At 40.7% G+C, this 113,104-nt stretch overlaps 2 protein-coding genes across 2 annotated transcripts; both read right to left on the bottom strand.

The window, feature by feature from the left end:
* Positions 1 to 19,115: 19,115 nt before the first annotated feature.
* hs3st3b1b (heparan sulfate (glucosamine) 3-O-sulfotransferase 3B1b) lies at positions 19,116 to 36,030 on the bottom strand. The gene is made up of 2 exons (XM_026178220.2): positions 35,159 to 36,030; positions 19,116 to 20,310 (listed from the first exon to the last, which is right to left on the bottom strand). Exons 1-2 carry the CDS (start codon positions 35,737 to 35,739, stop codon positions 19,692 to 19,694), a joined length of 1,200 nt encoding a protein of 399 aa, XP_026034005.1. The 5' UTR covers positions 35,740 to 36,030; the 3' UTR covers positions 19,116 to 19,691.
* Positions 36,031 to 39,637: 3,607 nt separating this feature from the next.
* cox10 (cytochrome c oxidase assembly factor heme A:farnesyltransferase COX10) lies at positions 39,638 to 74,190 on the bottom strand. Its single transcript, XM_026178219.2, has 7 exons — positions 74,047 to 74,190; positions 72,668 to 72,810; positions 72,086 to 72,482; positions 71,051 to 71,175; positions 47,200 to 47,270; positions 43,189 to 43,421; positions 39,638 to 40,683 (listed from the first exon to the last, which is right to left on the bottom strand). The coding sequence occupies exons 1-7, from the start codon at positions 74,075 to 74,077 to the stop codon at positions 40,250 to 40,252; spliced, it is 1,434 nt and encodes a 477-aa protein (XP_026034004.2). The 5' UTR covers positions 74,078 to 74,190; the 3' UTR covers positions 39,638 to 40,249.
* Positions 74,191 to 113,104: the final 38,914 nt, after the last annotated feature.

The following is a 113,104-nucleotide window of genomic DNA, read 5'->3' as shown; positions in this document are numbered from 1 at the left end:
ACCAAGTGATGGTTTACTCATGTTTGCCAGCGGGTAGCTGTAGCTCAGGAGGCTATCATGTTCCGGCACATGTTGTTATTACATGGCTTGATTAAGGTACACATTAGGCTGACATCAGGGCCAGCACAGGGCCAGCAGTGTGTCTGCAACTCGCCTTGTGCTGGCCCATGTGTGGGCCACCTCTGGCAAACCAGATCCGGGCCACCAAAGGGCCGATAGTCTTTGCGGTATGCGGGCCATGTGTAAGCCCATTGTGTGGGCCAGATCTGGGCCATACCAATTTTGCTATGTGGGTACTTGTGCCTGAAATGCATCAGTAAGCAAACAAACAAAACTTAGTTTTACGATTAAGTGTTTCACCTAATTACAGTTATATACTAGGGGAATTTTAAATAAAGTCTACAAAATCAAAGAAAATATGTTTAAAGTCACCATGTCTGTCAAACACAATATGAGCAATATTACTTTTCTTTATTGTGCCGGTAGGATTTGGCATGTACCCAGTTCTTGTGGAGCTATACACTCTCCTACACACCCTTCCTCTTTGGCACAGACCAAACCAGGGAAAAGTGTTTGAGAAAAAAAGAAGTCTTCAAGGAGGCAGTGTGTTGAAAAATTCTGTCCATTCCTGGAGGGAGGGAAAATCCTTCACAAAAGTACATAGTCACACACACAGTGCCTCAAACCAGCTATTTGAACGAGAGATGAGATTAAAAAAAACCTCAACACGGTTGTTATAATTTATGACTGAGCTTTTACACTGTTCGCCCGGAGCTATTTTTATATTTCACAGAAGAATCAACTCTTTCCTCTTTTTCCAATGAAAATATACTTGATGGTTTTAGAGTAATCAGCTGATAAGATGCCAGGAGCTTAGCCCCTTGTGGTATCAGTTAATTCTCTCTTTTTACTAAGAAAGAGTTTGAGCCCACGGACGAGTCGATAAACTTTCTGTGCTCATCAACAGCCATTCATCGCCGGTTAAGTGTCAACTATTGCTGCAATATTAATAGCCCTCTTATCAGAGAGACAGGAAGGGCCCTTTAATTGGCTGCCAGTGTAATTTTGCTTCGTAACACTCGCCAGAATGAACAAGAAAAAAAAATAACAGAAGAGCAGAAAAGATGGACAGATAACCCTGCCATGACAGTAATGTTTGTAATTACCACCCACCTCTGCATCAATTGCTTCTATCTTCCTCTCCACCTGATGCCTACCCCCCATCCTCCCCAATCTCACATGCTTCAAGAGGGATAAGTCAACCTGAAGAGTGCAGTAACCAGCGTGGAAAAGCACCACTCACACTAATGGACAGAATATGGTACCAAGGAGGGAAAATGTTCTGAAGAGTCTCTCCTCTAAACCCCATTTCCCATTCCTCCTCTTTTTACTAATGTCCTCACTTTCTTCCAGAGTGATTTTTGCCAACACTCTGGATGAAAAGAAGAAAAAAAAAAAAGCACAAGGCACCTCTACAGTGTCTTCTCACCACTTACACCCTTGTAAGCCGTATGCACTCTCTAGCAGCTGTAAAATATGCATGGCAACATATATTTGCTCGTTGGTTGGGTTTCCAGGGTTTCTTTGATGCACATTACAATTGCACCATGTGACGCCTATAAAAACATAAAAAGAAAGAGGAAAAAAAACACCCCCACCCTTTATCTACCCTTCACCTTTTTAGCCTTGCTGAAGGACAATTGAATGGAAGGCATTATATCACCAGTCTGACTGTTTGATTTTATTGGCACTTATTAAAAAGCACATGAACTTTAGCAGCGTTGAGGTTAGCATGGTCTCCCTTGTGTCCTTTCCAAGTTTGCTCCCAGACTCTCACTTGTCACTTTCATTTTTATATCATGTATATATAGACTGTGTAATTCCATTTTTTTTTCCTTATTTACATGATTTCTGAGATCTTCAAAAAGCACATTAAAATTTTATCAGGCTACTAAAAATGTGACTAGGACCTCCGCATTTATACCACATGACCTGCATTCCATTGGGAAAAGCTCATGCTTCTTGCTGCTGGTTTCGTAACATCACTTATAACTGTAATGCTGAAGGCATCAAAAAGTAGTGGTGGAAATATGCCAAAGTGTTTTCCAGCAAAGCCATAGAGCAGATTTTTGGGTCTCATTCATGTATTGTTTTTGTTTTTCATTATTAGAATTTGAATGAATTCTCTATTTAAAATACATATTAGAGACGAGATAGGCAAGCAAAGGCCAAACAGGTTGTGAACATACTGATAACATAAATAGCATACAAACTCATCTGTCGCTTTCTTAGATACCCTTTGCTGGTGCCCCTTTTCCTTCAGAAGTGCCTTAATTCTGCAGGGATGTGCAGTGCCAACTGCACATCCCTGACGTGACTCTCTCATTCCACCACATACCAAAGATGCTACGTTGGATTGAGATCTGGTAACTGTGGAGGCCATTTGAGTGCAGATTAATCATTCTCATGTTCAAGAAACCAGTTTAAGATGAGCGTTGTGACTGTCACTGTCATCATAAAGGGATGGCCATGGTCTGCAACAATATTCAGGTTTTTTTAAGGGGTTCAAAGTGTGCCAAAAAAAATATCCCCCACATCAACAGCCAGCCAGAAAGGTTTCTATAAGGCAAATATATCCTGCCGTTTTAAAATTAACAATGCTCCAGATTTGAAATTGGTTGCAGTGGCTAACATTACAAAAATGCTTAAGTTAGCATGTTGTAATTAACATTATACCTCGCAGTAGCCTTACTAGACTACTCAGCAACCATCATAACCATTTTAGTCCTTGCATTTTTCCAACATTTTTCCAGTCTTCTGTAATTTTGCTGCGCTTGTGTGAATTGTAGCCTCAGTTTCCTGTTCTTAGCTGACAGCAGAGGCACCTGGTACGGTCTTCTGCTGCTGTAGCCAACTGCTTCAAGGTGAATTACTGTTACTTTATAAACCTGAAGAGTTTTGGCAATTCTCTCCTGACTTCTGACATCAAAAGGGCATTTCTACCCAGAGAACTGCCACTTACTAGATGTTTTCTTTTTGTCAGACCAAATCCTAGAGATGGATCACCAAAACAGAACAGTGCCACATTCAAAGTGACTTAAATCCCCTCTCTTTCTTATTCTGATGCTCTGTGTGAACGTCAGCACATCATCACACAATAAATGTGTATAACATTGACTTTAATACATTTATTGGCCTGATTCATTGGCTGTTATCATTAAATCCAATAGAAACCAAGAGAATACAAAATACATTTGTAATAAGGTCATTTTTGACCAAAAAAATTATGTGTTAAAGACCTTAAGATGGGGTTTAATATGTTCTATGCTATTCCACATGAAAATTGTCTCAAAAAACTTTTTGAAAAGAGCACAAACTTTTTTTCCTATTTTATAATAAAAAATAAAATAATTTTATTTATTTATTTAAAAAGGTTAAATGCTTCCAGCCTCATTTTTTTAACTTTAGCTAGACAGGAGCTTGCGAACCACGTGTGAAAAAAACGAGGGTAAGAACTCCCCATTTCCTTCTCCTACTAAGTGTTTATGTTTTATGTACAAGTCTTACAAGACATTTATTTCTGCTATGATTTACATAGGAAAGTGTGCCCTTTCACATTTTTCTCATGCAGCATAATTATAAGAATTATACATAAATCAAGTAAACATTATGTTGCAAGAGAAAAATGTGAAAGGAACCACACTCCTGTGTAAATCACAGTATGAGACATAATCTTTGAGACATGCAGTATGTATAAAACATAAACACTGACTGCGAGCTTTGTTTCAGCTTCTTTTCCATATGGAAACTTTCAAAGTTATAAAACTGTAACAAACTTTAACATCACCGCAATAGTTAAATATTAATACAGCAAATGCTAGCAGACATTTCTGACTCTGAATGCAGCGTTACCGCTAACCAGTATCGGTTTCTTTTCTCCTTAAGATGTTACACTTTTGCTGGTTTCCTTTTGCATATCAGCTGTCACACTTACACATGCACAATGACATGATTTGATTCTCTGTGATGAAGATACAATCAAACGCATAATCCTCATTCCGTTTCTGTGTGTATATGCGTCTGCGTGTATGTCTTTGAACAACCATGAAGAACTTATTGCCTAGAGGACAAAAAACTGAAACGTTTGAACATGGGTTCAAAACTGGAGTAGGTAAATTTAGTCTGGCGAACTATCCATGACCCTTGCAGTTTGATCAGAATGGTAACTAATGATATAGGGGGATGAAGAATTGCCTTTTATCTGTGCACTTCACATATAGCCTACAAGTGTCTGCTCAGAAATGCTGCTTGCAGTTTCAATGCAATTATAATGGCAGGAAGAAGCAGTGGAAAGATGGGGGATGGAAAAAAGAAGAAATACAGTCTAGCATGTAATGAAGTGATTGCATGTTTCAAATTACTTGTTGATGTCAAGTAACGTGTATGTGATGGAGCAAAAAATGTATTAGAATTCAGTACCATGGGAAGAATCAGTGGGCACATGTGTGAACAAGGCGCTACACACAGGTACGACTGCTTATGGGTGGGAGACTGCTCAATGACTTGAGCTAATGTGTTCATTTCATTTCCGTGTTCCTGGTGCATTGATGGCATGTAGCCAAAAATTACACCCCGAGTATATGTGTTGTTTGGAGACACAATGACAGGCACACAGACACACACACTCTGGGTCTCTGGCCCCCATTTGTGCGAGATGATGCTCAGTGGGCAATCTCTGCAGACAGATGTCAGCGCCTTATTAAAGAGGATGCCCACCAGCCCCCGGGGCTGAGAGACAGCTATGAATAAATTTATTACACTAATGTAGCGACCCTAAAACTGTAAGTGACGTTCAAACGGTGATGCAGGCAATTGTTGTAATAGCCATTAAGGAAAGGTTGAATATATGCAGGAAAAATTGCTCGTGATACGTCTCCATTCTTCTCTCACTGGGCATCTTACCACACACGCTTGCACTGCGTCTGCTTTGTCCGCACGTCTCCGAAGGAAAACCTCAAATGGGGCCCATTTCCATGCCAGGATTGGGAACGCATGGCGGCAAAGGAGTTTCCACCACCTCCATCACCAGCTAACCACCTCAAACAGCCCCTTCTGCCATGTAGAAATGCTGGGCGGTAGGCTGGGCCACTCATCAGGGCTTGATTAGGGCTGTGAGTGGGCTGTTGGTCATGGACCGGGAGAAGGAAGTGGAAAGCCAATGGCTTCCAGACTAAAGAGTGGTAGCTATTCACTTTGCTTTTGTGGAAGTACCACCATTGAAGTCTGAATGTGACATCACCTAAACAAAGATGAAATGCTCTCCTTGAGGCAGAGGTTGTGGTGATGCCATTGCAGCCACATGTGAAAACGATATTGTGCACACATGCACGTGCCCACACAGCTATGCCCACATTTTTCCTCTGTTCTTTGATGCACACACATACCCAACGTTGCAACTGCAGTCGGCTTTGACAAAGAAGAGAAATATCTTTCATAAGATATAAATCAGCCACGATTTCCACTTCCAAAATCTCCTTTCATATTATTTCCATTTTCTTTGACACTTGACAAACTGAGTAATTCCTGATGACAGAATGATAACCATTAGATATAAGAGCCACTGAAGCTTAAGTGATGTCCTGATCGCTTTCGATTTTCTTTGCTCTAAACACAAACAAATCAACACCACACTTCTGACTTTGTCTCTTCGCCTCCCCACTTTCACAGCATCCTTCTCTCCCATACATTATCATGCTAACAGCTGGGCTAGGACCCCTAGTGATAAACTCTGAGGTATTGCTTCATCTGTCAGCGAATGCTTTAACCATTACAAGGACCCATTTTCCCCCTAATGTTAATAATCATGTATTAGATGGAATGATGATACTCATTCATAGACTTCAGCCAGTCTAGTCTGGCAATGAAAGTTTTTTTTTCCTACTTTTCTCCCTCATCAGATAGAAAATTGAAGCCATCCGTCTGTTGAGATGGAGGCTTCCAGCAGGGACAGACCAATAGTCCCTGATGATGGGTTGCTGGATCCTCCCTCCATGTGCATTATTGATGGCCATCAGTCGGCGTGTGTCTGACCACATTTAAGTGTCTCAGCAGGGGGGTGGTGCAGTAATCAAAATACACATACACACAGCACTGTCTCCTGCTTGATAACACCCTCTCACGTAGTTCATCATGTAGTGTGCACAACGGATTGGAACTGGCACTTGCAAGTGATGTGTTCATGCAAACAAATACACACGAGGGATGCGCTGCACTGGCGTGTACCGTAGACTGGTAAACAGCCTCATTGCTTTGGATGGTAACCTATTTTTCTTTACTTTCTGCATCTTATAATCTCAGCAAATCTCACCAAAAAAGATCATGTGTCCCCGTGAACCATCACTCAATCATATGCTAGAGAATGTGACAAGACTACATAATTAATGCGAGACTTCTTATGGCATTTAATTAGCACGTCCCACTTAAAATGGCTTTTGTTTTAATTAATTAATGTATTTTTCTCATGTAATCCACATCTACCCTGTGGTGTTTTTAATCAGAAGCTCGATGATGCAAAGGGCGAGGTGAAACGCAACAAGCAAAACCATGTGGAGGACATATGTATACCCCCACCCCAGACACGCCAGGCATGTTAAACAGAGGAGCAGCATGACATTAAGCGGGAAAAGAGGCAGGCACAACAATGTCAAGCTGTATTAGAGTAGTCTGTTATATCTGCTGTCACTGCATATTACACAAAGCCCAAAGATATTCAATTTGCAATGATCTAAAATAGAAAAGCAGCACTTTGAGAAAATTAAACAGCAAATGTTTCTCTTTTTTGCACAATGGCTGAAAGAATTATCTAAATCTCTGCAGGTCTGTCAATCCTATAATCAAGTAATGCTTTCAACTGAAATCACTCAACAAACTCAACTCTTCTAAAGTCAGTCATTTGTCTTCAATACACTAAATTTTTTATTTCAGTTTAAAATCCACTAGGTAACTAGGGAATAATGTCTACACCCGACTGGTTAGTCTGTGGGTGCTGAAGGTTGCCAGCTGTCTATAGCCAAAGATGCATACAGTGCTGCACCAAAAACCAAACTGCAAATGTTCTTGTCCGATGTCAGCTTTTCTCCCATCCACACTCACCAGCTAATCACAAATTGCAACTGTTTTCTCCAAACATAAAAGTTGCACCCTTTAAAATGGATTGATTTGTATTCCAAGGCGAATGACCTGTTTGTAAAAAACTTCTTCAGGTTTCACCACTGCTCAGTGAGTAGTTGGTGAACTAGAGCTCCTGGCATTCATGTATAAAGTCTGCCAAATTCATAAACATATGTTTAGGATTTACAAGTTGTAAAATGTGTTTTGTTTCATATATTCCTTATTTTTTTCATTTGGGTACCATTTACTCACACACAGGCTACAGACACGAAAGAAAATTCAGATGAAGTGCTTTTGTTTATTTGTTTTTTAGGATCACATTATACAGATACAGAAAGCAGCACCAACTACTGCATAGGCAGCAAGCCTGCATCATGTATAAATCTACAACCTAACATAAAAACAGCATTACTTATGGACTTGAGTGGTATGCTAGAGCTAACATGGGGTAATGGCTATAAAGTGTTTAAAAGGTAACAAAGCAAAAGCAGCTTTCTGCGCTTTGCAGCCGACTCTGAGGAGGAGTCAGAATGGACCGCAAAAGACTGTAAAAAATCAAATACAATCAGAAAATCCAGATGCCATGAAAAAAATAAGAAAAACACTAGCAGTACTGATCGCTGGTACTGAGGCAGCTCTCACAGGTGTATCAGCACCAGTCAAAACATCTGTCTTACATACAGTTGTTTTATTCATTCTCTTTAATCAGTGGAACCCACCTGCCTTCTACTCTGCCTTTACCTAATTCAAAAAAAGAGGGGAAAAAAAAAAGAAATAACCCCCCTCTTGGCAATCTTGAGACAGACAGGTGCGTGAGGCAGCTTGCTGCTTTCTGCGTCTGCTGGCAATAGAGATACATCTATAGAGCCAGCAGGGGATTAATGTGACCTGAAGGGTGGGTTTAAACTTGTATAGCATATTGTTCTTTGTTACATGATAGAACAAAGATGAACTTGCATTCATAAATGAGTGCGGTAGAAAACACAAATCCATAATGCTATCCATCCCAATCTCTTACTCTTCAGTCACTGTATTTTGATTACTTTTGCAAAATTCTGCATTTCATTTGTCGTGATTCTAGAGTTTCCAGTGAGTCAATATCCAACTTCACTGTATTGGTTATGAAAAAGAGTATAAGCCAAAGCCAAAAATCTGATTGTGGCTTTAAGGTCAATATAGGTAAAGGATAACTGACTAATATGAGAAAATCGATCCCGAAAAGCATAGGAGCCCAATCCAACCATCTTTTTTTTTTTTTTCTTTTTTTTTTTTTAAACGGTCATTACCTGCATGTAAACTAGCACTGACTTCTGTCCAAGGGCTAATCTCCCTTCATACCTGTGATATACCTCTTGATCCCTCAGTTTCCTCTCACTGTAACATCTCTGGGACTGAGCCTGTTGCAGCATGTCTGACATCTGTCAGACAGAGGAAGCAGTGGACGAGGAGGAGGGGCGCTAGGTGAGGGGAGGAAAGCCTTGATCATCGGCGGCCTCAGATGCAGCACTGTATTTGGCATTTTGCAGACCTTATATCCAATTGAAATCCACTCTCTGTTTTCTGAAAGAGTTAATAAACCATCAGATGTCATTATGAGTAAAATCGAGATTGAAGCTCAGTATCCAGCACAGAAAAGAAAAATTAATAAAATAAATGACTGCAAAATCCCAGTGAAAACTGAGTGAAGTATATTTTTCAGTAGGTCACTTTTGATCTCTACTGCGGTTTTGTAGACTGTGGGGAATTCCACTGAGACAGTGCAGCCTTTTTAGATGTAAGCACACTCTTTTTTATCTTCTTCTCCTGCTTAATTCCACTGACACGTGTGGATGTGTGTCTAAATTTACTGTATGCTATTTCTATTTTTATTGCTCAATGTCACTCATTCTAGTTTCCAACCCAATATAATATTTACTATAAAAAGCTAAATTAATTCAGGCTGTGCAACATCACAGTCAGTTATAACCGTATAGCCAAAACTGGTAAACAGCAGCATGGTAACAATAGAGGAATATATCAGCAATTTAAAATGCAGGATCATTAAAGGTTTTCCACAGTCCGTTAAAACTGGATCCAGGTCTAGTGTTTGTATTAATGGTACAATAGCTTAAAACATTAAAACAACCTGAAATCGTCTTTATTATATGCGGAATAAATAGCAGTCAATAGAGGTTAGCATGCTAACCGGCAAGCCCCCAGCCTACTTTGTACCTCAAATGGGCTAGTCGGCTAGTGTAATGTCCAGTTTATCCTTGGGCCACCATGAAAGAAACTGTATAACGAACAGTAGCTCAAGCTATTGGCAAGAGACCATTGGAAAACAGAATTAGCAGGGCAACTGACTGCCTAAAGACTTAGCCTAGCTTCCCACACCCATGCTTCCCCGCACAACACAAGATGGCGCGGCCACATCCAGACGCCTTCCTGACCGCTCTGCTCTGACTATGTACCTTTTTAGATTTTTTACTCATTTTTTGCCCCCCCCCTTTTTGCACAAGTCGAGGAGCGTGTCAGGTTACATTTCACTGTGTGTTATACCTGTATAACTATGCATGTGATGAATAAAGAACCTTGAACAACACTTATCCACTGGCATCAGAAAAGGCAGATGACCAGAAGCCTGTGCAGATTGCCAAAATAAGGCCACTTTTTCAGCGTTATTCGGGTTTGTTGGCTTTGGCTTCTGATTTTTACACAAACCTTTAAAAACTCAATTATCCCCACACAGGATGTAAAACAAGGTCTGATACTGAAATACAGCCTCTCAGTGGTTGGCACTGTTAAATTGGCACTATTAAATGTCAAAAAATATGAGGGTGTTACCCAACTCAACTCAAGTTCTGGCTTTGGTCACTGATAAAGGAAACCTGTGGAGACCTGCCACTGGATTCATATTTCTGGAAAGCTAAATATAATTCTACACGTGGACCAGTGTCTCAAGGCGTTAGTTAAGAAAACCCTCCAAATATCCAAATAGTCATACAGGGAGTGCAGAATTATTAGGCAAATGAGTATTTTGTCCACATCATCCTCTTCATGCATGTTGTCTTACTCCAAGCTGTATAGGCTCGAAAGCCTACTACCAATTAAGCATATTAGGTGATGTGCATCTCTGTAATGAGAAGGGGTGTGGTCCAATGACATCAACACCCTATATCAGGTGTGCATAATTATTAGGCAACGCCCTTTCCTTTGGCAAAATGGGTCAAAAGAAGGACTTGACAGGCTCAGAAAAGTCAAAAATAGTGAGATACCTTGCAGAGGGATGCAGCAGTCTCAAAATTGCAAAGCTTCTGAAGCGTGATCATCGAACAATCAAGCGTTTCATTCAAAATAGTCAACAGGGTCGCAAGAAGCGTGTGGAAAAACCAAGGCGCCAAATAACTGCCCATGAACTGAGAAAAGTCAAGCGTGCAGCTGCCAAGATGCCACTTGCCACCAGTTTGGCCATATTTCAGAGCTGCAACATCACTGGAGTGCCCAAAAGCACAAGGTGTGCAATACTCAGAGACATGGCCAAGGTAAGAAAGGCTGAAAGACGACCACCACTGAACAAGACACACAAGCTGAAACGTCAAGACTGGGCCAAGAAATATCTCAAGACTGGTTTTTCTAAGGTTTTATGGACTGATGACATGAGAGTGAGTCTTGATGGGCCAGATGGATGGGCCCGTGGCTGGATTGGTAAAGGGCAGAGAGCTCCAGTCCGACTCAGACGCCAGCAAGGTGGAGGTGGAGTACTGGTTTGGGCTGGTATCATCAAAGATGAGCTTGTGGGGCCTTTTCGGGTTGAGGATGGAGTCAAGCTCAACTCCCAGTCCTACTGCCAGTTTCTGGAAGACACCTTCTTCAAGCAGTGGTACAGGAAGAAGTCTGCATCCTTCAAGAAAAACATGATTTCCATGCAGGACAATGCTCCGTCACACGCGTCCAAGTACTCCACAGCGTGGCTGGCAAGAAAGGGTATAAAAGAAGAAAAACTAATGACATGGCCTCCTTGTTCACCTGATCTGAACCCCATTGAGAACCTGTGGTCCATCATCAAATGTGAGATTTACAAGGAGGGAAAACAGTACACCTCTCTGAACAGTGTCTGGGAGGCTGTGGTTGCTGCTGCACGCAATGTTGATGGTGAACAGATCAAAACACTGACAGAATCCATGGATGGCAGGCTTTTGAGTGTCCTTGCAAAGAAAGGTGGCTATATTGGTCGCTGATTTGTTTTTGTTTTGTTTTTGAATGTCAGAGATGTATATTTGTGAATGTGGAGATGTTATATTGGTTTCACTGGTGAAAATAAATAATTGAAATGGGTATATATTTGTTTTTTGTTAAGTTGCCTAATAATTATGCACAGTAATAGTCACCTGCACACACAGATATCCCCCTAAAATAGCTGAAACTAAAAACAAACTAAAAACTACTTCCAAAAACATTCAGCTTTGATATTAATGAGTTTTTTGGGTTCATTGAGAACATGGTTGTTGTTCAATAATAAAATTATTCCTCAAAAATACAACTTGCCTAATAATTCTGCACTCCCTGTATCTCAGTAGAGCTAAGTGACAAAAACAGTTTTCTCACAGTAAATAGCTATCTTGGGTGAGTCGAAACCCGAATTAAATATCAGGATGCAGGCCTATGATAAGGTACGGCAAAAGACAATGTCTAAGATCCACCAAGTTTCCATTTCCTTTCTTTTCCAAAGGGCTGCTCCATGCTGCGAGCAAGGCAGACAACTAAATTTTTAATACCCCCCACCCAGCTCCTCTGCCATGTTTCTAGCCATTCTGACAAGGTTGTTTGGATATTGTGCATTTGTTTTGCAGCAGCTTGAAGCTAATATGATCAAACACACCACATAGTAAACTGCTTTGGAGGTATAGTGTCAAGGGACAGGAAGGGTGGGGGGAAGGGGGAGTTGAATCTAGAGGAGGTGATGAATGGGAAGAGTCAACAGGGGTTCGCGTGTCTAGTGCTGCCAGGTGTCTGTTCCCATCCCAAAACCCAAAGCAGCAGCAGCCTGTACCCATAACAGCCCAGGAGGCACCCTCGATGACAATAAGAGATCATCTGCAAACTCAACAATTACCCCCTGTCATTCTGCTGAGCTTCTCCGTTAATTACACAAACCATTTCCTTCAAGATGGCTCGCTTGGCTGCTAGCCCAGAAATCTATCATTCTTGTATCTGCATCAGTCGGATCCATGAACAGGTTAATCAGGTTAGTCGCGAGTTAATACAGGTGGCTTAGATTCAGGGGACAACCTGGGTGTACGCCAAAAATACATGCTCCACTTAAACCTGCCCGACTGGGGCTTTTTCAAAGTATTTTTTTCTGTCACTCACACCACATCCTGTTTGCCTTCCTCTCTAGCATGTCTTTCAGTGCTCCAGCTGAGCAATTACCCAGCTCCAGACTTGTAAATATCAACGATGATTTTCTGATGAGAAGCAAGTCACTACCTGCTTCAGGACAGGGAAATGGGCTTGGTATGAAAACCACATGCTGCTTAGCTTCAATTGCTTACTGATGGCTCTGTTTGTACTCCATCATATGACATGGACTTCTGTTTACTTGATGTGATACGTTTTCCATTGAGGTTGGGTGGCTTAATAGAAGCGCAATGCCAGAAGCATACACCACTCCCACAGTGGTATTAGCTGATATTTATGACTAATAATGTCTGAGTCACATCTTTACCATTGGTTGGACACCATCACGCTGCCATACATTAATGTCAGTTCAGCCACCGCAAATATTTTTTTTATCTGTGGATGAGTCTTCATATATAACCCAACTAATACAAGGCCTCACTTGTCTTACTGAAAGCCAAGTTTTTATACACTGAAGTAATGCAGAACCGCCCACGATACACATTTTTATATCCGTCTTTATCGTCCCAAGAGGATGTCTGTGACTGACAGGAAAGAGACACTGCTTGCCCACCTTTTTATTTGCCACTACATCACAGCGAGCATTCGGCAGGGATTTCTGCTATGTTCCACTCATTACAGCCCACGTGTTCCTCGGGGGACTGGAAATCATGACGAGGCCCATTTGGTGTGTTCAGCAAATACAAATTGGTATGGGAAGTGTAATTGCATTGAAAAATGTTCTTTTCCATCTGAGGCTGTACCAGTGGAACGAATTCAGACTTAAGATTTACTGTTGCTTTTTGGTAAATTTACTGAAATATTTCCAAGTATTAACGCTCCTATATTTGAATAAGTAGTGTTTTTAATTGTGTTGCAGCAGGGGTCCTTTGTTGCGCTGAGCAACCAAACTGGAACACAACAAATAACAGGATGTGTCAGTCATATATGGAGCATCTATACCCCTGATACCACAAAGAGAAAACAATGATTCACACCTAATTTTAACTTTAAAAATGTAGTGGTAAAATAAAGCTAAATATCTCAGATTTGGCCACAAAGCCGGAGAATCTTTTTTATCAATTTAACTTGCAAAGCCATTTAAATTCCTTGTTTATTTTCTTACATATTTTGGTCAATGCTAAAAGTAACTGGTTTAATTTGTTTTAAACTAAAACAGTATTTTGCAGAGGTATAATCTTCAATTTCATATTACTTGCTAATAACGTCAATTTAAATACGTGCTTACCTATATAAGGTAATTTATAGATGTGTTGTTGGATCAACAACACATCTAAAACCTTCAGGACACCGGCTTTCGAGGCTGGGATTTCCCTACCCCTGCTTTAGGGAAATTTTGTCTTCCATGACTACTACTCACTAGTTCATATTTTTTTTAAGTTTCTAATGGGTTAACTGCAATAAGGCTGACTGTCTGTGACACAGACAGCTATAGTTGGTAGCTATCTAGGCATCACCACATCTGTGCGGATGCACTTTGGAGATTTTTCGTTACGATTGCCTTATAAATAACATGGCTTGCTGTGTGGTTAATTGGAACTGAAAATCCATCCATTAAGTCTGCATTCCAGGCGCTAATTAGCGGGCATCCAAGCTTGCTACTGTTACTGACAATTTACCCTTTTCTTTTCTCTCCAAAAAAGTGATGGTCCAAAAGTCTTAAGATAATGGCCTCACAAACCGCTTGGTGATGGCACAATTTGCTTTGCTTGCACTATATGGTCGGAAAATATAGAGGCTTATACATTGTGAGAATTTTGGAAGACCAAGTAAATTCAGTAACAGTTTGCCACAGATGCCACATTCCTTTCCTCTGGACAGGTATGTAAATACATCACCTCTGATATTGTGAATGAGAGCCCCGTTGATACAAGGAGGTACTTCACAGCCTTGTAAATAAACTGCCCTGGAGGTATATCTCATTATGAGCCGTGAGGAAACACTGCCTGCTTTTACAGGGAGTGAGGGTGTGGGTAGGGAGAAAGGGCATTTCCGATAAGGCAAGCAGACCCACCGCTACCAGCAGCCAAACCTCCCACACAGCTATGGGTCACATGAAACCACACATGCCCCCCACTTCTATAACCACAGCACCACGCTGAGAAGGAAACAGAAAAAGAAAGAATTTGCCAGGATGCCCCACTCCCTGCATCCACCCTACCCCACTTTCCCACCCCTTTCACAGAAAATCATCCTACAACACTGTGTCTCACACCAAATGCAATCAGTGAATTTGATAAGTCCTTATTTCAGTTTTTGTGTGTTTTATAGGAAGAGTAAATAAGAATTAAAAGGCACTAAGAAACAGCCCTTGCCCATGCTGTGCACTGAAATGTAACTAGGATTTTGATGTACTTTGTACTCCTATTAGGCTTAAATTCATATTTAAACATGGGCGATTAAGTAAATAAAATTATAAAGTAATTGATATATGAATACACGGAACAAAAAATACAAAGCAAGCACACAGCAGAGAATGAAGACAGTTATAAGCTCCCTGACAAAACTAGTTTGAATACAGAATCTACTGAAAGCATTAGGGGTATGTACTGTGGTACAGATGTTTTCCTGCCTTCATATCTGATGCGTGAGAGAAAGTTAGTGGTTAAATCTGTAACCTCTGCACGTGCAATAGTGTTTTTGGCCTAGACACCTCACCCCAAGTAGCTCCTGATTGCAGGGCAGCACCTTTTTTTGCACGTGTGTAAATGAGTGAATGAAAAACATTACAGAGAGCTTGGCAGGTTAGAAGGTACAGAACTGTAAAAGTGCAGGTAATTTACCATCTACTTTATCTCTTAATCATAAGGCTTGCCATCACTAAAACACTGGAATATGATATGTATTCCACATAGACAGGCGGACCTTACATTCTATGAAGTATAAGAGCAGCAGCAGTTTTTCTGTATTTTACATTCATAAGTATAATTGTCTGAAGCAAACAAAGTGCTGATAAGAAGTAGAGGACAAGCCCAGAGTTTACAATTAAGCATCTAACACGAATGAAGAATAATAAAGTAATGCCACTGGAGTTTAACACTATTTGTGTTACGTTTAGTTTATATCTACCATGCACGGGACAAGATAAAGTGAGTTTCTCATCAAACGTTTACATTTCGGTAAAATGCCAAAGAGCTGAGTGCAATTGTAGACGTCTATTCTGTTTAGTCTATTTAAAACGACATTGCCGTAAGCTAAAAAGAATCCACAAACAACATCCACGCATTGCATCCATGCGGTAGCGAAACTCGTTCAACTAGAAACATGCATGAATGACCTACCTAAGAGACGTGAAGCATCGGTCTTTGACTTTTCAGCAAATTACGCATTTTTGCATCCTGATCCAAAGCTGCAATATTATGACCGGACAACAGCTACTTCCGGTCCAAAGCCGATCTATATGGAAGCCCAAGAAAGCCAGTAACTAACAAATGCGCTCATTCCTTCCACAAACTCTCCATGAAGCGGCATAATTGAACTGTTAGGGGAATAGCTTGATAATAAAGTCCTGCATTATTAAAAGTGTGTTTCATATACTTTTTAGAAAATGGCCACCTGATGTCTGCTGGCAGTTGTTGTGGGGTACCAAAACTCAAAGTGGCGCCATTAAATTAAAGGGTCAGTTCACAGAAACTGCAAATATGAAATATCTCCTTTCACCACATAAAGTAAAGCTGAACAGATGTGAATATTCTTTTAAAAATCTGGTATGTGTGGTTACTCTAAATATGCACTACAGACTTTATTTTGAAGAATTTGAAGAATATAAAGTAGGAGTCACACCAGGAGGCTTGTCCTCACTACATCTTAAAATGCCTGGATTTATCCCCGCGCAGTTTGTTTAAAATATTCTCAAGAACATCTTACACAAAGAACTGAAGAGCATCTGCAGGTTGTTTACATTGCTGTATAGTAATAGCAGGCAGTGTGTTGTGTTTGCGGCTGTACAGGAAATAACTTCTTATGAATGCCATCACATAGTCAGGCCATTCTAAACAAAGAAACCATTTCATTTATACTCTGTATTTCTATACAAAGAATTGCAGTAATGAATGTAACTTTGAGCATGCCTGTACACCTCCAATTTTTATACATAGACAGCAATAATTTAATAAAGAGGCTTTAATATATTTTGTGTAATTCATATTCATGTGTTGATCTCTTATAGCTATACCTCATATTCTTGCAGTGCTCTGTTTTCTTATTTTTTTATTCGTTCTAGTTGCACATGGAAACGACATTACAATCCTGTGTAAGTTACATATTACAGAACTGACAACAAAGTTGACTTTGAGTTTTCACAAGTGTAGCTAGCTAAGCCATATACTTAGAACATATCATGACTGGCTGAAGCTGACTCGTGAAAAAGAAACTGTAAAAATAAAGCAGTTAAACTTTAAAAGGACATTTAACCATAAAATCTGTTTTAGTGTACCTACTATGCCTTTTTTGATGCTGTTTTCCTAATTTCTTTTCCACTTTGCTTGTCTTGTCTGACCTCATGCCACTGAAAATACTAAACAAATAACATAGCTTGGTGAATTACTCTATTTAAAACTATATACACAGATAAAACCACTTGATGGAAAAGATGTAGTATGTAATAGAATATGCAGTATTCATGAGAGTACTGTATGCAGATGGTGTAGTCCTCGAATAGAATCAAGGATACAAGTCAAGCACCAGAAGATTTGGTAAAATATATATTTTTTTATTTATTTCTTCATACAAAGAAATATTATGAATGTTCAGTATTTAATCATCTAGAAACATCTGCTCCATGTTGCTCTTGCATTGTGTAAAATTAATTCCTTTGATGTACATACCACAAAATACTGGATTTACATGTCTTTTTCATTTTTGTACATACAGATCTGCTAGACTAAATACATATAATATGTGGATAAGACAAACATTTCTAACATTTTTAGATCTGAAAACAGGCTGAATAAAACTCAACCATAACAGATGCAGCAACATGGGAGTAAACCCATGGGTGCAAGGGTTTTATTTTATTTTTTTCTTGTTTCTTTTTTTTTTCAGATATCCCCTCAGTAAAAATGAACAGAAGTCAAATGCAGTACTCCCATCAGCTTACAGGAAAATGTCCGACTTTTCTTCAACAACGTGACAGCTTGCTGAAAGAGGTCACCATAAATGCTTTTAATAATCAAACATTGCACTAAGGAGAGAAGAGGCAATGAAGGCTTTCTTCAAACACGTTCTCACTAGGAGTACCATCGCTCAGGCAGAATAAAAGCAAGCCTCAATCACCCCTGCTAGCAACCATTGGTTTGAGGTGAAACCAGGTAGCTGGTTTCAAATGGAAAATAAGAAATAGCAGAATAAGTGGTTGCCTGTTTTAACGCAAGCAGGCTAACTGTGTTGGATCCAACAGTTGAAGAGGCACAACATTTTCTTATTTTAATAAGGACAATCAGATTTGACTTTTCACTAAATGGCAGTCTGACTTGAATGAGTTTTCTTGTGTGGATAGGTTGTCTACATTCAGTCTGAGCTCTGCATAAACGCATTAAAACCCTTCTCTGGGCGCTAATAATTAATTTCCATCATGCCTGCATTTTCATAACTGATGCCACACCGAGCATGCATAGCTTAGTATAGCACAGCGTAGCGTAGCATAGCGTGAAAGCAGCCCCGTGCCCTTATGATGGTGCACCATCCGCTGCAAAGACATCACTTCAAAGATGATCACCACACATTTTCTCACTCTTGCATATCAAGAATTCAAGTAGAAAGACAAAAACTAAGAAGCAATGCCGGGGACAAAAGCAGATCGCGACTAAGCCGTGTGAAACATGATATCGACATGAAGTTTTTTTTGGCAACGAGTGTTAAGATTGAAGAGATGAGACTTGAGAAGAGTGAATAAGGCATAAAGTATAACGGCCATGGATGATGGCACATGAGGTTTTCTGATGACACAAGAGGTTAGACACCGAAACCCTGCCTGAGGCAATTCTTGCTGTGCTATGAGTGCTTCACAAAAACCTTTCCTGTTCCTTTGATCTGTTTAGTCTGGGATCTAAGATGGGGCCTGGTGGACTTCTGTTTGAAGAAGTGCCATTTCAGTGAGGCGAAACCTTGCCGTCGTCTCTCTGTCATCTTTTCTATCTTTATGCTCGATTTCAGGCAGATATGCCTCTGCTACCTCACGCAAAGAAGAAGAAAAGAAAATAGGACGCGCTGTCCCTGTGACCCGCTGTGCACCAACTCCTCTTTTCCTCAACAAATCAAATGCCTCTCAAGGAAATTTGATTGAGACTTTGTGTGACCTTTGAACTGAGTAGATAGGGCAAAAGCCTGGCTACCAGCCAACACTACTTCAAATGTGGAGCTAGAGAGCAGAGGCTCGATCGATCTGCCAGTTACCTTTACTTGATTAGCATAACGTTAACATGGGCCCTTATGTGGTCCGGGATAGGATTTAACATTTGATGGATGGGCCATTCATTAGAGCAGGCAGCAGGAGCACTGAGAATGAAAGGGCAGCTGTATACTTTAAGCATGAGTGACACGATGAGTATCAATTAGGTCTATTGATCTACCTGTTATTGAGTGGAATGGGACAAGAGATGTGCTGCTTAGGGTCAATGACAGAGCAGGAAAATTGCACCATGAAAAACCTAGAAGGATGTGAAACACCTTAAAAAAGAATGGCTTTGAGAAAGGGTATGAAGAGGATGAAGGTAAAGTGTGTGATGTAAGTATACATGAAGATTCTCCACTTCTCTGTGAGCACTCTGTACCCGTAATATGGTGCCTCTACACTTTCCGCCCTAGTTTCTGCTTCAATCTTCGCTGATTATCTGCATTATGAAGCACCAGTAAATCCACTGAGTTTACAGGACCACAAGGGAGGAGCATGAGAATTCAAAATAAAAACGAGGAATGTTAAAAACAACACGTGGGTCAGATGTTATGTACAAATATGGTTAGGCAGCTTAGTGAATTAATTGCTTAGAAATAAAAATAAATTATTATAAAATAGATTTTCTGTACATTTTACATATACATAACAATATCTCCACATCTTGCCTTTGAATTACAGAGGAAAAAAGACAACTTCTCAAAAAATTAAAAAAAAAAAAGTCATTTTCACATCAATCCCAGCCAAAGTTATGTCCTGTCATCTGGTAGAACTTCATGTTGAAGGGCCTGTAGAAGTCTCGTAGTCTCTGCACCACCTCAGGGTCAATGTTTGGATGGGTTCGCCCTTTGGTTTTTCCAAGGCAGTGGGGCTTGCTGCTGCCTTCTGCTTTCTTCAGGCACGGGAATCCCTTGGTCTGGTTGAAATAAAAATGTTTGTCTGTGATGATCCTCTTGAGCCCGAGAAAGTCTTGCACACGGCCCAGCTCTCCAGCTGGGTCGCTGATCAAACGCTCGCCGCTCACAAACAGGATCTGCTCCATGGGGAAGTACTGCAGCCAGTTGTCCAGGTGCTTGGCGTAGATGCCAATCTGGATGGCGCTCCATGACGTGTCAATGAGCCCTGTAGTCCTGTTTTTAAAGGTGAGGCTCTCAAACGAGGGAATGTCAGGCTTCTTAGACAGTGTCTGTGTGTAGTCGGAGATAGCTCTAGTGACAGGATCCCTCACTACGACGATCAGCTTGGTGTTCCGGGACATGGCGGAGATTCGGGCAGGAGCTTCCCTGGTCACAAAGTAGCTGGGAGTTTTCTCCATTGTGATTTGGCCCTCCAGGGTCTTGGGCATCAGCTCCCTGCAGAGAAAAAAGAAAGCAGGCCCAAAAAGAAGGTTAGGAGAAGGGTAAGATGCAGTAAGTTCTTGCATAATGTAATCAAGTTGATGGAGTGTACTGTGCTCTGCAATCAATGACTCACTAAGCCTGTAAAGCCTTATTATAGGGCTTGAAAACCTATTAGTGCAGGCAGCTCTCCAACATCAACAAGCTCACTCACTCATGAGATATCTCACTTCTGAGAAAAAACAGAAAACCTTTATTTACTCCAGAATCAAACAACTAGAGGAATTTCTAAATGTGACCAATCCTCTCGTTAACCATATTAGGTTTTCTAAGCCTTGCACAGACTTGCATGGTTGAGAAGACAAATGCAACACCCAGATCACCTAGAAGGGGCAAGATTTCATTTCATTTCATTGTGAATAATTCTGATGAGCCTTACAGTGTATTTTCTTTCCAAATTAACTCACAGCATGTGCAGATTCCATTATCTGATGTGTCTTCCCTGAGTTGCTTTTCCCCAAACCTCACTGCTGGATATGTTTCAAAGTGGTCACATTTAATCAAAATCTCTTGATATGCCCAATGGAGCAAACAGGCACAAAAAATTTGCCTTGCTGATTCAGGTATAGATGGCCACGGTTCTCTACCACCCTACTGGACCCCCAGTAAATGCAGCACCACAGAAAGATGATGATGTTTGTTTCAGAAAGGTTTTTTTTGACAAGAATGGCTTTGGTTTTGTGCGAAAACTGGCAAATGGGCTTTAAACATATATGTTACATGCAGACATATAATCAAGAGGTACATGGGAACAACTGGTTTTGAAGGAAAAGTGAACGCACTCTGCTCTCTCCGCATCGGATTTCAGAACTAGTGGCCAAACTCAGAGTCTAGATTATGGTGGAGGCGATAAGAGCGGTTTGACTGACATTGGGATGTGGATCGCTTTTCGCTGTTTGGCCCCCAGACCGGGAGAAAAAGTAGCCTGTGTAATGTACGTGAGATCAAATATGTTTCTGTTTTTTGCTGGATGGAAAGGATTCAAAGGACTGTTACACACACACAAAATGGGCTGAAATTCAAGACATAAAACATCCCAACAAAGAATGAAGAAAAAGCAGTTGAAATCATTCAAAGGAAGGGAGAGATAACTGAGGGCATTGATCTATCAGGGAAAACACTCTCACAGATAAGGTTCCTGTTAGGCTGTTGTAGCCTGAAGCTCGCCTTTGTTGTTAAGGCCAGAACACTAATAGCCCATTGTGTAGACAGTACTATGGTAGCAGATCCCATTCAAACACTTTGTAATCCTACACAATATGTTTACAGGTGACAAAGGCTGAAGACATTCGGTACATTTAGATATTTGTAATGCTTGATTCGTTCCCAGACCTCCATCTGCTCCTCAGGAATATACTCTAAAGGCTGGAATCTAGTTCATGTCCATTTAGCTCGTGGTTAATTCATGTAACATCAGCTCTCTGTCGTCAATGCACATATCAGTGCGCACGAGGTTGAAAAGTGGGGAGGGGAAAAAAAATACCCAGGGTAATGTTGGGTAATCACTAAAATGTCTCATGGAAATGTTGTTGGCATTTGTGTAATCTTAATGCAGTGCTTGTGATCTAATTATGATGATATCATCTTGATTACTGACACATCAGTCGAGTGAACGGAGCAAACGAGAGGGAAAAGCGAGCTTATTTCCAAACATTAATAGCCTGTTGAAATCAGAACGTGCACGCCAGCAAGCCATTTCTGGATGTATAAATGCAAACAGCACATGAACACACGCTACGTTTTTGAAAAGCACCTCTTGAATCTCCTCAAGGAGTATAAACCAAACATGCTTGAGTCAAACTGCATGCCATTCTTCATTCTCTCGATGCACAATGGTGATACTGCCTGCAAGCTTTTTGTCATTCCTTGTGCTAACATACAAAAAGAGTTCAGAGCCAAACAGAAGAGGCAAATGGCTCCCGAGCTAATCCGATTTCAACACGACAATGTGGCATGGAGATAGGGAGGAGGCCTGAGTTACAATGTGCATAGTGATAGATTATGCTGATCCAAGCTCAGGGAATCCTAAAAAAAAATCAAGTGTTGGGGGTTGAAGGAGCATAAAACTAGGGGATGGTCAGAAAGTGGCGAGGAAACCCCTAAAAGGCGCCAAATCCACAAGAAGAGGGCCCCCCTAATAAAAAATCTCCACCTCAGACTTTGCCCACTCTCTCTGCCAAAGAAGCCGGAGGGGAAAAGGCAGGAAAGGAGAAAAGAGAGAAAAGGAGGGGAATTTAAGTGGGACAAGTAGCTCTTGGAAAAACAATGCCTATTATGCTCTCTTTTGATTTATGAGGTGCTGCTTTTAAAGATTCCGTCAGCAAACAGGCAATTCTGTGACACCGGGCTCCTCTTTTTTCCTCCTTTTCTTTGAAAGTGAGCCTTTGTCCCTGAGCGGAGGGGTGAGCAGGGCAGTGGTCAGGGCACAGGGGCGGGGATGGGGGCAGGGTAGAGAGGGGGCAGAAAGTGGAGGGTGGGTGCTTACTGGGGCCTGAGTGGAGCACTTCGCCATCCTTCTCAACCTCAAGAGAAGCTGTTTGGAGAGCTCTTAAGTGAAACGTGTGCCAAAATTGCCCTGCAAACATCACCCTGTCCCCTTTAGATAAAAGCAACTCTTGTCTTTTATAGGAAACAATAACACTCCAAATAACTTATTGGACCTCATATAGTATATCACAAAGAATTCTTTGCTTGGTGGCACTTTTGAAATTGTTATATACATATATATACTTGTGTGTGTGTGTGTGTGTGTGTGTGTGTGTGTGTGTGTGTGTGTGTGTGTGTGTGTGTGTGTGTGTGTGTGTGTGTGTGGACATCGTTTTCCATTAAGAATAATTCCAAGTTGACAGGTAAGCTAAAAACAGTGATAAGACAGAAAGCAGAAGCCGCTGTCACATGACAGCATCAAAGAAGGGCCAGCGGAGCGGCCCTTTGGCCTGCGCTTTAAAGAGCCCTCATCCCATCAGAGCTCAGAATGAGGGTTATTTCGATCTGATGTTTCTGCCTCCCTCCTGTCACATTTGATTCAATGATAACGGGCTGCCACTGAGCTGTCTGTTTCACAGCATCCCTGACAAAATGACTGGTTTGCTCAAAGACAAAAGGAAAAAAGCTATTTGGCGTGCGTCTGTCGATTTTATATTTGATACAAAAGGTTTTCAATTATCTCACATGTCTGGATGTTGAAAGCATTTGAATCTCAAATTAGGGTTTGTTTATTTGAATACAGACAAATCGGAGGGCATTCTGTATCGACCATAAAAAGGGAGGGTGTGGCTTTACTCGCGTGGGCATTTAAAGCTAATGCACTCTGATTTCTATGGCTTGAATACCCTGGAGTGAGTATTACCGTCCCATGGGAGGTAACAACACCCACAACAACAGTATACAACAGTATACACTGTACAGTGCTCTAAGCATGTTTATGTACAGGCTCAATTAACCTGTCAGCATACACTAGTGTAAGAAAATCAAACAAATCGGGTACTTCAGAGGAATCAAGCACTTAACTTTGTGCTGAGTTTTCTTTACATTCACTCCGGTCTCTTTTCCAGTGATCTAAGAAGGTTCACTCGACCCTTGGCAATCAGGCCTTGAAGTCCGATAGCAAAGTGACACTTCACGAGTATAAAGCAGGAGAGGGAGGAAATGAGGGAAGAGGTACTGAAAGGCTCCCTTTCTTTTCCAAGGGCCTCCTTCCGAGACCCTCTCATGAACCAATGCGCTAAACGTACAAGCATTTTCAGGAAATACAAAGACACATCTTTATTCCTTACTTGATGATAAGGATCTCGAAAGCCATTTGTTCATTCACAGTCCAAAGTGTTCCTATTTCCATCTTTTCAACCCAGGAGACAACAAGCATTTGAGCCTGATTTGGAAATGCAGGACATTTCATGTGCATCACGAACGCATATGAAAGAATTCATGGATGAGGGTTTTGTTCATAGTAGCCTGCATGCTATGAAACAGCAGTAAGCAACATGTTTACACGACATGCGCACTACAGATGCTACTGAGGGAGGCAAGCATGCACGGCTCTGCTGGTTCACGGAATATTTTCAAAGTAGCATTTAAGTACATACAGAAGCCAGACATTTTGAAATACGCTCCACAGTGCCTGGAGTCTGACATTATATTTACCACAGAGCATGGCTTTGGCTGTAAATTAAAAGAATAAAGAAGATGGTTTATGGCCACTCCAATGCAGAGAGGGAGGAGTGCTCTGAATGGAGTCGCAGAAGCTTCATCTGGTCTCTCTTTCAAGCACTCGAAGAGGAGTCCAGGTGTTAGTATGTGGTCACTTAGAGCTTTTTGACAGCTCATTTCCTGGCTGAGAAGAGCCAGACACCCCTGCTTAAAGATGAGATCTTGCAGGAGTATAGGCTGAAAGGTGTCTGTGTGCATCTTTATCTTACAGTTTGATGGTGATATATCTTTGGGAACCCCAAAAACTATACATTCCTTTGGCCATACTATTGAGTAAGTCTCCATATGTGCATGTACATTTCACACACACCAAAGTCATGCTACAGCCTCAAATTAACAGCCTGGCTTCAGTGCATAATGGTTTCACTGTAAAGAGAAGGTGGCTGAGTGGAAGCCCCTCCAAATCTTCTGTCTGCTAAAGGGATTAATAATGCAGGCTAGCCTAGTATCACACACTCAGACCTTGAGAGCAGGACCCTGCATGGGATGGGGCATATCTTGCAGCTAAAAGGAGGAGTGCTGCTTGAAAGCAAAATTCCTCCTCCGAATTGCTGGGAATGCTGTTGTCAAGAGTGCCTGTCAGTATTAATGGAGTTACTGCAGACCACTTCCCACCCCTATCTCTGTTCCTCTACTAAAAAGCGATTCTGTTTAGAAAGTCCCACCGTCTCACCAACAATAGTACCCATGGTCTTGACTCAAGGTCATACCTAGAACATTTATCACAGCATTTCTGCTAACAAGGTCTTATCAAGAACGGAAGGAAGGACAAAAAGGAAATAGCCAAAGGTTCCACAGCCGGGTCTAAAAGGTCAGGGTGTAATTATTCGCTAGCATTTTAATCTTTCTCAGAGCAGCACAGATTGCAGAGGACAAACTGGTCAGAGCTCTGTGACACTTTGACACAGAAATTCTGGGCTTGAAGTCCTGATTTGGTTGATAAATGTAACTCCTAGGCCCTGAACTCCATCAAGACATTGCGCTATGTCAAAGCAGCCTGGGAATATCCTGACCCTCCAAGTAAACAAAACAGTTAACCCAACCGTCGCAACCCGTCCATCCATCATTTTAAGCTGAAGTCAGGGAGTTGCACTTCACTGATGTGGAGCTTTTTTTTTTCCTCTTCATTTTAGCGCCTCTTACAGAAGGAATGTGTGTGTAAAACAGTGTGTAGGAGTGGGAGCGTGAATGACAGAGACAATGTGAATCGACAAGAGAGGGAAAGACAGAAAGTGGGAAAGAAGGGGAGTCAGGCCTTGCGGTTTGCAGACCATGCACACTCGTTTGGGCTCATACCCAGCCTGGTTTTGGAGGCAACATCAGACACAAGTAAAGCAGAATAAATAAATAGAGAACAAACCACCACATATAATGCCATGGGCTTCATGTTTACCCCCCTCTGTAATGTCCTGAAAATACTTAAGTGAGGTTGAGACATTCTTCTCTGATGCTGTCGTGGTTACCTTATGATGGGTAGCGCTGCAGAGGCGTGACAAGCACAAATTATTCAATTTTAAAACTAACTATAAGTTTTCCTATTCGGAAAATCTGTTTTCAAGTGCATTTGTTGCTATCTGGCACCTTCGGAAAACAACACTGGAATGTGTGGAGCCGCAGAGATTATTCAGGCCTGGAACCACACCGGCCTGTGGCCATAGGCGGCTGCCTAGAATTACTGAGTGTTAATAACCCTGCAGCGAAGCGAGGGAGCCCACCATGTGGCATAAATAAAACAGAGGAGTTGGTGAAAGGCATGGCGGGGAGAAGAAAGTAGCAGTAACTCCTCCCGTTTTGAATGTGCAACTCTTCGCAAGTGCTGTCCTATTTTTCCTCCTTCGGGCTTTTAAAAGCATCGGCCAAGAAGAAAAAAAGTAAAAAGCTTTAATTGGCCAACCTTAAAGAAGTGAAAGATCCCATCATCTAAGCATCACTTAAGACTACATCTCATCACTTTGTTTGACATGTGATACAAGATGATTCACCTGACACCACCACAGCGATCAAGCTACTCGCTGCGTGTGCGTCAGCCATCAGACGGACACGCTGTGAAAGCCTCCACTTTGTGATACTAGCCAAAATTTGTTTAGCACTAGTAATCCTCTTTAATTAATGTGTTTGCTTGGGGTGTTTGCTGAAGGTGTTACCCCGGAGCTAGCCACGCATTCCACCACTCCATCAGTATCAGGGTGCGACTGGATGACAGCTGGGATGAAATAAACCAGTGAACCGTAAAAGAAAAAACAACGGGGCAAACAACAACGGGGAGCTGCAGGTGAAGACTCGGTTTGTGTATAGGAGCAAGTGTTTGCCTACTCTGTGTGTGTCTAAGCATATCTGGGTGTTGATGTGTGGGTGTGCAGTCAGAATCAGCCATTCTGACTGCTTTCCTGACGCTTGACATGCACCAAGAGGCACATGACTCCTTGATCTAGCTACAGCAGAGATGAATAAAAGATGAAACAGACTCAAGAAGAACTTACATGCCACCACCCCCACTCCCTAGGCGCACACTCAGTCACACACAGAGAGACAGAGGGAGCGAGCAAGCTACTTTGCATCCTGTTTGAATTGGCTGTCATCCGTAACTGCCTGCACACCTTTTTGAAGACAGGTGAACTACAAAGTGTGTGTGCAAGAAAGAGGGGATTTCCTGTCTACTGTATGTCACTCACCAAGCCCAAAACCATCTCTGCGTGTGTTTGGGCTCTATCATTTTGCTTCTATTACTCACACTGCAGCTGTTGCTGCAGGTTAATGGTTTACAAATTCCTAAAGACAGCCTGCCTCCCAAGCAAACATATAATTAGCTATACTGAGTAGGGATAGCATGACAATTAACCTACTCCTTTCCGAGATGGAAACAGTGGCAGAAGCAGTTTTTATCCTTTAATCTCTCTCTTTTCCTTGGTCTGAAAGGATAGATTTTTTTATATAAATATACAATAACATCTCCAAGCAATAACTCTGTCTTCAGCTTTATAGAACTAAGTTATGTTTTGCTGCATTGTTTGCTATAAATTCCATTCAGAGGCATTTTTCGCTAAGGAGGTGGGCAAACAGAGCTCTCAGTACACAGAAGAGCAGGGTTTCCATCCAGATTCCAACTGGTGGTTATGTGTTATGCTTTGCTAGGGTTAGAGAAATACCGTGGTTTTAGTAAATAAATATGTTACATGTCAAGTCACCTTCCTGAATTCTGCAAGTGCTTCCAGTGCTGCCAGGGTCTAAAAATAGCAACGCAATTAATAATTTTGCAGTATTTAGGAGGAAAAAAAAGAATGTTGCGATTAAACACATTCGTGATAAGCTCACTTTGATGTATTTCTGGCTTCCAAATGCCAGCGCACATCCATAATTTAACAGACATGCCAAAACACAGAATGCTCTAAATTTTCCGATTTGGAAACTATCTTTAGTCTTATTTCGATGGCACTCTTCACACAAAGATAGAAATCATCAGGCTTTTCATCTTTTTTTCAGCAAATAAAATTTAGTCCACCTTTCATAAATAAACTTCACTAAGATCTTAATATCTGACTTCCTGTTGGGGTGTTTTGGTGTTAAATTAGCACATAACCGCTACAGTAATATTAATATAACTTACAGATAATGGAGGAGTAGTTTTTGCTTCTAAAGTAACTGAGTGCAGTTTTCAGCTTTAGATCAGTTAAACAAGGAAGAGAAAAACTGCACGTGGTGGAAAAATAATTGGCATTGAGTAGAGTTTGGCCAGGTTGTCTTAGAGGTGAGCTGAAGTGTTCTTACAGCTCTTACGAGAGCCCAACAGCACTGGGAGTACATCTAAATGGAGAGAGTGACTAGTGTCGAGCAGCCAAGGTGGAGGGAGACAGCTCGAGGTTTCTAATGAGCTCTGCTCTTTTACTGCCAGGCTAATGGAAACCTCGAGAGACCTTCCTTGCATTCTCTTTCTGTGTGTGTGTGTGTGTGTGTGTGTGTGTGTGTGTGTGTGTGTGTGTGTGTGTGTGTGTGTGTGTGTGTGTGTGTGTGTGTGTGTGAGAGAGTGAGTGTAAGAGAGAAAGCGTGTCCTCCTTTCTCCCACAGGCAGGCTCGCTCTCCAACACCCTAATGGCTACCTCTGGGACTTAATACCTGGGACAAGTGAAGCTGTAAAGGTCTACCGTCATCAGTTTTTTTCCGTTCCTCCCACTCCTAAATTACTTTTCCTTTCCTTTGGAAAGGACATAAGACTCACCTGATTAACCTACCTTTAGAAGAGTAACAGTAAATAATTAACAAAATGGTATACGGGTGTCTGTCTCCAGCAGCCTCCAGGGGAACCTTTTTAATGTGCCAGAAAGTGTTTATTTAGCAGCAATGACTGACCATTAACTCTGGAGGGAGGATGTCTGGTTCTGTTCTGACATGTAAAACAACATCCAAATTATCACCTCGTTAAAAAGGGTCTAATTCACACGTAACACAGAGGGAGGGTTTGTATACCGCTTTCTCCATCCTAAGCTTCCTTTCTCCTTGCTCCAAGACCACTTCATTTGAATTCTTTGCATTTTATTGTTGGTGGGCTTGAATTACTTTGGCATTATAAACAGAGAGATTTTACATCAATGCCATTCAAGCCTCTTTTTATGATGCCATTGTTTATTTACACTGACACAAGCCAGTGTAATGCCGCCCCGGTGTGTGATTTTGCATAGCACGCTGGCATTGTGTAACCAGAGGAGTTTGACATCTAACAAAGCAGCGCCAGTCCTGACTTACACAGATGTTACTACATGCACTGCAATCCCTAAGTCACTCCAACATAGCCCCCAATCCAACCTTCCTTTTATACAGAACTGCAAAAAAAAAAACAATGCCACAAAATGTGTCTTTTAAAAATGTGTTTGTGTGGGTTTATTTGTGTTTGTTTGAATGACTTTGTCTTCTTATTCTTTGCATCATCCATTTGAGTCAAATGTTGACAGCAACTTCCTGTCAGCCTCCTCTTTTATCCTCTGATTCAGCAGGAGGTTGCTGTCTGTTGCAGCTATATTGTCTTCACTGGTGTGGCTAGTGTTCTCTGCACACCAACAGGAGAAGGATGGGGGATGCAAACCACCACGGCACAGCGCTGCCACTCCCTTCTCCACAGGTCTCCCCTTTCACTATTAACCGGTTGTAATTTGGGGATAAAAGCTGCCTTTTTTCCCTGCTTCTCCACCTCCCCCAAGGTCACTCTGTATTCTTGACCGGGCTACGCCAGCTTAGGCAAAGAGGAGAGGGCTTCCCTCGCCCCTCTACACTGACCAAAGCCTTCTCTGGTAGTGGGTCACGGCTGGTCATCGAGGCCTGCAGTGAGCCCCACCCAGAAATGTAAAAACCAAGTATGACATGTGACACCATTCTTGCACATCAGCAACACAAGTGCGCAGCTGGAAAACTGGAAAAGAAGGAAGAGATTTGAGGATGATGTTTGGGGGAAGAACTGGGAGGCACCGATGAGAAACAGGGTGCCACTGACGAATAATCCACCCATATGGGAACTGAAGGTGGAAGTTTAGCCAACACGGAGGCACAGTTTCAAACTGCTTGTTTTCACGTTGGCCACTGCTATTGAGGATTTGAGCAGAGGATGTGAACCTGCTGTCAGCTGTACGGTTGGCTGGCCGGGCGCTCATTCCCAGAGGAACTGTGGAGTTCCAGGAATCAGGAAACAATCAGAGGGCCAAAGTATCTAATCATGAATCTGGCATTGTCTTTACTGCAGCTCCATCTGAATGAGAGCCACTTAAACTTTCAGTACTTGATTTTTATCAAACACAGTTTAAAAATAATGTTTTTTTTAAGTCTTCCTGTACATAACTCAGTAGGTTTTCTGCTGTCGTGCGATTGTTTATGAAGCGTTGTAAGATCCCCTGTGGGGCTTGTAGCTTCCAGCAGCTTTCTGTAGCTCTGCAGATGGTCAACACACAGACCCTGTCAGCAAGCAGACGTGGGTCTGACCTCAGTCAAAGGCTCTTAACCCACCTCTACACATTACCTCCAATCAAGCCTGACCAATCAATACTGGCTATCCCAGAGGGGTCAGGCCATGGAGACATTTGTGTATGATGTCTGACAGTTTCAGTCTTCTGTGACATCAACTGAAGATTATTTGTGGTTTCACAGCTGAGCCTATTACAATAACGCTGTATGTATTGAATGAACAACACGTCCACGTACCCACTGACTTTCCTTAAAACATCCCGTGTATGCAAACATTAGCACTCGATGTTTTGTTGGTCAAATGATGCTCTATAGAACCAGGTGGCCCTTTTGGCCATTCAGAGGAAGAAAGGAGGGTGAGGTCAGTGGCAACAGAAAGTGGATGGGTCACCTACATGGAAATAGGAGCTCCCCTGTGGCGAGCAGATAAAGGACGTGCACCCATCCAGAACCGTCTCTGACATGGTCAAGAGATGCAGTCTGACTCCACCTCAAGAACTAGCAGTGGGGGTAGAGATAAATAACGGCTTTCAAACAGTGCAGACTTCCGCAAGCATCCTAAGTCTGATAGAGGAACTTGGTTTCTTTTCATTTTTTTTAAAGGAAGTTCCCCTTTCAACAATGCTCCACTTGTCCTTTTGTGGTGCTGTAAGTAGCTTTTACTGACACTGCTTTTTAAGTCCGTTTACCTCCACGGTGTTTTATCACAGACTCGATACAAAGGTTGACCAGCGAGACATCCTGCTCAGGGAAGGCACCCATTCAGACAGAACAATCTCTACAGAACTGGAATCACCTTTGATTGCAAATCACATGAAGTGTGCGATCCAACTGTTATATTACTTTACTTCGACACACCACTTCTTTAAACTCACAACCAGAAGCAAATCTTTTTAAAAATTCTCATGCGGAGAACAAACAGCTGACAGCCTCTGATAGGTTCTAATTAAAACGAGCTTAGTAATAGCACAAGTTAACACCACAATATGAAAACCTATGACACATACCACTATATAGCCGTAAACTATGTTACTGCACCCTGCCCGACATGTGTACAGCTTCTCGTTTAATGCTAAAGCCACTCCGAGGGAGGAGCGACAGCGTCAACAGTGCCTGGGCCTGACAGTGAGCTAAGACCAGAGCCCGCGACACGACAGCAAAACCACAGCACAGTAATTACATATCAAAGCCCCTTCATAGCAAATACGGCTAAATGGGATATGAAGAGAGCAATATGCACCACAGACTGACAGGGCGGGATGAGGACTGTAGTCAACAAGCGTTAGGAATAAATAAAATACTGCAAGTTGAAGAAAACAAAGTCGGTGTGGAAGGAGAGAGGCCTTCAGCTAATGTGCATGAGTTAAAGCATGTTTCAAGGTGACATACAAGATCATACAAACTGAGGGAAAAAACTGATTTAAGCTATTTGCAGTTTCTTAAAAACTTCAATACAAACTTCTATAAACTCTCAAAAAAGCCAAACCACTCCAACTTTTTATGAGCGTTCCTGTCACTTCTCTCTGATTGTTTTATTCCATCAAGTGAAACACAGTTACAAACGTTTGCTTGCTAATTATCTTTGTTCTACACCAGTCTGTGAAAAATCACACAAAAATGAAAGTGGTTAATTTAAAAAAAGCACTTGCACTGTTTTCCCTGTGCTTATTCTTTGGGAGCTATTAGTTTTTTATTTTATGAATGACCTTACTGCAATTATGCCATTAATGTGTGTGCTATAGAGAAGCATACATGTTTTTAAAATTATTATCAGATAACACCGGTTTCGCTTACACTACTCCAGGGAACAGGTGCAAATAGAAAATAAAGAACCAATGTTCCTCTTCACATTCAGTCACAGTGGCCTGCTTAATTCTGAGTCACTCTTTCTGTGTGTGTGTGCGTGTGTGTTCGTCGGGGCTAGTTCATGCATGACCTCACTGCGAAAATGTGTACCTCCTGATACAAGGACCCCTCGGTCAAAAGCATGAATCATGTGTTTGTCTTTGGCACAACTAAAAACTGTCAAAGAACATCAGAAATCCACAAAAGGACTTGTTATCTCCACCTCCTTTCATTTTGAAACTTCTCTTCCCGCTGCCTGCCCGAGTCTTTTCTGCTCTCTCTATCTCTCTCTGCGGCTGCATTTACTTGGTGGAATTCCAACGCTAAATGCGTGCCCATTGGGGGAGGCGAGGATGGTGCAAGCTAGTTACAATGGTGCATGACAGGGAGATTGTGCAAATCAACAAACAATGAGAGGTACGTTACACAACTCAGACACAAACACACACACATAACTGTCTCCATAAATGACCATGATCTCTGATCACATTCCCACAGAAAATATTTCAATGCCACACAATTTTGCTTCTGTCTGGAAAATGTCAGTATTCCCCTCCCAAATTGCCAAATTGTCTCCAGTATTTTATTCTAATGGGACAGTGAGGGGGATCAGCAATGAATTAAGTATAATTTCCCTTCTCTGTCCATCCTCACCCTCGAAAAAGAAACCCTTTTTTTCACTACAGGGACTGCTTACACCAGCTGTTTCACTGTAATGTTCACTCCTCACTGCAGTTCTTTAACAGAAGTATTTCATAACAGGTTTTGCTGTTACCAATCTGAATGAACTTGAACAAAAAGTTCATGGATTTTTGTTTAACATAAGCGCTGTTTAGATGTGCCTCCAAAGCATAAAACGCCTTTATCACAAAAAATAAAACACATAAAAATAATGTGGAGTGTACACTGCTCCAGTGCTGTCGAATAGCTTGTGTTTCCAATGCAAAATAATCAACAAATAATAAAATTCTATCACAAAACCTTGAGTCCTGATTTCTTTACATGGTTTTGAAAAAGTATTGAATTTCATAGTCTAAAAGCTGACTGTACTTTTTCACATTTCCCCATACAAGAAAAGTTGGGCATGCAGTCGCTGGAAGTCAGTTAAATAACCGCCTTCCCAAACCAGTTAATCTGGCTGCAATAAATCAATGATTCTATCAAAGCGAGCACATGAAAAACAAATCACAAATACGTGATCACAATTTAAAGTGTAAAATCTTTTGATGAACTTTGCTTTTTTTATATTCATACAAAACTTAAACTTAAAAAAATAAATAAATAAAGATGGTAATTAACCACATTGGGTAAATGTTTTTGAAAGCGTGATTATAACGTAAACAATAACATTGTATCTGTAGGTGTCATTTTATCAATTAGTAAATGATAATAAATCAATAAAATCAGTTGACCATTGGTAAATGAACAGCTGGAACTTTACCTGCATTTTAAAAATAGCTTAAAAAAATACCTGAGCACTGATAAAAATAAGATAAGTAAAATATAACTAAAACGAAACAAAATATGTGTAAAACTAGTATTAGAATATATTTTTACGTCTGTCTGTGCTGTGACCTGCCAAGTATGGTCATTAAGCTCAATAGTCCCTCAGCTCCTTATATTAACACTTAAGTGACCAGGATAATCTCAGACTGGACCTCTGAAGATGGTAAATGGCTTTTGTTCTATAAAGAATCCTTTCATTGTCTTTTACATGCCATTTACTTGCATTAAGCCCATTGACATAACAATAGCTGAACCCCTTTCAGAGCAACAAACACTATTAGGTAAAATATTCCACGGGACAAACATGTAATAATATTGAGATTTTTTAATTTTCCAAACCTGATCTAACAAATCAACTGATTTTTTACCTTTTTCTTAACTGGGTCTTAACACAGTGAGGTTGGTCAGATTTTCTTGAATTGCGCTTCAAGACTCTTTTCACAAGGCGTTGTAGCTGAGTAGTCTGAAATTTGTCCGTATTTGCTCACTATAAGCGAAGGAGAAAGGTCGGTCAGGACCTGACTGTAGCCCGTACAAACGTAATAAATGAGAAATAATTTAATTAAAACCTCTCCTTGGTCGTAAAATAACACGACTCAATCAAAGAAACTGAAAAAGTAGGTTTGAATCTGACATACAAGCCTGAGTACGCATCCCCGTGGAGGTGCAATATTGCACTGTGTCCAACAGAGATCACTGCACATCGCAGAAACACGCCAATCTCACCGTAATCTCTATCAGGCTACATAATGCGCTTTCAATTCTTCGATTCTTTCAAAACAAAATTACGCACGCGATGGAAGGGGAAAAAAGCAAGCCATTAACCCTCAAAATTAACAGTTAATTAAAAATGCCTAATCTGTGCTGCCGACATCCAAAAGGACGTAAACATACAGAACAAAGCGGAGGTAACAACCCGTGTGTTTATTTAAAGGTTTAAGTTGTGAAATAAACTCAAAACCTGCTGGATAATTGTTAGAATTTGGTGTGCTTTGGTGGGCTCCAAATGAGTGACATATAAATCAATTTATGAGTAAATAGATTAAGCTGTGTTTAAAAAAGAAAAATGACTTAAATGTTGTTGGATTGAAAAATGAACAAGCTTACAAAAAATTGTGTGCAACCTCTAAATCTGACGCACAAATCTACAGCCTTTCCGACCCTTGTTTGTCTGGCTTACTAAATAAATTCAGCATCGCTGTTCTGCACTGCATTGCAAATTCTTTCGTACAGTTTCTTCCCCCGGAAAAGTGTATTCGCCCTGCATCCAGATAAACAAACGCCCGGTGATTAGTTTTACCTGTACCACTCCAGCCCGTTGTCATAGTTGCGGTCGAAGAAGTGAGGCTCCGCTCCCACGGCTCTGATGTCAGGATGGACCCGGAGAAACTCCAGCAGAGCCCGGGTCCCTCCTTTCTTCACACCGATGATGATCGCCTGCGGCAGCTTCTTGCTCCCGGAGCCGTTGGAGAAGCTGGACATGGCGCTGGGCTCCGGGGCTCTTTGGTGCTCCCCGTGCATCTCGTCCCAGTCTTCGGCTCTGTCAGAGTCCAGCTCGTTATTGAGCAGGTCTCTGGACGCAGCGGTCCTGATGGACGGCTCCTCATAGTCACTCTCTATATCCTCCCAGGGCTGCGGTTTGGCCAGCAGTCTGGACACCAGGTCCGTCCTGCTGCTCTCTGTCCTCTTGCCCACCGCAGAACCAGTCTCCTTGCCCCGGTAACTCTCCACGACCAAACTTGGCATGGTGGAACAGTAGCCCACGCATGAGTACAGCATGTATACCCAGATTAAAAACATGATGCTGAGCAGTATTAGTTTCTTCTTCACGGGGCTGGACCAGAAGGCATACAGGTTGTGGAAAATCAGGCTATATTCCATAAGCCTTTCGGTTGAAAACCATATCCCAGCGGCGCATATTGCCTAACTCACTCCCGGTGGCACCTTTGCAATCCTTGCAAAATTAAGCACATGCTCATGAAAAAATCTAAAAATAAATAAACCCTACAAATAAAACAAACAAATAAACTAGCCTAAATAAAAGCGGATGGATCGGTGCATCCAGGAATGAGAAGGCATGGAGGAAACGATAATCACAAGGGTGCTTAAATTTGGGGAAAGTGTTGAGTTGCGACAGGCGCAGCACAGCCCCGCGTGAGCCTCATCTCAGGTTTGCACGAGCTCCTGGGTGAGCGCGAGACCTTATACAGAGACGCGCGCGAGAATGACGGCGGCAACGGCCAATAGCCGCGAGGGAGATAAATATGCAAGGCTTATGTTGATACAAGCGGGCCAATCAGGTGGGAGCATGGGCGAGTCCGGCCGTGGGATCCTGGGTATGGAAATGAGGCGTGTGTGCGGGACTCTGCTGAGAGTTTGGAAAACTTTCACACCGGGCAAAGAGTTCAATTAGCTGAAGTTTTAAATGTTTCACTCATCGTTCACACAGTTTTTTCCCCCATCTATTTTCAAAATGGTTTTTTTTTCAACTACGAATTCCAAAGCTAATGTTGTCAGAAATATGAAAAAATGGTGGTGAAAAAATGTCTATAGGCTACATAAACAGTGCAAAAATAATCTCAGTTCACAAACCACATAATTTGAATGACACAGACTGTGAGTGAATGCGAAGAAATGAGGAGGGCACAGTGCTGGCGGTTAGAACTGGAAACAGGAAGCGTTACTTCATTATTTAGTTGATATTTTGTACATATTATCAAAAATTTCAATCCTCCCCCCCCCCCCCCCCCCCCCATAAAGAGCAATAGAACCTATTAACAATGACATACTAAATAATAACAACAACAACAACAACAACAACAACAACAATAATAATAATAATAATAATAATAATAATAATAATAATAATAATAATAATAATAATAATAATAGTTAGCCTATAACTCCCAGGTATATTTCCTTTGTATTAAACGTGTGTCTTAATTGGATTTTTTTTCGCGCATTACAATAACTTTGCTTGGTTCTCCAACTTAGTTTTGCAGTTTTTTCAGTACTCAGCACGTTAATTAACGATGCAAAGCAGGAAACAATACTTCGATAATCCAACATGAGTGCTCTCCCGGGCTTTGTTATTCTAATATCCTGCTTCTGACAAAAGCTTGAGAAGCAGAAAATCACGATTTTAATCTGCATTTATTAATCTTTTTTTCGTGTGTTTATTTATTTATTTTACTTTTAAAGAAAGTATGCCATGAAGGTGTCTTTATTAATTTATTCTTGAAAAAAAGTATCCCTCGCATTAATGTAGGCAAACTTTTAAAATATAGTTTGTTTGGAGAGGTTTTTTGGTCATAGTTCAGCCATCTTCCAAACCAAGGCATGCTTTTTATTTTATTTATTTATTTTTTATTATGATTTTGTTTTTTTATCTGAGAACTTCCAAAGCTCAGCAAACTCAGAAAATAAAACGCATCGAGTATCGGAAACATGCATTAAATTTTCATTTTAGAGAAAAAGAGAGGAGAACAGGGACACCGAGTGCTTTTCGATTGGAGATGACTCAAAACAGATCGATGATTTAAACCTCGCGGTATTTTAGCCCCTTTTATGAAACAGCCAACCCACTGATAAACTATTGTGGGGTTTTTTTAATGATTTGTGCAGCCTTCTTTTTCATGCGTGTTATTACACACGAACAAGCACGATTCATTTCCCCCCTAAAGTTTTGACTGCAAGAGTCAAAGCCACGTCGCAACAACGGCCTGAATTGTAATAAGAACTGAAGATAATATAATCATCCCGAGCCCGCAACGTGACGCACAAACAGAGCATTTCTAAGAGCAGATCTATTTTTTTAAATATATAAATATGAGTAATTTTCCTGGTGGAAAAAAATATGGCATTGCAGTAAAAGGACCTGTTGCTTGTGTTGATGCTCCACGGCGAGTTTATCGTAGCCTACTGAATATTTTCTCCCCATGGCATCAGAGTCACTTTTTACTCTAATAGCATATTCCTGCGGGGACTTTTTGGATGTAGTTTTACTGCGCTGGATGTATAGTTTCACTCTAAATATTTCTTTAGGATTAATGCAGCTATTTGGATTCTGTTTTGCAACAACCAACCTTTGAAAAGAGGCCAGAGGTCATCCTTCATCCTGAGATTTCTGCGCTTGAAGAGTATGAAGAGTCCTGGAATCCGAGCTGTTGCACAGCGTTTCCCTCCTCCTCTGATCCGAGTCTCAGTCTGGATATGAAAGCTTTCTGCACCGGGCTGGACTGCAGATTGCTGCTCAGGGAGTCTCCCCTGTTTACAGATGCATATTTCGCTCTTCACTTTGTTGACTCTGGCATGAAAGCTCCCACTCGCGCTGAACTGGCAAATCACATGAATGATTTAATGGCTGATATCAGCAATGGGGAAGAAGAGAGACCTCCATGTTTTTATGCATGGAGAGGAGTGAAATAAGGGAGAAGAGTACTCATAAAATATTGTTGACTTATAAAATAATAATAGACACAGCCTTTTTGAAGTTTTTCTTCATTCTACATTTGAGTAAATGTGATAAATCTAAAGTTTAAAATGCCCCGTAACATAGGAGTCAGCTTTTATGTACTCTATTATGTAATATAGGAGTCAGCTTTTATGTAAAGTATTATTACTAACAGAAGCTTGTGGTGTCCTTGGAAATCAAATACTTAAAGAGCTGCTCTAGCTTCGCTTTAGACATCTTAATTCTCCTGCTTTGAACAGTCTTTTCTTTTTTTATGTCTACTGTAAGTTTTACCACAATAAAGTCTCCTTAAAACCACCCTCCATTAAAGCTACAGCAATTAAACCCTACAGAACTTACATTATTGGATACAATCAAATATTTGAAATTATATTTAAGGTGACACACAGGAATGAAAAAAAAAAAGAGTCGGGCACATATATAATTTTGCTGAGAAACCAATAAAGTTCTTTTAAAATCTAGCTAGTAGGTTCATTTTAATTTTCTGCAATTTTAAATAGCTTCTATACATTTCCTCCTGAGAATGAACTTTCCCTAGATTTTCAGTGGTAATTACTATGATTTAAACAAAACATTTTTCTTTTCCTTTTACCTTAAATCTGAAGAGAAACTCAAAAACTGTTCTATACTCGGAGCAACGGCTGGACATAATAACACAAAAAGCAATAAGACTTCAACTATCTTGCCTGATGGTACAAGGCGAGGTTCACCACTCGATCTCTATATGAACACGTGTAAACCACAACAGGCCATCACTTTGAGCCGTGAGGTTTGGTAAAGACATTCAATCTCCACACAGGTTGTGTGCCCCCTCACCCCACCCCAACTGTAGCAGCTGGCTCAATCGCTCTCCTTCAGCCCTCTGATATGAAACTCTGTATCCGGTCAGGCGCTTTACGAGGATGTCGAGCCGTTTCAGGTCTCTCGGCCACGGCTAAATCCTACAGCCCCCTTTTATGGCAGGAGGATGGCAGCGAGAGGAAGGGGGCACTTGTTTCACCGACTGCGGTGATGGAAATGTAACCAAATACCAAAACTAGGGGTAAAAGGCGGAAGGGGAGCACATGCTGACTGACAGGTGCAGAGGTGGTCTGCTAAATGGAGCTCATTGGAGGGATGGCGATTTGTTCTGAAAGTGAGCATACCCACTAAGGCTTTAATTGAAACCTAAATCCATACATCATGCAGGCAGCAACACCTAACGAGGTGTGCTAGCAGTTCGTGTGTGTTCTTTAAATATGTATAGAGAAACCAACTGCATGCACAGTTATTAACACACAGTAAATGATGACACAAAAGACAGAATCACGATCATGGCGTATTTATTGTCAGAGAGCATTTGCCCTTGTTCCTTACAGGGGTGAAAGCCTTCCCTTTGTTTTGGTGCAGGCAAACCATGTGGAATTAAAGCATCGTGTTAACGAATCGAGACCCATCAGTGTAAAAGCAAAACGCAACAAGGCCTATTAACCGTCAAGTATCAGGGATCAAGTGAAAGTCGAGCAAAAATCGACATAACTGCTATGCTGCAGCTGCCGGATAAACTTTGATTCGTCCTGTTTTTATACACACTGACTGAAAATAAAATATTTCGTTTGATGATTTGATTTTTGCATTTGTACAATTTATACTCTACAGTATGTCAACATCAGTCATGTAAAAGAGAGATCAACTAGTGGGCCCCGTTATAAATAAATACAGAATATATATATAAAGTACACACACATTCAAATGATTACAACCTGATGTAATAATTCAGTGTGTTTTCTGTAATTCAGCTACCGCTTCCAGCTCATGTCCTGATATGAAGTCAGCACCGATCACATTCCCATCCAACTGAAGTAAGACACTAAAGGAGTATTGTGGTTAAAATGAGGGTCCCACAGCTGTCTTTGATGTCATGGGTTATCTATGAAATTAGCTGGCTGGAAATGTGAGGGGTAAAAAGGCCCGAGGTAGAGCGGCGCCCTCCTGATTACTGCTATACTTTTTACAAGTGAGTGCCAGCAGCAGCAGCATGGGCAGGTGCCAGAGGCTGCAAAAGAACAGCTTTCGGGCGCTGCTGCGGTCTCCCTTGTGGTAGAACCGGAAGGCCAGGTAGCTGATGTACAGGTTGATGGGTAAGGAGATGACGGGGAAGGTCCAGGTGGTGACATCCAGCACGGGCGCTAAAGTTGACAGACCGATCAGACCGAGGCTGTGCCGTAGGGCCACCCGCTTGCACATGGCAGGGTGGGTGACGGACATCATTCGATAGCCACCACGGGAGTAGTCTTCCCTCAAGTTCCAGCTGAGGGCGTTGAAGTGGGGAAACTGCCAGCTGTACAGGAAACCACCCAGCAACAAAGCACCTAGACGGAGTGATGGGGGGGGGGGGGGGGGGGGGGGGTGAGAGAGACATGAATGTTTAACTGATGCGGTGCTTATTTAATTCACACTCAGATTACTCAATTGTGGTCAAGGTGTAAAATAAAACCACCTATTTTTAATCTTAAAAAAAGCAATAAGAGACAGTACTTCCATGCACTTTATTAGGTACACCTAAATGTACTTCCAAAACACCGGGTGCTACTCCTGTCAGCTAAGAACCGGAAACTGAGACTACAGTTCAAACGGGCTCATCAAAACTGGACATCAGAAGACCGGAAAATGTTGCCTGGTCTGATGAGTCCCAATTACTGTTGTGACATTTAGATGATTGGGTCACAATTTGGAATGAAAGCATAAATCCGCCCTTATTTCAGCTAGACTGGTGGTGGCGGTGGTGTCATGGTGTGGGGATATTTGCTTGGCACACTTTGAACCCCTTTACTACTAAGTGAGAATAGTTTAAATGCTATGGCCTACCTTAGTATTATTGCTGAGCATGTCTAAAGGCCTAAAAGCAAAAATGGGTCCAAACCAGTACTGTATTATTTTTTAATGGCTTTTGCTTAAAATATATAAATAAATAAATAAATACAATTCTCATTTACAAGAAAACAAACATTCAGGCCTACGTCTAAAACAGAAACGAAGCTAACGGTTAATAAAAGACAACAAAAGTGGTTTCTTTTTCTCCTTAGAGGCAGCTTTTCTCATAAGTATTATTCCATTTTGTCATAATTAGTGAGTCAAACCAGAAGAAGAAGTGCACAAACTGACAGGAAGGGAAAATACTTGATCTAATTCCCTCGCCACAAGACTTTGTTTTAGCGGCAGTGGCTTGTATTTTACATCCTGCACAAGTGTTTAAAAAAATAAAAATAAAAACATAAAAAAACAGACCTGTGGGTCTTTGTGCTTTCTCAGCACAAAACACAGTACAATACAAATTCTCTCTATGAGGTTAAGTCCCGTGATAAAAGAGAGCAACACACCTTTGGTATGACTATGAACGGAAATGAGTGCACTTTACTTTGAGAGGTCACGTAACCCCTTAAATAACTCTGGCCTATTTATTACTTCATGATGAATTACTTCAAACTAAAAGTAAAAAGACAGAAAAAACCCCAATAAGTAGAACAAATGTGAAGACGAACATTTCTAAGACAACAGAGCAGCAACATAACACCACATCTCACAAAGATGTCATAACCGAACACTTGATGTGTCACCAAACATGCTGAATAACCTGCTCGGGTTCCATCTTTCCAACATCTTCATTTAATACCGAATTCATTTGACACTTTGCATTTAAACTCCACACGAACAAAAGCACTAATAATGCTACAGGGGCCCTGGGCATTATGTAAATCGAGCTTTATGTGCTTTAAAATCAGGCCCGGTCTCACACTAAAATAAGTTAGCACAAGAGCACAGCCACATGATCAAATTACCTACTGCAACAAATAATTATTTTCATCAAGATTTATGTAGTTCATGTAATGTTATTAGTATTATGAAGGAAAACTAGCAAAAAGCTATATTTCAGAAGCTCAAATCTGTTGTTTTGGGGCATTCTGGTTTAAATGGATGTAAGTGAAGCTATAATTTTGTCACGACTAAAAAACTTAGAAGACGGCAGTCCGGGAAGCCATGTCTGTGTACTGTATATGCAGCCTTTTTTCCTACAGACTGGCTGAAGACACGAAACAGCACGCGCCTTTAGTTTGGAATAACATGCTGGGTTTGTATCGCATCACAGTTTGGCACGAGTGAAAAGTGAACAGTGACGTTATGACAGTAATACTGAGGCGCAGTATGGGTTTCATTGTGCAGTAAGCCTGCAATTAATCTTTTAATAATTCCTCGATTAATTATTTAGTTATATCAAATGTCCCATAATGGGGGGGGCGCGGCATTATACTTGAGATGTTTTCAAATGACTTGTTCCATCCTGTTCAGCTGTCTAAAACCAGAACATATTTGATTTACAATGATATAGAACAGAGATCTGCAGTAAATCGAAATCACATTTGAAGAGCTGTGTGTGCAGCAGATATTTGGCATCTGTGTTTGATAAATCTATTCAAGCTGCAGGTTTTCCTACAACTAACTTTAAAATGTCTACACTAGTATCAAAAATACAGATGCGACCTTTGACCTCGACTAAGTGACGGGACCAGAAGACTCGCTTATGCTGTTAGAGCATGTCGGACGACAAATCAATACGTGATGAAATATCTGCAGAGAGGAGTGGTCTCTACCAGGCTTGCAACGCGTCCCTTCATTCGGGGACATAACAGTGTAATTTTGAATATTACAACTATGTGAATCATATTTTCTGGGCTTCTTCTGGAGTCTCCAGATTTCACCCCAACTGAACACCTATGGGAAAGGTTGTAATAACAGCACCTTAAAAATGATAATATGGGTGTTATTTAAGAAGGGTAAATATGTAAGAAGCTCAGAACAGTACAATGCTACATTCATACCTGGCTCCAGACAACCTGTGGCCGCAGTCCAGCCCATCACAGGAGGTATCGCCCCCACAACGGCACCCACCCACGTGTTGGTGATGCTGAGTCTCTTGAGCGGTGTGTAGCAACAGGTGTAGAGAAAGATGTTGAGGGCGCCCAGGAAGCCTGTCAAGGGGTTTACTGCCAGCGTGAGCAGAGCGACTCCTGGCACTCCACAGGCCAGAGCAAAGGACACTGCGTGGAGGGGGCTGATATAAGGAAGGGAGACAAACAGAGAGGGAGTCAGCTATATCGACTATACAAAGCTCAGGTGAAAGCATGGGAACAGTGTGCTGATAATGTTTCCTAAGTCTTTCTAACAGACACCAGATAAGACAATAATAGCTTCAAATGTTCAGTACAGACACACGCAGACCCGTGGGGGCCAGCAGTCAGCAGCCGAGCATGGCTGAGTCTCAAAACAGGAGGCATGGAGGACACTCATCTGATAAGAGTTTGTCAGGGATAAAAGTAGCGCCGCAAGATGAAGAGCATGTGCACGCACCAGAGATCAAAACTAGCTGAAGGAAACCACTGTGGCTCAGGCTTTTAGCTGGATGAAGGCTTCCTCCTCCTCTTCCTTCACCCCTCATCTTTAACTGAAAGCAGCGATGGCAACGTCTGGTTCAAATTCACCAGTAAATGCTTCATAAATTAAAGAGGGAGGAGATTAAAATCTTGACCAAACGCAGGCCTTTTTCTTCAGAAAGCAAACGGGGCTTTTATTTTGGTGGTGTGGCCATACAGGGGGATTGGAGCATTAATGTGATTAGTGGTGTTATGTCTTTTTTATGTGGGCTGAGATGGGGCCGTGCAGGCTGGCTTTGGGCAGCTGACAGCCTGGCTCTGGGCTGGCTCAGTGGGGGTCAGGGAAGGGAGTGCGTCACATGGCCTGAGGTGGGTTTAGTGTCCTTTGCTTACAGCTCGACACAGCCGCAGTCATAACGTCAGGCTCTTAATGTCAATACAGAAAGCCCAACAGGTTTCCTTTTGGTTAGACCACAATCAAGGTCATGGATCCAAATGTAAAACACCCATAAGGTTGAAGAAACAAGATGAATCTACTTAAAGCCCTGTAATCTGTGAAGCACTCAAACGGTCAGAGAGCGCAAAGTAAACTGTGGAAAGCAAACCTTCTCTATTCAAGCCTGACCAGAAATAAAGCGGCTTGAGGGACTGGTGTAAAACTGGAAACTGAATACAGATTTATGGAACCTTCTAAGACTCAACACCACTCACATATTACTAAAAACAGCCTACTGATCCACTGACATGAAATCTGCCACAAAAATCTCAAGAAAACATTCAAAACCTGTTTTTCTTACTCGTTTTGTTGAAATTTACACACAAAAACTGAATATTTAGTTGAAAAAGCACTGAGGGTGACTACGCTTCAGTTACCTTGCATTTTACTAGCATTTAAATAAATGTAATACTGTATACTGTTCTGTAAATATGATTAAATTACTCAAAGTTTAGTTCACGTTACTGAAATAGTTGTTTGATAAAATCTGTTGGTAAAACTGAGATGCATTGATGGCTTTATAAAAGCTAGTAAGTATTGTTTGACGTCCTGGTCACTTGCTTGTCCAACAACACTTAAAACTATTGAAAACATTTATAAAAGAAGTTTAAAAATACTTGACAAAAAACAGACTTCCCACCACCACTGTCATGTGTTAAAAAAAACATAAATTACTGAACTTCAATAACTTAGTGAAACTTAAAAGAGTGTGTTTAATATATAAAGTCTTACACTCCCTTGCTCCACCACCACTAAAGCAGTTCATTAGGCATAAAGAAAGCTCAGACAGGACCACTCGAGCTTCAATCCGAGGAGACTTGTTTATACCCCACAGACGGACAGCATTTGGGCAGAACGTCCTCTCTGTTAAGGGAGGCCATCTGTGGAACAGTCTTCCTCAACCCATTAAAGAATGCTCTACACTCAATTTGTTTAAGGCAAAGGTTAAAAACTGGTTATGGACAAATCAAGTGTGTGATCATGTATGAGTTGTATAGTTTTAATGTTTTATTTGGGAACAGAATGGTGTGTATGTGTAAGTTTGGTGATGGAGTTTTTATTATGAATGAATGATGAATTTTTATGAATTATTATGTCTATTTTTTATGCTTAAGGACAACAGATGGAAATTAGCCCTTGGCTATAATCTGGTATCTTTGCATTCATGTAATTTTTTTTTACATTTATGTTCATTAACATGCACTGTCCTAAATAAATAAATAAATAAATAAGTAGTCTCAGATCCATTAAAACTTTGAAACTCTGAAATCCCACTCTGACTTAAGTATGTGCTGATTTCCACACTGTAACCAACTCTGGTTGTAACAGTTGCAATCTGAATTGCTCTCCTTAGAGATACTCAAAATGATCTACTGCCTCACCACATCTGGAAGCCTCAAATTTGACAAGACCACAACTAAGAGAGGGTGACTGTCATTCACATTTCCAAAAAGAAAAAAAAAAGGTGGGAAAGATGATATACTAGTATTGTCCTGATGTAACACAACAAACTACATCCAACACTGACATCACACTAGGCGGAGCAGGTTTTGCAGTAAGGACAAACAAAGCTGGGTAACACAATTTAACTCATACAAAGCGCTTTCCTAAAGGCAACACAGAGATGTGTAAAATGTGGCTTCCTGATGGCTTGTTTGACAGGACAGTCCGGCCTGCAATCTGCTCTCTGTCTCCACACGAGATTGTATGTGTGAATGAGGAGAAGGGAGACGTGCTAGAAACAATGAGCAAGAGATGCAGCTATTTTGTGAATCTCAGAGACAGACGTACACCTCCTCTTGTCAAACGAAGGCTAAAAGCCAGAGAAGAGAGGCTGTGTTTAGACAGAGGGAGAGCACTTCCAATAACCACCTCAGCAGCACCAGTACACTTTTAAACAGCATGTCAATGGAGAATTCCTTAAACTGGGATGAGATAGCTGTGGTGTGGGTGAAGAACCAGTCATGGTACTAACAGAATCTTTAGTTAAACAAAAAAAAAAAAAAGATCGTGTGGACATTCAGTCTATATTTAGAGAGCTGCACATCAACAGGTTGCTTTATTTCTTGGGGAGCTGTTCATCCTGTAAGAATGAACGGCAAATGAGGCAATTTCCTGGCAATGATAATGGTTGAAGAAGACCTGTAGTCTGTTTGGGTTTATGCATCAGTGAAAATCCATGTGTTTGCCTGCTGCTTAAAGGTGCTAGTCTTTCAAAAGGGGCAAGCAGAGACCAGCATATCCAGTCACTGAGTAAGATTTGTAGGAGCGTGGCAATCCACATAGTTCACTGAGCACCAAAACAGAGGTTATCTGATATCTAAAGAGCAGAGGTAGCACAGTGAGGGTGGTTAGGTAACCTACACCTCATCTCAACCTCATCACCCTCCTTTCCAACCTGCTGACAAGTTCAAATTACACCTGACAGGTGGAGAGCAGAGGCTCATCAGTGCTGGCATGCATTTCTCTTCCTGGCAGCTAAGGTCTCTCTACATAACAGCTATTGCTCTGGTTCAACACCACAATAACTCAAAAAGGAAAGCTGGAACTGAAAGGTGTAAATTAATATGTGCTACTGTTTTATTTAAGCAGTAATCATCATATCGCCTGCAAGTGCGCAGAGGCTCTGACATCACAAGCTGCTAGATCACGTTTCACCCCAGGAAAAGTATCCAGCTAAGGCACAAGGTAAGGATCAGGTCAGTGAGCAAGAAAACAGTAACACACTTTGTCTTTCACCCAGTGAGATGTACAAGAGTTAGTCAGGGTGGCTGAGCAGCTGTCACACAGTGTCGCTGCACTAAACTCAACCCAAACTCGTGGTGAAGCTGGTGCACTTCACTCCTCATGTGCATTCTCTGGCAATTTGTTTTACAGTCTTTCTAAAAGGATAAAACGTACCGATGGTAGTTCTATACCAAATCAATCATACAGTGTTTAATATGCAGGAAGGAAAATATTACCTGATCTGTCCTCTGACGAGCGGACGGTTCTTTGTTCTGTTCATGTTGGAGTCAAAGGGCACCTCGAAGTACTGTGGAGACAGAAGAACAAGTGGGTTAGTGCAGGAAAGTGACAGTCAAGTTCCAGATACAAGACACCAGACAAGAAGAAACAAGGAGGAGCTGTCCTGTGAGACATTATCTTCTGTACGGCATGCAGCGGAGAATATTTATCAGTCTATGAAATGAGAACTTTTGCAAAATGTTTAAGGTAAATTCTTGCACACTTTCTACATTGCAATTCAAAAGATGCAGTTTGTCAAATTAAAATGAGTTTTCAATATATTGTTGAGATGCAAAGGTTGGGCTGAGACCCAGACAAACATGTTTTTATTTGTTTTTTAATTCAAACATTATGCAGATGCAAAAAGGAGAAAAAAAAAAGCCTAAACCCCATACTGGTTAAGCTTTCACAGAAATGTACATAATATAGTGTGCCTCATAGAGCAAACATGGGAGACTTTCACTGTTACTGCCAATGTCAGCCTTTCTACTGCAGCATAGGAACAGAACCGATATGATGGGACCCGCTTTATGTACGGTCATAGCAACTCTCTGAATCGAAAGCTCACACTGCATTTTAAGAGTAAATGGACTGGAGGTGGAAGGTGGAGGCAGTGAGCTAGCTGTTGGGTGGGAGGTGGTAGTGGTGGGAGTGTTCTGGGATACAACTATGTGAAAAACTACTTATACTCCCGTTTTATGATCTGCTCTGGAGGAGTAAGCTTCAAAGTGCTCCCATGAGATTGGCAATGTGTGACTAAAACGCAAACATATGGGGTGCTTAAATGCAGGAACTGGCTAATCTGTGTGTGCGCGTATCTGTGTGCAAGTGAGAAAATGAACATACGTGTGTGTTTCTTGTCTGATAAAGCATCTGACTAACGAAAAAAGCAGATAAAGCATGTGAACTATGGAATATCGACGTCCATCTCTCCTGATATATGTTTCACATAAAATATCTAATAAACAGATAATCCACTTTTCTCATCTTAAACCCCAGTTACCAAATTTACTGCAGTCATTAAAATCATATCATAAAAAACATTGGAGGAATGTGCCACCATTGGTATCATATAGATTTTCTTTTCTAATATCATTAGGGAGTGGGCCACACCATCAATCTCTGATACAGAAGATCTCTCATAATAGACGACTGTAATTTGAAGTAAAAAACACTGATGGAAAGATCAAACATCTTTGTGGTCCCCTTACATCAGTTTGCACTATGTTCGGTGTTGGGAGGCACACTAAGCCATTCAGATGAGAGCTGCGAAATGCTACACACATTTCAAATAGTACAATATAATACAAGTACTTAATTTCGCCTGTTTGCACATGATACAGCTATTCTTTAGTCACAATTTTACATCCCATCTCAAGATAAAAGAACAAAACTGGAACTGAGGGTAAAGTTTAGCTCCTTATTTGGATGCAGTTACTGCTAAAATTGCAATGCAATAAAACTGTCCAATAAAACGTTTAACAGTCAAGAACAAGTTTCTTACACTTGGATTAGGCCTAGTCTGAAACTCAAAAAAAAGGGACTTGGACTATGCTTAATCCATGTCTGGGAAACTGAGCCTATAATTAATAATAATCCATCTTCATGCACTCAAAAGAAAACTTCTGTCTTCTGTTTTCCATCTTTGTTTCAGCTTTACTGGTCTGCTTGGTTTTGGACTGTACTAGGCTATGGCACAGCTGCGTATGCTGCTGTAGGACCCGAAGGCCCAGGCCAAGGTGTTAATTCTATTTCCTGGGTCAGGAAATGCGTCAGGAGGTCAGGGGCCGCATGAGAGAGAAATGCACTTTGCGGCCAGGCTAGAACATAACAGGACTGAAGCTGGCCTCAGGCAGGCCCAGGGCCAAGCTCACTGCAACACTGCTCACATAAAAAGGACCCACTTAGTTTCCAATAACATCATCCCACTTGGTTTAAAAAAAAGAAAAAAAAGCACAAATTCTGTGCACAACAGGACTGTCTTTTGTTCAGCCACAGGCGTAACAACACACCTGTACTGTACATATGAAGTGAAGTAAATTATCTCTCTCCCGTTGCTTGGATCATGCTGTCGTGCGCATTTGCAGAGACTGATACGTAAATGTCACGCGGCCGATCCTGTTCCGTGAGCCGTGTTGTCATTTCACAGTTTGTCCAGTCCTGCTCGTGTTCCTCCCTCTCTGCCTTTTAAGTCGAATTGCCTCATCTGGTTCGCATTAGCGGCCTTCACAACCCATGTCATTATTTCCGCCCAACATCGCCATGTGTTACAGTGGTGGCATTAAAATAACTGGGCCAGTTGTGTTTTGTGTGTGTGCGCGTGTGCTGCTACAGGTAGGTCCCGAGTTTGTAATGATTTGTAATTGTTGACAGGTCTTCAACTACACCGAGACCTTGATTGTGTAATTAACTGACTGTGGATGACGGTTATAGCATTTAGAAACCGTTTCAAACTCCACTTTAAGACCAGAGTAGGGTTTATATTTAAAAATAAAAATGTGTTTAGTGGCGAGATATATAAAAATACCCTGCTTTGAATAAAAATGTATGCCCCCCAGATTAAAAAAAAAAAAAAAAAAGTGAAAAGAAGAGTGTTGATTGTTGTGACAAGGTTTGGAAAGGACTTTGATAGCCTTTTTATTTTTGGTATGAGCAATATGCTAATGCATAAAGTACATTTTGAGCTGTGATGCATGTGGACAAAGCCTCAGAAGAAGATATAAACAGATCTTTGAGTTTTTGGGGGATTTTTTTGTTTGTTTTTAACCTCATGCAGCTCTGCTCACATCACTCACTGATACACTATGACGTCTAATTGAAACGGATGGTTTCTGTTTATTTTAAGAGCGCCACTGTTCACTCATCATTCATTTCCTGACAATGCTGAACAGTGTAGGAAAATAGGCCATTTATAATAATCTGCGTAGCTGCAACAAACAAACTGCATCTTTAGCTCCAGCTAAAGAAATGACTAAACTGACAACATTTCCAACCCTATGGATCAGCTTAGGGATATACAATAAAAGACTGGTGTAGGACCGGAAGCTATGGACATGAGTGCTGCTTTCAATTATGAACGCACACGCACACACAAAACCCCTAACTGTAGGGACAATTATCTGCCAGACGATGAGGATGGAGAGCAGGAGAGACCAAAGAGAAAAAAGGCAAAGGAGAGGGGGTGTTCAGCTGCCAGATCCTTTGAGCTATCAAAGACAGAACGTGATCCACCGCCAACCACCAGGGCTCAATTGATAACAGGCTTGGGGGAGGCATTTCCTATTCTTGTGCAGAAGTGTATCTGTTTGATGACTGTAATTTAAACACTCAGGCAGCATAATTTAAGGCCATATTTTAACAAAATGTGCAAAAAAAAATCCTTTCATGAAGTTGGCCTGTAAAACAATTAAGAAGAATGAACAACAGAAGACAAATTTAGATGTTAACTGACCGCTTACACATCTCTGATCTGAAAGCAAAAACAACAATAGGAAGTGCAGCGATGGTTAAGAGAGGAGTGCTACAGTAAGTACACTCTGTTTACTCAGGAGGCAAAAGTGTGCCTAAACACAGACACAGGGCGAAAAGACACAACTAAGCAGCTGTATGGCTTTGGCTCACAGAAACATCAGCTGGCCATCAACAGCGTCTCCCTCTCTTGTTCTGGCGAAAAAAACCCAGGTGCACGGGTAAGCCCAACAATCGCAAGTCATCACTTGTCAAGACTGTCACCTGTTTGCGCACTGCAGTTGAATAGCAGAGTCAAACATCCACAGGGGTGGGTGGTGCTCCGCTGCATGCGAGCCAAGTCTACTTTAAAAAAAAAAAGAAGAGAAAAGCATCAGAGCTTTTAAAAGCCCTTTCAGCACCAACTGTGAACTGTCTCTGATCAGCCACTTGACAAACAAGCAGCCAAAGATTTACATAGATTAAGCTTTCCTCAGAAGTCAATTCAATGTTTCTGGCAGACGTTCGTGATGTTTGGAAGTCAAATGAAAGAAAAGAAAAAAAGCAGACAGGGCATGCGACCTGACTAGTCACAACACTAAACAATGGTATGGAAGATCAAGGTTATTTCAAGGGGTTTCCACTTCTAGCGAATGAGCTGTGCTGTCACAAAAAATGCAACTGAGAGGCAAATAAAGTGGCTTGGAACTATTTGAGTAATGCTCTAATTTTACACTGCTTCCCTGAAAAACCTGTTATACACTGCCAAAGTACTTATTAGTACTGCAAAGATGAGCCTTTTGTGAATGTCTGTGAGGACAGCAAAGCCTCGATACAGATGGGTTGTTGGTGGTTTATAAGTGGTTGGAAAAAAAAGGTAAATGAAATGATTCCTCTATATAGCACTTTTCTACTCTACTTGAGCACTCCAAGTGCTTTATACAACATGCCATTCACCATTCACACAAGCACTTCTATCTAAGCGCTTTCTTTCCAACATTCACACACATTCATACTTGGAGTTCAGTGTCTTGCCCAAGGATACTTTATGCATGCAGACTGCATCAGCCAAAGATCAAACCACCAACCTTCCGATTAGTAGATAACCTGCTCTACTTCCTGAGCCACAGCCCGAGGTGGCAAAGGAGACACACCACAAGAGACAACTGTCCTAATATGAATTCAGCTACACATGTTCAGCTAGAGAAAAGATTTGTTTCCAGAAAATGTAAATGCAGGATTTTCTTTAATGCTAAAAAACAAAACAAAAAAAAAACAAAAAAAAAAACTGCTTGAGAAGCGCAGCACTTTTAATATTTGCGTCACCTTAGGGCATCTCCCTTACTCCATTTCTGCATATAGCAGTATTTAGATCACACTATCTGCAGTGAAAGGGAAAGATAAAAATGTCTTCCGGAGTCTGGAATGCTGCATATGAACAGCTGGCAGATGTGTCTGAGGCTCTTCATGTGATCAATGGCACTAGACGAGCTTGTCTGATTAAAAACAAAAAGCTCTGATTGCTTTCCCTCGTTACACGTATGTGTTCAGAATTAGACTATTAGCTTTAGCCTTCTAACAGCATGCAACTACCTGAAATGAAACATCCCATAATTCTTAGCTTTCTGAAATCCAGCCGCACTCAGTGCTGCTGTATAGCGTAGTCTCTTCCCACGCACCACTTTAAAGACTGCAGTACTCTGTCTGGCCAAAGCGTGGATCACGTCTCCCTTTCAGCTGTGTGCTGAACCCACACCTCTTCCAGCTCTCTTTATAGTGGTCTGTGTGGAGCTGTTGGCAGCGGTTCAGCTGGCACAGCATCCCTCTTGATTAATGGGCCGAGTGTGGGACAGTGAAGCGCTAAACTGTCCCCATGTTAATCAGCCAATTAATGCCGGGCAGAGCTGCATTACCTCTGCCCTGCCGATAATCAGTCCCGTTGCCTGTGAAGATATGGGCAGGATCTGGGAAATCTTACTGCAGGGCAGAGGCATGCTGTACTCAGTGCCTGGAGCATGAAGAAGGATGGAGTGCTGCAACTTTAACAAAAAGAAAGAAAGAAAGAAAGGAAATGCAGGGGATTTTTCATACATGTTTTTCTTCTAATTCATTTGATCAAAGGAGGGTTTGACAGCTGCTGCTTTGCCTCCAGAAGGAAAGTTTTTGCTGCACAACTAAAGATGAATGAGTTATCCATTTCTGTTGTGCGCAGGAGACCGGTTTAAGCTGCTAGGACCCAGCATTGTGGGAATATGGGTTTAGAAGTGATGCCATAGTTCATCTTACTTTCCCTGCGTGTCATAAACTATCAATATTTTCATCTTTTACACTGTATTATGACTAGGCCACAGTGCCTCCTAGTGTGAAGGAGGGCTCAGATTACAAGACTGACTCTTGCGGGGAGACGTTGAAGAGGAGAAAACCTTTGGGATTAAAGCATCCACTCTCACAAACAGATTTCAGAAAGAGTGCATAGCACCCAAGATCAGTAAACTTGCGATTTTAGTGATACGTTCAGATCATTAAAATATTATACAATGTAAAATCCTTAAACTTGGACTTACGGCTCTATCCTTTGATGAATTTCCCAGTAGTTTTCCAAGTAGAAAAGTAGGAAGGGGTCGGTATAATTTCTCACAGAACTAGATATTGACCACGCTGGGTGAGATCCTTACTTTCACTCTACAGTACACACACCTATGCAAACAAGGGGAATGCCTTTGGAAAGCTGGCCAGCCATATCGCTAGTCTCAGCTTGATAAGTTAACATTCTTACTAATGAGGGTATTTCAGTCCAGTTTCTGATTACCATTAACTTTGGGCACACTTGACTGCTTTCTATTCAGTCTCACAAAGTGTGGGAAAATAAAATAGTGAAAGCTGAATTCATAGAACTGGGCTGTGTGTGTGTGTGTGTGTGTGTGGGGGGGGGGGGGGGGGGGTCTTGTTTAAAAAGAAATAAACAGTCCTTTCCGCCATCAGTGTGCATTTGGAAGTAACTGTGAGGGTGTGACTGACATGACATGCAGTTTGAAAGCCTCTCAACAGTTCGGGTGCAGTTGAAAAAGAGACATGTGCATGACCATGTGTATGTTTGAGAGAATGTGAGTGTTTAGATTTTTCGTCCGCAGCTGTGTCTGACCACAGGAAGACTGGAATGAGTGTGAATGGGTGTTCGTGTGTGTGTGTGCGTGCCTGCTTCAATATGGCTCAGATACGGCTCGATCTGGAAGAAATACATGCTAGGAAAATAGAATAGGGAACGGACACATATGAAAGCCCTCGCTCTTCTCTAAAACATGACAGAAGCCATCACCGCCTCTGATAGATTTGTATTTGTGGCAGTGACCTGTGGTAAAATCCATTCTTCATCTCTAGACAGGCTCATTCAACAAGCCTTTCAAATCAAAATGAGGACGAGAAGAAGACAAGGCTGGGTATAGACCTTTATTTACAGCCGTACTTCCCTATTTACCCATAGCACTGTGGGTGGAAGATGATAAGGGTTTTAAAGAAAAACTTAAAACTGGTCACATTTGTGAAGAAAAGGCAGGATGTATATATATATTTTTAGTCTTTTATACATTTCTTTTTATCTTTGTTGGAATAGAACTTTGGAAAGAGGACAAGAAAGGTGAGAGGAAGAGCAGGGGAAAGACAGGGCCGGGCTGGAACCCAGGCCTCTACATTCACCTTACAGTGTATAGGTTGACAGCTATACCTAGTTAGCCATACCAGCGTCAATATGTTTAGCATAACTCAACTGCTACATACGTGCTTATAAACCACAAAAAGTTGTGGTTGTCAGTCTTAGATAACATCTGGCAGCCCCCCCTTTTCAGTTTGACATTTCTAAAGCGACAGGAAACACAATAGGAAAAAGCTGAACTATGTGTATTTGGAGGCAGAACATATGCAGATACACGCAATGCAAGGGATCTGACAGTAAACAGTGGCAAGAAGCAGCGGGACTAAATTATTTATCCGTGAGTGACAATCTTGTTTGCTGGAGCAAATAGGAGGAGAGCGTGTAAACAGGGTAACAAAGTTCCTGTCAGAGTCTGTCCTCCTCCACTGCCAGAGCTTTACCCCCGAGACCCATCCCTTCTCACTGTGTCTCTCTATCTGTGCCTCCTCATCTCCCTCACTATCCTCTCAAGTGGAAAAGCAACCAGTTAGCATCTTGATGGGTTAGAAGTGAGCTGTCAACTATCTGTCCTGTGAAAGCAACAAATATTCTTCCTGTCAGGATGTGGCACAACACAACTTGTAGAGTCTATGAGCCCTAGCACAGGTTCTCAAGGAGAAGTTAAAATCATGACTGCAAAAATGTGTCTAATTGTCTAACTGTCATCGAATTATCAGCAAATGTCAATTTACAGGCTTTAATTTTTACTAGGAAAGGGGGTTTAACATGTCAACTGGTACACAATATAAAGAAACCCTAGAATGAATGCTGCATAAACACTTGGCTGCAACAACTACAAAGCTGGTTAACCAAACAGACAGTATATCTGCTCATCAGCATTCAATTTTAGTCTTTTAAACTAATTTAAATGCTGTTTTTTTCCCAAAAAAATCTGTCAGTATGTCCACGTGAGACAACCAGTCACTAATTAGGTGTCATACAGTAAAAGGCCAGATATGAAACTACTGTGCCTGACTCAACAATTGATTTGAATTTGAAAAAAAAAAACACAATAGCATTAAAGAGCACAGAGTATGGATAATAAATTAAGCTGTGTTCAACATAAACACCTTTTTTTCCAACTCTGCTCCAAGCTATCTCAATGACCATATAGTTCATCTACAGACTAACTTAGTTAAGCTACTTGTTAAATTAGTTCTGCGATCATTGTGTGAAACAACTGAGGAATGAATGGGATCAGCTAAAACACTTGCTAATCTTCTCATTTAAACCATGGGTGGTATATTGAAGTATTTTAGTGATACTTTAATGTAAAAACACTGTCTCTCAAAATTACTTGCTATTCAAGGTTAACTTACTTCAAAGGTGAACTGATAAATGGAAACTCCATCACTATCTGAGGGCCAGCAGATGGCCAATCAATTTGCCAAGTATTCCTTTTTTACTAGCCCTGGGCCACTAAACCAATGGTTAAGTTAAAAACTGTAAGTCAATACCTATCATTAAAACCATAATGTTGAATAATAGTATTAATAAAATCCCAATGACACATTTAAAAAAGTGCCATTATGATTGTATGCTGGTGAAAATCAGACCCATATTTCCCCTACTCACCCTGTCTCATGGTAAGCAATTATTACCCCTATTACCGGGTATCATTAGTACCAATTCCAGCCTATAGATGTTAAATGTTTAATTCACTGGATCTGATACATTTTGCATGTAATGCACACACACATATAGGGTATAACCACCTAAGGGTACTTTTTTAGATGTCTATCATTCTGAAACTCATTACAGTTGAATGGGTGTAAAATGAATGGGAACACAGCAGCTGCTACGTCCTTCTGCTTGAATGAGTCGCTACAAGGTTATATTAATGGTGCAGCCTTTACAGTTAAAAGCCCTTTTTTATGCATTCACATCTTTTGCTTTGGAAGCATGTAGGCACGCATAATCAGACACAGATAGACTCTTTGCTGAATTAAATCTGAACAATCAAGTGAGCTCTCTTATAACACAAACCGCCATGAGCATTAATTTAGGGGAACGTCTATGACAACAAAGCCTTAATTACAGAAGCCCCTTCAAAGCAGAGTTATGTTATGGGGGCTACATTGAGCGATTACACCAGTTTTGTTTGTGGGATGAAAAAGTGATGCTTACGGGCGAGACTAGAAAGAGAGAAAATGGTTATTGCGATGTACAGCAACACGCAATCAAGTGATATTATAGTGTAGAGATGATAAAAAAGCAAGTTTGATTTCACCATCCCTTTGTGATTCCCAGGTGAGGGGAAAACAAAAAGTGTTACCTCATATAAGGTGTTGAAAGAAATGAATGGAGACGTCAAAGCCTGAGCAAATATGTACGTATACACCCAGGGACGCACACTTTGAACTGTATTGTAAGCAGTAATCAGCAGTTACTACATGACAGAGTCTGCTAGGCTGCCGTGTCATCAAATGCCCAAAGATCCTTTTAACTATCACACACCCAACACAGAATAATAGCTTCCTCGGGTGAGAGGAATGACGGGTGGAGGATAAAGAGGTGAACTGACGCGTCTCTAAAATGTCATATCCGAGCACAAGCATGACAGACTTACTAAGTCTTGTGTCTGCCCTTGCAGTGCTACCACCCACATAAATCGTAGCATTTGCTGCGTGGCACTAGATACATGCCCAAAAAAAGCCACTTCAACTGCTTGTTAATGCAAACATCTAACCAACTTAATGTATTTAGTCATGTAGACATAGTTTAGACAACCGTATGAAGGTCAAACGGAGCATTTTGTCCCTCGCAAACACGCTCAAGATGTGCAGACCATTGTCAGTAAAAACGTGAAAATGCATTGTGGATGCCAGAGCTCAGAGGAGATTGGCCAAACTGTTTCAAGCTGATAGGAAGGCAACAGACACTCAAACAACCACTTGTTTCCTTGGAGCAGATCGGCTACAGCAGCAGAAGACCACAGCAGGCACCACCCCTGCCAGCGAAGAACAGGAAATTGAGGCCACGATTTGCACGGCTTACCAGAACTGAAAAATAGGAAAGCACTGCCTGGTCTGATGACTTCTGCGGTGACATTCAGACGTCAGGGTGAGAATTTGATGTAAACAACATGAAAGCATGGACCCATCTAGCTTTTATCAATGGTTCAGGCTGGTGTTGGAGGTTTAATGGCATGTGGGATATTTTCCTTAAACGCTTTAAGCTCCTTAGTACCAGCTGAGTAGCATTTAAACACCATAGTATTGTTACTGATCGCGTCCATCCCTTTACGATCACAGCATACGTACTGGAATAACAGTCTCCAGCAGGATAATGCACCAAGCTCAAATCATGCCAAACTGGTTTCTTGAACATGACGAGTTCACTGTACTCAAATGACCCCCAGAGCCACCAGATCTCAATCAAACTTTGGGATGCAGTGGAACAGGAGATCTGTGCATCCAAAACATCTGTAGCAACTGCGGGATGCCATCATATGAATAGGAACACAATTCTCTGGAGAAAGTTTGCTGCACCTTGTTGGGTCTGTGCTAAAATTAAGACAGTTTCAAGGCAAAAGTAGCTCCATCCCAGCAGTAAGTAAGCAAGAAGTGGTAAGTGATTGTATAACATTGTCAATATCCATGGATTTAAAAGTATACACAAGCGCTAATGAAGTTTATGTACTCAAAGGCTTTCCTAATTATCAGATCTTTTTCTCTTTTGTTTCTTGCCCCATATTTTGTTAAGTTTTAGCATGGTAATAACTGTAATGACAAAGTAGACCTGGAGGATATTTCTGCTTTTAAATGAGACCATTATGAGCAAAACTAAAAGGGCAACCACGATCACATAAAACAACCTTTTTATATGCAAAATATCAGCTGTGGCATTTTTCAGCTGTTCAGTTTATCCTTTGTGATTACATAATGAAGTACTGAAGACTTTGGGTGAATATGGCCAGAATAACAGTCATTGTAGACCGGGCATGAGACCTTTTTAAATTTCAAATATGTGCAGGAGCTGAAAGCACACAAAACAATTATTCAAACTACAGAATAGTAATAAAAGACAGCTAGTCTATATCTGGGGTTCCTGATAATAATGCGACGTCTTCATAATGCTTAGCAGACAGAGTGCACTATGCAACAGCAAAGCAAAACGATCTCTGAGGACTTTTCTCCAATAGATGCAATAGTTTCTTTGCCGACAGTGAGAAGCAGAGCAACAGCTGTATAGGAAACGGTCCAACGTGGCTCAACTCAGGGTTTTGTAGACCCTGTCTGAGATGACTTGGCTATCTTTCGGTGTCAATCTGCATGGCACAGCTTCGTTTATCTTAAGATTAAATATAATAAATGTCTCTTTGTGAAAATGGCTGGAAATTGAACCCTCCTTGTGGCATTTAAAAAGGAAAAAAATTGCACTCTTCATCGCATTTAGAGAAAAATGCAAAAAAGCTGGAGAATGTAAGATAACACCATAAGCATAGGGGAAAATCTTGGTGCATGTTGGGAACCATTTTGTTTTCCAGCAACGATGCCCTTGCCCCAAAAGCTTCTCGGTTTGAATCAAATTAGCATGCAGTGTTGGCTCACGGGCACGCCATAAACAGGGCTGCTTTTGTTAATTATCCATGGATCTCAGCATTACAAAGAGTGTTCCTACTTGCCTTTGGCTAAGTTACGTTCAAATAGAGAGGGAAAACTTGCATTTAAAGGTGAAAAAATAGAACACACAAATACATAAATGTGATGTATTAAGAAAACAGATACTCTAAATATGCATTTCCCAGACTCCTTACTTTAATTAGCCTTCCAAAACAACAATTCTTTTTTTTTTAGCTGTAAAATCAGAAACAATCATGCACAAAGCAGTTTTTTAAAGAATTATTTCTCTGCCTTATGTCTAAATAAGACCAAAAGCCTGTAACATATTAATATAAAGAGCATAAATATCAGTGAGCTTTGGAGTTGTCTTTATATCCACATGTTCAATTATCCCTCCAGCAACTAAACACAGTAAGGAAAAGAAAGAAGAACAAAAACCCAACTGAAAACAGCAGGTCATTCCATCAAATTTATTATTCACTTCTCTGTCACAGTTTTGAAAGTGCTGCAGTACATATCACCACACAGTATGTTCTCATCTGACTAACATTAGCCTCACAAAAGACGTTCCACATCATTGCAAAGCCATTGCTTTTTCTGTCATGATACTTTCACTTGGTTCATGCCAGAATGGGTAATTTTGAGCTCAGCTTAACAAAAAACACTTGGGCTGGGGATAGTTGTCTCCGAGTGACATTACATTCAATAAATAGGCATGCAACTCTCTGGCCTCCAACTTGCAAATGTTCAGCAATGCAGAGAGGGTCATTTCTAAAAATGAGGAGCCCGCCAGGACTGTCTTCAATCTATTTCAGTGTGGTGAAACAGAGGAATGGTCTCGTATAGCAGACATATGAGACCTCTACAAATCAGGTGTGGTTTTTGATTTTTATGAATGCACATGACACTATCTGTAGTAGCACCGACACAATAAACAGATCTCAAGGGCTTCTTTTAGTTTCTTCTTTTCAGATACCACAGATACTACGATCTGCAAAAAAAAAAAAAAAACCCTCTCTCAACTGCAAGCATTAATAGCAACTGAGAAATTAAACACAACAGATGGAGTGTTACAGTTGGTGTTAAAAATATTTACTCTCGTGTTAGGTCTGTCACTGCTAAATGAATCCAATGTATGTGTGTGTGCGTGAGGAGTGGAAAAAGGCTCATTGGTGCCAGACGGTGTTGAGGTGTGTGTTTGCGTGTGGGTCTGTCTGTGTCGGCATCTTGCCATGTTGGTCATTGAAGCCCATAATCACAGTGTTTTGTTCAAAACTAAAGGATAATCAGGAAGGTGGAGAGGAGGTGCTCCACCTGCCCATCAGTTATCCCGTGGAGTGAAGTCAACTATTGTGGAGACGTGTGTTTAAACTAACAGGCTGTGGCACTGAAAACTCTTCAGACGTGAGTGTTTGTGCATCACCCAAGTGTGATCTGGACAAAAGGCCAGATCACACTTGTTGTCGCGTCTGCTAAGAATCTTTTTCTTTCATAGGTTGTTCACAAGAAGAAGTGAAGAAGTGAAATACATTATATATCAGTGTATGTTTGTAAGTTTTACTCTGAAGTTTAACTGTGATGTAGAAACTCATGAGAATTAAACCCACTAAGAAGTCATTTAACTAAAATTTGATCAATACTCTGGGCAGAGAAATTCTTGTGAAAATGGAAAAGTGCCCATAAAATGACATAAAATTAACTATTGACTTGTGAATTGTTTAAGGATGGATGAAAAATGCCTGACCAATGTGTAAACTCACCGGTCTGTCAACCAGATAAATGTAAAGTTTTGGTTTTTAATACTGAATTAAGTCGTATTTGATTCAAGCATGAAAACAAAACAAAACAGACAACTTGAAGAAACCTGATACCAACAAAGAGATTTCTTTAGCTGCCTTCAGTACTTCTTTAAATTCACTCTTGCACTGATCTCCTTTAATGAGGCAGCTTTCAACTGACTCAAAAATGTAGTTTTTTAGGGATTCACATCAATAGAAAAGCACCTAAGATTAACACCCCACAAGTGCTTCATTAGAGTAAGGCTGTTGCCTGCCAAAGCCCTTATAAATGAACCTTTCCTACAGTTCATTTACTTCATTAAGTTTGGTTTGCCTACTTACCAATTAATTCTCTCTACAGCAGATGAAAGATACACAAGAAGAACAGAAAATGTAACAGCCACATCATAAATAACTTACATTTTTAAAGCTTCAGGCTAAATGTAACTTTAAAATGAGAAACACGGAGTATATTAGGCTTTTGTAATAACACAGACAACTTCTTGGCCACACGCACACAACGCAGTCAAGTTAAGCTTTTGAATAAAGGTACTGTTGGATCTGCAACGCTGGCAAATTCTTCTAAAAGAAAGGAACAAACTCACAAACAAACCGTGGACATTAGACACTAGAATTTTATCAATCCTTGTATCTAAGCTTAACAAATACTTAGCCTGGCAGCAGTATATGCTGGTGCCTGATCTCGTTCATTATCTCTGGGGCATATAATAGATGGATTTAGCCTTCGTGACTTTATCAGAGGATAGCATCTGTTTCCCATCTGAGGCTACAAGAGATCCATTTGTACAGTTTGAAATGGACTGGCACCCCACAGTTGACAAAGACAAAAGGCTTTAAAGAAATTAACTATTAAACAGGGCTGTCTAGTTAAATATTCATTTTAATCCAGCGCTAACAGAGAGATACCCATCTAGTCCTTTTGGTCCCATCTTGCTAGGCAATTAAAAAGGAATTTTCATTCTTTCTCTCGGGCTGAATTAACAGCTTGGAGGGGACCGTCGAAAGGAAAAGCCAAAAAGTATGTATGTCAAAGATCAGCTTTCTCTTTTGTCTTAAATGCACTGGTGGAAAACAAGATCTTACGAATGGCAGCTGTGGTTTATCTGCGGGGGGTGTCTTTCCACTCTTGTTAAAATGCACACTTAGCAAAAGCCTCAATGCATTTGACCTCTACCTTAGTAAAAGCAGTCAACAAAATGTTACAAACTAAATCATTTGACAGACAATAAATGAACATTCAGCCCATACAATAAATACAATGAAGCTACAACTGCAGTAACTATTGTATAACTATTATCGTTGTTGTTTTTAGCAGATGACGATATAAACACAAAGTCACAATTCTGAACTGATGCAGAAAAGGATGACAACTCATCACAGGATGAGAGAGATTAAGGCTCCTCTTCACCTGTATTGCCAAAGCTATCAAGCAGATCTAATGACCGTCAGCTGAGTGTGTCACTGTTTCAGTCATACTGTCAACAGAAGAAAGATCCTTTGGTCTATCCACCCATCATAAAACCTGCTACATGGCACAGACAGGAGAGCAATGCTTTTTCTGTGTCGACACAGCAAAACTAATAAAGGTTATACCAAGTGGAGTCCACTGAACCACAGTTGCATGTTTACATATATGGATAAATGTTTAGGCCTCTTGTAATTAACAAAAATAAATGGACAGAAATCAGTTTAACAACCGAGGGTAACCCTGGGAAAAAACAGGTTCGGCTGCTTTCTATTTCCAATCCTCGAAACTGGAGGGATGGAACAACAATCCTTGCAATTTCACCCGACGTGCTACACTGTGTTTTAGGAGTATTCCACTTGCAGCTACACATTCTGTCTTCTTAAAAATAGGAGACTTTTGCCTTTCTTTTCTTCTTTTAAATACGTGTCACATCTTGCTGCACAGGGCAAATTAGGAAGACAGGAAGTCAGACACAGAAGCACAATAAAACAAAAAAAAGAATCTGGTCAACTTTCAAAATAAAAGACCACCTGCAGACTATATGCTTTGCTTGAGCAATGCTCACTGTGTGATTTTGAGATATTTTTATATATTTAAGTATAGCCCATGGCAAGAGTAGTCTGATAACATGTCTAGCAAATATCTTAAAATTACATTTAAAAAAATTCCCCAATCATTATACCCAGCAGGCAGTTGGACAATGTATCAGCTGAAATCCTGGTATTACAACCCTTCTGACACACAGACTTAGCATTCAGTTATGTTGGCTACAGCGATCCTTTCAAAGAAAATGCAAGAATGTACTGGGACATAAAGGACAAGAGGACAACTTTAGTTTGTTCTAAAGTTTAGAACTGCCCGATAGTTTTTATTTAGGGACTCAAATCTACTGATTTTACATAACTACAGTAATTTGTCTGACTGCTTTCTGAACACTACAATAGCTGGACTATGCACAGAAAAGAGCTACATGCTCTGCAAAATACTTCCAAGATGGATGTAATTATAGATTAGGAGCCAGCATTTTAAACTTACCCACTGAGTGAATACACTGTAATAAATGCATTTTTTTATGCTGAGGTTATCTGAATTTAACTAAGTGCAATTTCAGGACTTTAACCAGGACCAGCTTGAAAATATTAAATCAGAGTAGTTCAAAAACTCAGATTACATTATGGATTACATTAGATATACCACAAAGCAAGACCTAATATGTATAAAGCAAGGGAAATTCCTGGTTTGATTCAGATCACATTACAGGTGACAGCATACCAATCTGACATCCAAAGCTTTTGATAAACATGATTAAAAAGATGACTGCCACTTCAAACAAAACACAGATGCTAGCTACAGAATAAGACTGCATGTAAGAACGCGTTTGAAATAGAGGGCTGCGTTGGAGTTCTTTCATTGTTAAAAGCATGTGCTTCTGCTTGTTACGGAGGGTTAAAATGACGACGCTTCATTGTGTAAACAGATCATTTAGAATCAATTCCTGTTATTCTGCTGATTAAAAGGTACATTTAGAAACGTGAAAAGGATCAGAATAAGCTCTCACCACTGTCGTATTACCCATTTCTTTATATTTTGATAGTAAAACAGGATATAGGTGCAGCCATTTCTTAAAACGTCTGAAAACTTGCGTGGAAATACATATAACAGTTTAAACTCTCATAATTTCTTTAAGCAGCCTTCAGGAACAGTTCTTTAGACTTCTTGAAGGACATTCAAAGCTCTTCTTTGGATGATGGCTGCCTTTAATTCCATAATGAGAGGTCTGGCATAGGTGGAGGCCAATCCACGACTGATGGTGTTTTTATATCCGGTTCAATTTTTACTGCACTGGCAGTGAGACTGCCATGCTGAAGCTGTTGTCAGGCAGACACTTTCCAGATGGTACTGCACAGCGGATCAAAATGATTGTACTTTTCTGCACTCAGAATTCCATCAATTTTGACAAAATTTCCAACACCACTGCATTGAAGCTGCAAACCATGACAGAGCCTCTACTATGTGTTACAGATGGCTACTGTGCCTCTACAGACCTCTTTTGTAGATGTAGATGACAATTTGAAACAAAAATCTCAAATTTGGAATAATCATTTCATAAGTTTCATCAGTTGCCACTGATTTTCAAGCCAGTTCTGGTGTAACGGATCAAACTGACGGGACAGATTCATCTCTCAGGTCCCCTGTCAGGATTTCTTCTTTCAAAGGCAGTTCATCTAGTGCCCTGGGAATCACCTTGTTTGTGCAAAAAAATACTATTTTATGCTGGTCAGACTGTGTTATCCTCTAAAATTGGTCAGGTACAAGGATGGACTAAAATGAGCAGCAAAGAAAATTTCTGGAAGAACTTCAGAAAGACAACAACGACAAATGCCAAGAAAGTCTGGCTCCTTGGAATGAAAATATAAAGAAATGACTCAAGTGGCTCAAAACCTTTAACCAGTATTGTATTTTAAAATTTTTAGGAAAAAGCAAACCAAACACACCGCTACACGGAAATGGAAATAGACTGGAATTTATATAGTTTTCTTTTAGCCTTTCTGACCAACTCAAAGTGATTTAGACCGTATTTAACCACATATTCATACACAGCTGTATTATATACACTGGTAACACATGATTCTCTGCACAGCCTGTGCGTGTGTTCAGTCATGCACCAATCTACTCTAAAAGGGCTGGCCAAGATGCATCGAGAAGGAAGCATGCTGCGAGGGTAAATAATGCATGCCTACACAGGACATGAGAGAAGGATGTAGCTTCAAGTGTGTGGAGTGCATGGGCAGGGGGCTTGTGGGGGCTCGCTTGTGCGTGCCAGCCTCAGACAGCTCACCACAGAGCAGACGCGCAGAAACGAAAACTCTGTGCCTTCTTAACAAAGACAGAAATGACACCAGTCAGCCGCAGAGAAAGCCAGCTTGAATTTTCATCAAAACAAACACACAAAGTGACGATGCTGCCAAAATAGCTGAGCAGTAATTATTTGACAGTAAAAGGCCATATCGGGTTATATTATTTACACTGCCGGGGACTTCAGACCACCCCTCGGTATTTTAGGCTCTAGCCTCAAACTCTCATCTGACCCAATTATCCAATTAGCTGAAGTAGTGGCCAGACTAGAAGCCGATGACAGCTGGAACACCTGCAGTTGCTGCTCTCGGTGTGGGGTCCAGGAGTTACGTGACCCCGGCAATAAGCATATTTTAACTAATCTGAGCTACAGTGTAAACACCACAGACACTCTGCTCAAGAGGAAGCTGCAAACCTCTGAGGTAGTCATTCCTTACAGAGTATAGTCTGTGTGAAGCATTCCTCATTTTCAGACTTCATTGGAAATCTAAGCTACTTTAACTGGAAGGTCAAATAATTACATCCCTTTGCTCTCGGACCACACTGTATGACAGACATGACAGCATTAAGCCTTTTGACTGTGGCAGGAAACTCTAGACGACAAAACGCCATTGTTACGTGACTTCCAGCGCTTACACCCTTCCGTCAGTTTCCTAAATAGAGTAACATCTTAAAAAGAAACCACAACATTGCAGTTTGCCCTACGGGCACTTCCAAGTGGGACAAAACCCAGCCTTGCTTTTGATAGCTCAACTCAAGCTCTCTCTGCCAAAGCATTTCTTTCTCCCTCGGGGCACTTTCCTCCTTCCCTCAAGGTGGTTCAACAACTCTGTGGTCATACTGCTGTGCCTCTTCAGATGCTGAACATTAAGGGATTAGGGCGGAGCGGCAGAATCCATCGGAAGTGATCTTCACAAGAGTTTCTATCTGCTTTGATTTGTCTGTCAAGCTTTTGTTTGATTTACTTTTTGTATATTAAAAAAGTTCTTTGATCACAGCTAACCACACTATTAGTGAAGTCCCAGTATTTTTAAGATGAAAAGAATTTTTTTAAAGTCAGGAGATCAGAAGATGGGATGTTTGTCTTCTCCATTCCTTGATTTTCTGGATTATCAATAACAAATGCATAACCAAGGTGTTGAGCTCAACTGCAGCCAGGTGAGGTTACATCTTAGAAAGAGGTGTAAAGTATGACGGCAGTGACAGTGCAGCTGGCAATTATATAACAAACAACATCCCAGCTGCTTCTGTGCATATAATTACATTCTCCTCCAAACAAAGCAAAACAAACAACAACTGTTGGATTGTCTGTAGAAGGCCACATACTTTTTATACCAGCCGAGCCGAGGAAAACGAACACAAACCACACTAAACAGGTTTGCTTTTCTGACAGTGTTTCTTCTTTTAAATCACCTTTTAAGGTTTCCGCTTGCATGACTTTCAACCTACTTCAAAGTCAACTTCCCTTAAAGACAGGTGGTTAATTTGTCTGAAAAAATAAGCTCATCGCAAACTCCTTCCAGTTAAGACTATGATGACATGCAAAATGTGCCCACAGAGAACAAGGGATAAAGAAGGAGAATGAATCCAACTTGTGTGGGGGATCCGGCTCACATACCCAGCATCTAGCCACAAAAAGGGATGTCTTGGGCTCAAAGTAAACACTGATGGATTTCAGGCTTAAATACTCAAGGCCATTTGTGAAAACAGAGAGGAGTAATATTGCCACCGGGATCTCCTTACACGACATTGTGTATTTATCTTCAAAAACCATGTGAAGCATTCCTAAAATACTATACGTTCTTCCATGTGACACTTTTTCCCACATTAATAAGGCAAAATGAACTGGGAGATGTGTTACGACATTTATATCAGCCTCTTTCAAATTCACAATTAAGGAGTTATCATTTTAAATCAACAATTAGTTTGTGTTTTTGTAAGGGTATGCTGCAGGAAAAATAGACTAATAGAAATTGACTATCTGGCCAATTAGATTGATGGGTAGGAATTCAGCTTTCTATTGGGAGATCAGTTTATCATAAGGCAGTCAGAAGCAGTGTTTTCCATTCAAAATAAAGGACAAAAAGGGATTGCCTGCTATGTGTTGCGGAAGTAAATACAAGGAATGCACATTCAAGGTCATGCTGAAACAGCTGAAAGCCACAATAAAAGCAATTACCTGGAATGCATGACACTTCTGAGACCGTTTTATCCTTCCATGCAGAGATATACACCCCACATACCTCTCATCTATCAGTCAGAAGCCACTCAGTAGGGAATCCTAGGAAGAAAAGACTGCAGCCACCTGAACCTGTGCAGCCATCAAGCTTACAAGGGGTATTCTTGCTCCACTCACTGAACATAGTGCTTGACAATTTTCCCTGTCATCCTTGAATGCATCTCTACACCCTCTACATCTCTGCAAACCTGTAGTAATGGGAGTAAGGACTGTAACATTATGCAGGGAAATCAACGATCTCACTCAAGCAGTGGCACACAAAGACAGAGGGATCAACTACAGTGATGCCACTGTTTTTGATCATCAGGTTCTTGTGTGAAGTTAACCAGACAAAGTCCCTGAGCCACCTTTGAATATACATGAATAGTAAGTCAGAGGTTCTTTAAAGTCAAAGGAGCTCAAAAGGAGATTGAAAACAGAATGAACTCTGAACTTGAAAAGCATTTTCATGGTGTGAATAATGAATAGGCCTGAATGTTTAATGTACGCTAACTGGTAACTGTGCTAACTGTGCCATTGAGAGCATCCTCACTGGATGCATCACCACCTGGTATGGCAACAGCACCGCCTACAACTGTAAAGCTCTCCAGCGAGTAGTGCGGTGCTCTGAACGGATAATTGGAGGTGAGCTTCCCTCCCTCCAAGACATCTACAGGAAGCGCTGCCTGAGGAAAGCGGGGAGGATCATCAAGGACTCCAGTCACCCCAGCCATAAACTGTTCAGACTGCTTCCATCAGGAAGGAGGTTCTGCAGCATCCGGTCCCGTACCAGCAGACTGAGAGACAGCTTTTTCCATCAGGCCATCAGACTGCTGAACACGTCATAGACACCTCAGCTTCACTACTGGAACTTCAACATTATGCACTCCACACTGTATATAAATGCCACTTGTTTTGCACATATTCAACTCTGTATATTTTATATATTTTATTATTATTATTTTATTTTATTTTTTTTACTATTTAATTTGTAAAAATGTGTATACACACACACACACACACACACACACACACACACACACACACACACACACACACACACACACACACACACACACACACACACACACGTAGGAAAATATTTAGTATACACATCCAGAAATGCATACACTATTATATATTGTACATATATTTATTAGTTTCAGGTTGGCCATTCTTGTATTTTGCTCGTTTGTGTTGTTGTGTTTGCACATCTCTGTTGCTTGTGGGGCTCGCACACAAGAATTTCACTCGCATGTGCTGTGCCAGTGTGCCTGCACATGTGATGTGACAATAAAAAGTGATTTGATTTGATTTGATTTGGTAGCTTCATTAGTGGCCTGTTCATCTGCTTGTTAACGTGAATATGTAATCAGCCAATTCCACGGTAGCAACCCAATGCCTTTAGTTCAAGCTAAGCATCAGAACGAAGGAGATGAGGGACTTTGAAAGTGGTATAGTTGTTGGTGCACAGATACAGTAACAGTAACTCAAATAACCCCTGTCACAAGCAATATATGCATAAGAGCAGCAAGGAGAAGAGGAGAGGCTACAGGAGGAGAATATCGCAAAGGGTGCTACGTCAATAATCAGTAAGTCAATAAGAAAAAGAAAACTGAAGCTACAATTGCCACAAGCTCAGCAGAAGTAAGGAAAAACTTCACCTGATCTGATGAGCCTTTCTGCTACAATATTCAGTGGTTCATACTGGCAGTGTATAGTGCATATTTATATTTTCTTGGCACACAAATGAGGATTGTGTAAATGCCATCGCCTGCCAGACTATTGCTGGTGACCATGTCCTTCCCTTTATCTTCTGATGGCAGTTTCCAGCAGTATGATATGTCATGTCACAAAGCTCAAATCATCCCAGCTGACAAATCTGCAGCAGCTGTGTGATGCTATCATGTCAACAGGCGTCCAAATCTCTGGGAAAAGTTTCCAGCACCTTGTTGATTCTGTGCCACAAAGAATTCAGGGAGTTCTGAATGCAAAAGACTAAGTGCCTTGAGGTCCTACCTGAACATTAAGCCAACCAGAGATACACCTGTGGTGTCAACGTAGAATGAGAAAAAAGTGACTCATTCATTAAAAGTAAATGACTGATTTTGGGGGCGTGATGTGGATCCAACTGCATTTTCTCAGGTCTAGGGTTCAAAAATGACAATACTAGGCTGCTCCTCAAAATTGTGATTTTTATTCTTTGCTTTTCCATTTTTTTTTTTTTTTTTTTTTTACAATAGAAACCTTAATTCTATGTATTTTCAGGTCTTAACACACATTTACTCAATTTGCAAGTAGATCGAGGCACTAAAGGGAAATACCGCAGTTTCAGTGAAATATGAAGCCAAGTTGTAGCCTAACCTCAGGCCGAGTTAGTGGAATAAATGAAGATTGACAGGACGGATGTCAAGGAGGGCAAACAAATACAGGGACTCGCGTGGCACGAACAGTGGCTGCCGCCTCTTGCATCACTCAACGCTATGAATGTCTAGGAGTGCAGGCCTGGGCTCAACTATTTGGCGTGGAAAGAGGGAGACATTTTTCAAATACCTCAAGGATATTTACACACCTGCTTAGTGTGAGGTGTACCGAGGAGTCAGTTCTGTTTCACAGACAATATGATTTTAACCCTAGCAATGGACTGATTGACTCTATTCAGGCCCTAGTCCCAGCAACAAAACCGTGTAAACATGTGCACATTCATATTCATAGACATCTGCACCTAAATGGCACAATGCAAGTTTACGTTCAAGATGATCAGTGTTATTACAAACTCATTGACTTCCTGGCATTTCACTGTTGCAAAACAGTGAACACATGACTGAATCACACTGCTAGGAAGCCAGGGTGGGGGTAGGGGAGTCTGTTTCAAGGCCATGAACCTGCAGGGTAATCAAGGTCTTTGTCAAATTATAGGCCAAGAACACCACTAACCACAGTTCAATCCAGGGCTGAAGAAGAGGTCACCCATTATGTGAATATTATTAAGTCAGAGAGAATTCCGATGTACAACATCAACATTAGAGAGCAAGAGAAGGCCCTACTTTAGGCATTCTAAGTGTCTAAGTACACTAGCTCCCCTTTGTTTAAACCTTCAAAAAAGCTTTCAGCGTGGAACTAATAATAGCATTACAGTTAGCTCAATGCATTTTTGAGATGCGTAGCTAAAGAGGAATGTAGGCTGGGTAAATAAGGGGATGTGCTGGTCCGTTTAGCGTTTTTTGGAACATCTCTTAAAACAACTTAAAAAGAAAACTGTGGATGTGGGTCTCGGTCAACAGGCACGTTCATGTTGTCATAATATGTCTACAAAAAAACTATATAACACAACTTCAAGGCCAACAAATATCAGGCCAGTTCTGTGACGGGTCACTTTTGTTCCAAAAGGAAATTGGTACTAAAAATCAAAGTGATTCAAGACCACAAACATCTGCAATGTTTACTGCGATTCTTGAAGCAGTTAAAACAGCCCATGTGTTTAATATTTCTTGCTTTCTGGGACTTCTGTATTTGCAGGAAATTTAGCTGAGATTAACACAGGAGTAACTGCTGCTTGTTAAACTGCATACTCAATGACAATTTATTGACGAGTTGTTGGTTAAAATTCACTGCCAAACTATGAAAGCTGATACAATGTTTGTTTAAGCTCAAATGATTTTAATGCATATATGATGACTAGAATTTCTTAGTTTGTGTAAAAACCACATGCTAATATGTACAAAGGTGTGTATATATATATATATGTTTGAAAGAAGAAAACAAACCTGGTTAATTGAATTGGCAGCACAAGAGGCAAGGCCTGTTCCCAAAGATGACACGAAAAACATGACTGGATCAAAGGGCACCGGAGCCATTGCAAAGCCGGCAGCTGCAGTTGTAACCACCAGAGCTGAAATAACGAAGGTGATAAAAAGAAAAGAAACAACATAATCCATTATAGTTTCTCAGAGTATTATCTCTCCAAAATAATATGTAAAACATTTAACAACCCTAGAAGGTTGATTCAGTGTAAACAAAGGAAAAGCACATAGTAGGACAAGACAAACTGCAACACATTAGATTTCAGCTTAGGCCCCTTTCCATGCACTTTATCTAAAAACTAATAGAATGACTTTAAGTTCTTGTATTAAAACTACTGAATTCCAATTGCTCCAAAGCTCCACTTAAATATGTAAAGTGACGGATTTCTTGTTATAACCCATTCCGATACAGAGGGAAATGAATTATAGTGAATCTCATGAAGACGATCAGTCCCACTGACTCACTCACTGAATGACTGGCACGAATCCCTGTTTATTATATTACTAAGCACAACAACATAGTCATGTCTATGTGCACATTTAACCCATCCACAGTAATCTTGTACATTTTTCTATTTATTTGACTGGTGTTCTCTACTTACTCAATTTTTACACAATGTCAGTGATTCTGTTTGCATGTCGGGTAAGTGTTTGCATGTTATTTCCTTTAGTTCATCATCACGTCTAGCTTTGCACAATTCACAGTAAATAATCCCTTTATCTTCTTATACTGGGCCTTGGTGGAGCCAGTCAAGCCATTTTAGTTCAGCTTTCTCCCGATTGGCTGCCCCTATCAAACAGAAGGTCTCAAAACCAGATAGGTGAGTTTGCTGTGCTCAAAACCAGAGTTGTGTGCCTGAGATGACAACATAAACATCCCTCCTCCCTAATATGAATCCAACAGTAGGAAAAGCTTTTTAAAGTATTTAGAACAGCCTGAATATTGAGTCAACTAATATTGTAATAATAAACTATATAAGTAAGTGTTGAATACTCTACCTGTTAGTTTAATTTTTGAAAGTCTTGCATAGATATCCGGTAAGTCAGCCCTATCAACCTTCAGCTGCTTCCACTGTCTATCTAGACGTGCCTGTTTTCCTTCTTCAGTCTCAACCTGGACATGTGGAGGCTCATCTGGAGTTCCAGTCATATGGGAAACGGAAACATTCTGCGCTGCTGCATTTTCTGCAGTGTGCTTCAAGACGGAGAGTTTATCTTGAGGCTTATGGGTTGCATCCTCTGCCTGTGGACCAGCATCTGTAGCTGCAGGATTGATGGTTGGTACTCGCTCCACTTGTCTTTCAACGCTGTCATCTCTCTCATCCACAATAGTCAGGACGGGTGCTTGTTTGGGGATGGCTCGCTGGTGAAGCTCACTCGTGTTCTTTGAAACATACTGGGGGGAAAAAACAAAAGCAAGGAGACTTATTGGGTAAATATTTTCTAATGGCAAAAAAGAGGCAAAAGAAGAAACTCTGCTAGCCTCAGAATACTGGGATAAATCAGCATTAACGATGAGCAAAAATGTTTAATAAACTGATTTTACGAGATACAATACGTTCGAAGACGACAAGATGATACCTGACGTTTGAGGAAGTTAAAATGTTGATACGTCAGCCAGTTTGAAGGATCTCTTCTGTGCAACTGAATAAGGCTGCGAGCAATCTGGTTGCATCGAGGAACATTTCGAGCTAGTTTCTGTTTCACACTTACACCAACAAAACCTACAAGAAACGCAAGACATAAAATTATTAAAAGTCACAGTTTGGTTAGATTTTCTTGGTCATTAAAAACTAAAACATGCTTTAATCAAAATTTTTCCTACATTTGTTGCCCAGATACATTTTGCTGCTCATTTCAGCATCCAAGAGAACACCACAGTCAATTTACTACTGCACAATCCCATTGCTCTTATTTGAAAATTTAACCAGCTAGCTCATCCCACGTCATGTGTCTTTCTCTGGCAAGGTAACCTGCTCAGTGCGGTGGTGATCTTTGTCATTCAGCTACGTGTGGTCATATTCGCTTGTCTGGTGGCTGTAAAGATCAGAAGGTTTGCTGCAAGCTCTAAGACCACTAAATTGCATTTGCAGCAGGTGGAGACTTGGTTTATATGTTTAACCAAGGCTGCAGAGCAGAAAACAACCTTGTTGCTACATGCAGTTCAAAAAGGATTTGGAGATTAGCAGGGAAACTGCTTAATTGCTACTTATTTTTTTACTATTTGTTTTAAAAAGCATGGGTGTTCATCTTTTTGTGCTCACACCCTACTGCCACAAATACTGTGAGAAATACTAGAAACCATGAGGAAAAAGCACATTTACTCTATGGACAGGGGGGGAAATGACCAAATAAAATGAATGGATGGACAGACAGATAAAATAAAACACAATCAGCAGCCTTTGACGTGGTTTTCATACCACTGATGCAATGCCACAACTCAGAGATATATATTTCGTTATGCTACTAGCCTTCCTAAAACTTAATCCGACCCACCAAACTTACTTTCACATTAGTGGTAACACTTTCACTGTTATTTTCATTAAATACGATAGCTCGAACACAGCAAATCCTACTGTGGATAAAACGTTATCCTAAATTGCTGTTGACAGTGTCCTTAGACCGACTGGCGAAGCATCGAAGTTATGTCCAATATTGACTCTTCTTAAGGGTAAACGTTCGGTATTTTGACACCGCAGGTGCAATAATAGCCACAGTCGCTATATAGCCTTTTTTCCCCTTTGTAGATGCGACCGACTTCTGCTTGGGGTGCATACCCTCTATAAACAAGGTCAATGCTAGCCTATTGCCTACAGCTCAGTTGCATCTAGTTAGCTAAATGCTAAGCTAGTGAGCTAGCTTATGCCTTAGCATCAAGAGCTGATTTAAGCCGCCGCAGATTAAAATTGCGCTGAAAATAACGTCCCTTTGAACCAGATACAAATTTTATTGCATGTTACCTGACAGCCTGCTACATGGTGTTTTATACATTATCTCGAATCATAAAACCGGTTCCCGTTACGACCCCTTCACATGCAGCGAGTCGCCATTTTGACCTCCTTAGATAAAAACAAGTACTTCCGGGGGACGAGATGTTAAACAGGGAAGTGAGATTGGACGAACCGCAGGCACGTAAGAGGTTAGTATTAAGACACCAACAATCTCACCTAAAACTGGTGCAGTTATTATAACAAATAATATTTAACATATATTACTTGTAACATATTTTTAAACTCAGGCTAATATATATATATATATATATATATATATATATATATATATATATATATATATATATATATATATATATATATATATATATATATATATATATATATAAAAGATAGAACTTTATTAATCCCTCGGGTGGGTTCCTCTGGGAAATTCGATACGTATATATATATATATATATACATATATATATATATATATGTATATATATATATATGAATAAAGAGAGCGAAACATCCCATTGATATTCTGACACTCTGACACTTGCATTACTTAAGCAAGTAAGGTTTCAGGCTCAGGCTCAGCTCCCAGACATAATGTCATGCATGCAGTGCCTTGTAATCAATATCAATAAAATATTCTGCTTGCAAATGTTATCAACTCTTTTCAATGTTACCCTCAACTAAGGCAACCTAATTAGTTGGATGACCTCTTTTAGTGTCTAAGAATAATTCAGAATGAATAATCAGACGTTTCAATCTAATCTCCATGTTTTATGGTGGAGCCTTTGGTTATCAATCCTGCAAAGGCTCAGTCATTAAAGAAGTATAAAGAAAGAACTATTTAGAAAAAACAGATCAGATAAGAAACATGCACATTATTTCAGTCTCTTAATCACATAGAGGCAGTCCACCAAATCATCAAGCACATAAAAAGTAGCTTTATTCATTACAGACGCTAGAAAATCACCCTGCCACTCCATAAATCTGTACACAAAGCAAACCAGTAATAGAGTTTTTTCATATTGAAGTTTTTGCATTCATACACACCCTCTTTTTATTATGCAGACTCAGCACAGAGCATCATGTACCCCAATTTCACTAGTGGATAATAGATTTGTAGTTGTTACATTGCCTAATCCTACATAAAGTGACAAAGAGAAAGGCATGTTATCCAAAAACTTAGCATAATGAGCTGTGGAAACTGAAATAGGAAGAATAGACCGAGGTATGCTAGGTCTTACAAAGTAATGAAACCAGATCTGAAACTTGAGGTACCATCAGATTTTGAATCCCGATGAACAACACCATGTGGCAAGTGTCTGACTGGCAATTACTTCTTTTTTGTCAGCATGATATTGATTCCAAACTCACTGCCAATGCAGTAAAACCATATCTGGAAACACACTGGGGAATACTATCACTCATGGATAGGCCTCCCAAGTACCCAGATCTAAGTGGAATCATCATGACAGAAAACTGAACAAAAAAGCTTTAAAAAACTTTAAAAATTGCCAGATGCACTCTTCACTGCCCTTATTTTTCAGATTGGCTTTAGTCAATACTTTTTAATAAAACAGTTTTAATCACAGAGGAGGACACCGATTGGTCAGTGGATTGTAGAGCTCATATTCAATGTAAAGAAAAAACATTCATTGTTGCTTAACAGTTTTGCACTATAAGCAGTTGTGAACTATACAAGACCAGGTCATTATCTGGAGTACATCGACTCATCTGACAAGCATGTTTTCTGTTATGAATGGCCTTGATGCGAGTATTCTTTGCAGTTGTTATATTGTTGAAGGACTGAAATCGTACTGCAATCCAAGCTAAGCATCCAATTCTCCTGATTCATCCCAATCATTTCACTGTACGGCCAACTCCTCTTTCCCTCCTAAGATTATACAGTGTAATCTTCATGCACCATCAAGATGCAATGGCTGATAAATGCCAATAATACACAAGGCCATTCACGTACCAGCATGAGAGCACCTTTATTACAGGATATAACTGTTATGTTCTGTTCTTCAATATTTCCCTCCACAATGACCCATCCTACAGCTTTACATTTGGTTTCGTTGTGAGGGGTGAAGACGAGGTTATTGCTTGATATTATGGCCTATAATTTACATCTAGGTACAGTTATACAACTCTAGTTTTCCATGCCCGCTTTATAAGAACACAGATGCTTTAGGTATAGAGCTACCGAGTTTATGGCAAAGCAGGGCACTGCATCCAAATTCAATCTTTGGAGCAGCAATGTCACAGATGCCACCAGTGAATAGCGTTATTAATAGAATATAAGGGACTAATATTAACAAATAGGCAAGCAAGACAAACTGCTCTTCTGGACTGGAACTGAATAATATTTTTCATTGCACCTGAGAATATTAAAGATCTATCAGTGAGTACAAACTCACAGATACAGGGGAGTAACTGCCAAGGAGCCAGCTCGCATAGCCTTCTGCCTAATCATTAGTCTGGCAGCTAAATTTGGCATTTCTTAAAGGTAAATACAGGCTTTGTGTTAAGATACTGAAAAACAAGACTGATAAGGTTTTATAAAACTTTGGATGTTGTTCTCTTAAAGGCAGAAAGGCAGGAAGCTTCACTTGTTTAGATAATTGCACGGTGCACTCCAGTGGGTAAAGACAAAGCTAATCATGCTTTTAACTCCTTCTGTCCATAAGGCAGACCAAAAGACAGGATCTTAAGAACAGATGGGCAAAGTGGAGTAGAATAGTTCTGAAACAATAGGTTTCTAAGGGTTTTTTCAACCTACTGGGGACTTTCAAAGGATTTTCTACTGTTATTCTAGCCCTGATGGTGGTCTCAGTATGAGGGCTTTTGTCATGATGCTTTCACTGCTTTTTGAAAAAAAAGAATGAAGTGGCTGTAAACATCTTCTCCAGGGAGAAACAAGAAAACAAAAGGAGTCAAGGCTTGCATTGTCAGAGTGACATAGTTTGTCAGAGAGCAGGCTGATGTCAGCCAGAGAACATTAGGCTTCAAAGAAAGTACTACACCCACTGCAACGGGGTTTAGTCCTGCAATGCTATGCAGACTATAATTCCTGATTGAATCAGCTGCAATTACATCTTTTAGGCTCTGACCTTTTAAGCCAGGGATAGAGTACAATTCCACGTACATGGAAGGAAAACAATTTGGAGTCATCTATTAACTTTGTTTGGCTGGTGTCTGATCATCAGCAACCAGAAACATTAAAAATGCTATGGTGGTTGCACTACTGTAAGGGTAAAGAACACAGGATATGCTTTCAATACTCACAAACATGAAAATTGACAGATTAATTGGAAAAAAGAAAATTAATAGACATTACTAACAAAGGGCCAGTTGCTCCTTACAAATAGGCCTGCTGGGAAAAAAAAAGTGGCCCTGGTTTTACATGTTTCACACTGGCGCACGAACTGACCACATATAATGAAACACTCTCCTCCCAAGCCTCAATAAATGGCCTAGTCCAATAACAGAGGTCTCACAGACCTGTCATCAGCTCAGTTCATCTGCTTGGATTTATAAGCACTGTCCCAGAGGTTTTAGTGCCATCACTAATCCCACAGGAATAGCCATCTGAATGACTGTGGAGTCAGACCTTCTAAAAAAAATGAAAAAGGCAGACAGTGCTACATAACTCCAAGCAGAAACAGATGCAGAGACGCTTTTGTGTTTATAATTGATTTTCAAGGGCAACATTTTGTTGTCATAGTTGGTCTAACAAGCTCCTGGCTGGCGCCCAGTTGCTCGTCAACCACACAGTGTAAGACGTACCAGCCATTCATTGCCCTACCCCCAGTGGGATGGCACCATGCTGGAATACTGACATCAGCCATGGAATTTCCCTTTGGGACAGACACTTGTTCCATTTTAAAATACACGGTGACTCGGTCTGAGTTGGTGAAGCATCCAAAACCTCCTCAGATGAACCGGTATTCATCCTCAGCTGCCTCCCGGATGCCTGCCCTCTTTCCATCAACAACAGGTATTCTCAAGCCCTATGGCCACCAGTGTTTACGTTTGAAATCGTGGGTGTCTTTGTGGGCCTCCACAGTTAAGCTTCTAATTGGCCATGGCTCATCAATCACACAGCGCAACCCCGTTCACCCAAAATCTCATCCAAACAGCTAAGAGGAATGAGACCCATGGAATGGACTCTATGTCTCCCAAAGGCCTAAAAGTAGGCTTAGGGAGGGGCAAGTGGTTTGTGAGAAAACCACGCTTTTTCCAAGCTCATGTCAAGCAATGTATGTGTCTGTCCTTTGTCTTTCCTGACATGCACACATTCCTTCCCCAACAATAAACTAAATCTTATTGTATATTTACATTTGATTTCAATCAAAACAGATGGGGATGTCTGTGGCTTTACTTTTTCTTCCTTGCTATCTTCTATTGAACTTGGGCTGAATTGTTAACCAGGTGTTGACCAAAGAACTTTGTTTTTTCACCTAATTATTTAGGAATAGCAGTGCTTGAAAAGTTAAAAGCCCAGTAACGGAGCATCCAACTACTTGATGCTTGGTAGTTTAGCGGTTCATCATGTCTGGGACCACAGTTCATAAGCACACTCCAGACAGGGTCAAATGGGTCATCTCCCTAGTCAATGTGCAGCAGTTATTTGGTTTGGCTGAACTCTCAAAGTCCATGATTTGGCCACAGTGTAATGCAGAGCCCACAAATTTGTCAAGAGGGGAAAAAAAGGCCTACAGTGTATGCGGTTTATGGGGTCACAGCAGAGCCTCCACATTTCTTCACAACCACAGACAACATGCGCAACACTCAGTGTGTTTTTTCCATTAGTCCTGGTGTGTTATTTATTTATTCCTCCATTTCCCTTTTCCTTTTTCCCCCACTAATACTTTTCATTCATTCATTCACCACAACAAGCTGTCTTTCCTAATGTTCGTCCCTGGGAACAGATGAAGGTCATGGTGATTTGCTGAAGATCAAGTCTGATAAGGACTGCAAACAAATCTGTGGTTCCCCTTGCCCTTTTAAAAAACACAAACATACTAAACACCCCTGTAGCTGGTCCATGTCCAATTCTCTTCAGTAACCAAGAGTAATCAGCCGTGTCATCCTTGTCGTAAATCTCCGGGCAGTAGCGGCTCCCAGCCCAGACGGGAATAGGCCTTGTTCAGTCGCACTTGCCTTCGCATCATAAATCCATGCCCGTCTTTGCGGGATCAGTTTCCTGCTTTGTGTGTATCTCCCAGCAGAGGAGTATATGGGGGAAGCGAGGATATTTCAAGACCACCGTCACCTGAAGGAGTCAATTTGCAAAATGGACTGTCTCTTCCTCCCTGCTGATATAATGCAGGGTTTTAAATGCTACTTTTTAACATCAGATGAAGATTTGAATCTTAGTCCTAGACTTGAATCCATTTCTGAAGTATAATTATTAAAAACAAGGAATGCCATAAAAATATACCTAAAGCATATTTTATATATTCAGGACTGTGAAAAAGTATTTGTTCCCCTCTTCTTTCCCTTTCATTTTTTTGCATATCTGTCACTTAAATGTTTCATCAAACTAAATTTAGCATTTAACAATGATAACCCAAGCCAATGCAAAATGTAGTTTTTAGATGATTTCATTTATTAAAGGAACAAAGCTATCCAAACCTATCTGGCTCTATGTGGAAAAAGTTAACTAAACCTAATAACTGGTTGTGCGAGCCTTGCAAGTAAGAACTGGAATCAAGTGTTTGTGATAGTTTGCAATGGGTCTTTCAAATCACTGTGGAGGAATTTTGGGCTGCTTTCTTGTGCAAAATTGTTGTCATTCTCCCTCCCACATTCTTCCCTTACAGAATGCCTATCTGAATTAAAATCTTGGTTCATCTCTAATTTTCCAAAGCTCAATGAGGATAAAACTGAAATCCTCCTTATTGGCAGTAAATCCAACCTAATGAGGACAAATCATTTCTCACTCACTATTGATAACTCCACAGTTTTCCCTTGAGCCTTGGTGTCATCCTAGACAGTTCACTATCCTTTAAATCTCACATCAATAATCTCATCCGTTCTGCCTATTTCCATTTACGCAACATTAACAGATTACCTCCTTCTCTTTCTGCCCAGTCTACATCCATTCTTGTCCACAGTCTCGTTACCTCCCACCTTGACTATTGTAATTCTGTCTTGCACTGTCTCCCCCAAAAATCCCTCCATAAGCTTCAACTGGTTCAAAACTACCAGAATCCCCTCCTACCAGCATATCAACCCTGTTCTTCAGGAACTTCACTGGTTCCCATTGAAATTCCGGATAATATACCGACTTCTTCTGCTCACCTTCAAGGCCATTCATAAGCTTGCACCTCCTTACCTTTCTGACCTGTTAAGCACTATCTTTTCTGCCCGCTCACTTCAATCCTCTTCTTCTATCCAGCTTGCTGTGTCTTCTTTCCGCCTCACCACCACGGGAAGCAGAGCTTTTAGCTGCTCACTCTCTACACCCAGATATAAGAAACATTGGTTCTCTCCCCTAGTTTAAATCTCAACTCAAAATCTATCTGTTCAAATCTGCATGTTCACTGTGAACCCACTGTTTGTTAATTTTATCTTGTGCTTTTGTTTTATTGTTCTTCATTTTGTCATTGTTCTATTATGTGTTTCGTTCTATTGTTAAGTGTCCTTGGGTGTCTTGAAAGGCGCTTTATAAATAAAATGTATTATTATTATTATTATTATTATTATTATTATTAATTCAGCCTCATTAAAGGGTTTTTAAGCATGAATCGTCTGGTTAAGGTCATCTCAAAGCATCTCAATCTGATTTAAGTCTGGACATTGAGCCAATTGAAAGATGGACTTGTTGGTGTATTTTGTCCTCCTGCATAACCCACAAGCACTTTAGCTTCTGGGCACAAACTGATGGCCGGACATTTGCTGTACCATCATTTGCGGCAAATCATCCAAGTTCTTAAGCAATCAAGCAGCCAAAGTCCATCACATTACAACTATTTACTTTTTCACCTAGGGCAGCTAAGTTTGGATATTTTTTCCCTTCATAAATGAAATCATTATTTGAAAATTGCATTTTGTATTTACTTGGTTATATTTATCTAATATTAACATTTATTTGATGATCTGAAACATGAAAGTGTGACATGCAAAAATCACGAGAAGTAAGAAGGGGACAAATACTTCTTCACACCACTGTATCATTCAGCATATTCCTTCTGAATTGTTCAAAACGGTCATGCTCGTCTCTTCATTTTCTCTCTCTCTCTCTTTTCAGATCATGTAAAGTGGCTTTATCACAATCTCTCTGCCATAAAATGGCTTAAACTTTCAGTGTTTAACCTTTCGTTTGTCTTTTTCATACACTTTCTGTAATGACTATCACCCACTCTTATTCTCCGAGAAAACGTTCTTTTCTCAGTGGAGACGAGCTAGTTTTACACACACTGTGTGATGGCCTCAAGGCCAAAGAAGGACCTTCCTTTCTGCAGGTCAGTGTGCATGGCTGGGTGTATGACAGAGTCTTGGCAGCTGTGGTCTAAGTGGTTTTGTAAGGCAGAGAAATACTGAACATCCCTGGATGCCTTTCTTATCTTGTGGGGACAAAGTTGTTTCACACATTACACTTTCCCTCTCAGCTACTCTGGTGGTGGTCTAAATGTCACTCACCCAACCCCTAACATTATCCTTACATGAATATAGCATTTGATTGGATTGGATTATACTCTTAATTGCAGTCATCGTAATAAAATGCAATATTATTAAAATTACCCAATTAAATCCTAATTATAACTCTCTAATGTGTTGAACTGAAGCCTCGGTTAAGATGTCTTGTGATCTGCCTGCACTGCAAACATAGCGTTAGAGCTCTTGTATTAGATTCCAATCGGGATTACGGTCCACTGCAATATTCTATTACTATTATTTGTAAGTAATTTGAACAACAATAGAAGGGCGATTCTCTTTCCATAGCTGCTTTCATTACTAACATACCCTCCAACATGACTCCCCCTCCCTTTTTCGGAAAGTGCCACAATGACAAAGTGCATAAGAAAAGCATGGTGGCAGAAAACGAGGGAATCCTATCAGTGCATGAATTTAATTACCACTCAGATGGCGCCACATAATGAGGAAAAGGTGGATGTGCGAGAGACTTGCATAATTCATTTCGCCTTTCTCATTTCAACCTGCCCTAGCCTCCTCGCCCCTCCTCTGTATTTCCTACACGGTGCCACATTTCTCTGATCGATGATCAATAATTTCTTTTCACCCAAAAAGATTTGCATAGAGGGAATTATCTGTTCTCTGTGTACCATTGGGGGAAAACTTGCACGGCACTTTGGAATACAGGTGGCTGAAATCAGCTTCAGTGTTATGCCCTCTCTCCCCCACTTGGCCTAATTTGTCATCTGCTGTTGAAATAAATGGCAGAGGAGCACCACAGCCTGCCCACCAGAGCCCAGATTACAGTGGACTACCTTTACAACAGAGTGCAATAGCAGACAGAAAGCCATTTTACAATTGCACAGAACTGACAGACCCAAGCCAGACATTTCTTCCACTCAACCATGTCTGGTTCTTGACCCTTAGGGAGATTCTGTAAGTTGAATGCTTGTTTTTTAATCCAAACCAGTTTGGATGGAGATGAAAGCAAAATGGAAGCCTCAAAATAGCAATCACAGAAAGGATTCGAACTCGTATGTCTTGACATGAGATTCATTTAGTCTGTGCATCAATTTTCTACTGTAAATGTGCAATCGGAAGAAAACTGGAGATATTAGCCACTGCTGTGGTGTCAGATGCCGATACGGAGAGAGAGAGAGAGAGGAATGTTCTAGCCACCAAAAACAGACACATTGTCAATAGACCACTCAAGTAAGTGAGCACCAAGCTTGAGTAGTGTCCCTGGACTATAAGTATGCAGTTTTTGGATTTGCAAACAACACATTCCCAGAACAGCTAATGTTTTTATACTGTCAAGCTTTAACACTATAGTCGTCTCTCTCCTTAACTTCCTGTTCTTTCGAAAGCTCAGTGGGTTCATCTAATTTACAGACTTTTAAAGAGTGTTTACAATCGCCTGATATTAAGAGGTACATGTCTCCAGCCTAAAGACATTTTACACATGGTGTCCAGTGGAGTATATTTTGTGTGAGCCTGTTTGACTGTGCATCTTAAAGGGAAATGTGTGTATTCACAAGGGTGTGTGTGTGTGTGTTTGAGTGTGTAGAAAGACGGGGATGGTTGTTTGAAACTTGATCTGAGGGCCAGTTGGATTCATGAAGGGTCTCTTTTATGTCCCCTTCCCATCCGGTGTCTTGACTTGAATCACCCTGCCTGAATCAAGTACTTCCTTATGCCAAACGCTTGCTCTGCTACTTAAAAACAAATGGGCGGAAAAAAATGATGTGCATGTATGTGTCACAGTGTCAGTCAAACACTTTAGACGCTCTGTTTTGTTTTTACTCCTTCCTTCCTAAATCTCCCCCATCTGACAGTCACCAGTCGCAGATGTAGATTTAAGAGAAATCCATATGAAATTGCTTAATACCTTTAGATTCTGTATCAGCATCGGCATAACGAATCACACTGATTTATTTTTTCATTCCCAACTTGATTCTGCTCCTTTTTAGACCATTTGTGCCAGGTGGAATAGTCATTATATAGTTACTTGGGCGGAAGGAAGACAAGAGGATTAGATGGACATTCCGTACTCAGGAATCCCAGGAAACTTTATAGGACTTGAGAGCTGTTGCGATAGGTCTGCTGTGCTGTAAATAAATGTTAAACCATCAGCATTCCTGAAAAAACAATGCCCAGAAAACGAGTTGTGAGTTATGTAAGGAAAAGAAAAGAACGGCTGTGAATCCAAATGGTTTTCAGCTTTATCCAGAATTCTGTAACCCGACAAATCACAAGAGGTGACGTAGACAGCACACATTCATGTAAGCTGTATTTTTCTTATGTAAATGTGCCCAGGAAAGTCATTGCATGCTCCATTTTATGTCTGTGCGCAGTTAAAAATGTCTGTTATCCAGATTCAGGTGTACGCACACTTTGAAGGGCCTATAAATACTGTCGGACTAATTTGATTTAAACTAAAATGGAAAACATGTTTTGACCCCTCAATGAAAACCATGTGTGTGCTCGATGTGGTAGCCAGGTTGAGAAGCAATCTTTTTGTGTGTGTTTTTATTCGAATGCCTCCAGTGGCACTTCATTTCCATACATTTTTAGCACAATACAGACACTTTTGATAATCTCGGCTTTCTCCTGGTTATAAAAACTTAAAGAATTGCCAGTCGGTTCAGAATACACGCACATATCCAGGTATGCCGCTCCTATGTTAATGAATAAAAATGGAGCTGTGATTTATACTTCTCCATGTGACGTTGCTGTTTTACAGTCTGTATCCTTTAAATCTGAGAAAAGACGAGCGTTCAAACATTTGTCATAATCTTCCCCCTTAAAACAAGAAGAATGATGAGCTGCTGATAAGTATGCAAAGACGAACCCAATGTCACGCTTGTACTGTCTGGAACTGGAGACATGAATCTACTGCATGCACTGTTAAATCTCCCAACAACCTCCCAAATAACTGCAAAATGATGTGAATCCACTGAAGCATTTACATAAGCCAATCTAACTAACTTGCTTCATGCCTGATATTGCCTATTGATTTTAATTCTAATCTAAAACCTTCCACAAAATTAAATTTGCTGATAAAATCCTGAATCCACCATGGCCATTTAACACGATAAATTAGATTTATCCATGTCCAGATATTAAGATGAGAGAACGTGTGTATTTATTCTCCCTCCAACTGCAGGCCATGCGGGACATTATGCCCTTATGGGACCTTTACTGGCCTGTAAACAAGTCATCAGTGATGGGACGCACAAGCCACAATCATTCATATTTTGTTAAGATTTGTTTTGACCTTGCTGCTAAGCGAGAGTAATGTCAGTCATTCCCTCGGTGACAAGTGTTGCTAATCACACGCAGACCATCGCTGTTTCTCAGCCACAGATGTATGGGAACACATTGATTTCCTTTTCCCATGAGTCATGTTTTTCTCTGAAATTGGAAAGACAAGATGATGCTTTTATTATCTTGCATTATCTCTGGAACATTTGTATACCTAATAAAAAACTTTTGTGCTATTTGTAGCTAGTCATATCGAAGTCCAAAACCATACTTTATTTTTCAACAGTTTTACTGTATAAACATTTACTCACTAAGTGGTTCTCATTGCTACACTCATCTAAGAGTATTTCCATAACCAAAACTATTTATTGGAAGAATTTCAAGTGTAAAAGAAAAGAAAAAACATCCCAAGGTCACACCTCAGGCTGGAGAACAAAGCAGGGTGTGATTACATGCGGCATCTTCACAGATGCAAAATTAAAATAAGTAAATACATACAGTTTCTACAGGGTTTTTGGATGGAGAGAAATGAAAAAGACAAGGTTCAACCAAGGGCAAGCTTGTTTGTAAATGGGTATTACTGGATCAGTTTAACCTGTTTAATTGGGCAATACTGCAGCTGGAATTCCAGCTTGTTATGGACTCGCCCGTCATTAGGTGCTGGATGAATCTCTGCCAGTGGTTTGTATCACTTTCAAAAGGGAGGACTACAGAGGTCTGGACAAGGAAATGAAGATTTTAGTTGATGGTTATGTTTAAAGTAGAAACAACAGAGTGGTAAAGAGCTGTCTGCTATATAACCTTCCTCCCATGCTGACACCTGGCTTGTGTAAAGTTTTGCTAGAAAGTTGGGGTTAAAACTGGCAACACCAAAACTGCTTTTGGGAGCTACGGTCATACCTTCGGATAAGCAACATTATTAATAATAATAATAATAATTGCAACATACTACACCACCTCCAATATTTCCAGTATGTCTTCAAACAGAATTCTTTAATTTTGATTAATTTTTATTCCCTAAATATACATTCGTTTAATTTTTGATATGAAAAATACTTTCATGAAAACGTTTGTGGTGCATTTTAGCCTCTTTGAGGTTCTTGTGTTGGTTTTCTGCCCCACATTTCTGTTTAATTCTTAATTGTCACGGTAATTTTGGGCTTTTAATGATTTCTTTCAATTGTTCCATGGCGGTATGAATGTACAGCATACGTCTTTAATTACTTAAGAAAACAACAATTGGGTGCACAACTTTGAATTTATTTTGGATTTTTTCCGATCCATAAAGGGTCAAAAGTATACACACAGGTTCAAATATGTACATACACTCACTTAAATCTTTTAATAATTGGTGCAGAAGGTTTTTTTTTACTTTTACCTTGACACAGCCTGGGTCTATTAACGTTTCATTAGTAATTATGATTGACTACAGCTTGTTCATTCCCTTTGCCTGAAAAGGATTTGTTTGACAGCACTCACTGGACTGATGAATACTCAGATCAGTGGGATAGTCCAGAACTCAGACATGATGTAAGAATTGAGAATTGCGAATTTAAATTTTTGACCACAAATGTGCATGAGGCATTTTTTTTTTTATCCAAAATCCAATGATAAATCCACTGTATGCTATCTGCTTAAATTCAAATTGAAATTGAAATTTTATTTGTCACGTACACAGTACGATATGCAGTGAAATGCTTAGACAACTGCTCGTGACCTAAAAAAAAAGAAAAAAGAAAAGGCTATGAATAAGATAGGAAATAAATATGAAAATTAAAAAGGGTAAATTTAACTAGGAAGGAATAAAATAAAATATAAAAATTAAAGTTAAAAATGAAATAACTGTACAACGCAAATTAGACTGAAGGGTAAATTTAACTGGGAAAGAATAAGATAAAATATATAAATTAAAGTTGAAAATAAAATAACTGTACAACAAAATACACAATACACAGTATAGAAATATATAAGAATGTATGAAGAAATATAAATATTATATACACAATAACAGCAGCTGTACAAGTATTATTACATAACAACAGACATAAAGTCAGAGATTAACTGTTGAACACTTTCCTCAGGAGTTTAAAGAAATAAGGAGGTGATGGAGAACAAACAGAGCTGCAAGTGGACAGAATTTTGGACTTAAATTCATCCAGTGGCCAGAAATGTGTGTGAGCATTGATGTTTCTGTGAGCTACATAGGTAAATGGGCTGTGTTATTTCTAGTAAGTCATGAAATCTTTACATTATTGTATCCATATTTTAATATTGTATTTGTTGCTTGATTTGCTGCCTCCAAAATTAAAAGACAAAACAGCAACAATTACTAAATTATTACTCTTCTCATCTCAGGGCATTAAATACAACTGTTACTGTCAGAGTAAATCACAAGACTGTCTAACAGTAGAGTAGAGTTAATGTTACGTTTTTGAGCTGTTTGTTTTGCACAATTTTTCTTTTTCACTTTTTTTTTCAGTTAGTATTAAGTTTAGACACCAAAAGTAGGGTTCAGAAAAAAGTTTATAGCTTGCTTAAAAACCATGGTTCCAAGAGGCCATGACCAAGTCCATATGTCAAAATATTGTGTGTGTATCTAAGATCAGGACATGGTGCTACCAATTGTCAATCAGTAAATGGCAAAACTAAGCGAAAACTTAAATCATCTCTCTCATCTGTGAAAAAGTATCAGCATCAGTAGTGGCCCGCTAGAGGTCATTTTGTAGCTCTGGCAGTGCTCACCCTGTTCCTCTTTGCACAAGGTTACAGATACAGGTCCTTGTGATGGGTTAAGGACCTTCTACAGCCCTGTCCAACTGTATTAGAGTAACTGCCTGCCTCCTGGAATCTCCTCCATGCTCTTGAGACTGTGCTGGCAGACACAGCAATTCCTTCTGGCAGTGGCATGTATTGATGTGCCATCCTGGAAGAGTTGGGCTACATGTACAACCTCAGCAGGGTCCAGGGATCGCCTCACCATTCCAGTAGTGACGCTAACACTAGCCAAATGCAAAACTAGTGAACAAACAGTCAGAAAAAGTAAAGAAGGAAAAAGCGTTAGTGGCCTCCACCTTTTAAATCTTTCCTGTTTTAGGGGCTGTCTCATTGGTGCACCTGTTTACCTTCCTTAACACCAAAGCAGCTGAAACTGAGTTGCAACAGCCCCTCTGCTGTTTAACTGACCAGATCAATATCTTAGACGTTTAATTGACTTGATGCTACACTCTGTTTAGAAAGGGTTCCAGTTTTTAAAAATATATGTACATATATAGTAAGAAACTCAAATAAATTTTTTTACAGACAAATAAGAGCAACATTTGTAATTTCACAAGAGTTCCTTCTATGTATTCAATATTTGCACATCTGCACTAGTGCTCACTGGGCCAGATATCGATTATGCTCTAAGAGCAGCACTTGCATGCTAAACGCTCAGCACATCCTCATGACGGTGAGTCTTCAGCCTTCTGGTTGTTCCCCCCTGGTTCATGAATAACTCAGCCAGTCTTCTCATGTTTAATTCAATCTCCGAAAAGTTGTTGACCCACACTTTATGCCAACTGTCTGTTACTTTTATTACCCCTTTATCACCCATTTAAGACACACTTTGTTTTTGCTTCAAGTTTCGCTGCATGTTCAAAGTGGGACCATTAACAAAGAGCTTTGTCAGCAATGAGAATTAGTGCCTGTAATTTCTGCCCCTGCTTGCTGATTGGAATCACGTTATGTTAAACATATGTAAAGTAGCTTTCAGGTCTGTTTTCACATTTTCCATAATTACAGACACAAGTCCTTGTAAAATCCAGGCATTTTCCTGTTTACCGTGTTAACACTGTTAACATTTGACTGCATGAGTGTATGCATGTGTGAAGCTGCAGCCGTGAAGACCCAGCTAATGTATAGATATTGTTCTGCCTGGGTGGGCCAAGGACTGCAAGGTAATCTCTGTCACGCAGCTGCCACCAGCAGCAGATAAACTAGCGATGGTTGAACCCCAGTGTGGGAGATTTGTTTCTGGCACAGGTGTCATATTTAATATGCCCATATATTAATACTTGGCTGGAAAAGAACAGGCAGGAGTCATACATGCAGAACAGGCTCAGACAGATCCCTAGAGATAATTGTCTGCACATTTAAGTCCTTTTTCTATCTCTTAGTTCATTCTCTTTGGGCAACTAATAAAATAACCAATATTAATCAGTATCACACGGCGCTGGTGTAATTCTTTAGACATTAAGTCAGTGTAACTGTTTATTATTCTTCTGCAAAGATTATATTCAAGACGAAGTTCTTTTAAAAGGCTGACATATTTAGACATGATTCAGTGGCAGGTATTAAAAACAAAACAGCCCACAAACCAAATGTATGAATTTCTTAGCTTTTCATCAATAATGACCTCAAAATGTCCACTGGAGGTTGGGATTAAAGCCTCAGGTCGACTATGCAGAAAGGAGATCCCCTTGTGTCAGTTGTCTCTTGACCAGATAACGAATGAATTTAACAGCATGTAACAGCAATATCTTCCCAAAATGCATGCTGGACTTGCAGTGTTCCCGGGTTGGACGCTACTTCGCTATCACTCAGAGACTAATTACACTGTCGATTCCCCTTCCACCTCTCCTCCTCCTCACAGATTTCTTTTTTCTAAACGCACATCTATCTCTCCCACGGGCGGTTAAATGCATGAGTCCACACACACACACACACACACACACACACACACACACGCACACAGTCTTATTTTTCTTATCTGCCTTCTAAGCTGAAGGGACTGCACCTCCCCAGCCACACTTGCAGTCAGATGTGTGGCAGCCTCAGTCGCTTACTGCTATTTCTCTCACTAATTTAAAGCTACTGTATGGATTCCTTCAATGTCCTCGGGCAGCTTTCCTTCTTCTCGCTCTCCCCAATCAATCAATCACTGCTAATTGCTCAATTACTCTGGTGAAAAACTAAGGAAGGACAGGACTTTTTTCCCCCCCTCCAGCTTGGATTGCTTATTCTCCTTTGGTAAACAGACACAGACTGGAGTGATAAAGTGTGTCCTAAAGGACGCCAAGGGATGAGATTCCCTAATTAATCCAAACATTAGGTAAGCGGAGGCTTTCCACATGCAAGACACTCTCAGTATTGCATGGAACTGCTCTACTTATCAGCAGAATACAACACACTGTGATATATTTTCAAAGTTAACTTGACTTCAGTGCAGAAAGAGCAATGTTAAGTAAATGAGAAGTGACTTAAACTCTGATTTTACTGATAAAGTGGTTTAATTTCTCTTCTTAACATCTAAACGTTCTACTCAGCATCAGGCTGAAGTGATTAGTGTACCAAGACAGAGCTGACCTACGGTTTTTTAAAGGCTTACATTAAATATATGTTATGGCTGCCCCAGTGGTGGTAATCAGCCTCCTTCACTTTTCCTCTTCACTCCATTTTCCCCTCATTTGTCTCCTGAGTGAAACTGCCCATTTGGGACATGACTAAGAAAATCCTTCCATCTGTGGACGAAGGTCTCACCTCTTGCTCTCAAGTCGGTCACATCTCCTGCAAATTAAATGAAAAAATTCACGACTCTGCTGCTTCTCACCTGCCTGTTCACTCTCCGCTCCTCTTGCTCGTTGGATTCTCTCAGCCTGTCAAATTCCACCTGTGCCAGCTGCAAAGGAAATACAAGTAGGAATTCAAAATATCTGCATAAGAAAAATATTCTGACTACTCTTCCTGCATGTCATTAACCTGTCTTTTCCTGTCTGGCAGTCCCCTTAACATTTCCAGTCCCACTTCTGGAAACACTTATCTGTTCACCAGAGAAGTTCACCAACTACCAAGTTCTGACTTTACTGATTTTGTTGTAAAAAGGGAATATTTAAACTGGCCATTGGTCTCTGGGTATATGCAGTATCGACAGGTTTTCAAATCAAAGTTCAGGTAATATATATGAGCTGAAAGCTCAGGTTTCAGACTGTTCTAAACACTTGGTTGACAACAGTTTTTTCTCAGTTTTTTCTGTATGATGAAAGAGAGGGGATATCTCTAACACGTCATGCTGGGAAAATAATTCAGATCCAAACACTGACTTCTCAATGCTTCTCTTTGGGAGAGACAGCCAGTTTGAAAAAAAAAAAGAAGCTTTGCTTAAAAGGAATGGTGCTAAATACCTCGTTACATACAGTGGATGAACTGAGGGACTGTACCAAGGTCCAGTCAAAGAACAGCTAAATAAAGATTCTTTTGAACTAAATCATCCAGTTCACAAACAAAGATTCAAAACTCAGATCTTAATTAATCAGTTTGAAGTCACATGGGACTTGTATTAGCTCGGAACTCTTAGAAATTTCTAAAAATTGCAAAGTTCATCTGTATTCTTTATCTGATTTATCATTTGTAAAGCAGATTTTCTACCATGTTTCACCAAACTCAGTGGCAATTATCCTAAGAGTTTAGAGCACTCTCATTGATAATTCAGAACATTCAGGTTGCTAAGTAGCATGTAAACATATTTATGGAAAAAATAAACTCTAAAGAACAGAATATCAGAAGATGACCATCTGGATTATATTTATGGAAACATGCATCAAGGAACATTCTGCTGTCTTTTATCATTTGTGTATTTATAGTAGGCTCAGGTTAGGTTTATAGATAGCAACTGCACGCTCAATATTTTTCATCACATCTGAGGATAATGTGGATAACTTCAAGTTAATAACAGACTCTATTTCTCCCATGTAACTGTACAACATGAAACAAAAATATATCATCATCCCCTGGTAATGCTAATCACATGTAAACAGGGCTTCATCATCTCTAAAGCTCAAAAATGCTTTCTAATGACGACTAACTGGCACACTGCATTTTGGTTGGTCTGTAATCCAAGCACACAAATAGAAAAGTTAATAGTAAAGTTTTTCTTTCACTGTGACGTCAGTAGATCCAGACTAAATGGCCTTTTTAAAATTTTTCATCTCACCAATGGAGAGTCAAATAAATGACTGCATTTTTAGGGTTGCAGTTGTGCCGTGCTTCTCGCCATCCGGCTGTCATCCTGAATAACCTCTGGGCAGTTATGTTGAAGCCCGTATCTAAATTAAAATGAAAGAAGCCTCAACTTAAACAGACTGGGGCATAAAAATTACATTTATAGAAAAAATAACCAGGCAAATAAGTGTGCCTTGCATACTTAGTCATACTTCTACTAGCTTGCTCAAAGCTACAGAGCTGGGGCCTGTTCTTCGTACCTCGCTAAGTAAGTTAGCTGGATTAGATTGTTGACGATTTCGCGCGATATTTTACCACTGTTGTACCATAAATAAATAACATCAATGTAACTAAAGATAATGCAGCACTTGATCCTTTTATTGATGTCACACAGATACATACAGGTCATTTCCTAAAAAAGGGAAATGTACTATTAACATTCTATTACATGTATGTGATTATTACAGATGTAATTCATATTTCAGAGTAGTAATTGTAAATTACTTCGTGTAATCAAGATGAGAGACCACGGCTATAAAAGCGAAGGTGGATTTGGGAAGCCTGTCGCAGCCATGTCCTGTCCGTATACGCGAGCCACCCATTGCGGAAGGTGCAAGATTGATAAGGAGAGTCCTCAGAATTCAACGTATATTGCGGGATAGACAGGATCCTTTAGCTCAGCGCGACAGTGTGCTCATTGAGAGATATCGATATTCCCGTGAGGGTATTATTTACTTAACCAACTTGTTGACGAGGGGGTGCAGGACCACCACCTGTCTTTTTTTCCTCTGCCCTTTTCTTGGTTGCTGTTATGAACAAACTAACAGAGTATTACAGGCCAGTATTACCTTGCCAAGAGACGAAAAGCAATCTAAGAGATAAATATTACCATTCTGTAGAATACTCCTGTATTCCACTTTTACTTGTTCCCATGTTCTTGTGGGTCCTGTTGTGGCTCTAATGTGAAAGGGGATATAATATAACATATTATAATATAATATAATGCCATATGATATTGGACAATATAGTGTCATATGATAGATCTACCCTACCGCCTACTGGTGTTGGCCAGAGGGGCCGATGGCGCGATATGGCAGCCTGGCTACAACCGTAGCTGCCTCCACCAGTGTGTGAATGTGAGAGTGAATGAATAGTGGTATCGTAAAGCGCTTTGGGTGCCTTGGAAAGCGCTATATGAACCCAATCCATTATTATTAGTATTATTATTAAATTACCTACGAGTTTGATTTGTCAGCAACTTTCTGCCAGCCCTCTCTCCTTGCTTCTGCAGCCTTTGCAGTTTTCTCTTGCGTTTTAATTAAACTCTGAAACTCCTGAAATCCCTCACTCATGAGTTCTTGCTCTGCTGCCGGAAAATACCGAGCACGCCCCTTCGACATTTTCGCCGACCAATCAGCGGGTTGCCGATCAATGTTTCTACTATCGATGCGTAGCCCCTTTTACGACACCCAGTGATGTCACATTACTGCGTCCAGCTGTACTAATCGTCAACAGCAGGCGTGTTCGGGGAACCGGATTAGCGAGCTCACGGTTAGCGCGATGGTTTGGTCTTGGATGTGTCATTTGATCTTGGATGTAGTAAGCGACGTACGAAGAACAGGCCCCAGGTCAGCCACTAATCAGAAGGTCGGTGGTTCGATCCCAGGCTGCCTCCTGGCTGCATGCCAAATATCCTTGGGCAAGATACTAACTCCGTGTTTGCCTACTGGTGGTGGTCAGAGGGCCCGGTGGCGCCAGTGTCCGGCAGCCTCGCCTCTGTCAGTGCGCCCTAGGGCAGCTGTGGCTACAATGTAGCTTGCTATCGCCAGTGTGTGAATGTGTGTGTGAATGGGTGAATGACTGAATGTAGTGTAAAGCGCTTTGGGGTCCTATGGACTAGAAAAGCGCTATACAAATGCAGGCCATTTACCATTTACACAATGCTATGGCTTCATCAGCAACTCATATTCAGTCTCAACAGAGGACTTGAACAAATGCTAAGCGCTATTTTGCTATGGATACAATTAGCCACGAAAAACTTTACTGGTACACGTACCTATAGATTTACTATTATAACAAGCAAAGACACAGAGAATGAGTTTTAACATACAGTCAGAACAACAATTTTCTTCTCTCGTGTTTATGGGTTAAAATAAAAAACATACATCTATGAGGGCGAAATGTCTGTAAACTGAAACTTGATAGTGCTGCATTATGGGTAGTGCAGTTTTGGTTACTTTCCGACTGTCATCAAAGACAAATGTTGTCGCAGAAGAGACTGAGTCAAGGAGGCAGCTGGGCTTCTGCCTGAGTGGAGACGTCATTACGGCCGTTAGCATGCCGTGTCAGGCCCGAGTCCTCCTGCAGTTTGATGACCCTGTTAGTTCTTTTGCAAGGCTGCCAACTGAGCTGGCAGTGGTACTCTGAGTCTAATGAGACACTGGCACTTGCCTTTATTAATGGCAGCATCCCTTCTCTCATAAAAATGACACTTCCAAGATAAGCATCCCTGGTGTCAGCGAGGTCATTCAGCTCATCAGCGACAACGTGTGGCTACGTTAGCCTGTTTGTCTCTCTGTTATGTTAAGCTGTTATATATTACGGTGTGTTACACAACACTTTGCTTCGCTTATTTAATTGCTAATTTTCACGCAACACTCTCATTTGTCATTTACCCATTAAAAAGCAGCACAAGCTTTTTCCCAACAGATGAACATCAGTGAGTAAACCTAAGGCATTGTGCGTGTCCTTGTCTGTTGCTCTCATCGAGACCCATATTAATCCGTTGGGTGATATGATTTATCTCCTGTCCGTCCTTCACTCTACAGTAAGTGAACAACCCATTGGACTGAGGGTAGGATTTAAGCAGCCCTTCTTTCCTCGCACGACCTTCTTTTTGAGTCCCTCGGTTCAGTACCAGTTCTCCTGGGCGAAGGAAAAAGCGGTGCATATTGGATTGGAGAGGTGACAGAAGACAGAGGAGATGAGGCATTTGAGTGATTGAACGTGTCAAGTGAAAATGGCTGGATGGGGAAAATCAACACTGATTGTCGGATTGGGGTGGGAGGGTCTGTGAAAATATCTTGGTACATTTTGAACCATAACACGGAAAAGCATACAATGCCCAAAAGTACAAGCAGAGTATAATTCTTGTCTGTTTAGAAACAAATTAAGAGGCTTGGATGGCATTCAGGAGTCTTCCTGCACTGTGCGATTGCAGCACTTACTAATTGATTTTCAGCCAGGCACAACGTTAAGGAAACATTACGCAACAGGATTAGGGCCAACGAGAGGCCTGGGGGCACTTGCGGTTGTAGGTGGGGAGACCTCCAATTAAATCTCTCCTCAGCAAAATGGAGTTTGGCGGCCAGTGTTAATAATATTCTGCCTTTCATATGCGTCACTGGTGCACTCAGGAGGATGTTAGAAGAGTTTATGTCTTTGCAGGTTTACTCCCCTTCCTCGTCTAAGCTTATTCAACTACACTGCTTTTACAAGAGGCAAATCTTCCGGAGCAATTGGTGCATCCTACTGACACGCAAAACACGTCAAGTGTTTAAAGAAGAATGTGAAATTGAGAAGAGGATGAGCTATGTGGTGTCTGTAGTCTCGCTACTACCATCATCATCTCTTCTGTGGTCATTACCGCCTTGGGAGTCTGCTGTCTGGATCACGCCGCTGATTGAGGGGGCCAGTGGAGCAGCTGCACACAAAGCTCATCCCACTTCTGCAAGCTGTCACTTCGCAACGGCAAGACGAAGAAGAGGATTTTCAAAGGGGAGAAGAAAAAAATCCCAGGAAATGAAGGGGGAAAGTGTAAAAGAGAATGGGTTAACCAATCACACCTACATAAGCTGTCGGCGCTAACATAAATGGGAGGACAAGGAGGAGGGCGGTAAAATTAAAGAGTCAAAACTTAGCAGTGAGGAAAGAGAAACTACGAGAGGGAAAGTGAGAACGAGGACCTGCGAGGAAGAAAATTACATGAGGGGATGGCTCCATTGTGTTTGCACTGAACACACCTACGCAAGCTTTTAGTAATCAGCGAGAGGAAGAGCTGCTGGAGCAGAGTGGGGGAGAGAAGAGCAAATTAAAGGTGGAGAAAGAAGGCTGAGGAGGGCAAATTGTCTGTGGTACTGTTGTGTTTAGCTCAGTGGTCCTTGTTTTTATAGTCACTTGATCCTTGTGACTGTCCAGCTTGCCGTTGACAGCATGACTACAAGATGAAAGAAAACCAAGAGCTTCAAAATGCTCTCTCGAATGCAAATGAAACCAAAACACTGTGATGAAAATCTTCTAGTATTCGTGACACAAATGCCTCGCACGAACTGTACAGGGCTGTCAAAGTCGGCCCCGTTCATTTGTCTTCATAATGAAAATGTCAGAATGTCATAATGTTGTTGGGTTGGACTATACAAGGAGGCAGGCAGAGGAAGTAATTAAGTTAGAAAAGGGAGAAATTATGTGATTTACATGACCTTTTTAAGCACTCAAAGAATGGCACTCTCACAGAGCGCCATGCAGTTTATCAGAAGCAGCTGATATCACAGATTTATGAATCTGCTGGTATTAATTCTCTCTGCTTGGACAGTAGATTGTGGCAAAAAAAACCCAAAAACCTAAATAAACCAGGCACAATTTCATTATTCCCTTCTTTTTACTCTGCTCCTATTGGTAAATTTATGGAAAAGCTGAGGACAGTTGTTCAAAGTGCAGCGCCTGGAATCTTGCAGGCGCCACAGCATCTCAACAAGTTCAGCAACTTTCATGTATTTCCAAGACATACACTTCTGAGTTGTTTCCTCTCTACACGCTGGAGGAAAATCTAAGAAAAATAGCTTGGATTCTACTATAAAATAGAGTGTTGATGTTGGCAGTGTTCACTTATGTGGTACTTTGTCTCTCTTTCCCTTTCTGTCTGCCGTTTCCCTTTCCCCACTAATCTTGTTCAGTGTGCAATAAGTTCTCCATCTTCCAGATTAGGTTTCACTGTAAGACGATAAGTTGGCCCGTTGTTTCACTGGTCTGACTACTCATCCACAGCAGACTAGCAACATTTATTTCCTCACCTTTCTGGCGTCTTTAAGGACCATTTCCTTGTGGTGTTGCTTATTAACAAAATGTGTTCATATATAAAACACCTTGTTATGTCCTGGAGGCCTGACAAATGTGCTAAAATGTATTTTCTTTACAGTTACAAAACCGAACTTGCATTGTTTAACTTTGTGAACACACACAACTAGTTTCACCTGTCCCATTACTACCAATAACTGTCAGCTAACCAAGCATCATTTTGAGGTTCGTCACTCAGTCCTCGTTTCATTTGATACCTGAGGTTGCTGGGGCTCATGAGGTAGAGTGGGTGAGCCCATTAATCAGAATATTGGCAGTTTAATCCCGACTCCTCCAGTTTGCCTGGCAAAATGTCCTCGGGCAAGATCCAGAAGCTCGGATTGTGTGTGTGTGTGTGTGTGTGTGTCAGTCCATCACTCAAGAACATTATTTCTTTATTTTTGACTTTTGAATATGATATTTTCCTAGAAGACCAAGAAAGAAGGAAAAAATAAGTCATTTTAATTGTTAAAAAGTAATGGATTCAGAAACAAATTCTAAATCTACAACAACTTGTGGTAGCAGGTGCTAATTCAACACACGAATGGCCTGAGGATAAAAACTCCTCTTGAGCCTCTCTGTTTTTGTTCAGATGGTGCGGAACCTTCTGCCTGATTTCAGAAGCTGGAACAGTTCGCTACTGGGATGTGACGAGTCCTTCAAAATCTGAGTTGCTCTAGTCCAGCACCTCCTCATGTAAATGTCCTGTAGGGAAGTGAGAGCAGTCCTGCAGCAGCATTCTGCCATACGGATCACTCTCTGAAGACCTTTTGTATCCTTGACACAGCTGTTTCCATACCAGGATGTGATGTTCTGTGTGAGGATGCTCTCCACAGTGCCTGTATAGAAAGTCCTGAGGATCACTGGAGAGACCCTGAACTTCCTCAGTTGTTGTAGGTGGTACAGGCGCTGCCTAGCCTTTACAGTATTAAAAAACATATTTGTAGCCTGGGACCAAGAACCCTTTTTGGACTTTATGGATTGCTGCCTCCTAAATAAAAACTCTCAGGAAGGGAATTTTGTTTTTGTTTTTTTTAAATATAACCCATCCATCTGGGTACTGGAGTTAGGGGTGTGACTGCTTTAATTGACAGGGATCCTGACACAGGCAGCTAGCTGCCTGCTAGCCTGCTAGGCCTCACCTCTACTATTCAAATCATTAAAAGTGACTTATCCACTGTGTTTGTGCTGTTGGAACCTTCTGAAGCAGTTTTAATGGAATTACTATCTAATGAATATAATAGCTTATAGTGTGATAGAGACTAGCTGCATCAGTTTTAGTGAGTTGCATCAGTCTTTTAAATGTAGAGCCAATTCAGTGGGTGATATCACATGCCTATATCCATATTTAATATGGTCTTTGGTAACAACCCCTTTAATAAAAAGAGTCTAGTAACTGATGAGATGTTTTCAGCCAGATTAGGTCGTACTAAAAAAGCAATCGAATTTACAACTCAAATTTGCATCATGCACTTGAATGTACAGGAAAACCAAATATATTCTTCACGACCCCAGTAGCGGTTAAAAACTCAGCACGATGTCTTCGATTATCATCAGCTTTCTAAACTAGAATGATCGTCAATTACCTGTAACTCAAGTGATAACAGATGCCGATTCTTCTGAGTGTTAACTAACTAACACCGGCACACTGCTGATGTGTGTATTCCCCAGTCAGTGCCATAATGTTCACAGACAGTGTGTAATAAAGGACTTTATGGGAAAACCTTGAAATAGCAAAACAATTCTGACACATTCAGCTGAAATACAGTTAAGCGCCCCGGAGTTCCTAAAGCACCGCCATGAACAATTCCGCATCATTTTCCTCAGACTAATGCCTTATTACACGGGTTTGTGTGGGGCAGCCACCATTGCCCTCAGTTTATTTTTACCTTCGCTATGGATTTTTTTTCCCCACTGGTAAATGCAAGGCGATTGTGTGTGTGTGTGTGTGTGTGTGTGTGTGTGTGTGTTTTAATGTAACAGCTGACATTGCATGTGCACCATAATATACAGTATTTGAAAAGGCCCTCAGCTTTTTGTAGTAAACATTTTTATAAATGCTGGGAATGTTTTCATTATTTCTGCATGAATTATTATTTTTTATTATTATGCTGAGATGAGTTTTAAGGTAAGAAATGCCTGACTTTTTAACCTTTTTGTGGCCTGTATTTTCCCATGAAGAAAAACACAATTTATCTGGTATTACAAGTTGTCGTAAACAACGTCTAAAAATGCAATTTGATTTGAGTTTAGAGCCCATATGTTTTGCTGATGTTTTTGTCCCACCAAATCAGAGCATCTCTGTCAATTTCCATTCACTGGGTGGCATCAGCTGGTGAGTTGCATAAAGCCAATGGACATGAGCACAATGTTGGTACAACGCCGCGGTCCTCAGGCAAAACAGTGTGGCATCGAGCCTAATAGAGACATCGCGGAGGCCTATTAGCACAGATGGTTGTCATATGTATGCAAATAAGGAGCAAAGTGAATCACGTAGCCCATCAGCACCACCTGTCTGCCTCACACACCGACACCAAAATCCCCCCTTCGACACACAAATACACACTTATGTGCACACGTTCTACCTTCCAAATCCCTTTGGAGGCATGAGTCTGTTCTTTTCAGTCCGCAGCTGTATATTAATTAGAGTAAAGACATTAATCATCATTTTGGTCTTTTTCAACAGCAGACAGGAGAAGGAGGGTCTGGTAGAGCATGGCGATAAACAGATATGAGCACAGTGGCCAGGGAAAGGGCAGATCAGTTGTTCTTTGTCTTTGTTGAGATTGTGTAGTGGGTGTGCTTAGCAGGGGTGAAGCGTCAATTGTGGGTTTCGTGGTCAAGGCGCAAAACACCCAAGGGAGTTGGCGTGTTGCCAGTTTCTTCTATTTGTAGGCGTTTTAGGAGGAACTGGATGTAATTAGACCCTCCTATAGGTGCAGTGTGGCATAAACAACTGAAGGTGTGCTAATATTTTACATCTCCCAGCCAAGTAGAAGAAAGTTCGAACAGTGTGTTTGGGTGTTGTGAAATTAGCATGTTAGCATACTGATAACAAAGGTATTAATATTCAGATAATTGGGATAATTGGGGATAAGCACTATAACAAAGAAAAGGTGAAAGAACACAACAGAATGTTGATGGATAACTTCAGACAAGGGCAGATGGAGTTGCACTAGGTGGATTTAGCATGTTCAGTATATGATAGGGTGCCGAGAAAGGAACTGGTAGAGAAGTGTGTGATACGTGTGTGAATAAGGGGGAGACTGCTGTAACAGTGAAGGTGCAAGAAGCAGAAGTAGTGATGGTAGATGAGTTGAAATGCATGGGACCAACCATCCAACTCCAACAGTGCACAAAAGAGATGAAGAAGAGAGTGCAGGTAGCTTGGAGGGGATAGAGACAAATGACAGAAGGTTGAGCATTTTGGAGACAAAGGTAAGCAAGGCTGAGATGATTTGAACACGTGCAGAGTAGGGATATACTGGACAAAGGATGTTGAATATGGAACTTTCAGGCAGGAGGAAAACAGGAAGACTAATTAAATGAAATTCAGTTTTGTTTATATAGTGCTAAATCACAACAATGGTAAAGACCCTACAATAATACAAGGAAAACCCAATACGGAAAGTTTCAAAGCTAATCTTAAAAGTAGAGAGTGTCTTTCTCCCGAATCCAAACTGGGAACAGGTACCAAAGAAGAGGCGCCTCAAAGCTGAAGGCTCTGCCTCCTGTTGTACTTTTAGTTATCCTAGGAACCACAAGTTAGCCCGTAGTCTCAGAGTGCTCTATTGGAGTGATATGGTACTATGAGGATGGGATGATGAGACAGAGTACCGGGCTGTGGTCGACTCCTTTGTCACGTGGTGTGAGCAGAATCATCTGCAGCTCAACGTGGCAAAGACCAAGGAACTGATCGTGGACTTCAGGAAGACCAGGAAACACTTGACCCCTGTTTCAATCCAGGGGGTCAGTGTTGACATTGTGGAGGACTATAAATACCTTGGAGTACACATTGACAATAAACTGGAATGGGCTAAAAACACCACAGCACTTTACAGGAAGGGCCAGAGTCGTCTCTATTTTTTGAGGCGACTGAGGTCCTTCAACATCTGCCAGAAAATGCTGAGGATTTTCTATGAGTCTGTTGTGGCCAGTGCGATCCTCTATGCTGTTGCATGCTGGGGGAGCAGGCTGAGGGTCGCAGATGCCAACAGACTTAATAAACTGATCCGTAAGGCCAGCAATGTTGTGGGGATGGAGCTGGACTCCCTCAAGGTGGTGTCGGAGAGGCGGATGGTGTCCAAGATAAAGACAATGTTGGATAACACCTCCCACCCACTCCATGACATGTTGGTCAGTCACAGGAGCTCGTTCAGTGAGAGACTGAGATTACCGAAAAGCACCACTGAACGACACAGGAAATCATTCCTGCCTGTGGCCATCTCCCTGTACAACGCATCCACTTAACACACTGTTTGCTGCTACAGCTACACATGTTTCTTTTCCAACTATTTATTTATAAGTGACTTATGTATGTATGTATGTATATATATGTATGTATTGTCTGTCTTGTCTTAATGTTGGTTTAAAATGGAGCACTGTAACAAAAAATAATTTCCCCCAGGGATCAATAAAGTATTCTGATTCTGATTCTGATTCTGATGATTAAAGATAAGATGGGACCTGATTATTGAAGACCTTGTATGTGAGGAGAAGGATTTTACATTGGATTCTGAATTTAACAGGGAGCCAATAAAGAGAAGCCAGTATGCGCTCTCTTTCTAGTCTGGTCTTTCTGGATCCCTCATTGCAGCATTTTAGTTCAACACAAGGATTTTCAGGGAGCTTTTAGGATATCCTGATAATAATGAATTACAGTAGTCCACCCTAGAAGTAATGAAGGCATGAGCTAGTTTTTCAGTATCACTCTGAGACAGGATGTTTCTAATTTTAGAGATTTAGTGCACATGCAAAAAAGCAGACCTACATTTTGGTTTAGTATGCTCACCTTAAGGACACATCCTGGTCAAAAATGACTCCAAGATTCCTCACAGTGTAACTGGAGGCCAAGATGATGCCATCCAGAGTAAGCATCTGGTTAGACAGCATGTTTTTAAGATTTTTAGGGCCGAGTACAATAACTTTAGTTTTATCTGAATTTAGAAGCAAGAAATTAGAGATCAACCAGGTCTTTGTGTCTTTAAGACAATGCTGTAGTTTAATTGATCTGTGTTGTACCACAGAGAAGATTCATGTATGTTTTAATGACCTGATCATCAACATGACTGCCTTCATGATTTCACCCACTGGTTTGTTAACTCCTAAAGTTCAGCCTTATTTGCTGTCACCATCTTTGATTTCTTTGGAGCTGGAAGATATCTGGATGCAAGAGTGGAGTGCTAAGCTATCAGTTAAGGATTACCAGTTTGCTTACCAGCATTCGTAGACTATGGGTGCATCACCCAGACACAAATACCTGCTGATAAGATACTAATGAAGTCCTGGAATTACACTACCCAACAATGGAGCATAGACTTCTTGGATGTGTTGTTAGCATAATAAACCACACAGCAAGCCATGTTGTTTGTCAGTTCAGTGACTCAAATTAGCTGAGGCGATGCCTAGCAGACAGGGGTTGTGTCAGCACAAGTCTGTTACTCTAAGCAGGCATGTAAAACTGAGATACAGGCGAGATAGCTATTAATAAAAAGGTTTTCAGCACTTATGCACTAGTTTCAGGCTTTAGGGCACTTGTTAGGACCAACTGACTGAGGCATTTTGCAAACATGCTAGTGACATGTTTAAAGACTTAATAATGTTCAACGGTTTTCCCTGTCCCGCCTGTCTGTGGGGTATTAATAATGAGTGGGCATAATCCCGTGAGAACTCCGTTGTGATAACACCATTTTGCTGGAATTTCTGACTGAATGCCAAGGCAGAATTGCTTTAGCATAATATTTAAACTGTGGTTTCCCATAATCCACTACACACAGTAGAATTTAAGATGGCATTTTACACCAAACTGCATATATATATTTTTGCCAGTTCTTTCACATTCCTTCCATTCTCAGTGTTGTTTTGGAAGTAATTTTGCAAGAGTTTGAGCTGAGCATTTTTCTAATTCCCTGTATTTTCAAAACAATCGACATTGCAGTCTTCCGTAACAGTCAATAAATAAAGAAAGAAAAGAAATGAATAAATTGCTGAAGATTAAAAACAGCTTCTTCCTCAGAACAAAGCCACTGCCATGTCAGCGTTTTCAGAAGAAAAAAGCTGGACAAAAATAGAAAAAGTATGCTGTTTATTTTAGACAACGGATCTGAGTGAGAAAAGGAAAGGAAAAAAAAAGGTAATGTCCAGCATTGCTTATCATTATTACTTAAAGCATAAGTAAACTTTGTAATCCCGTGGGTTCAGCAGCTACACGCTCACTTTAATCCCATGTTATGCTAACAAAGAACTTGTTCTCCTGACGCTCCAAAAGCACAAACTAAGCAAGGATTAGAGCAGAGAATGAGAAGGATTTAAACACTGTTAATGTAGATTAGATTTGTAGGTTTAGATTTTTTTAAGTTGTGTATTCAACCTTAAAAACTGCATTTAGGTACAATATCTGCCTAAGTGTGCAATGATGTCACTGACATCCTTCTACGGAAGTGCCCTTCAGTCTAGATAGTGTAAATGCTTCAGTTTGTCTTTTTCTCACTCCAAGAAATGCCTCCCATGGGTCCTTTTCATTTCCTTTCACAAAACACACCAAGCACTAAATGCTCTTTCTAGAAGATGATTGAGCATACCCATCTGGCCCAGTGGATATCCGATTAGCTATACTGGTATTAGATTTTAAATATCTCCTTAAAACATACATTTTTTGGCCTATACTTAGGCAATTCCTGGTCTCTCTTCTTGAAAATTAAAAGTTTAAAATTAAAGTATATATAATGGTTGAAACTGCGTGTGTGTGGCTGGGTTTTAAACAACTTCTAGTGAAAGCAGTTTGCATGTGATGAGCCTCAGGAAGCCCCTTTACGCCTCCTATCCAACCATCAAACCCTTCACAGAGTCACAAATTCTTTTTTTCCCTGTTATTTTACAGCCTAAGTGGATCCCCGACCGTGCCGCTAAACCCAGCTGTCCCCGGTGATTTCATTTCACACGGCCATTGCAATGAGATTTTAGTGCCACCAGTGGCTCAAACATGTGGGTTACTACTCGTAATAATTATGGCAGTGGGATGGGCCACACACTGATGAGTCACAGCCTCCACTGCATTATATACTGTAGCATGGAGGGTTCCACCACCACTGGGCAGGTACAGCTGGACATGACATCAATGGGGCGTTAGGAGAATGGAGTCACCATATGCTTACATTAGAATTCAGTTATGGAGTACTTTGAGTTATTTATGCCGGTTTGTTCTCTCTTTCTCACATAGCATTGGATTTTCTAAGGTTTAAATTCAAACCACCTTTCCTGTCCATGCTTTGACATAGTCACCGTTTCATTTTTATTTCTGAAGACTTAATAAGATCTGTTCTATCACACCAAACTGATTAGACAATGTCATTTCATTGTGAATTTAAATGAGAAAGTATACACACAATATTTACTATCTGTGCAGTAATTGGATTCATTTTACAAGTGTTTGTTTTTAAACCAAATTATTGAAAAAATTTATAATGATATGTCAGCTTTCACCAATTAAAGTAATTACACCTAATCCGGGAATACACAGGCTGTATATAAAAGATGGACTTGTAGAAAGATGACTGTATCGTCACCCACTGAATAGAGGACTACAGTTCTGCAGTCTTCGGTATGTGATTTGTTGATTTCTTTGTGGGTTTTTTTTTTGGGGGGGGGGGTTAAAACTGAAATTTCCTAATTGTGTAGCGATACCTAGCTAGCTAGCTTGCTATAAATTATGTTGCATTATCATTAGGTAAGTGTGTTCCACTGGGGTCAGAATTTGAAGCAAACAACATGAGGGAAAAGATTCATTTTGCTTTGCTTCTGGCTGCTGTTGATATAATGGTGTGGCGCAGACCCCCCGGGCCATGGACCGGTACCAGCCCGTGAGTAGTTTTGTGCCGGGCCGTAAGAGTTGAGGCTCGGGTGTGAAATTTATGGTTTTCAGGGATTTTATCATTATTTTTTAATCATTTTTATCATTAACTCTGTTTCCCTGGGTCTTTTTCCATGTGTAATGAATAAATCTTCCTTTTTTCGGTATTGGTACTGATTTATTTTGTCCGTGGCGCAAAAAAAGGTTGAGGACCGCTGGTGTGGAGGACATCTTCTTGGCACAATCTGGGCTGCCCTTAGTGCTTCTTGTGCATTCTTTAGATCCTACAACGGTACAGCCTACTCGAATATTGCTGCTGACCATGTCCATCCCTCAATGACCTCAGTGTCCTGCCTTGCGTTTACTTGCCTGGACTACATCCCCTGGAAGCTTGTTCCTTTTAAAGTGCTAAACAATAAATAAATAAATCTTTTCAGAAAAACACTGTGGCGGTTGTATTAACATTACCTGAGATTATACATAGCAACACATACTATATGGCCAAAAAACATTAATTATACTGAGAATTGTGCAAAATCCACCTTAAAATCCTTGTGTAAAAGCTGAGAAGGTTGAGGTGGTATATTAACAATCTAAGTAAGCTAGTATGCAAGAAGATGAACATTTGTTCAGTGCACTCACTGAGTGATATAGTAAATTAATTCTATTTTGTCTACTTGTGCTATTGCGTCTTTACTTGAAAATACACCATTTTTTTATTTAGAAAGACAAAATCAGATATTATGACAACATAGACACAGTAAAGCATGTCTATGCTGTCTATGCTATATTTTAATATAAATTTCCTCAATATACTTTGGTTGTGATTACACATTCCTGTATTCATGTGGCCTCAATCGTCTGTTCTTTGTGTTTATTTGAACCAGTTTTAGCAATACAAAGCTCAAATCTGACGAGTGCCTTCCAGTGGTAAGTTATTCATCAAAGGTAGAATGAAATATAAATATTTTGATTAAAAATACCTTTGTTTTCAGAATCCCCAAAAATGATGCAAGCTTTAGAAATGCTCAGCATAAATATAAAAATTTTAGTCAGCTCCTCCATAAAGATCATTGTTGATGCTCACGTCTCTGCACAGCTGCAGTGGAGTTATTCACACAGTATTTGCCTTTTAAAAGCCAAGCATTCATTGTTAATGGTCACACTCTCGCTCTCTAAGGTAGGATTCCTGGGTTTACTTTGTGGAAAAATATTCCAAAGTGGCAGCTGAAAAAACAAATCCTGTCTGATAAATTGAGTGCCTTACAGGTGTTAGACAACACCAGAGTTGCAAAGCATACAAAATATCTTCAGGGTGGTTTATCATACGTATTCAATGGTGTGAATTCGGTGCCTGACAGTCTTGGAGAATCAGTTCTCTTTGAGAGAGATCCATCATTTAATTCTTACCTAAAGAGTGACCTTATTTTCACTCTGTATCCATATCGGTCTCCTTCACTGGAGACAAAGTAGCACATTGTTGAGATACCTGTGTAATCATGAGTCTTTGATGCCTTTTGACCCTGGTTATATCATCAACTCCGCTCCTTTGTTTAATCCTAAGGGTAGCCTTAGAAGAACTGTCAGGCTGATCTGGTGAACACTGTAGCTAACTGAGAAGCATGACATAATGACCATTTAAAACTGACCTTAGCAGGGAATTCCTTTCTTAACACGCAAAACCTGCACTAGAAAGACACATCATTTAGTATGTGAGGTCATTTTCAGCAGGAGTACAAAACTATGATGCGTGGCAGGCCGTTATATATAAGTAACTACCATTTCTAATTTTTCTTTCTGCTGTCCTGCACAGAGATACAGCAAAAATTTCTCATGTGGACATTTCAAGGCTGTGTCCTTTTTTGTTAAAGAGTTTTGGCAGTTGTTTGGCACTGGGAGTTGAGCTGAAGTCTGATTAGTCTCATACCTTCCCCCTGTAACGCCTCCAACTTTACAGCGTGAGCTGCACAGAGTTAATAAAGGAGCTGGGAGCATTCATGTAAAGCAGCTCTGTGGATGAACAACCTCTCACCGCAGTATAATGGTTCCTTTGTGAGGCTGCGGCAGTAATATGGAACTTCATCGTTCTGACGTGTCTGCTGGGGCCAAATTAACTCTGACATCCAGTCTTTGAAAGGTGCTCACAACATTTTTCACTTAGCAGTATCAAGTATGTATGCCAGAATTGCTGGATGGATATTGGTGTTTCAGGAATGATATTTTTATTGTTTGCATGACTCAGAGACAGTATAACCCTTGTGACAATATTCAATATTTATTCATTAGTTTGGGGACTCACTTTTTGAAACCTCATCTTTATATGCCTAACACCATCTTGTGTTTTGAAGGTAACATATGAATAAAATTTGAGAATTTCATTCACCAAAACTGGAGCAAATACATTTTGGATAGGTTGTTATTATAATTTCAGCTTGGTGAAAAAACATTTTTACACTTTATTCCGTCCTCTGGAAAAAGTAATTGTTTTCTGTTTGGCTTTATCATTGCCTCCCTTCATTTACAGCTTAGCTTTAGGTCGTTAAGGTTTGCCGGTATGTTTATGCACAGCTCTCTTAAGGTCATCTTTTAAACTCTAAGCCAACAGTCCCTAACCCCCGGGCCACGGACAATTTGTTTGATACCGGGCCGCGAGAGTTGAGGCTCGGGTGTGACATTTTTTTGTTTTTTTTTAATGGTTTTAACTCAGTTTCCCTGGGTGTTTTTTTCCCATGTGTTATGAATAAATCTTCTTTTTTTAATACTGGTACTGATTTTATTTTGTTGTATTTATCTGCGACGCCTTAAAGGCCGGTTTGTGAAAATATTGTCGGACATAAACCGGTCTGTGGCGCAAAAAAGGTTGAACCAGTCTCTAGTGGCCACCAGAGAAATTGCAGCTTTTGACTCTGGCTCTGATGTACTTCTTCAGTCCCAGAGGTTGCTGCATGGTATGACAGTCTGTTTTCTTCTTCAGAGGCAGACCAGCTGATGTAAAGAGAGTAGAATCACATTCATTTATTCAGCTCATCTAAAACCACACTGAGAATCCCCCTGATGTTTTCCCTCTCTGCTGAGCTTTCCAGTCGATACAAACAGTTTACAAATTTGTTCAACAAGTGTCTCGTTTTGCCAGATGTTTAACCACGAGTCCAACGATAAGTTAATCAGCAGAGAGTGTGACTCTTATCTATATCATTTTATCTTCTTTTCTTCTGCATTCCAGTAAAAGGTAAATAAGTCTACAATTGCAATTCACAGGTTCATTTTCTTCCCACACTACCTTCCATTTTTATCTTCCATACCGTTGCCTCAACGCATCAACGCAGCTGCAGGCAGTTATTGATAAGTCATTAACACATATTTCTCTCACAAAGTTGGCAGGCTGTTGTGGTTTGTTGTCTTTGTAATGAAAAATGACAACTGTGCACATCCCTTTGATTGATTAGCACGTGCAATTACTGTCTGGGGCACAGAGCTGCATGAAAAACAGCTCTGTGGCGGCTCACATCCACTACTCTGTGTGACATTTTAATCTAGCAGCAGATTAATGGGACACTAGTAGAGTGGAGAATATTCCACTATTGATTTTTTTTTCTTTTTCTGATGAATCAAATCGCTCCATTTTAGTGACAGGTTTAGTATATATCTAGTCAGGTATGCCACTTTGTGTATGTGTGTGTGTTTGTGTGTGAGAAAGCGACATATTTAAAGAGGAAGAGATGGAAGCTACAGTGCGAATGAGTGATTACACGACTTGGTGAGCGAGTGTGCCTGTGGGTGTCCGTGCATGTGTGTTGGCATTCCACACAAAGATAGGACACCCACAGTGCCGTCTCTGCTCAGTAAACACTCTGTAGAGGTCCCTTGCTCTCTGCTTTATTTCTGCTAAAGTGGACCTGTTCCCATAATGGTTTGTGGCTCAAGGGAGTCCTAAATTTTGTAAGAGGTGCCCACTGAGAGGCAGAAAAAAGAAAAAGAAGAAGAAAGAAAGTTCCCTGGTCCCGTTGATTTATTGCTCAACTTTAATTGGGTTGTAAAATCAAATCCAGAGTTGTTTCAGGAATGCCAAAATGTGATTCCCCAGTTTGTTTACAGGAGGAGCCCAGCAGTCAAGGACACTGAGAGATAGTAGTGAGCACAGGAAAAGTTAAGGGAGGAGGAGGAAAAGCGATAGTGGGAAAGCAGGGAAGATAAAGGGCTTGTTAGAAGAGAGCAGAGCAAAAAAAATGGAGACAGATGGGAGGAAAAGGAGCTAACTTTTGCCCATCATTTATAGGCTTTCCCTGTGCTGCTTCACTCTGATTAAAAGCAACTGTGATTTATTTCATCTGATGCGCCTTACCATGAACAAAATCAGCAGTTCTGATGTATGAGGCCTGCGTAGAAACCAGCAAGGCAGCATGCAGCCAGGGTCCAAACCCTGCTGCAGGATGTGCACACATGTAGCACAGCATACACACAGTCGGCTACAAGAGCCGATGTTGAACTTGGAATTAACAGCATAGAGAGGAGAGTTTACAACCCAAACGTTGTGGGCCTTTAACACATCCACAAACACAAACACTGCATATTTTCCTCCAGCGCAGTGAAAATAAATGACGACGGTGAGGCAGAGTTTTCCAGCAGCGCTCACTCGAGCCTTGTTCGAGGCTGGACGGGGCAATCGAAGCCAAGGGGATTTGAGGATTTTATCGGCGACAAGGGGCTAATTTGCAGATGATTAAGAAAACACACAGTGTAAAGTCTCTCAGCGATGCGAGAGATTCAGAGGGGAGTCCATATGTGGGAGAGGCTGACAGTGAAAATGAATGGGGGAAGGAGAACTCGGGCAGACATGGAGACAGCAAAACTGCACCGAGAAGACCGGAGCGCCTCAGCGCAGCTGTTATTTACATTCATTAGAGTGATGGAGACACTGACAGACACTCTGCAAATCTTTGACATTTGTGTCTGATTTCTGTTAATGGGGATAAACAGATTAGGAAAAATATTTGTCTTCATCCAATCCTGGAATCATTAAAATGTCATTAGACAAGAATACAATATTGAAAATCAATAGTGAAGACATTGTTCATGTGGAATGGCAGTTGCAGTATAAACACACAGACATTTTTATTTTCTAATGCCCCCGCTGAACTCCTGAACCCTCATTAGCCATTTCCACTCACTCCACAATATCGTTCTTCCCTTGATCATTTACATAAGCATCAGACTGTTATTATTCCCATTATGATTACGAGACCCTTGCCTCACATCTGATCCAAAGAGCACTTAGGGGTGATTAGGTGTAAAGCTTTGCAGAAATTAATGCCATATATGGAGTGATTCCCATTTGACTCAGGATTACACGTGGTTGCATATTAGTGCGGTTTTCTCCCCGCCTGTCCTCATCGTTTTCTGTGTCTGTCTCTCCGCCGTGTCTCGCACTTCCCTTCTTCTTTCTCAGTCATCGAGAAACAACAATGTGTTTCATCGTGTGTGCTGATTTAACCAACCACCGGGGAGTTTGTTTTAATACCCCTCTCTAGTATATGCGGGCTCTGAGATATGAGTGAGGACGAGGAGGAGGAAACAGGATGAGGGGCTGAAACAAAAGACATGGAGGAAATGGGGGAGAAATAAAAATTGCCACTGCAAGTTTTAAAAAGAGCAAATGTTTCTCTCTGAAGGCTGAATAAAGCTGCAGAAATCTGTCTGTGAGGGCTCGTAATCACCCTTTGTAGCTAGATGGAGAGTAAAATGGCCTAATCTACTGTACACTACTAATCCCCACTTAATTCAGCACAAACATAGCCAAATAAACCTATAAGGGACTCTTTACTGTAAAAGTAGGCCAGGCGTAAGTTCTCCAAACTCACAGTTACAAGGAAAAAACCCACCAGAGGAAGCCTGAGCTGACACTGAGGTTTGGTGATGAGCTGCAAAATAGTTTACATTAGAAACATCGTGTTTCATTTAGCCAGATAAGCTCAGTTCAGAGGTCTTTGCATGGGGCTCAGCCTCCCTTTGCTGTCAGTACAAAGCCAGGCTCAGTGGAGGAGGAGGAGGAGGAGGAGGAGAAGGAGGAGAAGAGGGGAAGAGAGAGAGAGAGAGAGAAAAAAAAGGGTAAGACAGCATCTAATTAGCTATGCAAATCCCGTGCACTGGCGGATTGAGTTTTGAAATGAAATTGGTCCTTTGGATCTTCCCGGCTTTTTTTTTAATCTCTTCCAATGTGACCAGTTAAGCAGGGGAAGCTTGAAATGGTGAACAGAGCAGATGGAGAGGTTTCTTATTAGAATCGGTCCTCCCCAGCCTGACTATAAGACCCTAGTGAGCAGTTATCCATACACTTGCTACAGGCACACACACACACTCGCCCCCTCCTTTACACAACACAATGCCTAAACACTGGGCTGTCAGGGAATGGCGGTTTCATCAGTTTTCTGTCCATTACAGCTCAGTGTTCCCATGGGGCTCCTAACCAGAGGTCTGAAACTGTTGCTGCTTGCTTCTGCAGAAAAACACAAACACATTAAGGTGTGTTTGGCACAGATCTCATGGTCTGCTGAAACAATTTAAGCATCATATATATAGGTAGCAGATATAGTGTTTAATATTTTATGCATATACTAATATGCTAAAAAGCTAACTTTAAAAAGCTAAGCTGCCCTTGCCGCCAAAAATTCGAAACCTCAAAACCTCGAGCTGATTTTCGAGCTAACCAACGTATAATCTCAGTTATAGTACAACACAAAGCATAATTCCGTTATGCAGGATGCATCTAACAACTTAATTTCACAGTCTGAGCTGTTCTCTTTTGCCAAGACATCATTAACCTCAAACAGCATGGCTGAAATCCTACCAGTGGCTGTGGTGGGTTTTTAGGGTCCACTGGGGCCAGGGGTTAAAGCATGTAACAAGCCAAAATGTGGCTGTACATTAATAAAAAAGTGGCCAACTCAATTTTCCCCCTTAAAGTCTAATCCTTAATACTTTAGGGTGCTGTCTGAGAAACAAGCCTCACATTGTAATAAAAGGGCTTAAATCCTGTTGGTTTTGAAAGAGCACGTTGTTGCCCTCTCATAAAAGCTTGAGTGTAATTGGACCAGTGCGTGTACTAACCTCAACAGATCAAAGGTTAGCAAAGCAGGTAGTCATTTAGCATGTCGGGGATTAGCTAGTTTGTCTGGTTTGTCAGGGAAAGTGTCTGGATCAAAGTAATGTCCTAATATGTGACTTGTAATTAGGTTCTTGATAGGAGAGAAGAGGAGCAGAGAGGCATTTTGGCTTGACATTGATGAGTTAGAGCTGTGCATGACCCAAGGCAGCCCCAGTCGAAAGCCTTCAGGTTTGTTTAGGGAGAACTGACATCTCTAGAAGTTGCCATTTTGCAGCAGTTGGAGACGTTCCATCTGCCTCCACCAAAGCGCACTCATTTAGTAATAAGGATCTGAGCCTACTATAAAGACTGTTATAAGGAGAGGGCACAATGTAAACATGAGCTAATACACAGTGTACATAGCACATCCGTAATAGCACACAAATGTGCACTAAAACATAACCTTGGCTTTCACAGATGTCGATCCCCCTACACGCTTTTAATAAAATAGAGGCAAGACGCATCATAAAAGAGCCTCACTTTTTATCATATGTAAGCGCTAAAAAGAAAAAAAGGCATGCTTTTCCTTTGTGCAATCAGCTTTCACATCTTAAAAATAAGTCAATGTGTTTGTTATAGAATTATCACACCATGTGAGATTGACTGACTATAAACCTTGCATTCACTATGGAGTTCTGCATGCCAAAAGGTATGAAATCTCAGGAGAAAATAAAGGCTCAACGGCACAGAACAGGGTGAAGACATTGCTTCTTTTATTCAGTGCTAAACAGTGGTGGCAGTGATGTCACTATATTAGATTTCTACTGCACAACTATTACAAACTACAAAAACATTTATGATAATAGGATTGTTATGTTTACTAGAAACCTAAAAAAAACCCTCAAAAATAATTACTATCAGTC

Source organism: Astatotilapia calliptera, chromosome 8 (genome assembly GCF_964374335.1).
Source record: "Astatotilapia calliptera chromosome 8, fAstCal68.1, whole genome shotgun sequence".
Lineage (NCBI taxonomy): Eukaryota > Metazoa > Chordata > Actinopteri > Cichliformes > Cichlidae > Astatotilapia > Astatotilapia calliptera.
The sequence above is the reverse complement of the archived record's forward strand: the minus strand, read 5'-3'. Positions and strand labels throughout refer to the sequence as shown.

What these genes read in the sequence shown, in the direction of transcription:
- hs3st3b1b (XM_026178220.2), bottom strand. Translation starts at nt 35,739, where the DNA reads ATGGAATATAGCCTGATTTTCCACAACCTGTATGCCTTCTGGTCCAGC. An exon ending in AACGGGCTGGAGTGGTACAG is followed by an intron (nt 20,311 to 35,158) that starts GTAAAACTAATC and finishes TTTTCTCTGCAG; the next exon opens with GGAGCTGATGCCCAAGACCC.
- cox10 (XM_026178219.2), bottom strand. Translation starts at nt 74,077, where the DNA reads ATGTATAAAACACCATGTAGCAGGCTGTCAG. An exon ending in ACCATGTAGCAGGCTGTCAG is followed by an intron (nt 72,811 to 74,046) that starts GTAACATGCAAT and finishes CGTTTCTTGTAG; the next exon opens with GTTTTGTTGGTGTAAGTGTG. An exon ending in TTCAAAAATTAAACTAACAG is followed by an intron (nt 71,176 to 72,085) that starts GTAGAGTATTCA and finishes TCGTTATTTCAG; the next exon opens with CTCTGGTGGTTACAACTGCA.